Below are 141,394 nucleotides of genomic sequence, written 5' to 3' on the forward strand. Positions count from 1 at the left end.
TACCAAGTGGAACTAGGTAACCAAGCTAAGTACTCACAACATGTCCAGTAGTAACAGTGACAGTAGTTACGAGCATTTGGACAGCCCTCCCGACCTCACAAAGCACCTCCTTGTGTACTGACCTCCTTCATTCTCATTGCAACTCTAGGAAGTCGGTGCTAAGTTATTATCCCCATTTTTCAGGTGAGGAAACTGAGACTCAAACTGTTGCCCAATCTCACACAGCTGTGTGGCAGTGGAGCCCAACTCCGAGCTCCCTCTCCTGCCACCATAACTAACCAATCAGCCGAGACCGCCTGAGCTCCTGCTCAGGCAGGGGTGCAGGCATGGGGGCTTGGGGCTGCCCGTGATACGAAGATGCATGCAACACAGGCTCTCGGGGACAGAGCAAGAAGCGTGCAGCACAGAAGGACACCACTGAACACCGGGAAGGGGCTTTTGCAGTGTCTCAACTGGGGTCCCATGCTGCATAGATGAGGAAAGCGAGGGTCAATAGGCATATTCTGCAAAACCCGGGAGAGTAAGTATTTTAGGCTTGGCAGCCACATATGTCTTTACAGCGTCTTATTCTTTGATTATTTTTTATTTTTTACAACCCACTCCTTTAAAAATGTAGAAACCATTCTTAGCTTGAGGGCTATCCAAAATAGGCTGGCTGCAGGCAGGATCGGGCCCGCAGGCTATCATTTGCCAACCCCTGTTCTAGGGGATCACACATCCAGTTGCTTCCTGAGCTGGGGTTCAATCAACCAACCAACCAATCAATTCTTTGAGCACCTGCTATGTTCCAAGCACCATGCCATGAGCTGGAGGCACAGAGAATGTCACATAGTCCACGGTCTAAGGTTGGTGACAGTAGGTGGGTAAGACAGACAGCTAAGGAACTCATGTCACCTCCAATGTGATGGGAGGCTGTGCCGCACAGATCATCTGGAGCAGGGGCTCTCGTGTGCCCCGCCACCCCACCCCACCCTGCATGGTGGTGGACATTAATCTCTATTTACTTTTCCATGACCTTCCCCGCCAGGTCAGTGTGTCACATGGGGGCAGTGACCTGTCCATGCTCTTCACAACCCCATCCCCAGCACCCAGGACAATGGCTGGCAGACAGGAAGCAATATTTGCTGAATGAATGAGTGAGTAATGACAACCGCAGAGCTACGGCTAGCGTGGGGTGGCTGGTGAGAGCTACCAGAGGAACCAGAGAGACTCAAGGATTGTTCACCCTGTCCCCCTCAATCGTTGAACAAAGTGGGCTGATTGAGGCTAGAAATACAGCCCCAGGCACCAGAAGCCTTCTGCTCCATTCTCTCTCCACCCCCCTCGGTCCCCCCCCACCCTGGGCCTCCGCTGACTCACAGCAGCCGCTAATCACACCCCAGTCAAGCATGCTTAATTAAGCCCCAGTTACCCACAGCCTCCTAGCAAGAGGAAAGATGGGACTCCAGTCGCGTGCCGGGCCAGAGGGGGCTGGGCCGGGTGTGGGATTGGAGGGGAGATGCGTGCAGAAGACGCAAATAATTCCCAGGGAACCTGCCATAAAAACGGTAATAGTAATAAATAATACCAATGATGCTGCAGACGTACAGAGCACCCACTCTATGCCGGCGCAGCTTTAACACGTTCTGTGTATTAACTGAAGCCTCCTCATAGCAAACTCGTGACATATCTCCATTTTACAGGGGAGGAAAATGAGGCTCAGAGCAGCTGCGTGACTTGTCCAAGGTCACACAGCCTGGAAGTAACAGAGGTGAAAGGACTCCCCTTTTCCTGTTTTCCATGTTCAGAGATAGGAAGGGCTACGACGTCCAGAGCCCTGACCCTACTGCCTGGTGTCCTGGGCTCCTCCAGATAGGAAAGCCATCCCAACTCATACACAGGGAAGCAACTCCATTTTTAACTCAACTCACATTTGTCATGCACCTACTATGTGCCACGAGGCCCTGGAGACAGGAGTTGAAGAGACGGAGTCCCTCCCACGGGGAGGAACACACATGGCCATTGTGGGAGTAGAGCTTCAAGTACAGCATTAAATGCACATCCTGGAGCCTGGGACTGAGGCTGGGGTAAAAAAGTAGCCTTTATGGAGCACCTACAAGTACCAGACACCAGTGTTATCACACTCTTACTTTGCCTTCATAAGCTATAGTTGCATACGTGTAGGTGGGGCCCTCTACATTGCTAGTGCTACTGGCACGAGAGATAACTCCCCACTAGACCATATACTCCGCGACACAAACAACCAGGGATCCCAGCATTTGGCACAGTGCTGAGCGTAAAGTTCGTGTTCAGTAAGCATTTCTAAGTAAGTAAGTGAGCATTTCTAAATAACCTATTTCCTGCCCTCAAGGAACTTGTAGCCTCGGAGGGGAAATAGAGGTACAGACAGATGGTTGCAATTCGGTGCAATGAATGCAACAGGAAGGAGAAAACACAGGGTGCGTGGCGGCAGGGAGGAGGCATCCTCCTGGAGCAGGGGGCTGGGCACTGCATCCCAGAGAGGCGGATCCTGCAGCCAGGTCTTGAAGAAAGAGAGGGAGCTTCCCAGGAAGATGGGGGTCCTCGGAGATGAGGGCACAGCCCTGGAAAAGCATGGAGGTGTGGCCCACCAGCTGTGTTTGAGAAGCTTCAAGTGGCTTACTGAGGCTGAATTATGGGTGCGAGTGGGAGTGGGGAGGGAGACCAGAGACACAGCTTGAGGGGGGCTGGACCAGATCTCAGAGGGCACTGCTGCCACACCAAGGAGACTGGGCCTCACTCCTTCAGCAGCAAGGAGACAAGGCAGGGTTTAAGCAGTGGGGTACTTGATGGGTTAACTTCTGTTCTAGAAAACAGCCGTGGCAGGGGTGTGGAGAACATGTGGAAGCAGGTGAGCTTGGGGCAGGCCGACTGGCCAGGAGGCTGGTGAAGGATGCTGAGTGTTCAAAGGCAGCAGAAACAGTAAGGATGGGCAGGTGGGCAGGAACACTACATGTACAGAAGTAAGTGCCCGTGTGGCTGGGAAAGCAGAGAGAGGCCACGTAAGCTCATAGAGTCGGCCTCTCCCACCTGACATGGGGATAAGATGGTCCACCCAGCAGGTCACCGTGAGCCTCCACGAAGCAGCAGAGCCACACTCGGAGGGAAAGAGCAACGCTGGGCTAGGAGCAGTCTCCTGGCCTTACGACCATACCTACGTGCCCGAGACATGTGCTCGGCAGCGGGGTGGAGCATCCAGGTCCTCCGTAGGACCCCAGGTCCCAGGCAGACCAAACCCGCTCAAACCTGGCTGCTCTTAGAGTCTTCTTTCTGAACAACGAAAAAGCAGCACATTTACTCATTCATCTCACAGAGCCCATGGAGAAAACAGAAGCCACTCTTGGCCTTCAACCAGAGGGATTGAAATCAGGGATTTGGTTGGAAGGTAACAGAAGAGGCGGGACAACCCAGAGATGAGCAACAGTGGGGAACCACCACCTTCCACCACCTTCTTCTGGAAGGGGAAGGCAGTGTTCCAGGAGCCCAGGAGCTGAAGCCACCAGACAGAAGCTGGAAGCACCGCAGACCCGCCAGAGGAAGCTGGCCCACAGGGGGCTCTTCCTCAGCAGCCAAAGAAGAGACACAGGTGCTGCAGAGCCCTGGCTGGGGATAGAGAGGGAAGAAATACCCCTGCATTTCCCCTCCTCCCAAGCTCCACCTCCTTCCACTGCCTCTGATTGGCTGGATCTACCCAGAAGCCAGTAGGTGAGGGAGTCTGGGAAATGGAGCTCCCTGGCCACAACACAGGAGCCAGAAAGGCAGGAAACGGATCTGGGAGCAACAGGCAAATGACCAGCACACTCATTCATCCTTTCACTCACTCACTCACTCACTCACTCACTCAGTCAACACTGATTGAACACTGGGTGGTGGGGAGATAGTGACAAATGAGAATTCTGGGTCCTGTCCCTGCTGAGTTGAAAGCCCAGCAGTCCCTGGACTGTCCCCCTCCGTGCCCACGGCACCTGCTTAACTGACCTTGGTGGGAGGGGTTGGTGCAGAGCTCCATGGGGCCCCTGGGAAGCTTCTAGTGTGCAGAGTAGATGAAGCTGGGCTCTGCTTAGGATGTGGATTTGGAGGAGCAGGAGCTCAGTGGCTCTGCCTCCGCCCCAGCTGAAAGCTCACGGCTCAGAATGAAATGTCTCCAAAAAGGGAAGAAAACCCTGAAATCCCACTGTTTGTCTTTGGAGCCTGGGAAGCGAGGATCTAATGAACATGAAACGTGCGGGCTGCTCAGAAGTTGTCTTTGAAACCTCCCCAGGCCGGCTTTGTCAAGGAGCAGCATTGCCTTTCAAAGCTGCCTGGCTCCAACTCCCCTCTCCTCCTTCCTCGGTAGCAAGCGGCAGCTAATTAGCCGGAGATGTTAAACGCTCCCTAATTCCTCCGAGAAGTCCCCAGGCTTCTGGGGGACTGGTAGCAGGGCTGGCAAGCTGAGTACTTCCACTCCCCCCCCAACCCCGAGCCAGCCCCTCCCCTGCCAGCGTGCTCCCCACCTGGGCCCTCCTGGGTCTCCTCCTCCTCCCAACCCCATCACACCGGCCTGTGCAAGAGCACCACCCCTGCGTCCTCAAGTCCTGTCCTCTGGAGTCCAGGTCCGCCTCTTCCAAGAAGACACCCTAGATGTAGCACACGAGTGCTGCACTCTAAGTCTTTGCTCTTATCGGGGTCCTCCTACACACCCCTCCCCATTCATACAGGCCTGGGGGCTGCCCTCACCGCCCACCCCTCTGTGCAGCCTCATTGAAGAAAAAGAGCTCTACGCCAGCCAGACCCTGAGTATTCACGCCAGCCCAGGGGAAGGAGAGGCAACAAATGGGCAGGAATATTCCAGAGCTTCATCATACAGACCGCTACAGATAGGTCACCCAGAGTCATAGCCTGACCATAATGCCATTTTCTAAGATCTGGGCTAAGACATGCCCCAGTCTGGAAGGCAAGGGGGTTGGGCTAGCTCAGTGCTCCTCACACTGGAACACGTACCAGAATTACCTGAGGGTTTAAGCATAGATCACTAGCCCCCCCTCAGCTCTCTGATTCAGCCGGACCAGGGTGGGGCCTCCTGAGAATTTGCATTTCTAATAAGGCTGCAGGTGGTGCTGCTGCTTCTGGACGGCACTGGAGAGCTCACCGGTAGATGGGTGGATTTTAAGCTGTATTTGTCAAAGCTCCAAGGGATTGCAGGCAAGCTCGCTCCCTGAAGGGGCATGTGGGAGTGCGGGTGGGGGCTGGGGGATGCTGAGGAGGCTGGCCGCCAGCCCCCACCCACCCTGCCCTGAGCGGTTTGGCTTATCAGTGTTGTTTATTTGCCTGCCCAGGTAAGAGTTGGTCAGAACCGAGGTTCTGGGATAACTGGGTGGCTCAGTGGTTGGGCGTCTGCCTTGGGCTCAGGGCGTGATCCCGGAGTCTCGGGATCGAGTCCCACATGGGGCTCCTTGTGGGGAGCCTGCTTCTCCCTCTGCCTGTGTCTCTGCCTCTCTCTGTGTGTCTCATAAATAAATACATAAAATTAAAAAAAAAAAAAAAAAAAAGAACCGAGGTTCCATGCTTTAAGTGAAGTGTTTCAAGACCTGTCCACTACATTAAGCAGTCAGGGCGGTCCCTTCCAGCACTGACTTTCCAGGGTCCCCAGCTCATCCCAAGCCCCCTTTCAGGTCTCTGCTATTTCTATTTCTATGTAGGCCTTTCATTTCTTCTTACAAGGATGGGAGCAGCAAGAGCAAGGCTGAGGATTTGGGTCTTAACTCTTAGGAAAGGGTTGTGGGGATGGTGGGGAAGCTGATGGGTGCACGGGTCATTGTCATCGGGAGGCACATTTCAACCCAGAGATGCAGCTCAAAATGGTGTGATATGTGTGTGTGCATACATGTACATGAACACACACACACACACACACACTTGTGCTTGCAGCCCCCACCCTGCAAAGGGCCTGAGGCCCAGATGAGTTGGAGAAGTTCCTGGAAAACATACAGTAGCTAAGCTGCACTTGGATGTGTGCATGTGTGTGTGTCTTCATGTTTGCATGTATGATGTCTGTGCATACAAATGAGTTAAACTGAAAGAGATTTTAATTGAAATGATCAGGGTGTAGACAGATTCTAAATAGAGCAGAAGTCTCCTAGAATCTCAACATTTTGGAATGAAACTAAAGACCATCAGTTCCAAACCCCTCATCTGATGAGAAACTGAGGCTCCTCTGGAGCTAGCACCAGGGTTCTCTGACTCCTGGGTCAGTGCTCACCCCCCGCCATGTGGGTGTCAAAGCCTCTCCCACGCACCAGAATGACATCAGCTGAAATCAATGAAACATCGTGGCAAATGGACAAAAATGTTCACAGAAAAGAATCCAAGGCAAATAAATCCCTTCCCAGCACTGCCTGCCCCCACCCACATAGCCATTCCTCAGCCAGCTGCTCCCGGGGATGCCATTGGCAGGAGGGGGTCTGCCCAGCCCTGCAGCCTCAGGGGTGGTAGGGAGTCTGCAAAGAGAACCGTGAGGAGAAAAACAAGAGGAAAAAGAGCCCAGACCCATTAAAAATTAATGGGGTTCTCCGGGACCCAGAGATGTGCATGGATTGGAGAGAAAGACCAGCTGAGAAGCAGGGGCGAGAGACAGAAGGCTGTGTGTATGTGTGTGTGCACGCACGTGTGTGTGTGTGTGTGTGTGTGTAGACACTCAACAAAGATCATCATACTGTGTGTATGTTTGTGCAAACCCGAGAGAAGCCATCAGATAGCAATGCACTATGCAGGCTGAGGTGGAACACACACACACACACACACAGACTGGATGTGGGTGGGGACTGGGAACAGGAGAGCCAAGGTGAGTGCCAGGAAGTGAAGAGCCCTCCGAGTGAGGCAGGGCGCAGGCCTTTTTGTGTCTGATGGGGTGTGTGACAAAGGACGATGGAGCGTGTCTGTGCATGTGTGCAGTTGGGACCTGCCCCAGGGACCTAGAGGGACAATGAGGAGAGCAGCCATGGCATTGCACAGCCAGCAGCCCGCAGGACCGGATACCGCTCAGAGGTGCTCTCACCCTTCTGGCGACCAGACAGCCTCCGGGGGGAGTGGGGGGGCAGCCCTTCCCTGGACAGCCTCCCCTGTGGCTGCTCAGGCCCTCTCCTGCCCTCACCTCCCCTCTCACCACCCCACCCCTCTGCTCAGGAGTCTCCTTCTTCCTCCCCAGGCATGAATGTCCTTGGCATATGACAGTCTCCAGCCTGGGACGAGCCTCTCTGCTCTCGGTACAGCAACTACCAAACACCTGCCCACTCCACACACCCACTTCTGTCTCCCAGCACCAAACACAGGCCTTGAGTTATACGACCCACCTTTAGATTTTGTCTCTCCCTCTTATATTGTGTGACCTGGGACAAGCTACTTAGGCCTCTCTAAGCTATACTTTCTTCAGTTTAAAAAAAACAACAACAACAATAAAGTTCTGGTGAGAAACAAAGGAGATAACATATGTGAAGCCCCTGGCACTGTGCCAACCATAAAGTAGTTACCAATGTTTTCCAGTGTCTCTGGCTCATGCTCCCAGGGGTAGGTTTTTTGCCTCAGAGCTCTAGGGACTTCCCAAATGGCATCACCTTCTTGAAATCCTCAAACTGGAAGTGACCTTAGAAGTCACCAGGTCCAGGCACCACCTCATGCCCACAGTACTCACAGAGGTGTAACATGTATTAATAATGGATCCAGGACCAGAATACAGATCTCCTGCTTCACTACCATCAGCCTTCAGCTTTCTGCCTTCAGCCAGAGACAGAGGATTTCACAGTGGTATTCTTGGAAGTTTGGCTCCTGCTGGTCTGAAGGTGACACTGAGACCCGAGGTATGGGCAGAGCAGAGGGAGGAGGAGGAGGAGGATGCTACAGAAAAGAGTCAGGCCTCCCTCCAGAGCCCTGAGCAATTCAGCTCTGGCCCCGGACTTGCATTCCCACTTAGTAAAGCTGAAGCTCTGCAGAGAACTGAATCCCCTCCCTGCTCCCCACACTGGCTATTTTTTTAAAGATTTTATTTATTTAATTTATTCATGAGGGACACAGAGAGAAAGGGAGAGAGACACAGGCAGAGGCAGAAACAGACTCCACGCAGGAAGCCCGATGTGGGACTCGATCCTGGGACTCTGGGATCACACCCTGAGCCAAAGGCAGGTGCTCAACCACTGAGCCACCCAGGCATCCTCACCACACTGGCTCTTAAAGGCAATTTAGTGTCCATCCATGGTCCCTCCCATATGTCTCTCGAGGGGGGTAGCCCCCTCAAGGAAGTGATCAAAGGATTTCCCCTAACCACACACGGTCCTCTCCCTAAAAGAAAGGATCTCAAGTTATTATATCTTTTCCACCTCATGATATTTCTGTAGCACAGACTGGTGCCAAGGAGCCTACAAACTTAGCCCTTTATCCCAGCTCTGTGTCCTTATCACACCTCAATCATGGCCAGCAAGATCAATAGTGCTAGGGCCGGCTGGACTGTGCTGAAATATGCCCCCTCCTAGAGGACAGAAATCCCAGAAGAGAAGCTAAAGCTGGCTGCCAAAAGAACACCAGAAGTCACATTTCTCGTGTTTGTTCATCAGGGTTCCTTGGACAGAAGACTTGTGCATGGGCAGGAGATGACTATGGCAGGGGCAGGTTTGGCCAGAAGAGAGAGCAAGACATGCCAGGAAGCCAGCAGCTGGGAAAAGGAATGCTGAAGGGATGCAGGGATATCAGGCTGGAAGTGGGTATGGCGGGGGGTGGGGGGGTGATGGGTAGAAGCATTTCCACACTCACCTTCTGCACCTCCTCCTTGCAGTGATAGAACAGTCCCCAGACCCCGACCCCGTCAGCAGGGTTTCCAGGGATGGAGGAGGCCTGGGAGGAGGCAGAGACCAAGACAGGGAATTCGGGATTCATATGTCCATGCCCGTCTCCTGGCACTTCCTTAATCCTAGACAGAGGGAACCAGGAAGCATGGCAAGCTAGAGGCCCCATGTGCACAGACGCCCCCTGACCTGGTTGAGGAGGAGTGGACAACAGGAGGGGACTTCCACCAAAAGGCCCTTCACAAAGGCCCCTGGTGGCTCAGTGGTTGAGCACCTGCCTTTGGCTCAGGGCATGATCCTGGGGTCCTGGGATCGAGTCCCACGTGGGGCTCCCTGTATGGAGCCTGCTTCTCCCTCTGCCTGTGTCTCTGCCTCTCTCTGTGTCTCTCATGAATAAATAAATAAAATCTTTTTTAAAGAACAAAGCCCTTCACGGATCCCCTGTCCCTCTGCAGATAAGCAGGGGCCAGTCATGTTGTGTTCCTCAGGACCACGTGGCCACATCTACAGGAGTCACGCCATTCACTCCCTCCCCCAAGACCCATTTGTCCAAATGTAGTATACATTATAAATATGTAACGTGGCTCATCCATCCGTTCTTCAGAGAGCCAGTACAGCATCGAGCTAAAAGCATGGACTCTGGAGCCAAACTGGATGGCTTGAATCCCAGCTCCACCAGCTGCATGACCTTGGGCAAGTTACTTAACCTCTTTGTACCTCAGTTTCCTGATCTGTAAAATAGGGATAATATTAATAACTACCTCATAAGAATATTGTGAAGTTTAAATGGGTTAATATATGTCAAGTACTTAGAATAATGGCTGGCAGATAATAAAGGCTAAATAAGTGCTTGATGTTTTTATTATTTCTTGAGTCAGCAAAATGTTGCTGAGCACTGACTACTATTTCAAACCCTTGGTGAATTTAAATTTTAAAAATTTCACAAAAACCCCTAGGATCCCATGGTAAGCCATCCAAACATGGCTTCCACTCATAGGGAACTTACATTTTAGGGAGGGAGACAAATATTCAATAATTACTAAAAACAAAAATTAAAAAGAGGGGTGCCTGGGTGGCTCAGTCACTGGAGAATCTGACTCTTGGTTTCAACTCAAGTCATGACCTCAGGGTCATGAGATTGAGTCTTGGGCTCTACATTCAGCATAGAGTCAGCTTGAGATTCTCTCTCTCCCTCTGCCTCTGCCCTCCCCCAACTTGTCCTCTCTATCAATCAATCAATCAATCAATATTTTTTTTAAATGAATATTTACAGGGTGCCTGGCTGTCTCAGTCAGTTAAGTGTCTGTCTCCAGCTCAGGTCATGATCTCAGAGTTCTGGGATGGAACCCCACATCGAGCTCCCTGCTAAGAGGGGAGCCTGCTTCTCCCTCTGCCTCTGACTCTCGCCCCACTTATTCTCTCGCTCAAATAAATAATAAATACATGAAATCTTAAAAAAAAAAAAGAAAAAGAAAATTTGAAATGAGTATTTACAAACTGTAATAATAGTCATAAAGGCAAAGGATAGAGAACTCTGAGAGCATGTAACAGGGGATCCCAACAGATTTGCAGGTCAGGGAAGGCTCTTTCAGGTGTGATGTTTATCTCTCGCTTCCCCTCTGAGCCTGACCACCCTGGCACCACCACGGCCATCAGCAGGCGTCCACCAAGGATGGAGCCCACCTGTGCCCTTCACGGGTCTGGCTGCAGTGTGGTATCCACTCACTCTCCATGTGAGAAGCCCAGGCAGGGCCGAGTCCCCTTCACCCTCTATCACCACCACCCCACTTCTGGACCTGGAGTGGCCTGGGAACAGAACCACAAGTCCTGCTCCGATTCCTCACATCTTCCAGCCAGGAGCAGACACTCCTCCCTGTGGGATTTCGTGGCGAACTCTGGCCACTCTGAAGGTCACAACCATTTGTCAGGAGTCCTCCCTTCGCCCTTAGAGACGGTCCTAAATCTGACCTTCAGCCAGGAAGACGAAGCAGTGTATCGCTCCAAGTCCTTTACAGTTCATTCGCAAATGTGTTGGGCTATCATGTAACCATCGCGGCATCTCTAGGAAGCCAGTACTGTTATTATCATCATCGTACCTATTTCGTAGATAAAGACCCTGAGGCTCCCAAAGGCTAAGCCACTTTCCCAAAGCCATTCACCATTATTTGTGGAACAGCTAGGACTCCAACGGAGACCTGCTTGACTCCAGAGACTGCAGTTTGAAAGCAACAGAACACTGTCTTTTTTAATAACATGAGTAATAATAATGCATGTAATAGCTAATATTTATAGAACACTGACTACGTGGCAGGTGTCATGGTAAATTGAAATCACTCAACCCGCATGATAACCATCCGAAGTAGGTGCTATTGTTAATCTCATGTTACAGCTCAGGAAACTGAGGCACGGAGAGGTTAAGCCAGGTCCCCAAGGCCAGTCGGATGAGTCCCGAGGCAGAGACACCAAGATAAGAGTCACAGAATGGTGGAGCTGGGAGCAGCCTTAGCAGCCTCCCACTGAAGGCCCAGAGAAAGGGACAATCGGCCATGGCCAGCCCTCTCTGCAGGGCACAGGCCCATCTCTGCCTTCATCACAGGGCATGGGGGGACGGACAAGGGTGAGGGGGCAAGGATTAAAGCTCACAAAGGACCCAAGAAGCTGGAGAATTATTTTTGCATCTGTCCTTGTGCCTTCAGCACCAACCTGTCGCCCCACCACCACCCTGCTCCCTGCCCAGATGCCATGAGGTCTCTACTACCTTGGTCCGCACACTTTCTGAAACCTTACTCTCTTCTTCCCTGGGGAGAAAGCAAAGGGAAGGGTTTGTTCAGGAGCTGCCCACGGGGGCGGGGAAGTAGGGAGCCCTGGCCTCCGGCTGGGTGCTGTGGGAGCCCAGAGAGGAGGTGGGAACAGCCAGGGGGCAGATCCAGCAGCCTGCTGCCCACTCCACAAGGTGACCTGCCATTGTTGCTCTCCCTCCCCCAGACCCACGACGCTTGATTCTCCAGAGGCCTTGTGTGGAGGACAGAGCTGAGCAGGAAGAGAAAGGAGCCTGGTATGCAGCTAGGAGGGCCCCAAGAAGGATCCTGGCTCCAGCGTCCCTGGGGATGGGAAAGCAGGGCCCGTGGGGAGTTAGAGAGAAGGCTGCGGATCCTGTTGAGGTGATGCCCTGCCTCCCAGTTGTTCAGAAGCATCTAGGCGAGGCCTTGTGCTGAGCTGGCATGTTTCTGCCTCCCAGCTGGACCACAAAATAGAAGGAAACATCCATAAAGTTCCTGAGCCGCCTCTGTGGCCGGAAGCCCTGCCAAGGGGCTGCTGGTTCCCCCTCTAATTGGTCTTAATTTCCATGATTTGCAGGTCCCCAGCTCACGGAAGGCCCATTCCCCACCATGATGGATGGGCAGGAATAGTCAGCCCAGTAAGCCAGCCCCCTCGGGCTCTGGGCTGATCTAGCGGGGTCCTATGGGGTGCAGGGCAACCTAGTCCTCCAGCCAGGCTCACCCAGAGCCCCGAGCCCTAGGCCCACAGGAGCACGATCCTTTCTCCCAGTTAACCGCTGCAGGACAAGGCCCATCCCCTCACACACGCAGTGATGGGATATGAAAAGAGAATGGGTTTTGAACCCGGGCTCAGACTAGAGATCTGTGCCACCCTCCTGAGAGCCCCTCCCAGGGCCCGGCACAGGGTAGATGCTCCACAAACACGTGTTGCTCCACCGCTTGGCTGATCTGGGGGGACTTGACCTTATGCCCTGTCCAACCCGCACATCTGCCTCTTCCTCTCTGGTTCTACTTTTGTCACAGTGACTCAAGTACAACTCTGGAGGTGAGCTGCCTTAGTCTGAATCCCAAACATATTAATACTGGCAAGGTAATCTTGCACAATCATTTAGCTTCTCTATGCCTTGGTTTCCTTCTCTTTAAAATGGGGGTAACAGCACTCCCTACTTCACCAGTCCATGATATTAAAAAAAGTGCAAGTATGCTCTGCTAGCAGAAAAATAGGTCCCCAAGATGTCCATGCCCTCATCCCTGAGACCTGAGACTGTTATGTCCCATGGCAAAAGGATTTTGTGGAGGTGTTTAAGATATGGCCCTTGAGATGGAGAGATTACCCTGGATTATCCAGGTGGGCCAATATAATCACACGAGTCCTTAAGAGCACAGAATCTTCCCTGGCTGGGCTGGGGAGAGATGGGTCAGTGGAGGAAGCACGTGGGAGATGCAATATTGCTGGATTTGAAGATGGAGGAAAGCACCACAAGCCAAGGAATGCAGGGAAGCTATAAAAGGAAAGAAAATGGGACCACCCCTAGAATGACCAGAAAGGAATGCAGCCCTTCATGCACCTTAATGTTTAACCCAGTGAGACAGACTTCTAACCTACAGAACTACAAGACTAATTTGTGTTGCTTTGAACCACTAAGTCTTAGGGCGCCTGGGTGGTTCGATTGGTTAAGCATCTGCCTTTGGCTCAGGTCATGATCCCGGGGTCCTGGGGTTGAGCCCTGCATCAGGCTTTCTACTCAGCAGGGAGTCTGCTTCTCCCTCTCCCTGTGCCCCTCACCCTACTTGTGCCTTCTCTCATGTGCACTCTCTCTCAAATAAATAAATAAAACTTAAAAAAAAAACACTATAGCTATCTATGTTCACTTATTATAGCAGCAACAGGAAACTCACACATCCTCGTGTGTGAGCACTTAGAACAGTGTGTGGCATGTCGTCAGAACTCGATGTCAGCTCTGCAATACCAGTATCATTGTTATCATCATCACCACTGTTATAACACGAGGCAGAGGACACCCTGTGGCTTCCTTCCACCCCCGGGGCAGCTGCCTCTCCAGCGTGAGCCTCTCTGAGCCAGGATCACGCTCAACTAAGCATTGGAGAGTAAATGTACGGCAGCTAGGGAGTAGGGAACAGCCTCAAAACACAGTGTCACTTGGCACAGCCACCCTGTGAGCAAGAGATACAAGATTGGCCTGCCTGTGATGCCTTTCTACCAGTGGGTACCCCCAGGAGTGTGGGATGGGCCAGGCTGGCCCAGGCATGAGGGCACAGTCATCACTGCAGAGATGACAACACCGGGTAGGGCTTTCCTATGCCTGTCCCATCCCCACAAACACCAGGACAGGCCTGGCCATTCTAACAGTCTGGCATCCAAAACTTGTCCCTGCTGTGCTGTGTGCAAGTGGGGGGAATGACTGAGCTAGCTAGACGGCAGGGGACACTTTCCATTGTGAAAGAGCATCAAATGCCAGATACGACGATACTTCCTGAGCAGCTGTGGGCCAGAGGCGAGGTGGCCGAGGAGGACGCATGGTCCCCAGAGGCCTGGTCTGTGATCAGCAGTGGGCTCCCCCTCACAGAACAAGCTCCCGTGGGGGCTCGTCCCTGAGTCCCCTCCTGCTCTGTCACTCACCCAACCCAGCAAAAGTGAGGCTTTCCCCTTCCCAGAACCCCCAGCCTGCAGACCTCCCCATCCGTCTCACCACCCCAACCCACCCCACCCCCATTCTCCTCCTCGGTGATACCCCACAGTGTCCCTGGGTACCAAGAGGCCTCAGAAATCTATCCCTACCAGATCCCCTTCTTCTCAAGAGCCAATGAGGCCCAAAGTCTTCAGCCTTGGGCCAGACTAAGCCCAGTATAGGCACCAGGCTGCCCAACATTGTCCACAGACTGCTCCCTCTCAGGCAACGAGGGTCACTTCCTTCTAGAGCCATGGACAAAAGCACTGTGAGGCAATAAGCTCCCTGAGGACAGGGTCCACACCTGTCTATTGAGCACAGGGGCAGGCCCAGGCTGGACCTCCATGCGCTGGGTAAGGGAATGCCTCTAAAAGTCTGCAGCCCTCTCGCAGGGCCCTGGAAAAAACAAAATCCTACCCTTCCCATCTCCCTGGAAAGGGGAGCTTGGCACAAAGAGCCACTTCAAAGAGACCAGCTGCTTTGGGGGGTGACTGGAGACAAGAGTGAGTTAGGCTGAGGGGACAGGGAGAGCCACCACTCCCAGGGGTACCCTGACCTCAGCCCAAGGACCCACCCCCTGTGGTCGCCCACTGCCCACTGACACCTCCCTTTCTGTCTGAAGATCAGCTTCCTGCAGGTGATTTCCCACTGCCCCTGTTCAACCAGCGAACCTCTCTCTTCCTCCCTCCAGCCCCAACCTATAATCTCATTTTTTGATAAAGAGATTCCCTTTACCACCACCACCCCAGCTCTGCGTGGAGACCTGGCAGGGTCACTACAGACCCCTGTGGTACCTTTGCACAAATTAGGAAAAAGTACCTCTTTCCCCAGGTGGACACAGGCCCCACCAGTGCATGGCCTCGTGAGAAGAGCCTAGGCTGGATTTTAGCCCCCATCTACCTCTTCACCAAGGGTCCTTGCACAATGCACAACCTGTCCACCTGTGCACAGCAGCCCTGTTTGACAGACTGCAGACAGTATACCCACTGAAGGGGCCTGATAGACCCCCACACACCCAGTCTTACCCCCTCATTTTAGAAGTGAGGAAGTGATCACTTCTCGGCCTTTTGGCTAAGATCAAGTGTAGAAGTGAGGATGTGGACACCCGAAAGGGCAGAGTAATTTATCCAAGGTCACACACCAAGCTGGTAGCAGACTCAAGGCCAAAGATGCAGGTGTCCTGATTCCCAGTAGAGTGCTTATTCCCTCAGCTACTCTACCCGTGCCTCACTCTTGGGGACAGATGGCAAAGCCAAGACAGCAGGAGAGCTCCTGAAAGAGGTGCCTGGGGAAGCCTTCCTGCACTAATTAGAAGAGAAGTGATAACCTCATCTCAAACTCTGTCTAGACATAAAATTGAACATAAAACTCTCTGAACCGTGTACCACCTAACCCTTGGATGGTGTGCAACGTAAATACAGATCATCCCCATTTATTTCCCATCCACCGACCACATTTATCCCGTGCTACTTCACTGTGAGCATGTCCCCTATGTCCATCTAGGCTTGATGTCTTCATTTCTTGTCCAGATTTCCCACTAACCTCTAATTCTACTGGGCCAGAAATGCTGGTGAAGACACACACACACACACACACACACACACGCACGCGTGCTCTTTCTGTCTGTCTCTCTGGGTGGTGCTTGCAATTACAATGTGACCATTAAGCTCACGCATAACCAGACCTCCTGGTTTTGAGACCCGGCTTTGCCACTTCTTGGCTGTGAGATTTTAGGCAAGTGCCTTAATTTCTCCGTGTCTCAGTTTCCTCTTTACTACAATTAGATAACAGACATGACTTCATGGAGTTTTATGAAGATTACGAGCGCGGATATATATGCAACACTTAGCACAGTGCCTGGCTAATAGCTGGCACTCAGCAAACATTGGCCGTAACTATATTACCTTGCTATTTCTTGATACTCTGTCCTGGCCCTGTTTTCCTGCAATCCAGGGCGGGAAGGGCGGTGGGGAAGGGTCTAGGTTTCTTGGCACAGTCTCCAGCTCATTATTCCAATGGATAGAGCAGGGATGGACTGCCTTGGTAAGTAGTGAGTTCCCTGTCACTGGGAGCAATCAAAGAGAATTCAGATAAGCATTTGGCGTAGATGTAGTGAAATGGGGCAGGGGTGGGGCAGAGAAGTCTCTTCCAAAATCCCTTCAAACCCAGATGGACTGAATCTGGAAATAAATCCACATCTCTAGGTACCCACATGGCACAGCTTTGCCCACAAATGGGGGCACCCATACAAGGGCACACTCTCCACAGCAGCTTTGGGGACTGCGGAGGAGCAGGAGCCTCTCAAACCAAGCAAGCCGGCAGCCCAGCCCGGCCCCTCCCCCAGGGCCCAGCCAATTCCTGTGTACACACAGGTATCCAGGTGGCAAGCAGGAGCTTTGAGGGAGGCACCAAGTGGGATTTCAAGGAGACGGTTTCCTGCCACTCCCAGTTCTCTGTTTACAAGCACCAACTGCCAAACCTCCCCCCCCCCCCCAGTCCCCACTGCTGCACCAGTCCTAGCTGTAGGACTCTAAGACAGGATGGGGGCAGGGACCAGGGACCCAGCAGGGCCAGGGACCCAGGGCAGCCCTGGGCGGCGCTGGCCTCTCGAGGGCCAGGGGGCCGGGAATAGGGCTGCTGGGAGAGGTAGGGTTTCCTGATCACAGAAGCGATGGAGCTGGAGTTTGTAGAAGGCTCAGAGCCCTGCCTGGCGCCAAGCCTCAAATCCAGTTCCACCCTCCAGGAGCAGGCTAGGAAGAGAGACTCGGGGAGTCCTGGCCAGCAGAACTCTTCGCGCCCCTGCCTTCCCGGTCTCCCACCCCACCTCGCCCGGCCCCCAGCACGTCCTCGGGGTGCCCTGTGCCATCTATTAGCCATCCCACAGAGAGGATGGGGGCTGACAGCGCAGCGGCGGCAGCGGCGCGAGCCTTCCTATCAGCCCGGGATGCGTTGCTGCACCGTTGCTGCACCGTATTTGTCTTTGCAGCAGCTGCGACAGCGGTTCTTCGTCCCTAACAATATTGGCTTCGCCTGGTATTAAAAAGGGCCCCTAAGTGCCACGCACATCTTTGCGGGGGGGCGGGGGGGAGGAGAGCACACTTAGGGGTGGGGATGGGGAGGGAGGCCAGCCTCTGGGATGAGCCATTCGCTGCAGCAGATTAGTCCAGAGGTGGGTGGTGGCTGCAGAAATTGGGGGGGCAGAGAAGGAGGGGGCGAGGCGCAGAGCTTTCCCCAGGCCCCGCAGCCGGCTCGCCCCCCCCCCATCCCTGCCCCCGCAGAGTGCTGGGCGCTGCAGGACGCGCGCGTGTGTGTGCGTGTGTGTGTGTGTGTGTGTGTGTGTGTGTGTGTGTCCGCGCGGCCCCTCCAGCTTTCCTACCACAGCCTGGCTACTCTTCCCAATCAATGGCCTCTTTGTGGCCGCGGAAGGACGGGAAGGACGCCGCGAAGTGCGGGGGGGAGGGGCGGGAGGCCGCCTCGAGGGCGCCCGGGGCGCGCACCCCACCCCCACCCCCCCGCGGCTGCCGTCGGGGCCCGGGCTCCCGGAACCCAGCAGAAGCGCGCTTCCCCGGAGGCTGCACACTCTGTGCACGTAGAGAAAGGGGCCGGAGGGGCGGTGGCCGGCCCCCCTCGCCCCCACTCTGAGCGGCAGGACAGTGGTCGTCCCGCCGGACCCGGGAAGACCGGGACGCGCTCTCCCCCGGCCCCAGGCCCGCTAGGTGGCGCTGGGCAGTCGTGCTGCTCCAACCTGGGGCAGTCCCGGCCGCCTCCGAGGCCTCCCGGGCACCTGCAGGGGGGCTGGGGTGGCAGGTGCCTGGGCGGGGACCCGCATGGGGGAGGGGGTGGAATGAGAGCAGCGTCCCTCCTCGCTTGGGCACGTCTGTCGGATTTCCTCCACACTCGGTGGCGCGTCCTCTTGCATCTTGAAGGGCTAGACCCCCAGTCCTGGAGAAACTCACGCTCAGAGACACAGGAGACGCTCCCAGGAAAAGTTACTCCGAAGGCCCAATGAGAAGCATAGCCAGTGCTCTGAATTCAGAAGCAGCCACGGAACAAGACAGCAGGGACCTCTGAGAGGGGTTATCTGAACCAATCAGGTGGGTGACAGTCACCAATTCCTTCTGGCGCTGGGCGCTGGGCAAGGCTCTGAGCACTCAGTTGTGGCCTCCTAACAACCCCTGCCCTCAGAGAGTTTGTGGACTCGTGAGGGAGAAAGACATCGGACTGATAACTAAACAAATAATCAACTGACTTCAGCTGTTCCAAGTGCACAGGTATCTAAAGATTTAGAGCGGAATATTCCAGTCACCCTGGGTCACCTGACCAGTCCTAACCAGGGTTAGAGGTAGGGAAGTTGCATTATGAAAAACATGAGCCCGCTTCCCCTTAGTCCAAAGTAAACATAAGACAGTTGCCTAACGTCCAAAGCACAATCAAGGTCAGGGAGCCTTTTGCCCTCCAGGTAAACTGAGAAAAAAATCAACATTCGCTGAGTGCTGAGTTCTACGTGCCAGGCATGGCTGGCGTCCTCTCCATCTTTACTCGGTGAAGTGTATGCGAAGCCCACTTTACAGAGGAGGAGACTGAGTCTCGGGGCGTTAAGGAACTGGCCCAAAGTGCCAAGAGCTAGTCTGTGGCAGAGCGAGGATTTGAACCCACAACTGCCTGAGTCCAAACCCCACACCTCCTCTGCTATAAAGTGCTGCCTCTGGGACCCTGTCTGGATGCCCTGCCAAAGGCCAAAGCAGGGAGCATAGAGGAGGAGAAAGAAAGAGAAAGGGGCAGAGCAGGCTAAGAAGTCACCAGATTGTCCCCCCACTACCCCCTATTCTTCACAGCCAGCCCTTTCTCAGCATCTCCTGACCAGACCTCCACCCGCTTAACATTCTGCTCAGTTTCCACTCCGCTCCAACTCCAAATGTTTATCAACACATGCTGTAATGTAATCAGCTCCTGGGAAAATACACACCAGGTAACGGATGCTGACAAGAGTGTCAAACAGATGTCCCCTCCCTGCCCCTCCCTCCCTCCCAGCCAGAGCGGGCACACCCAAGAGGCTGAGGGAGTGCCTCCTGCCACGCCACCCTTCCAGCCCTGGCCGAGGTGCAAGGAGGCCCTCCTCGGGAGACTGACTCCGTGGAGCCCGGCAGCACACCAGGCTTGGTGCAGGAGGCTTCACACACCTCATCTCATCTGGTCCTCACTGTGGCAGTGTAAGGGTGGTCTTAATGCCCCCATTTGGCAGATGCAGAAACTGAGGTGCCAGTGACGATAGACCCCGAGTGAAACAACAGCAGCAGAAGCAAAAGAAGGAAGATCACGCTTCCTGATGCTTGCTACCATTGAGGCACCTCCCCACAGAGCACAGGCCTTTGAAGAAAGCTGTCCTTGTCACCTCAGAGTTCTTGGATCTCATGCCTAAAAGGCCTGGCCCCCATGGAAGTGGTAGGCCAGGTGTTAGGGGACTGGCAGCCTGTTCCCTGTTTCTGCCCCAGCCAATTGGAGGCAGGCTGCTGGAAGTCCCACAGGCTCAGGACTGAGCAAGGAGGGAGGAGAGAGGAGCTCTGGGAGGAGAGAGGAGCTGGGGCAGGGGTGGGGGGGAACTTTCTTTGGTCTTTTTTCTCCCCCTTCTCCAAGAACCAGAGCTCATGGGCCCTGAGGCCCACCCAGACAGAGGGGAGAGGAAGTGCACAGAGTTGGGGAGCATGCAGATGGGACGGGCTCCCCCCACCCCAGGACCTCAGTGCCCTCCCAGGATCAGCTGTCGGAAGCGGCAGCCCTAAAGGACATCGGTATTTGCTTTTCCCTCCAACGCGGTCAATTGCTCCTTTCATCTGACTGAAGTTGTAAATGAGACTTTATGGGATTCCTAATGATGGCGGTTTCCCTTTATCAGCCTCCAATTCCCACTTCTCAGCCAGAGTTGACTCCGGGAAATGTTTTGACCAGGAATCCAGAATCCAGCAGCAAGCCGATGTCCTGCTTGCTGCTTTGTACAGTGCAGTGGGAGCTGGAAGTTGTCAAATAGCCGCCCCCCCCCTGGGGAAGCTCACTGCAGAGCAGTCAGATCTGGGTTCCAGGCCGCCTCCCAGATGGTGTACTTCACCTCTCCCGCTTCTGCTTCTTCAACCATAAATGTGAGGTAATAATGCCTGCTCCACCCACCTACCTCACCGGGCTGCTGTGAGAATCAAATGAGATTATAGACCTGAAAGCCCTTTGAAAAATATAAAGCAATCGCCCAACCTGGTTTTGCTATTATTATTATTATTATTATTATTATTATTATTATTGTTGTTGCTGTTGTGATTTTGTGTAGGTGCAACTGGGAGAGCAAATTAGAGTAACCTGTACGTCTAAGAGAGTGAGCCTGCTTTTGTACATGAGAGTGTATGTACCAGTTTTACAAAAGGAGTTCTTGTGTTTGCACCTGCCTTGAAAGGAGTGTCTGGGGCAATGTATGGGTGTCTATGAGTAAATGGGGACATGGGCACACATCCCAGTGTCTTAATATAATATCACACTAACACATAATAATATGCTACCTTGATATAGGGTGTGCGTCAGCATAGGTGTGCGGGCACCCATGTGAGGCTGTATATGGAGCATTTGCAACATATGTGTGTCAGTGTTGGATGAATGTAATGTAATGTAGGCCTCTTCATCTCATGCAGGCAGCAGGGAATCTCTCCGTGGGCTTGCCTGAGTCTCAGTGATAGTGTGGGCATAAATGTCAGTGAATCTGGGTGTACGTACGCCTGCATGTGTATGCATGCACACCCATATGGGTACACACCCACTTCTCTGTTCCTGGACGGATCGGTGTAATTGTTCAGTATTATCAGCTGCCTGGGCTATGTGAGCCCCCCCGCGTGCCCTGAGCTTATTGCCACGCAGCCATCAAGCCCACACATACATTGTGGTGACAGCAGCAGGCTTGGGAGAAGGGCGCCACTCTGCTCTCTAGAGTCATAGTCTGTGCCAGGCAGTGCCCCCCACCCCCGCCTTCGGCTATGGGAAGGTACAGATTGACTATACCGGACTTGGAGCCGCAGGAGCCCTCGGCAGATGGGCCAGGCTCAGGGACCTTGGGAGCAGGACAGACAGAGCTGGCACCTTTAGGTCCGGACGACCTGGCTATAACAAGCTAAAGCTGGGGACTGGCTCAGGAATGCCGTCATAGCATAATACCAGCTGCGGCTTAGCATGACACCAGTTGACTTCCATGTGGGGTGAAACACCCTTGCTCTGTTGCACCCCCACCGGGGCTCCTTGCTGCTCTGAAGATTGAATCCGAACTCCTTCAGACAGTGCACACGACCTAGCACGCACCTCCCGGCCCCTTCTCCCCATTTCCTCCGGCAACGCACCAGGTCGACCCAACTGCTCACAGTCCCACAATGCACCTGGACCCTTGGGCCTTTTTGTTGCCTTCCCCCTGTCTTATTTCTCCATATAATATCCCTGGCTAGCCAGTCCTTGCCCCTCAGGGTTCAGTTCACCTCCTCAGGAATGCTTCCCTCACTCTTCCTGACCCCCTAGAGTAGGGCAGGGTCCCTACAACTCTGACATCCCTAGAGATCCCTAGATTCCCCTATTATGCCACCTCCTTATAGAGCCTTTCTTCCCCCATTGACTTGGGCCCCAGGAGGGAGAGAGCATGTCTTAGTAGTTTATGGCTTTATTCCAATCCCTAGCATGGCACCCAGTCATAGGTGCTCCATAAACATTTGATAATGAATCATTATTAAAGCCTCGTGGGGCACAGTGGTCACCTTGAGTCCTCCACATTAAATCACAGGGTACATCTGCATGGGCTCTTGGTCTGCAAGGCTGAGGAGAACTGCCCCCTTTCCCCACTCTGACTCCTCTGTTCCATCCCTCATTAATAAACCTCACTTTTCCAAATGGAAGTGATCAAGATCATTTTACAAATGAAGAAACTGAGGCACAGACAGGGCGGCATGGCTCACGAATACGATGACCATCCCCCTAGTTTGCCCAGGACTTTCCCAGTGATTAGCACTGAGAGTCCCAGGCCCTGGGGACCCCCTGAGTCCCAGGCAGACTGGGAAAACTGGTCACCCTTGTTGTCCACAGTTAGTAAATGGCAGATCCAGGATGCAAACCTGGGAATCCTGACTCTAAATCATATACCTCCTCTCTGCAAGGCTGCCCCCCGCAAGGCTCCTCAAAGTGCAATGAACTGCATGGGCATTGCCTACCCTTTGGATGTCATATCTAGGCCACTTGACATCCTGTTGGAGCAGCTGTCCCCAGAAACATGTGCTTAAGAAGTGCAGGACATTAATATTAACCTAAATCAAACATAATTCAGAAGCTCATTTCTGGAGAAAAAGCACTTTACGTAATATAGGGGGAAAGTAAATCTAGTATTAAAGTAACTTTATAATGATGGTAAGTAAATTTTAAAATAGAAAAAACTTCACCCGCAAATTGTTTTCATTTCTCCACGCTGACCTCCCACTTTTCTCTCTACAGGTACATCTTTTTTACAGAATTGCAATGCAGTGTACATATCACGCCTCTTTTTAGTTCACACTAAAAAGATTTTCCTCATTCTGGATCCACCATGTCACTAGCATCCCTCATTAGCCCAGATCACAGGGAGTCTGGGCTCAGGGTTGCCTCCTTCCCCCAGGACTCCTTCCTCAGCAGGACTTCCTAACTCAGGGGCCCAGTGGGGCTTCTGGGGGGTTGCCATGTGAATACTATCCTGTGCATGTGTGCCATGTGCAGAGGGGGATAGCTTTCATCGAATCCTGAAAAGGCCTGAGGCCCAAAGAGGTCAAGACCTACAGCTCCACAGCGCCCTAGAAAAAAAAAGTGAGGCCTCATCCCCCACGGTCCTGGGGCAAGTGTCCATCACCCCCTTTCTCTGCATGGCTGGGGCTGACCCCCGATCTCTGTTCCTCCTTGACAATCAACTCCATTTCTTGACTTCCACGTGGTCCTCCCCCCACCAGAAAAAAAAAAATCTGGTTCCTCTAGACAAGCAGTGCAGCCTGATAATTATCCTGACCACGACACCCGCCCACTCCCAATTGAAGGCACCAGTGAAAGGAAGGGAGTGGGGGTGGGACACCGAGGGAGCGTCTTCTTCCTCTCTCTCCTCCCTTTCACCTTGGGTACACTGTAGGCGGAAGCCTCCCCAGCCCCCTGCCCTGTCTCGGTCTAAGCTCTCTGGTCTATGCAGGTCCTCGGCAGAACCCTCTTCCCCAGAGCACTGTAGAGTTTTCTAATATTCCCAAATCAGGAATGCTGCCTCCACTCCCATCCAGAACTCCTAAGGATTGTGGATGTGATGATTTGCAGGGATGCATTGAGGACCTTCTGACCAGAGGCAGGGTGTAGACTAGTTTGCCTTCTGGATCCTTTCTTTCTGGAGAATTGGTTGGTTCAAGGTGGAACTGGGGCCTTCTATCATCACTCAGAGCTCCCGCTCCCAGAGCCATGGAGATCCCTGGGACACCATGGTCCATGAGGGAGAGCCTGGCTGCCCTGTTAGCCATCCTGGTACCACTCTGATAGGGCAGATCGTTGTATCTGGGGTGCAGCTGTGTTCAGCTGATCCATCGTCCCCAAGAGCAATGGCAGCCAGGGCAATAGGGAGGCTCTGCAGTGATCTCTGTAAGAATAACAATAATTAAATGTTGCTAAGCACTGTGGGATACACAGGCACCATCATAATCACCACAGCTACCAAGGTGATGATAACAGTAATTAGGTGCTGTGGTTTCCCACTGCCTGGGGTGAGGTTGGCCTGTCAGGTTAGGGAAAGGGGCACCCATGCCAGTGAGTCCTCTCTGGGACTGGCTGGGGCTTGGCCATACTTCCTCTAGGGGGTTCCTCCTCCTTTTCTCTCTCTTCTCGCTCTCATCCTCCAATGACCCTAGACGGGGTACCAGGATCACAGGAAAGGGTGACCCCATTGACCATATCACCCTAAAATATGTTCAAGTTTCTCTTCTTCTATCAGCAGATTTCTGGTTATTGGGACATCTTGGGGACGTCTTAATAGGGCTCCCTTCACATCAAAGTGAGCTTTATTAACCAATTACTAAATGACACAGAGGGGCCTGGAATATGGCCGGGAGGGGAAGTCATTATTGTATTGACTTTGGGTCTTGTCCAAACCCAACAGCTGCCTCTCTCAAAGAGCCCGTGGAAGCTGAGGGAGGGCTCTGGGACAGTTTCCTGGGGATGGCACCCTCCTCAGGGCTCATTTCTGTCTGGTCCCTGCCCCCAGCCATGGGGTCAGTGAGAACAGGGAGTCCATGTGCCTGTCCTCCAAGCGGGCTGTCATTTCCTGCAGTCATTAGGCCTTGGAGCCAGGAGGAAACATGAAATTCATGTGGGCCACTGTCCACGCCAGGGCAAGAGTCCCACAGCCAGCAACGCCAATACGTGGCCCCAGGGTCTCAGTCTGAAAAGAGACAGGGAATCTATCCCATTGACGTTTCCATCAACAGTCTTCCCAGACTAAACTAAATCTCCTTCTCCCATACATATGCCCACTGGCACTGCTTCTCCTTGAGGAAGGCACACAGACTAGGCTGGTTCCTCTTCCTTCAGGGTGGGGAAGATTGCTATTCCCACCTCCCTTCCACCTCCTTTCTGCCTCCTTTGGCCCTTCCCCTTCCCAAGGTGTGAAGCCACCTCTCTCACCTCTGGCAGGTAACTTCACCTCCAACCTCACTGCAAAGACCCGATCAGATCATTAACTTCTCTGATCTCCACTCCAAAATTTCCATCCTCACCTCCCTCCTCACATTCCCTCCAGGCTCAGAGAAAGGCTAGGTCCTTTTTTTCCCCAGGCTGACTTCCACTCCTGTGTCACACCACCATGCCCCCTCCCGGGGCCTGCTCCGTGAAGGGCACTCTCTCATGTTCTTACACTTGTTACTCCAGATTTCACTGTTTGCTCGCTCTTTTCCCTCTGCCTGCAAAATGCTCAGTAGCTTCTGATTTCCCAGAAAAGGGGGGGGAAGTAGCCCCTCTGTCTCGGTTATGCTAAGCCTCACTCTTTTACTCATTCTGTCCACCATCAAACTTCTCCAAAAGTACCTGCTGCCTCTCCTGGCCTACCTCCCGTTTGCTCCTCCTGCCACTTTGATCTGGGTTCTGCCCCGACCCTACTGCCAACACCACTCTCACAGGTCAACCGTGCTTCTGCCACCATTTCCAAAGCCCCCCTCCCGATCCCCGCCTGCTTTCTGCAGCATCAGACACCATTGGCAACCTCCTCCTGCAAGAAATTCTCTCCTCACTTGGCTCCCATGACAACCCTATCTCCGCGCTCCCCTCCTCCCTCCCTGACCAGTCCTCCTCTGCCTGTCCTACCCACGATATTGCCAGATTCATCTCCTGAAAGCCCAGTTCCAGCAGCTCCCCAATAAGTGGTTCTCTGTTCAGAGACCTTCCATGGCTCACTGCAGCCTGCAGAAAAAAATAAATCACGGAGTTTGAAATAATGCAACTACAGTCAACCCTTGAAAAACACGGGTTTGAACTACACAGCTCCACTTATACATGGATTTTTTTTTTCAATAAATACAGTCCAGGGCTGCCAATGTATCTCCTCTTCCTTATGATTTCCTTAATAACATTTTCTTTTCTCTACATAATCGTAAGAATACAGCATATGATACGTGGAACATGAAAAATGTGTGAACCGACTGCTTACGTTATCAGCAAGGCTTCTGGTCAACAGGAGGCTATCCGTAGTTAAGTTTGGAGGGAGTCAAAAGTCATATGCAGATTTTCAACCATGCGGGAAGTTGGCGCCCCTAACCTCCGTGTTATTCAAGGGTCAACTGTGTGCACAGTACAGAATATATAATGCAATAATATGTCAGGGGGGGTCAAACTTTTTAAGCAGCAGAATCCATTAAGAAGAACCTTCCTCAAAAGTCCCATGTTGAAAGAGCATGAAAACAAAGTGCTCTCTAAACATGGCTCTTAATGAGGCAGAGAGCGAGCGGGGAATGCAGGCAATTCTAGGGCTTTCAAAATGCAGTCGGAAAGCCACTGAACAGATTCAACTCTCAGTCCGAGATGAGATGAATGAAGCCCAGAGAGGAGAAGCGATTGGTAGAAAGTGGCACAGGGTGCGAGTTAGTCAATCAACGCATTTTCATTGAGTGCCCACCAAGTGTCAGGCACATTCGAGGTGTGGGGGATGGAGCAGGCAAGGAGCCCAGGAGGGAAAGAATCAAGCCTTATAAGCAATTATGGAAGGGTTACAAGCACGCAAAGGGAGCTGTGAGAGCAGACAGGAGGGGGCGCGCCTGGTCTAGAGGGCACAGTGGGTCACTCTGGGGAAGTGACACGGGTAAACTGAGCCCTCAAAAATAAGTGTCTGGCCAAAAGAAAGAAGAGGAACATCAGGGCAGATTGAACAGCATAGGTAAAGGCTAAGGATGCGAGTTCGATGGCCTCACAGAACCTCAGGAAAGCCCCGTGGCTCCTCCTCAAAGCCCTGGATCTGGGTGAGACGAGGCCTCCCAGGCCCCGAGGAGGACTGGCCACGGGCCTCACAGGCTGGCAGGCCAAGGAAGCCTTCTCAGGTATTGGGACTTGCTCATTTGCATTAGGACACAATCCACCGCTAAATGCAAGGTGGTACTATGGATCGGATCCCCTCACCGAGAGCAGACGTTAGCAGAAAAAAGGGAAATCCAAATAAATTCTGTAGTTTGGTTAATAGTATTAAACCAAGGCTAATTTCCTAGTTTCGGCAAATATGTGATGGATCTAGAAGACATTAACACCACGGAAAGCTGGACGGAGGACACATGCAAACTGTTCCATCTTTGCCACTCTTTGGTAAATCCAAAACTTACTACCAAGCAAAACTTTTAAAGATTCATATATCCCTCTGGCACCATAGCAGAGGAGGGCAAAACTGGACGCGGGGAAAGAAATTTCAGGTATAATGATGACTGACCCTTAAACTGTTCGGTACGTACACCAGACGCTGTTCCAAGCACCTCCTGTTGCTCAACTCATTGAATCTTCACAGTTCCATGAAACAGGTGCTACTATTTCCCTTCATTTTACAGTTGAGAAACCTGAGCACAGAGAGGTTAAGTCATTTGCCCAAGGGCACACAGCTAAAGCGGGGGTTTAAGGATCCAAATCTAGGCAGTCTTGCTCCAGAGTCCCATGTGCCTGACCGTGACATTTTACCCCCACCCCTCGGTGTACAGAGGATCCATGGCCAGGGGGTGTTGCAAGGATTGGGCAGAAATTATGAGCATGTGGATAGTGCTAACAGTAGAAACAGGGCAGTCTTCTAGACTTACTATTGGAAACAGAATGAACAGTGTTTGCTTTTGGGTTAGAAGATGGTGGCTGAAGAAGAAGAAGCCAGAATGATTCCTAGGCTTCCAGCTTAAGAGGAGGGACCAGAGTCTCATCTCCTGACCCTTGGTCCTGTGCTTCTTCCCGCCACTGGAGGAAACCTTTCAGGCCTTTTGCATTCTGGTTGCACTTTGCAGTCGCTTTCTCCTACACATCCCCAAAATGCAAAAACAAAACCCTGCAATGTCCACCGTCCCCACACAGGCCCCCGGCCTCTCCCATCTCCATGTTCTCGTACAAGCTGTTTCCTCCACCAAAATTCTCTCCTTGGTCTCCCTTGGTCCAAATATGATCCACCCTTCAGGGCCTCGGGCACATGACACCTCTTCCAGAAGCCTTCCTTGCTCTCCACAACGAGAAGCACTCACTCCTTCCTCTAGATGGCTGGGTCTTGGGCCTGCCTTTGGCAGTGACCAAGCTTCGTGCTCTAATATAGTTATTTGAGTAAGGTCTTGGTTGTTCACTTTTGTACCCTCAGGACCTCGCATGGTAGATACTCAAAAAGACATCTGTTTACTCTCTGAGTAAACAAGCTCTATCTTATTTTCCTTTGTGGCCTCCCTGACTCTCTTTCCTATCTGCTGTAACCCACCACACACACACACACACACACACGCACACGCACGTGCGCGCGCGCACACACACACGCATCCAGAGCTGGCACCTATGTTGGTGTTTTGCATGTTTTAGGGCTTGTTTAAAGGTCATGCGTGAATGACCATACTATCTCATTTACTTGCTTTCATCTTCTCCATCCAACCCATCCCAAGGCAGCCACGACAACCTCCCAGACGCCCTCTCCGGAATCTCATTTAAGAGCAGATCAGAGAAGCCTTACCCAATGATGAAGAGGTGAGGGAACATGAACAGGAAGTAGTGGGTACTGGTGCTTCTGCATTTGCCCCTGCAAGCCCCTCTGCTCAGCTCCTACGATGTGCCAGGCAGAGTCCCAGACCACGGCAATGAACCAATGCGGCCGTGGCCCTTAACTCAGGGGCCAGAGGGGAAGTGCCTGGCCGCTGGACCGGGCAACCACAAGTCAAATTTGATCGGACATTCCCCAGCATAAAACCCTCCTTGTGGCTCCCTGGCATTCACAGATCTGCGGGCCTCTCCTTCCCCCAAGTCCTAGGCTCAGGCTATCCCCTGTTTGTGGGTCCTACTCATCCAGTTACTGCTTTCTGCCTTTCCTCATGCGGGCCTCCCCCCACCTTAAATCCAGCCCCCTGAATGCCTCCCCACTCCAGCACATATCTGTTAGATGACTCACCCAGCCCCTGTGTCCCTTCTCCCCAGAAGCCTTCCCTGATCCCCATCTCACCCCAGGCTGAATGGGGCACTTTCTCCCAAACCTATCAAATCCCGATACACGACACACATTAAATACTTGTTTATAACATCTGTTTCTATATCTGTCTTCCCCCTTAGCACCCCAACTAGACTGTGTGCCTTTAGGGCAATGACGGTGTCTCTACATCCCCAAGCCCGGCACCCTGCTTGGTACAAAGAAAGCTTGACTACATGTGTTAAATGTAAAAGATGTGTACGTGAGTGCACAAACATCCATGTGAGTGCCAAATTAGACCACTTCAACAGGGAAACAAGAGACACTCCAGGGCCAGATCCCCAATGGTGAGAAAGTGGTCCTCCCCTTGCCCGTCCTCCTTCTGCTCCTCCTACACCCAGAAACTGGAATGTATGTGTTATCAGAAGCTGGCCCTTCCCCTCGGCTCCCGCCCGCTGGACAAATGGCAGCAATGGGCAAAGGGAGCGTTATCTGGCCAGGTATCTGGGGAGATCTCCCTAGTAGGAAACCGTCTGCCTCCTCCCCTCCCCGGGGTGGAGGATGAGGGCAGGCGATCCAGAGGGAAGGCGCAGCGGGCAGGCTTGGGGCTGCCAAGGGCCCCCCGAAGGGCCCAGCCGCCTTGGCAGGAGGCCAGCCACACCCGGATGTGGTGGGTGGTGAACGGGATGGGGCGGAGAGTCCTGCCCTGGCGAGGACACTTGACTGGATGGGTCACTTTCGCGGGATTCTTGCAAATCGCACAAAACCAAGGTTCTGGCAAAGGGAGCAGAGCTCGGTTTCCCGCTGATTTCAGGAGGGGAGGGAGCTTCCGTTTGGGGGGGGGGGGGGTCGGAAACCCTGAAAGGGAGCGGCGATCAGAAAAGACCTTCGCCTCTGTGGCTGGCCCCCATGTCACGGACTGTCGCCCACCGCGCCCCCCGCCCCCATCCCCGGCTTCCCCTCCCCGCAGCTTCCGCTCGGTCCCGCACAGCTGCCTCTCCATCCAGCGTTCAGGCGACGCGGCCAAGAGGGGAGCTGCAGTCCAAGTCGGCCACTTTCTGCCCCGGTGCCCCCGGCGAGCGGCCTTCGCCTCCTCCCGGCCTTTGTTTCCGCATCTGTAAAATGGGGCCAAGGCCGGGGCAGAGGGCCCGCGGAGGCCCGTGCAGCCGGACTCGGCCGGATCCAGCAGTCTCCGGCGGCGCGCTCGCCCCTCCGGCGCCCCCCCCGCCCCATCCCACCCCCACCCCCACCCCCAGCCCCACCCCCACCGGCAGCCTCCCCCCGCGCCGGCCGCTAGGGGTCACTGCCTGCCTTCGCCAGGAGGAGCAGGGCGGCTGGCCCTCCGGCCCTTCCCCGGGCGGGAAGGCGGCCGAGGGGCACCTCCCGAGCCCGCGAGCCGCCGCGGCCCCCGCCGTCCGCGCCGGGGTCGCGCGTCCGCGGGGGGCGGGGAGGGGCGCGCGTCCGGGCGGGCCGCGGGGGGTGGCGGCGGCGGCGGCGGCGGCGGGGGCGCGGGCGGCGCGTCGGAGGCAGGAGGGTTAACGCTAACCCCTCCCCTCGGTCTGACATCACGGGGAGAGCGGCGGAGAGGCTGGCGCTCGGCGAGTGAGAGAAAGAGCGAGAGCGGCGAGCGCGGCGCGGCTGGGCGCCCGGGCAGCTCCACAGCGTCGCGGGGCCGGGGCGCGGGGCCGGGGCGGGCGCGGGGCGCGGGGCGCGGGGCCGGGCAGCGCGAGCGGCGGCGGCGGCGCGGGGAGGCGGGAGGCGGGCGGGTGGGGGTGCGCGGCGCCCCGGGCTCGCCCTCCGCGCGGAGCCGCACCGCCTGAGCCGCCGACCGCGCGCCCGCCCTCCCGCCGCCTGGGCCGCGAGCCCGCCGCCCGCCGCCGCCGCCGCCGCCGCCGAGGACGGCCGGCCATGGACGCCGGCGACCTGCAGCCGAGCGGGAGGGTGTGAGCGCGCCGGGGGCCGGGGGCCGGGGCCGGGGGCCGGGGGCCCGCGCCGCGCAGCCGGGCACCGGGCAGCCGGGCGCGCCGGGGGTGGGTCCCTCTCCCCAGCCCGGCTCTGCGTGGAAGAAGAGGGCGGGGACCGGCGCGGGGAGGAGAGCGGAGGAGGAGAAGGGGCATGACTCGAGCAACTTGCGGCGGGCATCCTCCGAGCCTCTGAGCCGCCGGCGGCCCGGGGCCCGGACTGCGGCCGCGCCGCTCGCGCCGCTCGCGCCCACCCGCCCCGCCCCGCCCCGCCCCGCCCCGGCCCGGCCGACGGCTGCGGCTGACCTGGATCCTCGCAGCGCCCGCCGGCCGCCGGCGATCGGCCTCCGTCTTCCGGGCTGGCTCGTGGAGCGCGGGGAGCGCCGTCCTCGCCGCCCCGCTCGCCGGACCCCCGGCCCCCGATGGCTCGCATGGGGCTTGCGGGCGCCGCCGGACGCTGGTGGGGACTCGCTCTCGGCCTGACCGCGTTCTTCCTCCCAGGTAAGCGCGACCCGCCCCGTCCGATGCCTTCCCGGGCCGGGAGCTGGATGGCGGGCACGGCTGGGTTATCGGCGGAGAAAGGAGCCAGAAAAGTTGGGTCACGGCTTAGGTAAGGGGGCGCGGGAGGCTCGGCGGAGAAAGGATGGGAAGCCCAGCTGCCTGCCCTGCAGGGAAGCAGGCGGATGCTCGTCTCCGTGTAGCCAGAAAGCACTTTCTCCGCTCAGTTTTTCACAAAGATAATAATATGTAATCGCGTTCTATTTATTTAATAACCGGCCCTCAGCCCGGGGAGCAGTTTGGAAACCCCGCATGTTACATAAATGCAAAAGAACCACGGCAGTCGCGGTCCCGGGGTGGGAGACGACAGCCGGGGAGGGCGGGGGGGCGTCGGTCTCGGGCCGGCGGGCCGGGGCCGGGCACGGCTGGGGGGCTTCGGCGCCGGCCCCGGCCCCCTTGCCAGACGGCTTCGCGCGCTCGGGCCCCCGCCCGCCCCACGCAGCCCCACGCGGCCGCCGGGAGCCGGCTCCTGCGTCAGAGGCAGCTCCTCGCTCACCTGCGGTCGCTGTCCCGGGGGGTGAGGCCGGGCGGCGCGGGCTGCCCCCCCCCCCCGCCCCCCTGCCCCGGCCCTGCGCGGGCTGCACCTCGCCTCGGAACTCCGCTCCCGGCGCGGGCCCCCCCGAGGAGGCGCCGGGGCTTGGTGCCAGCCAGGTGGCTGCGTGACCCACTTTCCCGAGGGTGCCCCGCGTGTCCTTCCTCGAGGTGCCGGCGGCCGAGGGGTTAACCCGACGCCCGACCCTGGGGTGGCCCGCGGTGGCCCATCTGACGGGTGGGGTGGGGGCGGAGGCTGGGACCGGCCCCGGCGTATTGTGCTGGGGAATGAACTGGAAAATGCGTTTAGGAGGCAAATCCGACCGAGTCCCCTCGCCTGGCTTTAACCCTTTGTGTCGGCGGGAAGCTGCCCTGCTCCCTCGGCGGCTGGTGACCGGTGGGGGTGGGGGTCCTCCAGCCCTCTGGGAAGAAACCTGAGCCGGTCTCCCGCCCGGGCTAGATGGGGCTTTTAGGGGGAGGGAGGGGGTTGGCTGGAGCACGTGGTCTGGCCTTAGGGTGGCCGAATTAGGGGCCGGAGTACAGAGAGACCAGCTCCCAGTGGGGCTAGAATATCGGATCTCCAGCGCCGCTGGCAGCCGCGGGTTGGAGATGCTTGCGATGCTGCAGACTCCGCCGGGCTAGTGTGTTACCCAGGGGCCAGCCTGGCTGCCCAGTTGTGGGGCTGGGGTGCACCCCTGGAAGGTACGAACCCGGCCCCGTTCGATTCTATACCCCTTCCGCCAGCAGCTCGCTGCCAGGGCTCCACAGATCTCACTGAGTGGCAGATGGCATCGAAAGCACTTTGTGGAAGCTGGCACAGCGGTGCCCCCACCCCTACAGCCTGTGGGGTCCTGTCCTGCTAGGTGGGGGTGAGGGGGCATACAGGGAGCACTGCCCACTTCAAGGGGCCTGACTGAGTCCCTCCCTGGCCAGGGTGGTCATGGTGACCGAGAGGTCTTCCTCGCACACTGGACCTCCTGGGAAGCCAGCGGGAGCTCAGGCCCTAGCTAGGACTCCTCTGACCACTGGGGGATTGGGCTTCTGGGAACCCTTAATTGCACAGTGTCCACACCAGGATTCTAGGAAAAAGGAGAGCTTTAGGGGAGCTCTAGTTGGTGGCACACCAGGGGTTAACCTAATTCTGGTCGGACAGAGTGGGAAGGTTTGGGGGGAAAAGAATGCACTCACCCCCATCCTCCCCTCCTTTTGTTATTCTCTTCCCCCAGTTTTGTGATACATAGTGGTTAATTCCTTTGGGGGGGGGCAGGAAGCCAGCTCTGCTCCACCCCACTCAGGAAGTGGAGTCAGGGAGAGATGGCACTCTCACCTGGCTCAAGTGTAGACACTCCTGCCACCAAAAATCCAGATTGAGGAGATGGGATGCAGACCAAGAACCACAGCTCAGACAGGCACTTAATGAGCGCTCCTCGATTGACTGTCATTGTTATGGCTGGCTGGCATCAGGGGCAGCCAGAGTTCCTCGACTCACCAGGCTCCTGTACCCTGTGCCTCTTCCCCTGGTGCCCCTGGAGAGGGAGGCAGGTGGGTGAGGTGGTGCCCATATGACACTTGGATGGAGGTTGGTAGGCCCAGAAGTTGCCTGCCCGCACCCGGCTTTCCACCACCCGCCAGCTCCTGAGTGCTCACTGCTGCTCCTCTCTGGGGACTTGCCAGCCTGATGCTCTTTTCTGCGTTCTCCTGGGCCAGGGTCGGGGAGCATGGACCAGTGAGCAGAGGACCTCTCTGGGGGAAGCAGGTGGGGGCAATCCCCAGTGTGTGTGATAGCCCCCTGACTAAAAAGAAAAAAAGCCTCCCAATCTGGCTATTGACGCGTAAACACAGAAGTGTGTTTTTACAACACAGATTTTACCAGGCTGGATGGTGAAGCCCCACAAGCTTCTGAGATAACAGTCTGTGGTTCCTACAGGTCACCCCAGAGGAGAGGGCCAGTGGGGCCTGGGGACCGCGCCCTAAAGAGGGCCAGGAGGAGCCCTGGGGAGGAGGCAGGGAACCTGCCTTAGAAGCAGGTGCACAGAACTGGTGTCCCACCTACACCACACCCTCCCTAATTGGCTTCCCCAAACCTTTTGTCTGGAAAGAGAACACACACCCCAGGTGTCGTGCACACCCTCAGAATACCTGTCGGGCCACAGCACACCCCTTCTCTGCAGTCTGTACAGAGCTCGCAGAAGGTGGTTTCCTTCGAAACTCGGAGTGTCAGAGCTGCTGGGCTCTTTCCCTCTCTGCATTTCTCAGACAGTGATGTGCTCAGGCTTGCTGGGCAGGACATTATGGCAGAACCAATTCTGCTGGCCTGGGGATTACAGCATGTGTGAACAGCAATCTCAGTGCCCGTTTTGGAGGCTGCGCTATGGAGAGTGTCTCAGAATCAGATTCGAGGCCTAATAGTCAGCTGGAGGGGAGAAGATATTGCAGAGCCTGGGCCCAGCAGCCCCAGCCGAGCAGCCTATAAAGCATCCCTGAGCCTGAGTATCTGTGTCTCAGGGGGCCGGGTGGCCCCTTGTTGCCCGATGCTGGCCGAGACCATCATCCGTTCCCTTCAAGCCACTTAGTTTTGCACAATGGATCCACCTCGTTGGCCACTTCCTGACCCAGGACCCAGCTGAATGCTGCCAGGATGGTCACACCAGCCAGCCGAACCCTAGTGCTGACGGCCGAGCCAGCAGGCCCGGCGCAGAGCGGTGGGGTACGGGCAGTGGGTCTGCCCCAGCCGCTGTCTATGATACTGCCATTGTTTAGCAGCTGACTAATGTTCATTGTTCGGCACAAACAGAAAACACCCAAGGGAGGTGTCAATAAACCTTCGATTTTCCTGATTGTATCTTTCCTGGTTAACCTGGTGACTTGAATGGCTCCCTACCCGGGGGAGAGACAAGAGAGGGTGCCTGTATATTCCCCTGTTTTACTGATGCTGTGTGGTGTCGTTTTGTTTGTTTTGAACTTTGAATGTTAGCCAGTGTGCCAGGCCGAAATGGACACTAGCTAGCTGTGGGACTTAGGCTATAACGTTTCTGACAGTCTGCATATTGTCTCGCCATCAGCGTCGAGTGGGTACACACGCACACACATGTGCAAGGCTTTGTGCGCTTCTGTTGGTTATCTACAGTTCCTCGTGCCCCTGCAGACCCATGGGCATGAGGGCAAGGAGGGGTTGTGCACTGGTATGTGGGGTCAGCACGGGACTGGGACCATAAATATATATCAAGTGTATATTTACATATAACTGATTTCTGACGTCTTTCCAACTAGGATTTTGTGAGTAGCTCTGAGCCTTGGTAATACCTGTGTGGATGTCAGAGTGTCCGAGAGGTGATTTTGGGAAGAGACCTAGGATTCACCCTCGGCCAGTTCCTTCCAAGATGGGCTGTTGGGTCCTTGGCGGGGGGGGGGGGGGGGCAGCCTATACACTGGTTGCTTTTCCTATTCTGTCCTTGGCTTTAGACTGGGTCTCCACACTCTCACAGGGAGATGCTCACCTGGAGAGACTTTGCTCTCTTGTCTCCCTGGCAGAGAGCATCTGGGACCTGGTGCTAACTGGGGCCTGGCTTGCCCCAAGGCTTCTCAAGATCCCTGCAAGGCTGGGAGGGGCCCCGGGAGATAGGCTTTCAGCTACTGATTTGGCATCTTTGTTTCCTGTATGAGTACCTGGGGGAAAGGCGATCTTCTAGGGGGAAAGGTGGGCACATTCCAGGCATTTAAAAAGGGACATGAGCGTGGATTTTTGGTCCCCCGTAGATAGCCCTGTAGAACCTTATGTGTGTCCGGGTCAGCAACATACATGTGCCTGGAAACACCCTGGCTTGTGCGGCAGAACTCAGGAGCCCCCTTGGTGGGAGAGGAAGAGGGAATGAGGGGCGTGGAAGAGCCCAAGACCCTGTGCCCCAGGATGGCTGGTTGTTATTTCTCCCCACAATGCCCGCCCCTCTCCATAGAGACCAGGTCTGCATAGAGACCAGGTCTGCAGAGCCAGCAGCAGATGTGCTGGCTGGGGCAAGAGGTAATTTAAGATCTGAGCAGGGATCACCTTGCAGAGGGAATGCCCTGAGTTGGAGATAACACCCTTTAGACCAGTTAACCCTTGAAGCTCTGGATTCCATTGTGCTGATTTGGGAGATGGGGAGAGAGAAGAGATGGGAAGAAGACAGGTGAAGCCTAATATCCAAACCCTGACCCATTCCACCAGGAAGGGTGAACTTAGTGCAACAGGAGACACCCAGCAAGGACACAAAGAAAGTCTTCCTGACAACAGGCTATAGGCTCCTTAGGCCAATGGATAATCCCAAGGTTTATCCTTGGGGCGAGGGGTGGGGAGGGGGGTGGGGGTCATTGGTATGTATTCTCAGTTGCTCATGGGATCTGTGCTTTTATGGTCTCTAGGGCGGGGCAGCAGCAGTGGACCCAGGCCCTAGTCAAGAGAGAATGGCAGACAGCTTGGTTCCTTTCCCTACAGCCTGGAGAGTACCCCATCTTGGCCGCCCAACAAAGTGAGACAGCAGAGCACAACCAGGTGGACTGGGTTTGACTCCCAGCTCTACAAATTGCTAGCTGAGCAGACTTGGTTAAGTTTACTTCGTAAGCCTCAGTTTTTCCCATCTGTAAAATGGGTTTCTGTTAATACAGATTTCAAAGGAGGTTGTAAAGATCAGATTGACCGTGATGTGTGAAAAGTGCTGAGCGCATTGCCAGGCGTGTGATAAATGGGCAGTGTGGTGATAGCTCCTCCTATGCTCTATGCCTTTCCTCTGAGTGATCCTGGCCCCCTCTGCCTCTGCCAACTGGGCAGTGCCACCTTTGTACTCCCTCGAGAAAGTGCCACTCAGCTGCCTGCCCGGTGCTGACCTCACTGCCCTTGGCGCCGACCAGGAGGTGCTCCATGAGCTCCTGCCTCCACCTGGAAATGGTGGAGGAGGCCGCAGCGTCCCAGGGGCTCAAGTGGCCTGGTGCGTTCCAGGCACCTGCAGGAGAATGACCCTGGTGGTCGTGTACTCTCGAGCAGCAGGTGCTGTGTGGCCTTTGTTCTGCAGCATGTCACCAGGGGCTCTCCCAGGCACCCGCCTCACTCCCTGGCTATGGCCCAGCTGGGCTCCATTGCCCATCTGGAGCTCTGGCTGTGGTAGAAGCCGGGGCTGGCAGGGAGGGCCTGGGACTCAGCCCCTGCTTCCCTTCAGAATTCCGCATTTGGGGGAAGGGTGGGCAACGGGACCCTCTCTCCAGCAGTCCACTCATCTGGCAGGATGGCACAGCCAGATCGAGAATCCCTTCTGGCGTCACCCCCTTCTTGCTGCTAGAAAACCCTCTTCCAGTTTCTCCTGCTGCAGATGGGATCCTTTTGCCACTAATAATAAAAATGTCTGTGGCACTCTTGACAGCTCATGGTTCCAGCTGATCCTCCCGGTAACCCCATGTGAATGGTATTCCTGGTCCTTTTACAGAGGAGGGAAGTGAGTCAGCTTAGTAATTTGCTGACCACCTCAAGCCAGTGTGGCCACGTCAGGTGCCAGGTCTTCTGACTCCAAATCCTGTCCATGAGAGAGATGAAACAGGCTGAGATGGACACATACAGCAGAGGTTGAGCCAGGCCATGGGATAAAATGTGTCCAGTGAAATGGTCCTTCACTTTGCCAGCTACCACCACTCTCCCCCTACAACAAGCTGGAGCTCCCTGGGGAAGCGAGGGATAAGTTGAGGATGTAGGTTGGAGGGTGGCCCAGCCAGAGCTGACCATGGAGCAGCCCAGGTTCGCACCACAGTACAGGACGCCCAGCTGTGGGAGGGAGGGGGACAGGGGGAAGGATGTCCTTCTGGAACCTAGAGCATCACCCACTGGAGATCTGGCCCGAGACATGGGCAGGGCCCTGAGGGGTGAGCACGGAGCCCCAGGGCCCAGGCAGTCACAGAGAGAGCTCGTGGACTGGACTGGGCCACAGAGGGGGAAGGGAGGCAGAGATTTGGCAGGCAGAGCTGACTCCCTCTCCTGGGCCACTCCCCACCCGGCTCTGGTCTGCACAGACCCCAATTTCATTCCCAGTTTATGAGGAGTCTCATTACCAAGCCACAGACAATAAAACCCGCCCGGCCACTCTGGCCCGGATCTCATTAGAGGACATTAGTTCCGCTGGCTGGTAGCTCCACTGGGACACAGCTGCAGGCGTGGCCCAGGAAGCTAAACAGGCCAATAGCCATGGGCACAAGAATGTCCCATTGGGAGTTTGAGTTGCATCTCTGGGCTTAAATGGAGTCCCGCCTCGAAAGTGTGCTCCCTTCCTCGAAGCTGGCTGGAAACACTCCTTCCCGCCCACTTGAACCCCCAGTTCTATCCCCTGCCTGAAGGGGAGAAGGACACAGCTCCCTCCAGGGCTCTTCATGGGAGTCCGCTTTGTTTGGCAGGAGCTGGCCAAGAAGCTCAGCGAACCAGCATTCTGGGGAAGAGGGACTTTGGGGGACAGCAGCCCTCTCTTATCCCTAGGTCTGAGAGACACATCCTAGTAGCGGAGTCTGGACTCCTCACAGCCACCCTGGCCTGAATCCTGGCCCATCTTTCTGCCTGGAAGGTGGGGGTAGTGACCTGGGGACCTCATGGTAGAAACCTTTTTCAGCCCCTAACGATGCCTTTGTGCCAGCTGACAGCCTTAGCAGGGGCTTGCTGGTCTCACATCCTGCCGAGGTGGAGTAACTTGCCCACAGTCCCTGTGATGGACTGCCAAGGGCGCCATCTTGGGGCTCTTCCCACCAAAGATGGGATTATTTCTTGCTTAGCAGATTCTGGTGCCTGTTGGTTAACAGCCAGTCTCCTCTCTGCCTGCACCTTCCCCTCCTGCTTTATCTTAATCTCTCTTCCCCCACCATCCTGCATACACTGGTCACCAGAATACCACCAGGGCTCAGTGGATGTCACCAGGAAAAACAAGACCAGAGCAAAGGAAAGCTCACGCCTTCTTGGACCTCAGTCTTGGGGAGGAAAGTGAGCAACAGGCCTAAATAATTGATTCTAAGGGCACACGAGCTCACTTGTGTGCTCCCATGGAAGGTCACACAGGCCAGCCCACGCTTGGCACATGAGCTAGTGTGCCCGCCAGATGAGTCAGGGGAGATGGGAGGGCCAATCTGTTTGGGCCGACGTGAGGCAGCCTTGCTTGGGAGGAAAGGGGTTGGAGACCTGCACGGACTCCTGGAGCTCCCCGGTAAGGCCCTGGTCTACAGCTGGTCTGGAGTGCACACCCCAAGAGGGATTGGCTGGGCCGCCTCTACATGCTCCATTTTCTGGGCCCTGAGCAGTGCCCCAAGCACCCCCTCCCTCAGTCCTGGTGGCTTGTGGGCAAATGCTGGCAGCTGCCAGGACAAAGGAGGTTAGAGAAGGTGCTCAGAGCCAAGCCAGCCTTGCCACCACTTGATGTGGGCCCCACCTCGGGAGGGGCTGCTTGCAACGCCCTTGCTCCTAGGACCATGGCAGCGGCCCCTGACTCGCGGCTCTCTGGCTCCCATCTGCCCACATGGCTTCTTGGATGGACGTGCCTAAAGTCCGTGTGAGAAAGACACTCACAGGCCCAGGAGCACCTGATGGCTGCCCGCTGCCTGGCTCATCTCACGGTGGTCCCCCGCATGCCAGGCCTGCCCAGCCGCACACCTGTATTTATGCCCCATGTTTTCCCATCTCAGTGCCTTTGCAAATGCCAGCATTCTCCCCCAAAGTTCTGCATACTTCCTATATCTAAATACTGGAAGTGAGGGATGTCTGGGTGGCTCGGTTGGTTGGGCATCTGCCTGGGGCTCAGGTCATGATCTCAGGGTTCTGGGATCCAGCCCTGCATTGGGCTCCCTGCTTAGCATGGGGAGCAGAGGGGTCCACTTCTCCCTCTCCCTCTGCCCCTCCCCCCCTCTCGTGCTCTCTCTTGCTCACTCTCTCTCTCTCTCTCTCTCTCAATAAATAAATCAGTCTTGGGACGCCTGGGTGGCTCAGCATTTGAGCATCTGCCTTTAGCTCAGGGCGTGATCCCAGGATCTGGGATCGAGTCCCAAATCGGGCTCCCTGCATGGAGCCTGCTTCTCCCTCTGCCTGTGTCTCTGCCTCTCTCTGTGTGTCTCTCACGAATAAATAAATAAATCTTTAAAAAAATCTAAATAAATCTAATCAATCCAATCAATCTAAATAAATAAGTACATACATACTGAGGTGAGAGCCACTTCTGCATGAAGCCTCCTGACTCACCCCCACCCCCCCAGCTGGGGATAACCTCTCCCATCTCAAAGCCCCCTCACACTTCATCCGTGCCACCCCGTGGCACTAACCACTCTTCGTCTTGCTATATGGTTATTTGGGCCTGGGATTTATCTTCTCCCTGAGACCGAGAGCTCCAGAGGGACAGGGTCTGTTACTGATGGATCTCAGTGTCCCCGGGGCCTAGTATAGGGTTAGCCACATCATGGGCTGCTAGTACATGCCAACTGAATACACGGTTGGTTGTTTGGAGAGTTGATGACAATGATAGTAATAACAAACTTTTATTGAGAGCTCTTGGGTGCCAGACACTGTTGTAAACATCTTACATGTAATAACTTATTTAATTTTCATAATAACTCTTAGTCTCCCTTTTTTTTTTATACGTGGAAAGATGAGGCCCTGCAGAGGTTAGGTAACCTGCCGGTAGTCACACGGTTAGTAAGTGGCAGAGCCAGGAAGTCGGGCCCAGTGTCCATAATCATCCCACTTAGCTAAGCAGCCTCTCTCCTGTGTGGACAGGCGATGGAGACAGACAGCTTACCAAGCGTGGATTAACATAGGACCTTGCTGGGCACCTGGGCGACTCAGTGGTTGAGCGTCAGCCTTCGGCTCAGGTCATGATCCCGGGGTCCTAGGATTGAACCCCCATGTTGGGATCCCCACAGGGAGCCTGCTTCTCCCTTTGCCTGTGTCTCTGCCTCTCTCTCTGTGTCTCTCATGAGTAAATAGATAAAATCTTAGAAAAAAATAATAAAGCATAGGACTTTGCATCCAGAATGCCCACCACCCTGCATATATCACTTATACTCCTGCTCCCTTTGATGGTGTGGGGTAACCTGGTGCACCCCTAGAGCGTGTGGGGAGTTCTTAGAGCTTATCATCAGAGTCTCAGTGGTCCTTTCCACTATATCCTTCCAGGTACTGGAAGTGCAATCATTGCACTCCTGGTGGATCCCACTGCAGTCACTGTTTCGTCTTGGGAGTATTGATGTGGCTATCTTGGCGAGAAATGTCTCGATATCATCATTCTTTCATCCCCTGAGCTTTGGGGGATCACTGGTGCCACGTGGGGGCCTCCTCCCATGGTTCACAGTGAGACTAGGGCCAGGTGTAATAGCTTCTCCCAAGAAAGCCGCCTGGAACTACCCCCAGCAGGCATTCCCAGGCTGCTCCTGGGTCCTGGGCGGGTCCAGAGCTCAGCAAGCTTGATCCTTTGCCAGGGTCCATCCTCAGCTTCTGGAAGGTTCTGGCCTCTCTTGCCCACACCCGGAGATCCCAAAAGATGGCAAGGGAGGGGCCCTTATCTGGGGAGGTGAGGAGGATATAGGGTGTTCACCTGTACTGGCTTCTTTGATCCCCTGGGATGAAAGGGCTGGTGCTTCCTCTGCCCCAGGCAGGTTCAGAACGGGGAGCTGGGGACAGAGGCGTGCCAGCCACGCAGCCACGCAGCCTCGCAGCAGGGGTAAAGAACTATCCCAGGGAAGAAGGTCGTGGGAGCAGAAAGATCAAAAACACTTTCCAGTGTTGTGGCTGAGGACTAAGTGACCTCCAGATGGCCCACATGCGGATTGTCCTCTCGACGGTGACCCAGGGCCGATGCTCCACTCAGCACACCCTGACCCTGCAGGTCACCACGCGGGCTCGGGCCTCACAAACTTGCTTAATTAGGAGGGTAACTGGGCTGCAAAACAGTCATCTGATATGTTTCGACGCCAGAGAGAAATTCCTCCTAGACCCTCTGCTGTTCTAGATTATCCATGCTCCGTTAGCTTGAATTACGGTGGAGCCTCTGCGGCCCAGACACAGGCCAAACTCTGTGATTGGTTCCTGGGGCTGGAGTCTGCCCCGCGCCCAGGAAGTGCTCGGAAGCAATAGTAGAATGGAGGACTTAAGACCCATGTGACCCCCCGTGCAAACCTAAGGAGTGCACAAAGGGTCCCCTGTCGCCTAGAGCCTACAGATGCCCACCCGCGCTCTTGGGCCAAGCCACTTTCCTGCCCCTTGGGTCAAGCACCCTGCAAGAGTTTTGAGTCAATGGCAGAAGCTTTCTGCAGTGGCTCCTGGGTAAAAATTGGAGCAGAGGCAGGGACAGGCTTCTCCCGAGTGTAAATAAGATCAGAGCAGAACAGCCACACTGCACTGGATTATTTTATTATGATTGCCCACCTCCCCCGCCCCCCGAACTGTCCTCATCTCATTGGCCTAGATAGCTACATCTCTCAGAATGATGGATGGGCCTCCTCTCCCTTCCCAGGCAGGGTGGCCAGCCCTGCTACGGAGACACCCTCCTACCCGGCCCCTTCCCAGATTTATTCCCTGTGTTTATGGTGCCCAGAGAGTAATCAGTGTCCTGGGCCGGCTGAGCACTCTGATTATCTCCGCTCGATTGATGGATGGGCCTTTGGGGAACTTAAGCGACAGTCCTTGCTCCCTGTGCCTGCTCCTGAACACCCAGCACCCTCTCCAATCTGAATCACCTGCCAGGAGTCAGATGATGGGCCTTCCTGTCTGTACTGGGGTGGGGGTGGGGGACAGGGGGAGGAGGGAGCCTGCAGCATCCCTAGCACCCACCTCTTGGCACTGCGGCAGTGGTGGTGGCAGTAACTGGGAAGAGTCTCTGTGGCTCCCCCTTCCCTCCAAGGAGCCTGGAACAGGGGCTGACAGGCAGTTTGCCTGGGAACCAGCACCCCCTGCTCTGCCCAGAAGCACCCTGCCCGGGAAATGGCTCGATTCCCCTCTCCCATCCTCACTCCATCACTCCTACCCCCTCTGCACTTGTGTACACAGCTCAAGCCGTAATGATCATTTGTGCTGCTTTATGTGTTTCTTTACAAGTGTTTTTATGTCCTCTGTGTGTGTATGAGAGAGGTTTATGGTTTGTGCGTGTGTGTGTGTGTGCGTGCGCACGAGAGAGAGAGAGAGAGAGAGAGAGAGAGAGAGAACATGAGGTCACGTGCTGTGTGTGTGTGTGTGCAAGAGGTGCTGTGCTGTGTGTGTGTGTGTGTGTGTGTGTGTCTGCTCCTGATTAGACTCTGATTGCCATCTTTTCCCCCACGGAGGTGGGGGGCCCTCACCCAGTTGGGAGAGGCGGGAGTGGCAGAGGCTGGGTACTGGGGGGGGGGGCGGGGGGGGGGAAGAGGCAGGCAATCAAAGATGATGACTGTCCATGGCAGGGTCTACACTGCCCCCCAGCCGCCAGTTACAGAATGCAGAAGGTCAATCTTAGATAATTGTTTTGTCTATAGGATCACAAACAACTGGCTTGACTATTTTTTTCCCGGCAAATTGAATGCACTGTTTGTTTTGAAGCCAAGTGGTCTCTGTCTCTTATTACTTACGTGGGCCCATGTGTATGTCTGTGTCTCGTCTTCTCTGAACTTTGGTTCCTTCCACTGGAAGGCGGGCACGTGATCATGAGAGGTTTAGAAGAGGTAAATGGTGCGTGTGTGTGATGAGCACAGTGCCTGATACGGAGGGAGTCTTCACACCACTTGGTTATTATCAGCAGCTGTTGGCCCAGGGAGCCGACATCTAGAGGAGGGTCCGTTCCCTGGGGCTGGGCGTCCCTCAGCTGAGGTCCTGTCACCTCTCAACTTGGACAGGGTGCATCACCCACTTACACCCCTGGGCTCCTGGAAAATCATCTCCACCTCCAGATGGTCACCAGAAGATGCCCAGTGGCTCTTTGGAGCCGTCCCATGCTCCCTTTTTAAAGAGTAGCTGGAAGCGAGAGTTCTATGCCCTCAACCAAAGAACCCCATGTGTAGGCTTCTGGGTGCCAGCACTTGTGGGAATCCCACTGCCCTGGGTGTGTTAGGGCAGGAGGGGTAGACGGGCACCTTCCTGCACTCACTCACCAGTGTGGGCACTGGTGCCTCCTGTGGGCCCCGCACTGAGCAGGGAGCAGGGGCTGAGCAGTGAACATAACTTCCCTGGCCTCCTGGAGCTTCCAGTCCGATGTGGGATGTTATCTGTCCTCCAGCCTCACACACAGTAGGTGACAGCTGAGGGTGCCATCTCTAAATGCCTGCAGGACAACAGCCTGGCTAGGAGATGTCGAGAGGAGCTGGGGCCCTTGTAGGCTTGTGCCCAAGTAAACCTGTCACTTCCTAAGGCTTCCCTGCTTGGCTCTGGAGGAGCAGGTGTGACAGGGCCGGGACTGCATTCTCCTACACCCTTAAAGGCAGGCTAAGCTTCTGAGCCCATCTGTTCCCCTCCCATCCCCTGGTTTGGGAAGAGCCTCCCAGCTGGGCTGTCATCCCCAGGCAGGGGATGGCAGCAGAGCAAATAATGTAACACCCATTCACTTAAAACCCCTCAACCGCATCCCTACCGGTTGGTTGAACATCCAGCTTCAGCATGAGTACCTCCAGTGACGGGGAACTCACCACCCTACATGGAAGCCCCCACAGCTCTGACTGCCCCAGATTCTTCCTTGCACGGAGCTGAAATCCGCATGCCTGGAGCTTCCACCCGCTAATCGTGTTTCTGTCTCCTTGGGATCGTGTGGAGCGCATCTGACCTTGCACATGATGTCTCCTCGGCGCTTAAAGAGGGTCTCCAGCTCTCACTCTTCTCTCCCTTGAGTGCTTTTGACCAAGTCTGACCCACATTGGCCATCTTGGGTGCTCTCCATGGAACCAGGTTGTCTAGATCCCTAGTAGCTGAGGGGGGCCCCAAATGACCCAGGTTTTTTGGTCTAGGGTTCCCCAGCCACTACATCCATCCAGGGATCCGGGAAGGGGCAGAGCGGGCTGGCCGCCTTCATGCTTCCCTACCTCCAACTCACCCCTTCCGAACCCTGTTTTCCTTTGGATTAACAATAAATTGCAGTGAAAGATCCGCTTATCTCCAGTGGGAATTAAGGAATTAAGTTGGTGATGGGGAGAGAAGGGCCTGAGAAAGGGAGCATATTGCACAGATTCAGGGCATAGAGAGGACAGTTGGGGGAAGGGGGCAGCGGGGAGGGGTGGAGGAGCAGGACCCTCTCTCTGCCTGCAGTCTCTTAACTCTAGAGACTGTGGGAGCAGCCCCTCATTCTTCCAGCAGCCTGTGCTCTGATGGGGACGGGTGGAGACCAGTTGGAATGGGTGGGGGGCCCCGTGGGAGGTAGTGCACCGCAGGGACACCCACGTGGCGTGATCTCCTGGCAGCCTCTCCGATCGCCGATTAGTGCTTTGTGACACGGGGCAGTGGCTCCGTGCATGTCGTGGCACTAGGAGGGCAAGCCAGGGCATGTGGCAGGGTGAGGCACCCCGCTGTCAGCCATGTGCTGTCGTCCACCACCCTGCAGGCAGCTCATCACTCCATCCAGACACTGAAATGACCCTGGGGCAGACCCCGGTGACCCACTCTGCTGCTCTGATACTCAGCCACAGATTCCGTGGCCAGTGCTTAAAGGACTCTTTTGCCCCTGGAGAGTCTGGGCTTCTCCTTATCCTAAAGGTAACCCAGAAGCCTCTTTCCTGATCCCCAACATGCCTCTGCCCTATTCAGCCCAGCACCCCTGCCCTGAGCCCAGGAGGCTCAGCTTGGAGCCCCTTCCCCCACGCCCCCCAGGCTTGCGGCTCCTAGCCACCCTCCAGCCATCAGACCCCTCCCGCCATCAGACCCCTCCCTTCCATTTCTCTGCTCCTCTGGCCTCCCCTTGCCAAATCCTGAGGCTGAACAGGGAGACAGATAAGGCCCAGTGCTACCCTCCAGAGGGTGGGGTGGGGGTTGGGGTTGGAAATGAGGAGATGGATCCCAAGGACGGAGGAGGCTGCCTTTGGGTTGTCCAGACCCAGCCCAAAGTGTAGTTTCAATCACTGTCATCCCAGTGTCTCCCTGACCCCTTCCTGAGGTGGGGAGTAGGGTTGATGTTCAGGAGCAGCAGCCACCAGGGAGGGCACTGGAAGATAAAGAGCAAGGCCAGGCTGGAGATAGTTTCTGGGGGAGGGGGAGGTGCAGGGAGGCCTAGGGACGCTGGGGATTCGACCCTGGCGGATGGGTGAAGCCAGAAATGGGGTCCTCAAGTCCAAGAGTCTAGCTGGTTAATAATTAGTAGCTCTGGTTAATCATTGGCGGTTTTCCCCAATTTCAGCTCCCTCACCCCCCACCTCCACCCCTGCCCTGGGCCGCCCCCTCCCCCAGCTGGTTTCTGGTCTCCAGAGCCAGGGTGGTATTTAATCTTCAAGAGAGATTAGTGGCCTGCTTTAGCTGGCCTCCCCCCACCCCACTCCCGCCCCACAGGCTCTTTGGATGCCCCTGGATATTTCCTGCTCAAGAGCAGGCCCTGCGACCACCCCAGAAGGCATCCCCAGCTGCTCTCCTTGGCAATGCCACTGACCCCTGTTGACTCACTTGGCTGACCTTGCTGCTGGCCAGGTAGGGTGACCCTGCAGGTAATGCTTCCCTAATCTGTTAGGTGGGGTCAGTTAGTCAACAGATGTTTATCTGCATCTGTACTTTAGCTGCCAGGTACTTTATTGTGTTGAGAAAAAGTACTTTAAGCAGCTCAAACTAAGGCTAAAGGCTTTATTCAAAGGCAAATGTGCCTCAGGGGGCACTTGCAGACCAGGTAACTCCCCCAGCAGGAACAGGGTTGGAGAGTCAGGGTGAGGAGCAGATGAGGCCATGTGTCCTTGAGTTTGGGCTTTGGGGTGACATTTTCATCCCTGACTGCTAGGAAACTTGCTCTTGTGTTGTGCAAGCTTCCATGCCTCTCCCTCAGGATCCCTGATGCTGTCCTACCCTGATGGCTACCAGAACAGTTCCTTCTAGACTTGTTTTTAGAAGTCGTGTGGTCAGGAAATAGGGAGATGGGAAAGGAGGCAGGGTCAAAGCCAGGGAAACGGGGAGCCTCTTGTGCCTGTTTTAATTCTTTGCACGAGCTGGCAGTGAGGCACTGTCCCCAAAACAGGTCCTCCCTGCTCTTTGGACTGATGCACAGAGTGGTCCAGAGAACGTTCTGGGCGATTCAAGTGTTCACAGGGCTGTGAAGGGGCCAGCAAGGCCCTAACCTAGGAGAGGCTTCCCTGGAAGTGACCTTGAGGCTGAGACCTGGAGTTGGAGCAGAAGTGGCTGCCGTGGCAGAGGGTGACCAGGGCAGCCTGAGGGTGGCCACACATGGGCACCCATGGAGGACGATGGCATCTTCTAGATTGTCTCCTGGATGGGGAATGGGACCCCTTGGCCATGGAGGGGCCTGGGAAGGCCACATGGAGGGTTTTGAACTTAAGGAACAACCCCCCCAATCTGTTCCATCCAAATTCAGCCTCGCCTGCACCCCAGGCTGTCTTTTCTGGGCCTTCCTGCTTCATGCCCTGTGTGCAGCCCAAAGCCACCCTCGCCCCCCCCCAACCCCCCAGGGCAGCCCTCGCTGGGCTCAGAACCCCAATTCTGCTGTTCTCTGGAGCTGGGACTCCTTCTCCTTCATCCTCTGTACCTGGCTTGTCAATTTTTTAGTGGTTCCATATCTGTGGGACCCCTCCGCATCCCACTACCATCACCCTCTGAGCCACCCTGGGGGCCTCTCCCCATTCCTGCGTAGCCTGTACGCCACTGTCAGAGCAAGAGGTTTGAGCGTGTCATACACCTGCTCTGTCTGAAGCTCTCGCAGGGTCCGGAGTGCTGCTCACTTAAGTGCAGACGCCATGCTCTGTGCCAGGGCTTCTCAACCCCAGCCAGCACTATTGACGTTTGGGGCCAGATCATTCTTTTTCATGTGGGGCTAGCTTGTGCACTGGAGGGTGTTTGGCCTCTACCCAGTAGATGCCAGCAGCATCCTCCCCCACCCCCACCACGTGATAATAAAAAATGTCCTTAGACATTGTTGAATGTCCCCTGCCTGGGAGGCAGAGTTACCCCCAGTTGAGAACCACTGGACTAGGGTCTCACTGTAGCCAGAACCTACTGTGTTGTCTAGTACTTTCTTTCTCTCCTCCCCTCACCCCAGACACAGCTCATTGAAGGAGAGGACTCAGCCTTAGGATCTCTGCAGGCTCTAGCTCAGTACCTTGTACACAGTAGGTGCTCCATAAGTGCACAGTAAGCTGATGGGAGCTGGCCGGCTTCCCTCCTTCTCAGCCCCTCATAAGCTATGAGGTTTCTTCTTCTGCACACCTCTCTGTTTTCCTGGCACCTTGTGTAACTGCCGTAGCCAAGATGTGCAAACTTGTGACGCTTCCCTTTCTCCCAACACCTCCCATATCCACCTCATGTTGTTTGCAGCAAACAAAAGCATCTTTTCTTCTGTAGTTCACGTTTACTTACTAAGTATCTCCTATGCATCGAGCTCTAGGGACCAGGGGGGCTCTGTGGCTGTGCGTGTGAAGTTGTGCCTGGGTGTGTGGTTTCCACAGGCAGGTGTGTGCTGACACGTCTGTGTGTGTAGCATCCGGACCCCACTCACGCTGGGCTTGTGCCCTCCGCACGCTGTTTCTCACCTTTCCTCCCACCCGGCCTTTGTTCCTGCTCTCCCTCCCGGCCTGGCAAGCTTCGTCTCATCCTTCAAGACCCTTCCTTCTCTAATCCCCCGCCCCAAATTCATCATTTCCTCCCCAGTATTGTCACGGCACTCGTGAGCCTTCCTGCCGTAGCACAGTGATCGTGTTATTAGTTAATGTATCCTGTGTGTCCTTGAGCCTGGGACTGTATTGTGCATGCGTCTGTGTGTGTGTGTGTGTGTGTGTGTGTGTGTGTGTGTGTGTTTATAATTCCCATTTTCTTAATACATGTTTATTAAATAAATTGAAATAAATTGCCTATTTTGTCTTTCAAAGCATTTTCTTTGCTTTGTTCTAAGAGTGTGCCTCTGATTAATGGCTTTGCCTAACCTTTCTGCACGTGCCCTCATGTGTTTCTGTGCCAGCAGATGGGCACGTACGTACACGTGTGTACACACAAACGGCACTGTTGGGTCGCACATGTGTAGTCGTGTGAACATGAATGCATGCGTGTGTCTCTGTTGAGGTATCTCTGTAGATTTAAGTGTGTCCCCAGTACTGCCCTCCAAGGTGGCATTCCCTCAACCTGCAGCCTTCCACTTTCCACCTTGAGAAGGGGTAAGGAAAGAGGGGACTGGGTGGTGACGCTCCTCTGCAGAGCTCTCCACCCACCTCCCAGAATGTCCTTCTGACCCCGGCCGCTGGGCTGCCCAGGGTGGTTAGGCTGGGTTTGGGGACAGAGCCCTCAGTGGCCTAGTCACATCACAACCCCTTCTCGATCCATCTCTGCCCTGTTTAATTGGAATTTGGCTAGTGGAGACCATCTGTTCTATTCTGCTTGTTTCCATGACAACCAAGTGGCTTGAGACTGAGGTTTGTGGTGAGAGAAGTGGCCTGGGGGATGCTGGGAAAAATCAGTGAGGTCCTCCCCCTCAAACCTGCACTGCCTCGCCTTCTCCTCTCTGCCCTGCCCTGGTCCCCAAGCCCAGAGGAAGAATAAAGTTGCCCACTGGGGAGTTGGGAGCCCCGGCATCACCCTGCTGTCCCAGCCCTGCCATCCCAGGCTGCTCTGGGCTTCCACCCACTTCCATTCAGAAGCACTTGTGCCCGCGTAGACCTGGGGAGCTGGCCCTACCCTCTGCCCTCCCCGGGACCGGAAGGGAACTCTGAGGACGTCAGAGGCTGCAGTGTTTGCCTATACTTTCAAGCCTCAGCACCCCTGCCTCCAAGCCTCTTCCTCACCCCATCCGGGCATTTCAAAATCTTGAACCAAGGACCCCCCCCCCCCCCCACACACACACACACACACGCACACACCACTGTACAAGCCTCGGAAATTTCAACCCACTTGTGATCGCCGGTGCACTGCCCCCCCATGCCAGTATCCAGGGAATCTCCGTCCCCAGACCTTCCAGGTGACAGGGCTTTGAGAATGGGGTCCTTGGGAATGCATGCTCCCTCACAGCCCTGCTGTGGATGCTCAGGACCCCACACAGAGGACTCTCCCTCCATCCCTGGTGCACAGAGTGGGCCCCCAGCACATGCCTAGTACCTAAAAGAGCTGGGAACCCAGCAGAGAAACTGTGGCAGCCCTGCAGCCGGACAGTCCCTGGGTGCCCAGGAGCTCAGACAGGCCCTCACACACTGGGATGTAAGCAAGCCTCCTCCTCTCCTATTTCTGGACACTTCTGTTTTCATGGTGTTATTTTCTGCCCTAATTTCCCCGTCTATGGCAAAGCCTCTTCCCTGCCTGCTCTATTATCAGGGGACCTGCCTGTCTTCAGAAATAAGTGGCGTGCCTTGTCAGGTGACCTGTCTGCCGCTTAGGTCCCAGGCCTAAGATGCCAGCCACGCCCCTTGCCCCTTGTGGGGGGGTGGGGAGCCTGCTCCAGGTGAGAAGGTGGTCCCAGGCTCTCTCCCATGACCTCCAGCCCCGCAGAATCCATCCTGAGCAAGGCAAGGAGGAAGATGAGAGGCTGGGGCCATAGGTCATTACTTCGAGCAGCTGTGCTGAGGAGGGTCCCCCCACCTCTGGGGGTGCTGCAGCCTTGGAGAGGTCCCTCCGTGGCCAGCCCGCCTCATCAGGGCAGGGGTGGGCTCCGGCTCACCACCATCCATCCTTCTCCATGGGCCTCAAGATAGAATGCACCCACCATAAAAGTCACCCTTTTAAAGTATATAGTGCAGTGGGGTTTAGTATGTTCACAGAGTTGGGTGACCATCACCACTTGCTGACAGAGAACATTCTCCTCACCCCAAAGAGAAATGCTGCATGCATTTACAGCCACTCCCATTCCTCTCTCCACCCCACCCCCACCCCAGCCCCTGGCAACCACTAATCTACTTCTGCGTCTCTGGATTTGCCTGTTCTGGACATTTCATATCAATGGAATCACACCATGTGGCCTTTCTGTGGCTGGCGCCATGCTCTGTGTCACCACCCTGCTTAAATAAAGAATGTCGGTGGCTCCCAGGCGCTACAGGGGGACATGCAGTCCCTTGTCTCAGGCAGAGCTATTTTTAAACTGGTGCACATCTCCCTTGCCATTCACCTCTGCACCAATAGGCAACGCTTCGTGGCCCTCGGGCTTTTTTTTTTTTTAAGATTTTATTTATTTATTCATGAGAGACACAGAAAGAGAGAGGCAGAGACACAGGCAGAGGGAGAAGCAGAAGCAGGCTCCCTGTGGGGAGCCTGATGTGGGACTTGATCCCAGGACCCCAAGATCACACCCTGAGCCAAAGGCAGGTGCTCAACCACTGAGCCACCCAGATGCCCCAGGCCCTTGAGCTTTAAGAGACACTTTTCTCTTGTTGCCTCTTCTCTCTTGAGGGACTCTTGCTTATCCTGTAAGACCCAGCTAAAAATCCCACTCTTCTCTGATCCCACCATCACTCTCAGGACCACTTCTCCTTTTGGACTCCCGCCACTTTGGGTTCATACTTTTAAAAACAAACGAAACACCAAACTTAACTCGGTAATTATTTGTTTTCATGTCTGAGTTTCCTGCTAGACGGAGCTTCTAGAGAAAAAGAAAATGCCTTATTCTTTCTTATCCCTCTGCTCTCCCACTCTCACCACCACCCCTGTCACCTCTGCCCGGAGAAGCTGGCACGGTGCTTGACTCACAGTATTCACTCGGCGATGGAAAGTAGGAAAGTAGGAAAACCTGGGCCAGCAGATTTCATCTGGGAGAGGTGACCCCGGAGAAGGGCCTGGAAAGGAGGGGAGGTTTCAGCGATCTGACCTAGCAGAGACTGGGTGGGTATGGCTGGGTCTGAGAGCTGCCTTTATGGATGCTCAGAGGTGAGAGAAGGTGGGGAGGGGTCGTTCCCTCCATTAGACAGCCCTTGTGAAGCACCTCCATGGTCGCTAGCATGAGAGATGGGGTGGAAGGTTTGGCAAAACTGTGGGGCAGGATGGGGGAGGGGCAGGGAGGAGAGCAGAGGGTGACCCTTAGCTAGAAAGGGGAGTGATGGGTAGAGGAGAGGACAGTGCCCCGAGCAGACACAAGGGCTTGTGCAAAGGGGCACCTGGGTGGCTCAGTGGTTGAGCATCTCCCTTTGGCTCAGGTTATGATCCTGGGGTCCTGGGATCGAGTCCTACATCGGGCTCCCCACAGGGAGCCTGCTTCTCCCTCTGCTTGTGTCTCTGCCTCTCTCTCTGTGTCTCTCATGAATAAATAAATAAAATCGTAAAGAGGAGAAAAAAAAGCTTGTACAAAGACCCGAAGGCAAGAGAGAGCCTAAAATATCCTGGAGAAGAGAGCTCAGCATGGGAGAAGCAGAGGGAGGGGGCGCACGAGGTTTGGGCTGGTGGGGGGAGCAAGAGCCCAGTTGCCCAGGGAGCTTTACGACAAGCTAAGCATGATGGTGGCCTTTGCACCTGTGTCTAATGAAAGCCTCCCCCGTCTTTCAAGGGCCACTTGTGGATGGGTGGACTTTCCCTGACCACCCCGGCTGGCAGGGGTGGCAGTGATCCTGCCGTCCTCATCAAACAAACTACTGGAAGGTGAAGGATGGATTCTAAAACCCTCCCCTTCCTCAGCCAGCCCCATGGGGAGGAGTTGAGGAGCGAGGTGGATTTGGGTTACCCACCACCTACTAGCTTTGTGCCCTTGGAGAACCTCCTCTGCCTCTCTGGCCCTCTGTTTCTGCTTCTGCGAGTATAGGACAACTGGGCATAAAAGCAGGGTAATAAATACTACCCACTCCGAGGATTCCATGAGATGGGACTGTGGATGCTCTGAAGGGGCTGTGTGGGCCTTAACCCCACATGTGGTATCAGCACAGTTAACCAAGTGAAGAAGCCGAGCCCCTTCTCTCCCCGCCTTTTAGGTCATTTCCAAAAGATTGGAAACCCTGATGGGGGGAGGGCAGGTCCATGCTATTTGAAATAGGCCTGAAAGCCATCAGTGTGGTATTTTCGGGGTGGGGATCACACAAACTTTGCCTTAACTCTCTAAAGGCAAGGGTACGCAGAGGAAAACTACAGTAGTGCCTTGCTGGGGGTCCTTCCTGTCTCTGGGGACCAGGCTGGGGGTGGGGGACCCAGGTCTCCATCAGCCGCCTCCTCCATGGGGAGTCACCCGAGTCGCTGGCCCTCCCTGCAGTGGGATCCGGTTCCCAAGGAGGGTACCAAGCAAACCTTCGGCCCCTGCAAAAACAAAGCTGCCTAATTGCCTTTTAATCTGGGGATGTCGGTCTGCTGGTGTTGGTGCTGAATTGTATGGGGAGATAATATCGTTCCCTTTGAGTGAAAAGTTATTTGATCTCTGTGTCAGAGGAAAGCCTGTGCCCAGGGAAGAGGTGCGGATGGAAGAGAAAGGTGGAGGTGGGGGTGGGGGCTGGCTTTATTTCTCCCAACAACTATCATAAATAAAGGGGAACAAGCATCTCTCTTGTCTTGGCTCAAAGCCATTGTTTTGTGCAGGGCTTCCTCCCCAGCCCTGCCCCCCCACCCCCCACCTCCCTTCCAGGCCCAGGGTGGGAAGACAGCTTGTCTGCAGGTAGAGGGAGTGAGCTGCCAGCTGTCTCACCTGGAGAGGTAGGAGGAGTGGGCTCCTGAGACCTGGTTGCACCCCCTGCCCCACCCCGTGGGACCTTGGTTTCTGCCTCCAGTCCCAACAGCGTCTTCTCAAGAGTTGTCAGCAGGTTCGCTCAAACCTAGCCTGGACCATGTTCCTCCTGTGCTCTCCAAGGGCTCTACTCCCATCCTGCTCGGAGGACCCTGGGCCCTGGTGCTCTGGTCCCTGCACCCCTCCCCTCTAGCTGCCGGCCAGACTTCCTAGGCACACCCCCACCTCACGCCTCTGCTCCTAGAATGTTCTTCTCCAAGGCAAGACACACGGTTGGCATTTGGTTCCTGACTCAGAAGTCCCCTCTCATTGAGGCCTTCCTGGCCACCCTTCATCTTAAATAGTCCTCTGCTCATGCACGCGCGCACGCACACACACGTTCTCCTTGAAAATCCTGCTCGCCACAGCCTGCTCCAGGAGCTAATGCTGACCAGCCACCCTGCCCCCTGACAGTGCCTCCCTTCTTGCAGGGCTTTATAGCATCTATGAAGTGGTCACCTCATCCCCTTGCAGCCTCCAGGGGTCAGGGGTGGTTATCCCTGTTTTACATTCAAGGAAAGTTCGAGGAGAATCCCAGTTGGAGGGGTAGGCTCTTAGCCAGAGCTGTCCACATTTGCCACAGAAACTCCTGCCAGGCTGGGAGTGGAAGAAGTCCGAGCCCTCCCCCAGCCTCGGGTCTGACACCAGGCCAAGGATGCATGCTGTCTTGTCCTGTGAGTAGCTTTCCACCCACAGTCAAGGGCAGTCTGGGTCTTGGCCTGGCTCCTGCTGACCGCCTACTGCCCGTGTCCCAGCTCAGTGGGGTCTCCTCCCACCTCCTCACCTCCCTCCCTGGCTTGCACATGGACACAGCTGAATCTCCAGCCCTGTTTCTGCATCCGTCCACCCAGCTGGGCGTGTGGCAGGACATGCCCAGCACCTCCAGAGCCTGCCCTTACTCCAGCGAGTGCTCAGACCCTCTCTGAGCCCTCACAAGGCTTAGTAAACCAAATTGTGGATGGGGAGGTAGAAGCTGGGAGGACCCAAGGGACCTCTTTTTACACTGAGGATGACCCTCTATCTCTGGAAGCCCTTCTCTCGTGTCTCTGGGCTCTCTCCATCTCCAGAAACACTGGAGTGGTCCCAAGAAAGATCCAGAGGGAGGAGGGAGACAGCCCTGCCCACTAGCATGAGTGCAGGAACTTGATAGCAACCAGGAAAACCAGCTATGTGCCTGAGTGAGCCACTCCTTCTACTGGGTGCTAAGGCAGGGTCCCCGAGCCAGGAGCTGGTGGCACTTGCAGGCGCCAGCTTCCTGAAGGAGCAGAGTCTGGGAGGTTTGGGGGGCAGGGATCAGTGACCAGTCTTGGAGAAGAGGCGTGCATGCAGTGGAGTGGACGGTTTGGAAGAGCCGAGCACACATTTCTTTCACCTGGCAGTGAGACACCTCACACCGCATGTGATTGATCCTTTGGGGACCTCACTCAGAGCATCGTATGGGCGGTTACTTTAAACTTTAACAGTCATCAAGGGTGACAGGAATCAAATGTGGGACTCAAACAGAAAGCAGATCTGCTACCATGAGCTGAGCATGCTTTCAGGGAAAGAGTGTCAGCCTCAGAGTTAGGAGTCCTGCCTCGGCCTCCTTGGCAGTGTCTGGCCCCAGTAGCCTTATCTGTGCTCCAAGAGGGTCAGATCAGCTGTTCCCATGTGGTCCCTTCTGGCCCATCCTTGGTGCACAGTGGACACATACATGCAGGACCCATGGCTTCACTCCACCACTGGGTCAGGTCCACGGCTGCTCTCTCAGATTTAGAGATGCCTAACTGCCTTTGCGGTGAGACGTTTCTCTGCCCCTTTGGCATCCAGCAGGAAAGCACTTCCTAACTGCTCCTGGGGCCTCCAGCATGTAGGACCCCGAATGGAATCAGGCAGGAGAAGGTTGTGGTCCAAACTGGCCCCCTCTATCCCTGGCCAGGAGCATTTCTCGAAACTGCTTCAGTCCCACAGACCGTTTCTACTGGGGCAGAAGAAGCTGGGATGCTCCTTGGCCCCACCGGCCGTGCCACCTGTTAGTCGACTTTGAGCTGGCGGAGCTGTGTGTGGGCCCTGGCAGGGTGCTGGGACCCAGCCTGAGCGGGAGAGGGCCGTCCGTGTTCTCATGGGGCCATGGTCTGGTAGGGGACAGCCAGTGAACAGGTTCTTACAGGTGTGGCCATTCCCAAAGGGCATGGCCTGGGGGGAACACACAAGCAGCTTTGACCCCATCTAGGTGGGTTTAAAGGATGAGAGGCGCTGGAGCAAGAGGAAAAAGGAGAAGGAAGAGCAGGTGTGGGGGCCCCGCATCAACAGGAGCCGACGTGCTTCAAGGGGTCTGGAAGGCACTGCGGGCGGCAGCTCCACGAGCTAATGCTTGCTGAGCACTTCTTCTTTGCCAGGTTCTGCTCGTGGTGCCCTCTTACAGAAGTTCATTTCATCTTCCCAGCAACCCATGAGGAAGTTACTGTTGTTGCCTTTTTATACACGAGGAAACAGAAACAGAAAATCTCAAGTCACACAGCAGGCCAGCGGCCGAGCTGGGATTTGAACCCAGGGGCCCGGAGCTAGGGCCTCTCTGCTATCCAACTAGAGAGAACGGGAGTCTCCAGCAAATGCCACCAATTAGTAGGACCAGAAGGGTGCCAGTTGCCAGGGCCAAGCCCAGCCCAGCCAAAAATGACGAGGGGAGCCCCGCTCTCTCCGGGCACCAGAGCTGGCTTGCCAGCGCACGGATAGCCTCTTTCCCTAACCCGGGGCTGGCCTGGTGGTGCCTGGCAGGGGCTGACCCTCTCCCAGATTCTGTATCAACAGGCATGGGGAAATGCACTTGCTTTGCAGCAAAAGGGATCAAGATTAAACAGCAGGAAGAATTTCCGAGCTGTCATGACCATACGCTATTAAAACAGGCAGCCAAGGGGGGTGGAGGCCCTTGTGGAGAAGGTCAATGCCTTGGTTGCTCAGCGCTGCAGAAGAGGTGAGTGGAGGCAGGGCAAGCTGTAGGATGACCCCTCCTGCTGGCATTTGGTGGAGCACTCAAGATGAGATAATAGCAGACGGATCGGGGACCCTGTCCCGCAGAAAGAGGACACTCCCCGCCATCCCCAAGCTAGTACCGCCCTCTGCCTAGGACCCTGTCTGCCCCAGCCCTGCCTTTGGACTTCATTAAATTGCATTTTCCCAAGCAGGGCAGGCCGGTGACAGAATGAGTCAACGCCAGCTTGCTACAACTGTCGCCCCTGGAGCCGGCGGGCATAGAGGGAGATAATTGGGAGTGGTTTGACAGCTTAGTGTCTGGGGCTGGCTTCCTGGAGCACTGGAGGGGAGGGTGGGGGTGGCCGTTGGGTAGCCAGCGAGGAGGGGGCAGCTTGATCTGGGCCGGACCCGTCTTCGGATGACCCCGCCGCCGCCACCTTTCCCTCCATTTCCCGAGCAAACAGCTTGTTGGGCAGGAAAAGAAAGCACAGGGAAGGAAATTAGATCCGGAGAACAAATTAGGCTTTCTTTATTAATTTGTCAGAACTAATTAACATCTCCCCCAGATTTGTCTCCTCTGCAGATGCCCCCCTGAGCAGAAGGAGGAGAGGAGTCTGCAAGAGGCCAGACTTTGGGGCCTCAAGGTCCCAATCTGGGGACTGCCAGCTGAGTAGGACCCCACGAAGTCACTTTGTCCTTTTCCCTGGGGTGCCGGGTCCCCTCACGAATGGCACTGATTGGGGCTGGAGCCCCGCAACCCCAGCACCACAGCTCTGTTACTCACTTGTCTGAGCTTCCAGACCTCAGTGAGACCGAGTCAGTCCCTGCCTCCTGCAGGGCTGTGGGGAGAGCTGCCCACTGATGCTCGTCCCTCGGCCCATCAGTGCTACTGGGGGAGATGGAGCCCAGGCATCGTAAAGGTGTTCAAGTTCCGTCATGTTCAAAAGGCATTTTGGTTTGACCCTAACAATAATAATCAGGAAGCATTAAGAGCAGCCACTGGTATTCCTATGTCATGGGTGACAGGAAGGAAACAGAGTGGGCAGGTACCTTACTGAGACCACAGCATGAATCACTGCAGAGGCAGGATCAGAACTTAGCTGGCTGGGCAAGGGCTCTGTTTCCTGGCCTGTGCCCCCCGCCCCGGGCCCTGCAGGGACCTAGCCCCTGAGTCACTGCCAAAGTCTCACTTACTAATAGACGCCTCACTTCCTGGGTGTGAGTTCAAGAGCTCCAGCCCGGGAGCCTTCCCAGCTACCAAAGCACAGGCACTTGTGCAGGCTGCCCCTCTACTTGGCCAAGAGCCTGGGTTCATGTTGTGGAGTTGGTGGCTTCCCTGGTACACCCACCCCTGTCCCAGAACAGGGCCCGGCCCTGCCATTTCAGCGACTAACCGGCTCTGAGAAACACTTCTCCGCACCACCTAGGTTCATGAGAAGTCCTTGAGAACCAGCCACGCCTTGTTGGCAGGGCCTCAGAGAGTTGCAAAATCCAGTCTGTTCTCTGTCCCGTCGTGCAGAAATAGCGTCCCAGAGGTTCCACGTCTGCCAATCGGCAGCTCCCGGGGCCCTGGGAAGACCTGGAGATGAACACCCCCATCCCAACAGCATCCCCTTGAGGCCCGAGAGCCTGTTGCCTTCTGCACCTGGAGCCTGCACCTGGAGACTCCCAGGCCGGCCAAGCTAGAGGGAACCTGAAGGAAGCATGAACTGACTAGTTCCTGTATTTAAATGAGGAAACTGAGGCCCAGACAGAGCAAGTCACAGGCTTCACTGGCTCATGGCAGCACCAGAATGAGAATCTAGGTCTCCCGACTTCTAGCCCAGGCCCCTTTCATGAACTTGGTGTTAGTATATTTGGGAAGTGACATCAACACAAAATAAATTTGTTGCATGAGGGACCCTCAGAGCCAGAACAGGCTGAGGAGCTGGTGGCAGCCAGACAGTGCGGTGTCGCTGCAGGATGGGACATATGCCAATCTGGGCAGACCACAAGGCCCAGGTCCAGGGGCGAGTCAGTACTCCCACCCCCTCCAGGTCTCCTGGCAAAGCTCTCAGGAGGGGCCTTGCCCTCACAGGGGACACAGTCCTGTCCTGTGTCCCCCCACCCTAATCGACGAACAGTAGTAGCTAGGCACCTCTTGTCTGGCCTCATGGCTCTCTTTGCAGAGCTTGTCTTAGTGGATGTCCCCAACAAGTCTGCAAGAGCAAGTGTGCTAGTGGTTGCAGTTCCCACTGTACAGGCAGGGAACAGATCCAGAGCTACTCTGGGTTTTCCCGAAATGCAGTCTCCTCATTCCAGAGGCCTTGCCCAGGAGGCATGAGCCAGGGGACAGACTTGTGTTTTCATTCTGACTCCAGCACTGAATGACCATGGCCCCGGTGCTGCCGAGCCTCCACTTCCTCAGCTGTCTCCTAGCACCTGCTCTGGAAGGTCATGCTAAGGATTTCTGAGCCAGGCAAGCCAGTGCCCAGTGAGTCCGCCCAGTGTCTTTCAAAAGGCCCTACCCCAGGCTCCTGCCACACTCCCTCTCGCATCTGTGGGTGACGAGCAAGCAGGGAGCACTGTTGGAATGAGGCCCTCCCAGCTATCCTGTGACTCCAGGCCCAGAGGCCCGGCCATGCCTGCCGGCCAGAGGTACTAAGGTGTAGGGGTGTGGCAGACAGCTGGGATCGGGGCCTCTCCTCTCCAGGACTCAGGCTGGGCACTGCCAGAGCTGGGTGTGGCTGGCCTGGGGTAGTGGGGAGAAGGACACAGGGAGAAGGAGGAGCTGACATAGTTGGCATCTGCCGGCCGGATGGGTGAAAGTCCCAGAGTTCCCATAAGGACACTCAGAACTTTCTTAGACTTCTAGACCTGGGGAAGGAGGTTGGAGGAAGCCCCTCGGTCCATGTCAAACCTCTGGCACTCTGGTACTTCTTTTCTCTGCATCCTCAAGGCCCATGGTGTGAATACAGGTCTGTGCTGGCACCCACCCAGAAGGCCGGCTGGTAGAGGCACAGGGACGCCACTGCTAACCCTCTGCAGGGAGCACACGGGGGCACTTTGCAGAGCACTCCTCGGTCCCTACTTGCCATAGGACTCCAGGACCAGGCCAGGCATGATAGGCCAGAGTGAGGGTGCTGATTTGGGGCAAAAAGCAATTAGCTGACTGAGATTTGATGTGGAATTTTAAGGCTGCTCATTCTTCTGTGGGAGGGCACAAGGCAGCTTCCATGGCCTTTGGGGTGCTAGAAAGGACCTGCCCAGGTCCTGGGGAGGGATCTTAGCTTGTTAGCTCTGTCATGACCTCCCAGGTATCTACATACCAGCTGCCATCTCATGATCACCTTCCCCATGTCACACTCACCATGTCCATACATGATTTCATTGAATCCTTATAGCCACTTGTCAATAAAAGATTTAAGTCCATTTCACAGATGAGGATAGAGGCTCACTGAGGCCCACTACCAGTGAGTCAATGAGCCCAGCCCAGGTCTGTCTGGCCTCCCTACCCCTCATGTTCTCCGTAAGAGGAGGACCTGCCCAATCTCCACCTCTGGAACCTGAGCCAGCAGCCCCAAGCACACCACAGGACACAATGTGCTTCCATTGCAGCAACAGAAATTGAAGACAGAGCCCAGGACAAACTTGTCCATCGGGGAAGAGTATAGAACTTAGCAGTTTCCCAGGCAGGATCTCCTGCTATGTAGACCTTGAAAGATTTCTTTAGTCTCCTGGGTGAAGTTGTTTCGGGTAAAACCTTGCTAGGGGCAGAGGATAGTATATGCCAGCCCCTCTGTCTAACTTCTGCTTGGGTGGTTCAGAGGCCCAGGCCCCCAGCTCTGGCTGGGCATGCCTCTGCTGCTGCCACCTGGCCCAGAGGGTAAAGCCTGATGTCGCCTTTCCAAGGACATGCTTTCTTGCCCAAGTCCATTTGGTAGCCCTTTGCCAACTTGGGCAGCATGTTGGGCAGGGCAGGGCCGGGCCTGGGCAGGTGTGGTCCCCAGCTACCTGTCCAGGCACCAGTTGGCTCTGCAGCGAGAGCTCAGCTACTTCCAAAACCCCAGTCTTTGCTCCCTTTCCCTTCCCTGCTCCCAGAGGGGCTGGGAGGAGACCCAGGCTCAGCAGGTCTACCAACTCTGATGCCCGCCCTGCCCTCTAGGGAAACTCATCCTCTCCTCTTAAGCAAATCTACAGATTTGCTGGCTGGGCCCTGAGTTAAACACTGCATGCATAGAAAGCTGGAATCTGGTCTTAGGAGAGGCTGTAACTGAGCAGACAAAAACAAGGGGCGTTCTCCTTCTGAAAGGAAGTAACAGGGTACGGAAGCCAGAAGACGGCAGCTCAAGTTCAGACCAACCACTCTTTAGTTATGCAACTTGGCAACCTTCTCCATCCCTGGGCCTCAGTTTCCTCCTCTGTGAAATGGGAATATCCATCCTGGCTCCCAAGGATGGGAGCGAGAATCGTAGGAGACCCGAAGCAGGAAACACTTCCCAGTGCCTGGTACAGAGGAGGTGTTCGGTCAACAGGGGTGGAAATAAATAACTTGCCGCTGGAATTCTGGGAGGCAGGGAGCACAGATATTGTCCACCAGTGTTTATTATTAGATTGAGGGAACCTACAAAGGAAGGGGGCTGAGCCTTGTAAAAACTTGAGGACACATTCCATCGGTCCCATCACTTCGCAGATGAAAAAGGTGACTGGAATGCCAGCCATTCTGAGGGCACCAGAGCTAGATGGAGCAAAGACGAAGAGATACAGCAAGGCAGATTGTGTAAAATAAAATGAGTATTTTTAATTGCTTGAGTTCACATCTCATAAAAGGAAGAAAACAAAACAAAACAGTACCAGCCCTGGCCATCCCAACCCTTTCTCTGCCTTGAGTCAAGAACCAGTTCCCACCAGGCTTTCTTGGGTTCAAAGCATCTCCCCGCCCTCATCCCCACCTCCCACATCCACTGTGGGCACTGGCCCTCCTGGGGCCGACTGGCAGTGCTCAGGGCAGCACCCAGAGTGCTGGGAGGGGGCTGGGAGATGGGAGGTGAGGCAGCCCCCCACCCCTGCCTGCCAGGCCTCCTGTTGATTATGGCTTGTTGTCCAGGTTCTTCCCCAGACGGTCCGGCTACATACTTCTTCCCACCTTGCCCCCATCTGCAGCCGGCAGCCCTGCTTCCCGAACCTGTCTAAGCCTGTGACCAGGGAGGCGGGGGCCTTGGGCCAAAGACCCGCTGAGCCAACAACACTGCTTCATCAGCATCCCCTCCACCCCTTCTCAACCCACCCCTGCCCTGGCTCCTTACCAGCCCCTGTCCCCAAGTCCCCTGAGGTGGCACAGACCACCCAGCCCCCTGCCTGTCCCTCTCTGCCCTCCCTCCCTTTCTCTGCATGCCCCCCCCCCCCCCAACTCCTGGACTCACTCCCTCACTTCCCAATCAGGCTGTTCCCTGGGACGTGTCAGGACAGGACGCCTGGGTTCTGGTCCTACAGGCTCCGGCTCTGCCCGCCCTCAGTGGGGGTGGGACATGTGGAGAGGATTTGCTTTGACCTGCTTCTTTAGGGTTCCCTCCCTCCTCTACCCTCTTCCCAGGGAGCAGGCTGGGGTGAACTCCAGAGCACCTCCTGATTATACCCACCCAGGGGCCCAGCCTGGGGCTGCTGAGGGTGGGGTGGGGAGGGTGCCCATTTCACCTTCTTCTAGGCCAGCCTGGTCCCTGAGCACTAGACATGGGACACCGGCCTACCCTCCCTCAGCCAGGGGCAGCTTCTACTCTGTCTTCCTCATCCTTTTGGAACCAGGAAAAGGAAAAGAAGGGGCAAGAGACTTGGATTCTGTCCTTGGCTTTTTAGTTAGTAGATTGCATAGTCTCAAGTCACCTCACTGTTCTGGGTCTCATTTCTACATCTACAAAATGGGTGGCCCCTTCCTTAAATCATTCCAGAATTGAGGATCATCAGGTTAAAGGGGGCTGGGAGAGCCAAGCTATGGGATTAGCCCCAGCTGGCCACACTGGAAAGCTGAGGAGGGGGCCTCCCGCCTTCCCCACTGGGGGGAAGTGGAGCTGGATGCTCCTTCCACGCGTGGGGCCTCTCAGCATTTCTCTTAACAGAGAAGCCCTCCTTTGCGCAGTCATGGCATTCTCCAGGGAGTCTGCTCCTCCTTTGATCCTCAGCTTCCTGAGAAGTCTTGATTAAAGAATCTGAATGACTGGAGAGGTTGACAGAGCCCCACGTCCCATCCCCCGAGTGTGCTCTCTGAGATTTGACTGCAGCCTGGCTCGCAGGTCGCTGAGCAAACACGGGTTGAGGTCCTACCCCGTGCGGGGCTCTGGGGCTTCAGAGATAGTGTGTCTCCTGCAGATCCCCTCACCCGTACCCCCGAGAGCTGGTGGCCGTGTGGGTGGGAGTTGCCCTCGGTGGCTGGTGTGGAGGGCGGGGACCTGGGAGGGACAGGAGAGGAAGCTGGGGACACAGACAGGGACCCATGGTGAAGGTTGATGAATAGCTCAGATGTGTGACAGGATCAGGTTCGTGCTCAGACCCACTCAGCAGCACGGACAGACCCTCGGCCAGGTCTGGCTCTGTTTCCCAGCAGCACCACTGAGACCTGTCTCCTGGAGGAGGATTTTTATGAGAATGAAAGGAGAGTTGCTGCCTCACAATACTGCTTAGATTGTAAGTGCTCATGAAAAACTTCACCCTTCTTGGTGTACTTGGTGCCAGGATTCCGGATGGGACCTGATACGGGCCTAACCTCCCAGGCAAGAGGCTGTAAGAATGGGGAGGCCAAGGCTAGGTTCTGGAAACTCAGAGGAGGGAGGCCACGAGATGGAAAGAGGTGACTGATGCAGTGCAGCCCAGGAAGAGAAGGGGGGTGAGGGAGGAGCTGGAAGGAGAAGAGCTCAGTGGGGCACGGGGAGGGTGAGGTGCCCAGTTGGCAGACCGACAGGCTGGATTCAGGGCTCTCGACGCGGAGGCGGCCTCGAGGCCGTGGGGCATGTGGACCCACCCTACAGCCCAGCAGCCAGTCCTCTCCCACCCGCTTCTCATCTCCTGTTCCAACCCCGTCTCCTCCCTCCCCAGACTGGTGCCAAACCTCCAGGTCACCGTGAAGTTCAAGGGGCAGATATCTCCTCCATCTCTCCCTCCTCCCCATCAGGTTCGTGGGTACAGGCCAGGCAGGAAAGATACAGATGGTACCTCAAGAGATGCCCCATCCAGCTCTTTCCCTTAGGACAAGAGAGGAGAAAAATTTAGAGCCAGAGGTGGGCTAGAGGCCATGGCCTTCCAGGGCCTTCCACCACCCGCCCACCCCTTTGCCTTTCTACACCTGGCTGCCTCCTGGCTTGATGAGCTATTTGCTTATCTACTGACCCAGAGGCAAGGCCTTTGTAACTACAACAAGAGAAACAACCACAGTACATTTCTACGGCTGGCGTCTGGCTGATAGCTGTTTCCCAGGTGCGCTCACGTCCATTATCACATTATTGAACCATCGAAGGCTGAAGTCACACGCTCCCACCCCTATTCTTCTGGGGCCGAGCTCCTGCCCCATCCCTACCAACTTCTTGGCCACCTGCTGTTGCTCTGCCTTTTTTTTTTTTTTTAAAGATTTTATTTATTTATTCATGAGAGACGCACAGAGAGGCAGTGACACAGGCAGAGGGAGAAGCAGGCTCCCTATGGGGAGCCCAATATGGGGGTTCAGTCCTAGGACCCCGGGATCACGACCTGAGCCGAAGGCTGACGCTCAACCACTGAACCACCCAGGCGTCCCTGCTCTACTTTTCTCTGCACCTCTGTTCCCTCGTCTATAAACGGGGAGCTCTTGGGCCAGATGGTCACCATCTAAGGGATCCAGCAGCTGAGATTCTCAGGCTCGCCTTGCCTCCAGCCCCGGTCTCTCCCAAGGTCTCCTTCTGAGTTCTCTGTCCCTTTGACTTCCCTATCTATTTATACACAGAATTCACCCACAATATTTCAGTTTTCCAATAGAATCATTAATTACCCTGGGAATTAAACCCAATTAGCATTGTAGGGGCCTTTCTGAGCGAGGAGCCATTAGCCAGGGTGAAAATGCATAGGCGCGAGGAAGAAAACCCACCGTTTCCCAGCATTAAAAATGAAAGCAGGAGACAGCACAGCAAAGCAGAGGGCCCCAATTAAAGCTGGGGCCTTGCTCATTAAGCTAATTTGACATGCTATCCCGGCAGCCTCTGGTGGGAAGCCCGCCGGCAGAGGTGGCTGGGAGTTCTCTGTACATCTTAGGCACTGAGTGGGCCCCAAAGTACCCCCCCTCCAGGCCTCCAGTCCCCTGCTCAGGGAGGGGTGTGAAGAGTCTCCTTAGATTTTTCATTAGCACCTGCTGCCCACTTCCTGGGCTTCAGGGTAGCTAATAACCCAGAGCAGGGGTGGGGGCTGGGCTGGGGGTACAGGGCAGGGATGAAAAATGAGAATAACCATCCATTTCTGGAGTTTGGGGAAAAGACAGAGGTTGGCAGTCCCTCTCCTCTTTGGCCCTGGAGCTGAGGGGACTCCCCTCATGGGATGGTTGTAAAAACCGTGGGCTGGTTATCTATGTAAATGACTGACTCGCCATAGGTGCTTAGTGGTAGTAGCCATTATTTGCATTTCTGGAGCTTTGGCATACCTGGCCCTCCCAGGCCCCAGGGCCCCAGAGGCAATGGGGTCGATGTGAGCACCAGCATCTCTTAGTTGGAGAATCCCAGCTACAGAAAGAGGAAGGAAGATCCACAGCCGGAGATTGGCAGAGTTCAGACTAGGGGTCAGGTTTGTAAACTCCTGGATCGGGAGGCAAAGGGAACAAGGGAAGAATGGAGGCTTGATGCGTTTGAGATGCCCAGTAACATCCCATTGGCTGGGAATGCCCTGGTCCCAGCCAGCCCTGTCATCCTGACAGGTGTAGGGATGGAGGGCTCAGCCTCACCCTCACCTGGAGCCAGGGTGAGGGGATGGCATCTGCCCTCCCAAAAAAGAACCCAATCCAACCCCATCACCTTGGCTGCCGACAGGCAAGGGTCCCACGTATCGAGTCTCACCTTTACCTGTGATTCTGGGGCTTGGTAAGGGTGTACTGGCCGCTCATCCCCCAGGAAGGGGAGAAAGGGGGGCCCTGGGCAGCCCATGTGGTGGTGAGGAGCATATCCTCACCCTGAACAGAGCCTCACGGAGGCTGCGCGTGGTGAATCGGCTTCATAGACTGTGCAACTTAGGCAGGTGACTTGACCTCTGTTTCCTCATCCCTGAAATGGAGACAGTAATGCAACCCAGATCCCGGAGTTGTTGTGAGGATTAAGTGAGTTAATATAAGTAAACATTCAGGAACACCTAAGCTATACACATGTGTTTACTGTTCTTGCCATCCGTTGGCAAAGGTCTGTCAAGGAACATCATCCTGTCCTTTCTCCTCTAGGGAGGGAGGGGAGTGCGTGGGACGCCCAGCTTCTGCTGCTAAGCGGGTAGACCCAATCTTGAGGCAGGCAACACCCTTCTCAGACAGTGGAACCCCCACACCTCTGCCACCAGCTGCTCCCCAGCTTTCAGGGGCCATTGTGAGCAGTGCGGTGGGCAGGGCCACCAGGGCATGAGAATGGGAAGGAGAGGGAAGGGGGGGAGCAGGTGGCCGGGAGGCTGGGCTGCATCCCTGCAGCTGGGCACCGTGCCCCGCTGCCTACGTGCGCGCACTCTCTGCAAGGCAGGACGGGAAGCAGGTCCTGGCATGCTGGGCCCCTACCCAGTGACTCCTGAAACCCCAACAAGTCTCTGAAACCCCAACAAGTCTGAGCTGGAAGCAGGTCTGGGTGTGGCTCCTGATAGATTGGTGTTGGGTAAAGGGATGGCAGGGAGGAGGGGAGGATAGTAGGAGAAAGACACCCCCCCTTCCTCAAAACTCAGACACTCCTGGTGGCAAAGGAGCTGGGGGAGAGTGGGCAGGGCTGGGAGGAATGGCCAGGACTTGGGGTTTCCCCTTCTTGCCTCTTAGGTCCACTCAGCCGCTGCACCCCTGCCCTGTGGAGCAGGAAGACAGGCTGTGGCAAGGGCAGGGACCTGCGCCCCTCAGCATTTTGCCAAGAAGAGGGTGATGATTTCAGTGCTGAGAAAGGAGAGAAGGGAGGAGGGAAGGCAAGGTGAAAGCCTGAGGCCAGGAGCAGTGAGGCCAGGCAGGACATGTCCCCGAAGACCCCAGGACCACGGAAGTCATTTTATATAGATGCCCTCCCTCCCTCCTCACCCCAACCAAATGAGGTGGCCTCGCTTTAGGCCCATTTTATGGGTGGGAAGGCTGGGTTTCGGGAAGGTTGTGGGACTTGTTTGTGGGTCCTACTGCTAGTAAGAGCTGAAGCTGAAATTAGCAGCAGGACAAGCTACAAAGCGTGGGCCTGCCCACCATCCCCTTTCAGCCTCCCGGGCGCCAGGCAAAGGCACAGCCCAGGGCAGACTTTCCAGGGACTGCATATGTCCACAAGGCCCTGCCGTGGGAGGCACGGCAGGAAGCGCAGGACTGCGTGGGAAGCTGGGTGCCCCTGTCAGGTGGACCCTCCCACACACACAGGGGAGCCAGCCACACCCTGCAACATGATGTCAGGATCTTTTGGAGACCCCTCTTCCTGTGGCCACCCCAAGGGGGAGGACTGTCAGGTAGAACAAAAAAAAACTGCTTCCTCCTGGGGTGCCATGGAGCTGAGGCAGATTAGGAGATTAGGACAGAAACGATGGAAGGTTCTGACTTCTGTGGTTAAAACCAAGAAGAGGTTAGCATGGGAGTAGAGTCATAACCCCGGTCTTGTGGTCTAGGTTGGCATTGACATTGAGATCGGACTGGGGCTTATGTTGGGGTTTACACTGTGGTTGAGGAGGATGCTTCTCGGGGTTAACACTGGGGTTGATACAGTGAGCTGGGGGTGTTACAGCTAAAGCTGGTGCTATCCAAGAGGCTGGAAGGGTTTGAAGAGTTCAACACCTTGTGGCTTCTATTTGGAAGAAAAATGTCCGCTTGAGCCTTGGCCTGCGGAGAGAATCGGGGCGGAGGTGGCAGCCGAGCCAGAGCGGGCTGAGTGTAGGGGTGTGAAAAAGAGGCGGGTTCTGAAGATGATGGAAGGGCCCTGGCAAGACTCCCCCTTCCCTTTTCCCTAAGCTCTCGCTCGCCTCTGTTGTGATCCACTGCACCCCAGGCCCCCCCGGGAGGCCACCCAGACGTAACCTGAATTTCTGAGACATTGGGAGATGCTCTCATCTGCAGGGCTTGGGTTCGCCCATCCGCCCAGGGAGCTCGAGCACAAAGGATTTGCCTCCCCCGGCCTACCTCCAGCCTCCTGCTGGAGACCCCGTAGGTGAGGCTTCTGGGGTGTCACTAGCTGCAGAAGGTCAAAGAGGAAACGTGACAGACCCCGAGACTTTGCCAGTTTTGGTCCCCTCGTGGGCTCCCCGGACCGTGCCCAGTAAAGAGGTTGAATGCCGCCGCCTGGAGTGCAGAGAAAGCCCAGAGCCCGGAGCAGAGTTCAGAGGGCAGCAAGGAAGGCTTTCTGCGGGATAGAGACAGCAGGGCTGGGACCAGGTTGTGGCAACTAGAGATGCTGCGGGAGGGGCTTCATGGAGGAGGGGGCACTGAGCAGGGGAGGGCTCCTGCCCCATCTCGGACCTCCTGAGGCCAGGCCCCGAGCCCCCATCCCAGCGCCGCCTGCAGAGTCTGCGGGAGGAGTCCCAGGAGTCCAGGTCGGGGCTGCTTCAAGGTCTTGTGAAGGGCAGCGTGGAAGACCCAGCCCTTCCTGCCCTGCCCGGGAATGTTCTATCTAACCTAAAAGTGAAATAGGTGTGGGGCCTGCAGCCGGCGGCTGCTTCATAGGCCGCATCGGATGCAGGTGGAGGAGAGGTTGTCTTGGGCTCTGATCACGGGCGACCCGCCCTCCTGCCCAAGGGCCAGCGTCCCCACTGTGCTGTGGCTGCAGAGCGTGTGCGCCAGCCCGAGGGACCACTGAGACCGAGGCCTTCCTGTGTCTGTGAGGGGAGGGGGCTCACGGGGCGGTCTCCACCCCATCCCATCTTCCCCCCGAATGTGCGAGGGCGGCCTCCTGAGCTCCACGGTCGCTCCTTGCCCGGCCAGCAGCGGTGCCCCGGCCCACACCCCGAAGCCCCGTCGGCTGGGGACAGTCAAGCCCTAGGAGGAGCCCCAGAGGCAGGAGAGAGAGCTGCCGGCCACACGGAGGGGCCTGGCCCGGGGACCAGAGGGCTAGGAGCGACACATGCCAGCCCAGGGCTGGACGGGCACGGGGGCTGAGGTCGTAGGGTCCTAGTGCCACAGGGAGGGGAGGTGCGTGCACCGCGCCTCCTGCGGCCCAACGACCGGCAATAGGCCGCCTGCATTAAAAGGGAAAAGGAGAGAGCCAGACCCGGGGTGAGAAGAGCAAACGGCAAAACTTAATGACTTTAATATGAAAGAATTTGCCACTAATTAAGTACAAACACTCCACTAATGCAGGGAACACATGTTGTGGATTTCACTTAAGCAGAAACCAAATGAGGTGCAAACCTTCCGAAATGATAGCGGTTTACCAGCCGGAGAAAGACGCTGCCCGACCTCGTTTCCGCTCGTAGGAACACGCTGCCTTGTCTTCGCAGCCTCTCCGCCTCCCTGTGCGAGGCGCCCAGCCGCACCCCCACTGCTGTGTCTCCGCTGCCCTTCTGTCCTCCGAGGACCCCCACTACTCCATCACCGTGTTCTGACAGCACAGGGCGGTGGGCTACAGGCTCCCCGGGGGCCTCTGGTCCTCTCCACCTGCCTTCCCCAAACACACCTCATGCACCCCCTTCCTCCTATACAGCCCCCAGCAGGCTCTCCAGGCAGGAAGGCCTGCACCCCTGCTCTGACCCGCCGCTGGGCCCCAGGGCCCAGGACAGTTCCCCTCCCGAGAGCCCACCAGCCACGCCGAGGTCTGCCCTGCACATCCCCACACCCTGCAGCACCCCTGCCTGAGCTCCCCGCCCTTCCCTCTAGGCCAGTGGTCTGTACTGGAGGCTGTTTTGTCCCACAGGGAACATTTGGCGATTTCTAGAACTATTTCTTGCTGTCCCAGCGGAGGAAGGATGGGCAGAGGCCAGCGATGCCACTGAACACCCTGCAGCACGTGGGATAGCCCCCACGACAGAGAATTATCAGGCCCTAAATGTCAATAGCACCAAGGTTAAGGACCTCTGCCCCGGGACCGCGGCCTCATCACAGCGATGGCTTGCGCAAGATCACGCGGAGGCTGGCAGAGCCAGAATAGAAACCAGCTTGCCTGATTTCTAGGTGGCTTCTTTCCCCGAGCCTGTAATAACAATTAGACAACCCATTATGTAGCATAACTATGTGCCAAGCACTGTGCTAAGAGCTTCTATGAATTATCTCACTTAATCCTCAAATCGACCCTAGGCAACAGCACTATAATTGTACCCATTTCATACATGACAAACTGAGGCGCAGAGAGGGTGATGCAGTCACCCAGCCAGTAAGGAGTGCGTACAAGCCCAGGCCCGTCTGAACTCAAAGTCAGTGCTCGTGGATGAGTTACTGTCTTCTGCACCCCCACCCTGGCCCTCTTAAGGCCGTCAGTCTCCCACCCAACCCTCCGCTCTTAGAATGAGCCTCCCGGGAAGCAGACAGGACATCCCTGCCCCATGCCCACCCCTCGCTGCCCCTCCCCACACAGGCCCAGCCCCCAGGCTCGGGTACAGACAGCCGCCTGGAGCCGGACAGGGCGTGGGCAGAGCTGGGCACTGGGGTGGTCCGACAAGTCCCTTCTGGCAAGAGGCAGATCTAGAGACTCCACTTCCAGACAGGCGGCAGGACGGAGACAATGCATATGTTGATACGGAGCTTTCAAGAGGTTCTCCTGGGGAGGCCTAAGGGATTCTCCCTCTGTTTTCATGGCAGCCCCCCGCCTCTCCCACCCCCACACCAGCTCTCTGGAGAGGCTGCTGCCTACACTCCCCAAAATGTGTCATTAAAGACGCACCCTTGCTGAGGGGGGCCCTGGCTGCCGTGGCTGTCTGCTGGGAGGTGTGTCGTCTGTGCAGGTGGGGTGGACACGGTTGGCGTGGGCTGCAGAGATGGGACCTGTGCGAACCCCAGACTTCGAGCCCGGCCTTCCAGGCTCCTCCAGGCCTGAAAGGGCTAAGCCAGGAGGAACCCAGGCTGTGCTGGGAGGGGTGCGGAGCTGGAGGGGGGCGCGGCGTGCAGGCTTCACAGGGCTGAGACCTTGGGAGCAGGGCCTCCTCTGCAGCTTGCTTGGGTGAGAAGAATATTTTTCACCTCTGGTCTAGAGTGAGGAAGGAGGCAGGGCTGTGTGCTAGGAATTGGGGCAGAGGAAAGAGGAAAGAAACCGAGACGTGGCAAGTGGGAAGCAAGCAGAGGATGTGGGGTTGTGGTGAGACCAGCAGGATACCTTTTGGGGTACAGCTTCCTGATTTCAGTCAAGAAGATTCCAGCCCTGACCTGCTTGTCTTGGGTGCAGATGGGAGGCCTCGCTTTCCAGCTCTGTCCTCCTACCCTACCTGCTGACACCGTGCTGTGTCCTCCTGTGTAGGCCCTGCCCTTGACCAATGTGCGATTTCAGACCCAAGATGTGGCTAAGCCTGGCCTGGAACCCCAGCTGGCTCGGAGCCTCCTCCACCAACCACGCAGGGCTCCCTTCTGCCTACCGTATGCCTACTCTTTGCCCGCACTAGGAGAGATGCTATGATACATGTATCGTACTGGGGCCCTCGGGTGCTGGATCCCTCACTCGGCGGGGGGCAGGTGCTCCAGGAAACCTCCTCCTCAAAATCAAGGGTAAGGTCACTCAGGAAGGATGAAGGGGACTGGGGCACAGGTAACAGGGTATGGGCTTGCAGCAGAGGGAGTAACTTGGCAGGCAACGGATGATGTTCCCTGTGGCGGGAGAGAGACAGAGCAGGGAGGAAGGAGGTGGCTGCGGGCTCCGGCGCCCAAGATGAGGTCTGGAGCCCAAAAGGACTTTGCACTTGATCCCGAGGGCTGCAGGAAACCCATGGAAGGATTTTAAATAGAAAATGATTTATGTTTTAGAAAGTGGTGAATGGGTTGGAGGAGAGCCTGGAGGCAGGTATGTGGACTTGGCTGTGGCCTGCGCCTGGGCGGAGCTTGGGGAGGAGGGGACGCGGTGGTAGCAGTGGTGGCAGCGGCGAGAATAAGATGCTGAGTGTTAAGTTAAGCCATGAAGGGAAGGGCTTAGGATTTACTTAAATGGGGGTAGGGGTGGTTAGAGTCCCATCTGAGGGTGTTGAGAAAATAAGGAAGTGAGACTCTGCTGGAGGTGGGGGGCGGGGAAGAGACTGCGCTAGTTGAGGGGGGAGGCTTATGGGGAGTCTGGATGGGGGCCAGTGGGGATGGAGAACAAAGATGAATTCCAAAGCGTATAGGAGCTAGCATCCACCCCGCTCTGCTGCTGTGCAGCCTGGATTTTCCACATTCTGCCTAATCTGGGAGGTCTTCCTGGAGGAGCTGGGCAGTAGACAGAGGTGGAGCAGCCCTTTGATGACAAAGTCCTAGAGTCTGATCCTAGAAGGTGCAGACCTAGGGCAGAGAGACAACCAGGCAGTTGATGTCCGAAGTATAGTCTTCCAGGGTCATGGGGTCCAACACTCTCATTTTACAGAAAAGGACACTGAAGCCAGAGAGGGAACAGCCCTACCTGAGGCCACATAGAGACATGTGACCGGGTCATGGGGACCAGAGACTTCCTCTCCTGACCTCCAGCACATACTCCTCCCCACCACTGGGCCAGAGGAAATGCTGCAGGTGCAGGGCGAGCAGTCCAGAGAGGATCAACAGGTGGAGTCTGAAGGCTCGAGCCAGAGAGCCGCAGAACTGAGAAGGCCTCTCTGTTCCTGGGACGTCCTGGGGGAGTCGGGGGCTGCTCTGGCCTGGCCCTGCCCTGGGCCCTGGGGAGGGGGCAGCCAACAGGAACAGGCCTGCGGGAGAGGTCCAGGTGTCCCTGGCCACTTGCTCCCCAGCGGGAGAAGGCACAACCTAGCTCCCTGATTCATCCCGGTCCCCCAACCTGTCCTGCTAGATTTCGGAGAGAGCTGAGACTTGCCGGAGCAGCCCCCACCGCCACCACCACAACCCCGGGGCTTCCACGCTGCTGGGGCTGCTGGGGCTGCTGGGGCTGCTGGGGCTGCTGGGGCTGCTGGGGCTGCTGGGGAGCGGGCCGGCCCAGCCTGTCTGGAAGCTCCTGGGCTCCTTCTCCACCGAGCTTTTCCCAGGCTGCCGCGCCCCCTCCTCTCCCACGCACTGCGCTCACCCGCCCAAGGCTCCGGCGCCAGCCCCACAGCCCATCATTAAACCAGCTCCATGTCGGGAGTTTGAGGGGGGTCATCAGCCAAGAAGAAAACCTCGGCAGTTTTTCTGTGACCCCAAATGAGGGGCGGAGGCGCCTGGGTTTGGACAGTAGCAATTAGCCCCTGACTGTGGGATGGTGGGATGTTATCACCTCTGCTGGCAAGGTGGATGCAGCAGGGACTCAAAGCCCCGGGACACCTGGAGCCATCCCAGCAGGCACTGCTCCCAGAGAGAGTCCCCCAGGGCCCACTCCCACCGGGCAGAGCACCTGCAGTGCAGGAGGCACTCAGCCTTGGTGACCGGGGACCTAGGGGGATGGGGACAAGGACTGGGTCAGCTGCTGCTCCTGGGTCCTCACTGAGCCCTCTGACCTGGGTCACCCTGGACGCCGTCCTGGGCATGGAAGGGACCTCAGAGGGTAGAGATGCAGCCTGGGCCCTCGGGGGCTCCCGAATAATGGGGAAACCTGCCTGGGGCATAGATACAAGATGAGACAAGTTCAAAGGATCTCGGTGAGAACCCTGCTCTTGTGGGTTCTTGCTGGCAGACTGGGTCTGGGCAACACTGATTGGCAAAACCTTCCCAGAGGAGGGGACCCTAGAAACGGGATTCCCTTCTGATCATACCCTCTTCCTTGCCAGCCTCTCCCCCAGGTCGATCGGCCTTGGCATCAGAAAGTGAGGAGCTGGCCAGCCCTGGGAGTTGACATTTAGGGAAGTAGCTGCCCAACTGGGAGGAGGGGCCCTCTAACCTTTCACTGTGCTGACTCAGCAGGGTTTCGGCTGGAGGCCCTACCCCACCCCCCACCCTAGCCCACCCTCCCTCCCCAGGTGAGTCATTCCCACTTACCACTAAGCTGGTTGCTAACCGGATGTCCTCTTCCTTTCTGCCAGTTCTGGGGTGGTGGTGGTGGTGGCAGGGAGTGAGATCCCTGGAAAGCCCTAGGGATGGATCCCAAAGGATTTGGGGCTCTGAGAGGGCGTAGGTGGGGAGCCCAGAGCTCCTCCCACAGTGGTCCTCCCAGCCGGGTCTGTGCCTGCTGTCCACCCGACTGAGGGCACCCAGGCCGAGTCTCTGAACAGGGATGGGGGCCAGAGGAAGAGCTGGTCTGTGCTAGAAATCCCAGAACCCCCTCCTTTTGCCGGTGCCCCCCCACCCGCCCTCATGGGCCCAGTCCCAGCCTGCCTGGCCAGAGAGGGGCGGGGGGGGGGGGGTCTGATGTTTCAAAGGGTGGGAAGAGAAACTGCTCAAGGTGGGTGTGGGGAGCAGATGCCCCCCATTCTGGGCCACACCCCACTGCGTGGGAACCCATGGCCTCAGCTTCGGATTAGCTCCGTGGCGGGCAGGGCAGGGGGCGGGGCCCTGGGGAGCAGGTCTGTCGGCCACAACTGAGGAGCCTTTGTGCTTTGTTGCTGAGCTCGGGCTTTTACAGGTTCCTGACGTCTGGGGGGGCCGGCCGATGCCTGGCTCAGCACTTCTGCGAAGCCATGAAGGCAGTCCAAACTGCCCAACCCCAGCTCTGATGGGGAAACTGAGGCACTTGCACCCAGGCCCGCAGGGCCCTGGATCCCAGACCCTGGCACAAGCTCACAGGGTGGTCAGGGAAAATGTTGAGGTCAGGAAAAGGAAAACACATTCCTTGATATCCGTGGGATACCAGAACCTCTCTGCTGAGGACGGAGGCTCCCATGGATCTCTCTACCCTTCACTCCCGCCTCTCTGGGTCCTTCCTGCTCTGTGCCTCCTGCAGGTGCCCCCACCCAGGCTCCCACTGGGCTTCACCCCTGGCCCCCAACCTCTTGCCCCACCCGCCCGCTGCGCCCAGCGCAGGGTGACCTGCAGGCACCGTGGCTGCATTTTATAACTGGTATTCCTGCCATTTATCAAAAGGAGCAAGAGAGGTTGTGAGATCACATTTCAGGAAGGACGGATGCCACCCAGTATGGCACCCTGGGGTGTTAGATGAAGAATGTGAGTCCCTTATAAAAAAGTAGAGTGGGATCTTCCCAACCAGCACTGGGCTGGTTGCTGCTCTTCTGTGTCCCTGAGCAAGTGAGCCAACCCCTCCGGATCCTGGACTCCTCCTTTGTAAAATGACAGATTATGTGGTCCATGGAGCTCCAATCTGCTACCATTCTAGTGGTCCCGTCCCCGACATGTGGGACAGCCCCTGCTTCTCACGTAAGAGGGGGCCTGTGCGAGAGGACAGATGATGCTTTGTGTGGAGCAGCCCTAATGGCCTGGGGAACCAGAGAAGGTTCGAGGGCTAGTCTCTTGAGTCCTGGATCCTGCCAGCGAGCCATGATGCGGTCAGCTCAACCCCAGGCAAACCCGTGCCTTCCCTCTCACACAGGGATTCACAATCTGCTGGAAGCCAGGCAGGACACAACACCAAGAGACACACTAGACACACACACCAGGAAAAGAGAAGTTAAAGGGATACAGATGACGATGAAGGCGGTGGTGATGGTGATGGTGGCTACTACCGTTTACTGCACACTTAATTTTGTGCTAAGTGCTGCTTTCTAGTTTTGCATGTACTCGTTTAATCCTGAGAACGACTGTATGGGCTAGGTATGACTGTTATGCCCATTTTACAGATGTGCAATCTCAGTGCAAATTGAGGCACAGAGAGGTCAAGTCACTTGCCCAAGGTTTCACAGCTTGTACGTGACAGAGGGGGGATGCAAATCCCCACTGTCTGGCTCTTTCCAAGCCCATGTCCTGCCCGAGGCGGGGAAGAGATGGGACAACCCTTTAGAGAAGGGGAAGAGCTCAGGCAGTATTGGGGAGACACAAGGGTCAGCTTCCAGGTCATCAGGGCCTGAGTGGTTGATGGAGAAGCTTGGAAAGGCCTGGCCTCCTGTTTCCGCCCCCTCTCCCGGGCCTTCCAGAGGAGGTTTATGGCCCACCTCTTCCTGCGTGGAGGAGGGCCCTCTTCCTGGGTCACTACCCTGATCCAGCCCTTTCTCCGCCTTTGCAGCAGTGATCCCCGCTCCCCCATTCCCTGCGACACTCTGCTCCTGCCTCTCCGATCACTGGAGGTGTGCCCCCCTCTCCGAAAGCCTCCCAGTCTGCCCAGTCAAAAGCATGAGGCACATCTCCCCCACCCTGCATCCTCAGGCCAAGACTGGCAATCCCAAACCGGGAGCTGGGTTCTGAGTTTCTGAGCCTGGAGTGGGGTGGAGGGCTTAGGGAGGGTCTTCAGACCTTGCCAGTGTCGTCAGCCCCTCCCAGTTCCAGGACTCTGGGAGCGGGGAATGACCCCAAACCCTGTACCCCAAGGGCTCCCTTGTTCCCAGTGGACTGTGGACAGAGAGGTCAACATCAAAATGAGTCCACCTCCTCCTTAGAGGCCCTCCCCCACTCTCACCTGCCCACTCATCACTAGGAGAGAAGGGGCAAGGGCTAGGAGAACTGGCTTTGTGTGCAATGAGCTGACATGCCAGGCACTCTCCTTGCTAGCCCCCCATGGGGCTGCTTCTGGAGAGGAGAGAGGGGCCTTAACCCCAAAACAGACATCAGGGTGGGGAGGGCTGCCTCGGTCTGGTTAGGCAATGATGGACGAGACAGGGCTGCTGGGGCGCCCGAGCCCCTGGCGGCACTCGCCCCGCCCCCATGCCCAGGCCGCTGTCAGCGATCTTCCCTCCTGGCATTCACAGCTCTGAAGGGTGAGGTCACCGCTGAAGACACAGCAAATGAATGGCAGCGTGTGTGCCAGGCACTGAAGCCTGCCCGTCCCCACACCTGCTGAGGACTGAGATGAGAGATGGGGTCGAGGCAGGCTTGGTGAGCTGTGTCCCGCTATGGGCCCCACCATGCCTGGGCACCAATCCCAAGACAGCTCCTGGTGCCCACACCCCAACCCCCAACCCCAACCTATGGCCCAAGCCCTCCCAACTGGCTTTTCCTGTTTTCTGGCTTTGTGTGGTGAAAGTTCCCCAATTATACCCACATTATCTCAGCTGCTGGGCAACCTCCAGCAGGTTGGTGAGTGGCGACTAGGGGGGTGGGGGAGGGAGCACCCACTTATCCTGCTGGGAGGGCCTAGGGCTTAACCGCTTGCCAACTGGCCAGTCAGCAGGAGCACTAGGCTGTCTGGCCCACTGACCTCACCGTGGGACTCGCTCTGGGGTGGGGCCCCAGCTGGGCTGGGCTGCAGTTCAGGGAAACAGACTCAGGGCCAGAAGGGACCATGGGAACTGGGGGAGTCCTGTTCCCTTACAGAGGAGGAAAATAGGGCTCAGGAGGGGGAAGTGGCTGGCCAAGGTCCCAAGGTCCATTCAGGAGGGAGCCGAGAGAACCCAGCTCTCCCGATTCCCTGATGGATGCTCCCTCCATTGTACTCCCACCAGCCCACAGTGCTCTCTGCCCAGGGACATGTCAGAGCCCCATAGACCAGCCGAGGGGACAGCTGGAGGGGTAGGGGTGGGGTACCCCAGGTCAGCTTTGCAGGGCTGTGTGGATATGAATAGAGAATAGAGAAGTGAGGAGCATCAGGGAAGCTTTCAGAGCATGGCAAGGGCCTGGCTCAAAGGGGCCAAAGATCTATCCATTCAGCAAGCATTTTTGAGTACCTACTGTATGCCAAACACAGAGGATACTACAGTGACCTAGGAGACATGGCCTGTGTACCCTCCTGAAGGCAGGAGTTGGGGGCAGCAGCTTTCACCTGCTGTGGTCTTCCAAGCCCCTCAGAGGAGTGTGCCCTGCCCATGTGCAGAGGGACATGTGAGCCCCACGTTTCCAGTCTTGAACCCCAGTCTCCCTTGGGAGACCCTTAAGGCCATCCCCCTGCCTCTGGGTCAGTACAGGCCTTGGCATTCATATTATCAATGGTGCTCAATAAATTGAGTGCAGTAAAGATGTGACCAAACAAAGTGTGCAGAGGCACTGCCAGTAACAGAGCTCAGTAATGAGCCGGGGCCGGAGAGACCCACCGGAGGGGATGGCTGCCCTGAGTTTCGGGGTAGAGCAGAGCTCAAACAAGTCATTCTAGTGGGAATAAAGCAATCGGTGAGGAGACTGGGGGGAATTGATTCATTCATCCGATGCCACTGATCACTCCCTGTTTCTTGCAAATCTCTATTCTCACGGGTTCCGTTGCAATTTGTCTGGCAGCAAAGATCTACTGAGCATCTACTGTGTGCCAGACGCTGGGCTGGGCTGGGCAGCGCATAGATGCTGCTCTGGTGGAGAAGTCAGAGGCGCGAACAACCACATGCCGAGGCAGAAAAGATCTGTAGCAGAGGTGGCGGGGAAGGTCTGGGAAGCTTCTTAAAAGAGGTGGCCTGAGTGGGAGATCCTTCGGTGGAAAAGGGGAAGAGCCTTCCAGGGCCTTCTAGGGTGCTGCATGAGCAAGAGTCTAGTAGGAGTGTTAGGAGGAGGGACAGAGGGAGGAAGGGAACACGGGAACATGGCGTGTTCTGAGGAGGGGCCCCGTCTGACACAGTTGGAAGGCATCATGTACGGAGAGACGTGGACCAAGAGGCAGGGCCCAGATAACCAGGATGCCGAATGTCCAGACATTTTTAGGCTAGGTCGGTAAGGCAGTCAGGAGCCAGCCAGTAGGGCCTTGCACAGCACCTACTTCAACCTGCCTGGCTGGGTGGCAGGGACGGAGCCGGTGCCCCCAGGGCGTGGGCACCCAGTCTTAAGGGAGAAGACCTATGGGGGTGGCCATCATGGCGGCCACTGTGAGCCATGTGGGCAGCGCTTCCTGTCTCCTGACACACTTTCTCGTTAGTCCCATTTGGTTCTCCTAGCAACCCCGGTGAGGTGGAGGACTGGATCTTTATGCCCCATTTGCCAAAAGGGAACTGAGGCCCAGGAAGGCTGACGCAGTTGGCGGCTCCTAGGAGAGCAGTGCCCTCGAGCCTCCTCAGAAACCAGGGTGGAGGTGTATATTCCTGCCATGGAGAAAAGGCAACGTAGGAAACAATACGTGCAATAGGATTCTGACTTTGTGTAGGGAAGAGACGGTCATGCAGAGACATCTAGAGAAAGGATGTAGAGAGAAGGAAGTAGAGGAGGAATGCCGCCTACGAGGTTAGCGGTGAGATTTCTGAGCAGCGGGATGGATCATGGGTGGTGCCTTTTCTTCTCGGTAGTTTTCAGTATTGCCTAGAGTGCTTTTATTACAAGCAGAGTACTATCTTTATGATGAGAATCAAAAGAGAAATGCCGCCAGGAAGAAAGCGGCAGCGCCCCGGGAGCCTGGGCGGGGGGCCGAGCCTGTCACTGACCAGCCCCGCGTCTCCTCCGCCAGGCACCGACGCCCAGGTGGTCCAGGTGAACGACTCCATGTACGGTTTCATCGGCACGGATGTGGTGCTGCACTGCAGCTTCACCAACCCGCTGCCCAGCGTGAAGATCACCCAGGTCACCTGGCAGAAGGCCACCAATGGCTCCAAGCAGAACGTGGCCATCTACAACCCAGCCATGGGCGTCTCGGTGCTGGCTCCCTACCGCGAGCGCGTGGAATTCCTGCGGCCCTCCTTCACCGACGGCACCATCCGCCTCTCCCGCCTGGAGCTGGACGATGAGGGGGTCTACATCTGCGAGTTTGCCACCTTCCCCGCCGGCAATCGGGAGAGCCAGCTCAACCTCACCGTGATGGGTAAGCTGGCCCGACCCCTCCCTCCCTGCTTGTGCAGGGGCCTGGGGCCTGGGGCTTGGCCATCCTCACCGTGTGCCTCAGTGGCCCCAGACCTTCTCCCTGGGTTGACATGCTCCCAAAGCTCCGGGCTTGGTGCTTCCAGTCCCTTCCAGCCGGGCTGTCCCACAGTTCACTGGGGGTCGGGAGCAGGGCCTTAGCTGTGGACAGAGCTGAGGATTAGGAGTCAGGCTGGAGGCCCACCTGGGTACTTCGTGGATGACCGGGAAGTAGCCAGAAGCTTCAGACACCAGGTAAGGAAAAGGGCCGCATGAGCCACTTGCCTTGAGCATGCCAAGGCTCTGAGAAGGCTTCGGCTTGACAAGATCGGCTACCAGTCGTAGAGCAGGAAGGACGTAGGTTAGATATGAAGCAGTCCCATGAGAAGCGATGGGAGCCACTCTGGTGCAGCACAGCTGAGAGGCAAGGATGGCGAGGGCCACATCCCGGGCCTGCACACCTTGAGCGGGGCGGTAGAGCTGGTGCCATGGCTCTCTCTGCTTCCCTGCAGCCAAACCCACCAACTGGGTGGAGGGTACCCAGGCTGTGCTTCGAGCCAAGAAGGGGCAGGACGACAAGGTCCTGGTGGCCACCTGCACCTCCGCCAATGGGAAGCCTCCCAGCGTGGTGTCCTGGGAAACCCGCCTGAAGGGCGAAGCGGAGTACCAAGAGATCCGGAACCCCAACGGCACAGTGACCGTCATCAGCCGCTACCGCCTGGTGCCCAGCCGGGAGGCCCACCAGCAGTCCCTGGCCTGCATCGTCAACTACCACATGGATCGCTTCCGGGAAAGCCTCACCCTCAACGTGCAGTGTAAGCAGGGCGCGGTGTGGGCCGGGTACCCGGGGTGGGCATCCCTGTCCCTCCCCCCACCTCCCCCATGCCAGCCCTCCCTCCTCCTCTGCTTCTCTCCTCCTGCCACTCCCCCCACTCCTTCCTCCTCACCCCTCTGACCTTCCCCCTCCCTCTTGCTTTTTGGGGGTGCTTTGTCCTCCCTCTTCTCTTCTTCCATCTCCCTTGGCTCATCTGTCCTTGTCCTTCCTCATCCTCCTCGCTCCTTCTGCTCTGAGGGCCCGTGATCCCCATCCACCTCCTCCCTCTCCCCCTCTCCAGCTGTCTCCACGTCACTGCTACCTCCTATCCCTTCCCTGGCCAAGGTCCCCTCACCCTGCCACGGCTGCCCTTACCCTTCTCAAACATCATCCCCGGCCCCACAGATGAGCCCGAAGTGACCATCGAGGGGTTTGATGGGAACTGGTACCTTCAGCGGATGGATGTGAAGCTCACATGCAAAGCCGATGCCAACCCCCCTGCCACCGAGTACCACTGGACCACGTAAGTGCTCTGGGGCTGGCTGGTCACAGGGAGGTACCCACCCCTCCCCCACCACCTCCAGGAGCATCGTGTCAGGAGGAAATGAGGATCCTGGTTCAGGTTTCTCAGCGAGATGGGGAGATCCCAGGCACAGACACCCCATGTCTGGCAGCATCAGGGTCAGTGGGCCAAACCATTCTGCCAGAGGGGGATTCCCTCATAATCCACTTGCCTTCTCCCTAATAAAGAATGTTATCGTTTCCCTTTGGTGATTCAGTCTGAGTCACTCCCACCCCAGCCCCCGCTATTTATTTTTATCGAGGTGTCCCCAGGGAAGCTGGCTTTCTGGAGCATCCCAGATCTTTCTTTGTTCCCGTTCCTTCTCTCCGGCACCCCCAGGTTCTCAAGGAGAGGGCAGCCGTCAGCCCAGAACACCAGTGTTCATGGAGTGCTTGCCCCACATCCTGTCATCTTGTTGATGACAGTCTCTGAGCCTGGCTCTCACAGGTCCCGTCTGCCCCTCCAGCCTGCTCTGATTGCCTGAGCCAAGGTTCTTCCCAGAGAAGAGCTGGATGGAACACATAGAAAGATGGGCGTAGGGAAGCCAAGAAGCAGGTTGATGTTGATGGCCAGAAGCTTGTGCCCACATTGTGTCTATAGTCTCTGTCCACTTTGTCCAAGTGGAAGGTGCTGGCATGCCCTAGCTAATTCTCACCCTCCATCCACTTCCTAGAACCAGAAGTGCCTCTGAAGGTGCAAGTGGCTGTCCAGGGTCCTGCTTGCCAATTTCAGCAGTGTGCCTGGGAGCTGCTAGGTCCAAGAGAATAATAGCTTCGAGGCCTCGGGGATCAGAAGGATGTTCCCCAGGAAAAAGGCCTGTGATAACACCCACTGAGAAAATGAGGTAGTGAAATGGAACACGATTCCTCGACATGGGTCACATCGTGTTACCCGAGCCACTTGTCAAAATACAGATTTCCAGGCCATGGCTCCAGCAGTCCAGGTTCAGTAGATCCGGGGTTAGGACCCAGACATCTCTATGATGAACCAGCAACCCAAGAAACCAAAGAGTGGTCAGAAGAGCACCGTGCCAGGAGTCCAAGACCTGGCTAAGGCTCCAGTTCTATCACATAGAGGCTGTGTTCCTGGACCTTGAACGTAGAGTTTCTCACCTGTTCAGTGGGACCAGTCCCTTCCTGTCCTGTCTACATTTTAGTGCTGGGACCATCAAGCATGAAACGCTGAATAATAGGAAACTGTGAAATGCAATAGGTTATTGCTGTGGTTGCTTCTCCTCCTCCCAAGACAGACCCTGCCTATTATTAACTCGGCCAAAGGGTGGGGACCCTTGGAGGCAGGTGGGTGACACCAGGGCAGCTTCTGAGCCAGAGTCATAACCATCTGGCCTGTCTCCCCATCCCTACAGGCTCAACGGCTCTCTCCCCAAGGGCGTGGAGGCCCAGAACAGAACCCTCTTCTTCAGGGGGCCTATCAACTACAGCCTGGCGGGGACTTATGTGTGTGAGGCCACCAACCCCATCGGCACGCGCTCGGGCCAGGTGGAGGTCAATATCACAGGTAGGAGGCTGCGCCCGGCCCTGCCTCTCTCTCCCCACCACTGCTTCCTCCACTGTCGACGCAACGCAACCTTCGGGTTCTGTTATTGCAGGAAGTTTGTGTCTCCTCTTCCTCTTCTGGATCCCCCTTGAGCTCTGGCCATTCATTGGCCTTGCTTTTGCTTTTCTCTTTCCCCTGTTATAAGGCTGTGTGTGAAACAGGGTGACCCCCGATCAAAGAGGGGTCAGAGGGAGGCTCTAGCAGGGAGGAAGGAAGAGCTATCTGGGAGGATGCTGTTGGGGTTGGGGAGCGGGGGACGGTGGAGGACAGGTGTTAGAGCCTGCCCGCATCCTGTGATGCTGGCTTGGCGTGGGGGGCTTGCAGGTGGAACTCAAATCCTGCAGCTCAGGAACCCCACGTGGGCAGAAGGGCGAGGCTTATCCCAAGCGGGGACCCTGGGGGGAAAACAAGGAGACAGCCCAAAGCCATGGCAGTGCACCCTTGACTGAATTCCTATCGTCCCTGCATCTCTCTCTGTGTCAGTGCAGATGAGGAGAATCAGCCACCTGACGTCTCAGGGCAAAGGGAAGGAGCACAGGAGCTAGCATGTTCTGGGAGAGGCTTCGCACAGGGCCACGAAAGGAGCATAGGCTTCATTGTCAGGCAGCTGGCACGCGGACAAGCCCTCCTGTGAAAATGGGGATGAGACAAGGTGCCTTAAAGGCTTGTTGTCAGAATTTGCATCATGTGGGCCCAGTACCTAGCACAGACCAGTCTGTCAACAAATGGCCCGTGCTCTGTGATTATCATCTTGATCTCTATCATTATCATTATTAATGGAAAGGTCGCAACAAGCCAATAGAGGGGTACAGTAGCCATCACAAGTTCACAAGCTGGAAGAGGGAGTGTCTTTAGCATCGTAGCTGAGCTGGCTGCAGGATAAGAAAGTGACAGAAAGAACCGCCCGGGACAGGAAGTGTGGTGTCCAGCGTACATGTCATGCGCAGGAAGTGACCTCAGGGAGACGTCAAGCCAGGCCCTGGAGTATCAGAAGTTGGGCAGGGCAAGCACAGTTCTGAAGACGCACTAGCTCTGGGCCAGCGTCTCAGAAGTCAACCATGTTTGTGGGTACGTCCAAGGCACAGCTGCAAAATGAGCCGCCTGAAGGCGTCCAGGATTTGCACCACCTGCCATTGGGGCTGTTCCATCCATCCTCACCCAGGGAAGGTGGAGTCTCTGGTCATTGGCCACTTTCTTCAACCCCCTGCCCTTGGCCCTCTGACTGGTTAAAGTAGTAGAAGCATCCGAGGTGGAGCCTGGGAAAAGCTAAGGCCACCCATCCTCCAGGCTAGGCTTTGGGGTGGAAATGGGGTGGGGCAGTGGGTAGAGTCACACACGTGTCCCCTCCTGGAGAAAATCTGGGCCAGATTTCAGTAGGAGCCTCATGGGTGCCCAGGCTCTGGCCGTGGGACCACGGAGCAGACAGGATGAGAAGTATTCATAAGACTTAGAGTGTGACCGCGCCACTGCGAGGCATGTCCTACAAGGGACAACACACACTTGGCCTCACTGTGCACACATCCTGGCTCTTCCTGGCTCTGTGGCCTTCACTTCTCAGCCTGTAACACAGAAATAATCCCATTTACCTCCGGCCAGGGGCATGGGCCACTGGCTGCACACACTGAGCCCCCCTGTGTGATGGTACCTTCCCCAGTGGTGGGCCACCAACACCACTGCTGCATCACCCCCCAACTGGGGGGCGACGGGAAATCAGGGAGGAGGTCAAGAAACTGGGAGCAGTGATTCCCCCATGATTCTACCCCTGGCATGAGTGGACTAGTAAGGGGCCCTTTGAGGCCTATGGGGCCAGGTGGTGCTACCCAGCCCTCAGGGCAGGGTCAAAAGAGCCAAGTCAGGGCCTCTCTTTTCCCAAAGCTCAGGAGGACGCTGGATGACCAGAGTCCAGGACTGCTCATCTGGGAGTCACATCAGGTCCAGGAGCAGGGAGGAAGGGAAGGGGGCACTTCCCAGGCCCAGGCTACAGAACAGAGAGGAAAGAAGCCAGCCATGAAGGTGGGCTGTTTCCTTGGGGCTGATGGCCGCAGTGGCACCCTGCATGGGGTCTGTGGTCAGGCCTAGCTGGCCTTGTGAGCAGGTAGGCCACGCTGCCTGGGCTCCAGCTAGAAGAGGCACACGGCATATCCTCCTGTGCTCCCAGAGGCACGGGGCGGGACAGGGGTGGTAACCAAGTCACACACATGGGTGGTGAGAAGGGCCTTGCATAGGCCACTCTTGTTGACAGCCCAGTGAGGCAGAAGCCAGAGAGGCATGACGCTCACTGAATCATCGATGTGCCCAGGAGCGGTTTAGCCAGCCCGTCCCAAGGGAAGGAGGGAAGCTCTCTCTGCCCCCCTGGAGGGCCCATCCAGGAAGTCTGAGCCTTGCAGAGCTGTGTGTTCTTGAGCTCACAGACAACGTCTGAGCCCCAGTCCCACCTCACCTCGTGTCTGTCTCTGGGGGCCCAGTCCAAGGGACACGGCCAGGCCCCAGGCTCCAAGCCCCCCAGTCAGGAGGGAATGCATGAGTGAGACGGATAAGTGGAAATTTAATTTTTCATTCTGGCCATCCGTTCGGGTAATAGCTTTGCCCTGGGCGCATCTGGAGAGGAAAATGAGGAGCAGCTGGGGCAGGAGGGGGAGGAGGCATGTGGTGGGGTGTGTGCCAAAGATACGTGTGTGTGCAGGGCACACATATGCGAGGCATTGCACCTGCACAGACACACTTTAGCACGGGCTTCTTGGGGCCCCGGATCAAGGTGGAGGAGGTGGTGTTTGAGTTGTTCCTATGAGGATGATAGAAGGTGGGGTTTGCAGGCAAAGGAAGCTCATAGGAAGGAGATGTTGGGAGCCAGGTGGGCAGGAATGGGAGAAACCAGCCTTTCTCTGTGTTGTCAAAGGCAAGTCTCTGAAGGGTTCTCAGCGGAGAAGCAGTGTGGCGAGGCAGGTCGTATAGACCAAGCATTTGGGAGGCTGTGTGGATGGCACCAGGGGACCAGTTAGGGGCTGTATAGTGAGGGTGTCCCTAGTGGGAAGTAACAGGCCTGGGCTGTGGCCATGGGGACAAGGAGACAGACTCACCAGAATTGTGTGTACATGTCCTCAGGGCCTGAGGCCCTCAGAGAGGCCCATTTCCAAGATCCAAGTGGCCAAGAGCAATTTCATGGGGTCCGGCCAGTAGTCACAAAACAAACCAGTGAGCTCCCTTCCCTTCTCCCTCTAATGTAGAGAGTGGGGAGAGGTGCTCAGGGTATGGCCTTGACCAGAGTAAAGGGTCCAAATGGGACAGCATCTATCCCTGGGACTGGGGCTGTGGGGAAGAGAGCATCCAGGCCACTCAGGGAGCAGAGCAGGGAGGGTGTCTGCCCCAATTCCTATTTCCACTGAAGTCCTGGGCTCATCCACTGGGGATGACCACTTGAGGGTGAGGGTAACAGGTCTCTCTCTTAGACTGGGAATTCTCAGGAACAAGTGTCAGTGAGGCTTCGGGGTCCATCTGGAAGGGAGGGTGTGTGTGAACCTGCCACGATGCACACCGGGGCATGAGTGTGGGTGTGTGGTCCTGAGTGTGTAAATGTGCAGTGGCAAGCAGGCGGGTGCCTGTCTGCATACTGAGTGTGCAAACGGGAGCCCTGGCCGTGCCATGGGCAAACATGCCTTTCTCCAGGCTGGTGAATGGCAGTGTGCTGCGGAGTCTGTGTGAAGGTAGCTGCATCCTGGCCCCTGGGAGGACTCAGTGCTGCTCCAGCTTGATGAGGCCCTGTCCAGTGGCCTGACTCGCTGTGCAGCTGCCGCAGCTCCTACAGGACAAGAGGGCTTTCAGAGTCCAACCTCGGGCCTTCCTACCCTCCCTGCAGCCACAGCACTGCACACTGGGAGGTGTAGTTCTCGCAGCTTCCTGGCCTCATCTCAGGATGCCTGCCTGGGGAAGCCCCAGGCATTGGTTTGGAAGCAAGCCCATACATTCTCTTTGACCCCAAACCTCCTCCAGATCCTAGATCAAACAAAAACCCTAAGCTGGTCTGCCCACAGCCCTTGTACCTGCCTACCCCCTCACTCACAGCCCCCAAGGGAAGCCAAACTCTCACCACCTCCGGGGCCCGACCAGCCTGCCATCCCAGAGGGGAGGCCATGGTCTTTCAGGAATGGAGGCCAAGCTGCACCCTTCGTAAGACGGGGGGTGGGGAGTGAGGTGCTCCATTCCACACCACACAGCCACCTCCACTTGCCAGTGAATGAGACCCTCCTGTCTTCTCCTCCTGCACCCTCACTCGGCATCTGCACTCTGAAATCCACAGTGCCAGAAGGTCGTCTTAGCCATTCTTCTACCTCTGGGCAGGCCTGGCCCTAAAACAGCCAAAATAACCAGCGCTCCCTTTGGGTCCCAACAGATCCCCAGGGAAGAGTAAACCTTCTTAGCGGGGGGGGGAAAAGTTAAACAGAAAAAAAGAAAAAGAAAAAGAAGAGACCTTGAGGAGGAAAGACACCCAGAGGCTCACCTCTGAGACAAGCTTTGCCTTAACAGAATTCGTTCAACAAATATTCTTGAACTCCAGCCACATGCCAGGCAGGCGAGATGCTTGGGAATATATCAATGAGCCAAACAATGTCCCTGTCCCTCTAGAGTTTATGTTTTAATACAGAAGGACAGATGGCAACCAACAGATGAAATACATTGGAAAAAATATATGATCATTTTGAAAGTGGCATGGAAGGGCACCTGGGGGGCTCAGTGGTTAAGCATCTGCCTTTGGCTCAGGTCATGATCCCAGGGCCCTGGGATTGAGTCCTGCATCAGGTTCCCTGCTCTGCAAGGAGTCTTCTCCCTCTCCCTACCCTTTCCCCTGCTTGTGCTTTCTCCATGTCAAGTAAATCTTTAAAAAAAAAAGTGACATGGAGAAAAGAAGAACAGGATCAAAGGGTCACAAGTGCCAGGGTGGGGTTCGTGAGCTGTGGTTTGAAATAGGGCAGTCAGGGAGGGCCTCAGTGAGAAGGTGATCTCAGAAGTTTGAGCCAGGCCCTGAAGGAGGTGAGGGAGGGACCATGGGACACCTAGGGGAAGAGTCTTCTGGGTGGAGGGCAGCCAGTGCAAAGGCCCTGAGTAAGCCTGGAGCAGAGTGAGCCAGGAAGAAAGCAAGAGATGAAATCAGAGGTAGGGAGTGGAGGCACAGGTCATGTAGGCCATTTTAAACTCTCCAGACTTAACAGGGCTCTGTGGCTGCTGTGTTCAAAATCATCTATAAAAGGAAAAGGTTATAATCAGGGAAGCCAGTTATACAGCTACTGCAATAATACAGGTGACAGGTGATGGTGGCTTCGATTAGGGGCAGAGCGATGGTGGAAAGTGGTCAGGTTCTGGATTTACTCTGAATTCGAATTTATGGACTAATTTGGGACACAAGCCACTCTCATGAAACAGGTAATACAGCAAACTCTACCATACTTTGATTAGTGGGGCCCCCAAAATTCAATCTAGTCGAGTACGATGTAGGAGAGCTTTATTTTTTCATTGGGTCTCCGCTGTCGCAGAAAGCATAAAAATAAATGCATCAGAACTTAGACTGCACACAGCCGTAACACCCTGACTAGAAACAGTTCCGAATTATCCTGAGGCTGCCACTTCCCCAGCCCCTCTCCTCATTCCTTCGAGAAAAGGAGAACCTTAGCCATTCGAAAACTGAAAGAATGGAAAGGAAGGAATGAGGAAGGGCATTTCTAGCAGTGCCAACAGCATGAGCAAAGATTTGCAGTAAAGAATGAACTTGGACAACAAGGCGGACAAGTTAGCCAAAGCCAAGATCAAGTGGCATGATGGAAGCTCTGAAGCCCAGACTGGCACTGTCTAGTGGGCGGTGGGGACATCACTGCTCATCTTTGAGAAAGGGAGTGGTAGTGTCTACACAGTGGAAATTAACTTCCTGACCGTGGATAGAGTGACTGAAAGGGGACAGAGACCAGATGGAGGTGGGAGAGTCGGGAATCAAAGACAGTAAAATCTGGCATGAAGTGATAAAATATTGAATAGGAAGAGTCAACAAGATTTGATGGAAAGATTTGAAAGGAAAGGTAGGTCCCCTCATTTGCATGCCTGTTTTATTCTCTTGGCCTCTCCAAGTCCTTGCCATCTTTCAAGGCATGGCATAAGTCTTTTCCAAGGAGCCTGGGCTAACTCCAGTCCACACTGTTCTCCTTCCCCTGAATCCTGAGGCACTTCTCTGCCAGTGCCCTTGAATGTCTGTGTGCTGCTTTGTCCCTAAGGGTGTCATTTGGTTCCCCAGATAGGCTATGAGTTTCTTGTATCCTGTGACTAGCAAAATAGATGCTCCGTAGATGTTTTTTGATTGCATAGGTGGATGGATGGATGGATGGATGGATGGATGGATGGATTGGTAGACGGGTAGATGGGTATATAGATGGATAGTTGGGTAGGGAGTAGAGGGATGGGTGGGTGGCTTGGTGGATGGATGGATGGATGGATGGATGGATGGATGGATGGATGGGTAGATGGGTGGATGGATGGATGGACGGATGGATCGGTGGATGGATAGATCCGTAGATGGGTAGGTGGATGGGGGAAGTGATGAGGCAGGTTAGAGAGGAGAGCACTCAGATCTGGGCAAGAACTGAAGAGGCAGCAGGCAGGGTAAAAACAGCAGAGGCTAGGTTCCTGCTAGCTGCCTTTTGGGGCACGCCTTGTGGAGGCAGCTCCCACTTCGTGGGGAGCAGGTGTGCAGCGCTTTTTAAAGGCAGTAAACAGATGGGACCTGGTAAAGCAGGAGAAGCTTGAGGTTTCAGGGAAACTTCTGGAAGTAGGCGGTGAGGACAAATATTCAATAAATATTTATTGGACAGCCACTCGCTGACCTGCATTGAGGACACAGTGGTGACAAGTAGTTGTTGCTCGCTCTGCCAACTCCTGCATGTGGAGAGGCGAGGAACAGGAGCATTTGGGTGGTCCCTGCTCAGCCATGTGCCTGCAGGCAGATCGCCATCCCTTCTTCGGGCCCCCGTGTTTTCATTAGCCCTCCCAGCCCGGACTCCCAGAAGTCCTTTCCTCTTCTAGAGTCTCTGCGCTGCTCCTGCCTGCTGCAGACAGCACCCCACCCGCTCCCACACGGGGCTAGCTTCACCTCTGGGAGGAGGGAATGGGCTTCTAGGAGGAGCAGGATTCCCCTGGAGTGAGTGATGCTCATTCAGGGAGTAAGCTGACAGAAACCGATTCCCAGAGACCGGAAGGAATGTCCAAACCGTACACCTTTGCCTTGGCCTGAGAGAGGAGGGCCTAGAACAATCGGACAGCCCTCCCAGGCTCCCCCTGGGCCTGCCCACCAGGACTCTTGCCCTGACCGTGGTCAGCCGTGGTCTCCGGTGCCACCCTGTGGTGGTGCTGGGAACCGACCTCCCTCACCCTCCCCTTGGGGGAGGAGGGTGTCCTTTGGCCTCTGGCTGGGAAGGAAGAGGGAGAGTCAGGGGCAGCACTGACCAGAGGCTGGCACTCACCCACCCGGCCTTCCCTTTCTCCTACCTACTTCCCTTCTCTTCTCTCCACCTTTCCTGCCTCCTGGTTTCCACCCTGTCCTCAGGGTGCAGGTTGGTACACACACATCGGGCCCATCAGCATAGGCATGCGGGCTGGCCGAGACGGCCAGGGTGTGCCCCGGCACGTGCTCCCTACACACCATTGTTGCCATGGATTCACGCGTGCTCGTGCCCCCTTCCTGCACAGCCATGCTGAGCATCTTGCTCACAGCCCGGGCTGCCAGCACCCTGGGCACCCACCTTGCCCTGCAGGCCAGGCGGCAGCCAAGAACCACAGCCCTGGTTTCTGAGACTCACAGGGCTTCAACGGGGCCGCTCTGGGAACCCATCCTCTTCCCTGTGTACTGGGGAGCAGGTGGAAGCAGACGTGGGGCGCCCAGTGAGCAGCAGGGTCGGGCAGAGGGGCAGGGGTAACGTTTACACTGGTTTTCCGTGCAAAAGAACCAACGTTGCATCATTGGCTGGTGGCCTCGGGCAAGTTATTCAACCCCTCTAAGCCTCCTTCCCTCGTGTGTTGAATAGAAATTAATAGCACACTTACTTCCCCGGGTGCCTGACAGTGACTGGCGGCTAGGGGACACAGGGACCCGGGTGGGCTGGCACCACAGCCAAGGAGAAAGCCAGCATGGAGGCTCTCCAGGGCTCTGCCTCTCCTCGCACTTCCACTACAACACCACTGCGCACTGGGCTCCTGGAGGGGTTGGAGGCTCCCAGAGGGTGGGTTAGGGGGCACCCAGGAAGGGTGGGGCGCTGAAGGGTGGGGGCTCTTGTAAGGCGTGGGAGCTCTCGGAGGGAGTAGGGGCTCCCGGAGGAGCGGGGCGCCGAGGGGTGAGGGCTCCTGAAGGGAGTGGGGGCTCCTGGAGGGGCGGGGCGCCAAGAGGTGCAGGGTTCCTGGAAGGGTGGGGGCTCCCGGAGGGGGAGGGGCTCCTGGAGGAGGTGAAGGCTCCCAGAGGGCAGGGCGCCGCACAGTGTGGGCTCCTGGAGGGGTTGAGGGCTCCCTAGAGGGGTAGGGGTCCCTGGAGGAGGTGGGGGCTCCCGGAGGGGCAGGGGGCTCCTGGAGGAGGTAAAGGCTCCTGGAGGGGTTGAGGGCTCCCTAGAGGGGGTGGGGGGCCCCTGGAGAGGGTGGGGGCTCCCAGAGGGGCAGGGGGCTCCTGGAGGGGTGAAGGCTCCCAGAGGGCAGGGCGCCACGCGGTGTGGGCTCCTGGAGGGGTTGAGGGCTCCCTAGAGTGGGGGGCCCTGGAGGGGATGGGGGCTCCCGGAGGGGCCTGCGGATCTGGAGCTGCCCACACCCTGGCCTTTCCCTCCCCTGCCTCCCTGCCCCCCTGCCCCCCCAGCAGACACTGACACTGTCCCCCTCCATGTCTTTTCCTTGCCCAGAGTTCCCCTACACCCCGTCTCCCCCCGAGCACGGGCGGCGCGCCGGGCCGGTGCCCACGGCCATCATCGGGGGCGTGGCGGGGAGCATCCTGCTGGTGGCGATCGTGGTGGGCGGCATCGTGGTGGCCCTGCGCCGGCGCCGGCACACCTTCAAGGGCGACTACAGCACCAAGAAGCACGTGTACGGCAACGGCTACAGCAAGGCGGGCATCCCCCAGCACCACCCGCCCATGGCCCAGAACCTGCAGTACCCCGACGACTCGGACGATGAGAAGAAGCCCGGGCCGCTGGGCGGGAGCAGCTACGAGGAGGAGGAGGAGGAGGAGGGGGGCGGCGGGGGCGAGCGCAAGGTGGGCGGCCCCCACCCCAAGTACGACGAGGACGCCAAGCGGCCCTACTTCACGGTGGACGAGGCCGAGGCCCGGCAGGACGGCTACGGGGACCGGACCCTGGGCTACCAGTACGACCCCGAGCAGCTGGACTTGGCCGAGAACATGGTTTCTCAGAACGACGGGTCTTTCATTTCCAAGAAGGAGTGGTACGTGTAGCGCCCCGTCTCCAGAGCCTCGTCTGCGCCCTTCTCCCCGAGCCCCCACCCGCACGCCCCCCGCCCCCCCAGCCCGCTCCCCCAGGAGCTCGACAGAGACTCACCCAGCTGCCCAAAGCCAGCCCCACACCCCTGGGGAGCGGGGAGCCCAGGGCAGGTGCGACCTGGCTTTGTTACAATTTCCCCCCTACCCCCCACCCCTGTCCTCCCCATGGTGTTGTGTTCACTGTGGCTTTGGTGTTGCTGTACCCTCCGCCTGCCCTCTGTGCGGGGAGCCCTGTTCTCGTCTTGTGTACCTGGGCGTCCCAGCAGGGTTTGGGGAGCCCGCCCTCCCTCGCCCCCAACACTGGAATTTGTTTGTGTCTTTTCCACTGGGGGTGGAGGGCCCGGGGGCTCCAAGGGGAAAGCCCCACCCCACCCCCAGATGCTGCTCCTCTTTTCCCAGGGAGAGGGACCCCAGCACCCCCTGCCATGAGCAGCCGGGGCCTTGGACCCCCAGTCTAGACAGCCATTGCACCCGAGAGGCAGGGAGAGGCTTCTCCAAAGCACCCAGGGTTGTCTCCTTTCTAAAGTGAATCGAGTGGAGGTCCCCACCCAGGGCCTTGAGCAGTGTATTTTCCTGGTGAGGTTGGTTTTACATTTTTTTTCCTCATTGGCCAACAGAGAGTGAAGTTGGCCCAGCTCTGGTGTGTCTCTCCTCTTGACCCCTGTCTGCTCCCCACGTAGTGGGATTCCGGGTGGACTCTGGCCCACACTTCCCATACACCTCTACCAACACAGACACCTACATGCACACTCCCCACTCATGTCCACCCCTCGTTCCCCTGGGGTCACACGCCCTCCCAGGCTGCACACCGCCGGGGCCCACCCCTCTCTGCTCCACCTCTTCCCCTCCCAGCTGAGGGTGAGGCCAGCCTTCAGAAGTTTCCAGCGACTGCTGAGACCAGGGCCCCCTGGTGCCCCTATCCTAGGAGTTCGGGCTGGCCCTAAATTGCTTCTTTCAGCATGGGAGTTTCTCAAGATTTCTCCCTTATCTGTCAAGTGCTAGCAGCTCTTGATTCTCCTGGGGAGTCAGGGCTGGGCTCCCTAGATGTCCAGGTGTCCGAGGTGACCGAGTACCACCACGGAGGGCAATGGGGAAGGGAGTCCTCCCCACAGAAGCTTGGCAAATACAGATGCTGAAGAGCGCGGACGGGTGGCACCTCACCTGCCAAGGCCAATGTAGATGTTCTGGGCTTGCCAGAAAGTGCAAGGGGAGTGGGGGGGCCAGGGATCCTGACTCAGAAGCTCCTGCTCGCCACTTTCCACCCCTTGCTCAGCTATATCTGGTTTCCATTCTGGGATGGGGGGGCAGCAGGAGGGGACCCTTGGGGAAGCATTCCCTTTGAGTTATAATAGATTCCCTCCTTGAACGGGGCTCTGGGCTCCCATCAGTCCCCCAAGACGAGGGCTTCCTGTCTGTACAATGGGGGAAAGGCCCCTCCCAGCCCCTTCCGTTCCCCAGCTCAAAGTGCCTCAGTCTCTCCATCTGCTCACTCTGTCCCCCCCAGCACTCTAGATAGGAAAGACCCTGGGATGGGAGAGGCGGGCTCATGCCTGCCCATTAGGGTTCTAGTTAACTCAACCTAGGCTGTCAGGGGCTCTGTGGGATGGCAAGTGTTGGGGGGAGGGGGGAAGCAGACCACTCTGTGCCCCACGGGCACTGACCTACCCTGCCATAGGCTTCCCAAGGGAGCCCCAGCCCCCAGCCCCACTCTTCCCCGCCCTGGTGCTGCTCTTGAATCCCCAGCCAGCCCTGTCTCTGCCCTGGCAACCCCGGGGCCCAGCAGCTGGGCCACCCTCCCCTGGCCCCCACTGCCCTAGCCCCAGCCCTGGCTGCCCAGTAGCCACGTAGCAGAAGTCTGAAGCCATGCCAGCCCTGGGGCAGCTCTCCCCTCTTGGCATTGGGGGTACCAGATGGGGTGGAGTTGGGGGAGAAAATTCTGGGGTCTTTCTAGCCAACAGGGCAGAGGGGGGGAGCAGAGGATCTGGGCTGCTTCTCTTAGCAGTATTAGTGTCTCCCCTCCCAGGGCAGAGGACCTTTCCCATGTTACATCACTGCCCCATCCAGTCCCACTTCACAGCGCTCTGGGCCCTCTGTTTGGTCTCCTTGCCCCCAGGCAGGAGGAAATCCCAGGGGCCTGCCTGATAAAGGCATTTTGTCTCCTTGAAACCATGAAACTGAAAGAACTCTCCCCTCCTGTGTCTCCCTCATCCCCCACTGCCACCCGCTATTCCTCATTCTATGATGTACTTAGGAGGGCCCCTGGGCCCAGCCAAAGCACTGAGTCCCCCTTCAGACACCTCCAGACCCTCCCCCCAAGCAAAGCACAAACTGTGGAGTCCATGCCACGAGCGTGGGCCATGTGGAGGCTCCTGCCTAGCCTGGAGCCCAACAGCACACCCAGCAGAGCAGTGAGGCAGGCAGGGGGTGGCACTCCGGCCCGGGGCAGGTGGGGTTCTCGGCACCCCAGTCTGCGGGAAGCTGGGCACTGTGCTCTCGGGCCCTCCGACACAGCCCAGCTGGCCGAGGGGAGGCCTGGCCCCGAAGAGAGATAAGGACGTCTCGCTTCTTCACGCCCCCAGCATGAGCTGAGCTTCTGCCTTTGCTGGAAATGAAATAAACTTGGTATTCCTCGTGCCAAGGCGTCCCCCAGTTGTCCCCCTGCCTCTTGCTACCCTCCCTGTTCTGGCCCCCCCACTCCCTTGACCCCCCACCCCCATTTCTTTAAGATTTTGATATTGTTCTAATGTGTACACAAACCACCCGAGTCCCCTTTCATCAGAAGGAGCTGAAAAGCAGCAGAATGGAATCGGTGATCACGAGCAGGCAAGCGCGGCCAGCTCAGGCCCAGTCCACACACCCACGGGGCACACCCCCACACACGCAGACCCAAGCCCAGGTGCACACCCGCAGACGCACAGCCAGCAGAGGACCGGGGGTCCTGCTGGAAGAACACAGGAGAGAGGTGATTTCCCCATGCCCAGGCCACCACAGAGACTCACAGGGGCCTTGTTTCCTGGGTGTGAGCCCCCTCTGCCAACCCCCTCCCACGTGCCCAAGCCACTGGTGCAATAATTTTTCTGCCATCCTCCAAGCAGAGGAATCGGGGAATTGTGTTGGGGGATATGGGCAGCTCGCTGGGGGGAGGGAGAGCTCGCAGGCCTCTGGGGGCCCAGAGAGAGTTCTGGAGGCCGACTGCCACCAGGAGCCCTCTCCTACTGCGGAGCAGGTGGGTCCCTCCCAGGTCCCCGCACCCACAGGGAGCCCTGCACCGGCCCTGAGCACCTGGGGGACAGGCCTGTGCCTCTGCCCGGCCCGGGGCTCCTGGGCCCTCATGGCCCCGACTGGAAGACCAGAGGGGCTCCTGCGCCACCAGCCTGCTGCTCTTCCAACTCCTGCTGTGAGGAAATGGGATTCTTGGCCAGAAACAAACAAAAAAAAGGTTTTCTCTTTTTGTATAAATGGAAACAAAATCCAGGAGAAGCTGCCACCCCTCACCTCTGAGTGCGACGCTCTACCTTGGCTTCGGTTTCTTTGTCACCGTTTCGTCTTTGGTCCCCAGGGACAGCCCAGCGCAGGTTCTCCTGGTTCTGACCCAGGGGGTGTTTGCATCACCCCCTTTTACTTGTATAAAAAAAATGATGGGTTGAAAAATGTACTGAGGAAAAAAAATGTACTTTTTTATAAATAAAGTGTTTAAAACAACCCTGGTTGCCTGCGTCACTCGTCATCTCCCCGCAGTCGCTGTGCCCTTCTCACAGCTGTGGGCACGGGGACAGGGTGGAGCCGGCATGGTGGGGAAGGGAAGGGAGCCTCCACCCTGTGCCCAGGTCCCCCAGTCCTGCAGACGCCTGTAGGGGTTCGCCCCGGGGTGGGGTGGGGGGTGAGGGTCCTGCCTGGGACCTCACCCCAACTCGCAAGCTGCCACAAAGCTTCGCCCGCACACCGGAAGACCGTGGGCAGTAGAGGGCTTGGGCTCCGCAAGCACAGGCAGGGAGGCCTTCAGGGCAGGCGGCCTGGGAGGTGGGGGGCTCACTGAGACAGTACCCCCCCACCCCCCGCCCCAGCTGGCCCGAGTCCCTGCCTCCCTGCCCCACAGCAGCAGAGCTCAGCTCAGGCTGCTTCCAGTTCCCCCTTCTCGCCCACTCCCTGCTGTCCTGCTCCTTCCTGCCAAGTCCCCTCCTGCGGTTGTTTGGAGAAGAAAACCAGCAGTGTCACACCTGTCGTGTCAGACACACTGGGGACAGAGAAGAGATGGGGAGTTTTATCCTTTCATCTCCTGTTTCCAGGAAACTGCCAGGACCTGTCCCTTGCCAGTTCTCTCCCAGAGACCCGGCCCCTCATCTCTCCAGAGGGCTGGTTGCAGGGAAGGGCTCCTTCCTCGTCCCTTGTTCACCTCCCCTCCCCACTCCAGCACCATCTGCTTCCCATCTCCTGGGCTGGAATGCAGGACAAATCGATCCTGGGTGGGAGTGGCAGGGGCTTCACCTCCCCCTGTCACCCCCAGTAGCATCTCCTTTCACTGAAATCCATACCATACGCCCCTGAGGAAAGGGGGTAGGGATGCTGGAAGCCAAGGTGGCCGCTTAGCAGAAAGCCCTCCTACTCATCCGGGGCGAAGCCCATCCTCCACACCTAGGATGGGGTGGGGAGGGGAGGCCAGGCGGAATCGGGGAATTGGGCGTGGAGAAGAAGCCAGCAGCTGTTGGCAGCTGGCTGGGCCCCTCACTGGGAGGCCAGACCAGCACCCTAGACTGTTTGGATGCTGATTCTCGAATGAGATGCAAATTGGTGGCGTAAGTGGTCACTTCCTCAGTTTTCCAGGCTGTCCGTTTAAGTTAATTTTTAATTTGCGCAGGCAATAAATGCTTAATTATATTATTAATATATTGGAAGAGAGCAGTGGACAGAACGTCCTAATTGGCATTTAACTAGAGCGTTCCGGCAAATTAGCCAAGACTTTCTCCAGCAGCAGAAGGAGGGCCAGCCAATTAGTCCCAGGCACAGGCTCTCCGGGCCGGACCAGCCAGACCTGGCCCCTTTCCCCCAGGGTCCCAGGAGACACACCTAGGGCACACCTAGCTTTCTAGTTGCTAGTTGAGTTAGGTTCAGCAAGAACTTTCCCCTTTAGGCTCCTTCCACCCAAACCTCAACCCTCCACCCTATCCCCGCATCCCCACCCTCAGCACAGCACAACGCTGGATGGCCTGGGGACAGGACCCATCTGAGTGACTAAGGTCCCCCTGGGGTGTGCCTGCCACTGCCCTACCTCAGCTGTGAGCCCAGGATTAAGATAGCTGGGCAGCCAGAGCTCCCTTCTGGATACCACAGAGGCCTCTCTCCTTACCTTGACCATTCTGATCGTAGATGGTGATGAGAATGAACTTGACAAACCGAGGGATTCATTTTTTTACTCATGCATTCATTCATTCATTCATTTGGCCACTGTGGGCCACGCTCCATGAGATCCTGTGATGGTCCCACCCAGAGTCTCTGCTTTCAAAGAATTCAGAGCCTCCAGGAGTCCTGAATTCCAAAATAACCAGTGCCTGGTGGCCACAGGCTGAAGCAGAGCTGTGCGTAAAGCACTGTGGCAGCAGCACGGAACAGGAATGGCTCATTTTGCCTGGGAAGGTCTGAAAGCCTTGTGGTGTTTCCTCTGGGCCTGAAGGATGCGTAAGAGTTCTCCAGACCAGAAGCATTTAAGAGTACCCCAGGCTAACGTGAGAATTTAGCATCTTATATCACTTGTTCTATAAGAGATCACTCTAGTCCAATGCTTATTCAGCACAATGAGAACTGAAGCCCAGTGAGGAAACTGAGGCTTAGCAACCAGACCATCAGAAAGCATGCGCTCAACATGCTCAGGGCCAGAGGCAGGTCTTGAGCCGTAGGAAGGGGAGGAAGCCAGGGAAGGTGGTGGTGCCAGCCTAACTCTGGAGAATGCAAGACCTGACACCAGTTTCTTTTTTTCTTTTTTCTTTTTTTTTTTTTTTTAAGATTTTATTTATTTATTCATGAGAGACACACAGAGAGAGGCAGAGACACAGGCAGATCCCAGGACCCAGGGATCAAGGCCTGAGCCAAGGGCACATGCTCAACCACTGAGCCACTCAGGTGTCCTCTGGGTTTCAATTCACCCATGGAGCAGTGTGAACCCCCGTGGGGGATAAATTGGGTTTGTGGGAGCCACTTTTGGAGTTGAGTGGAAAAGATGGTACGATTCAGATACCAATTCCAATGTGCATTTTCTTCCATGCCACCAAGTAATAAATCAGTCGGATACTATTGACCTGGAGGGAGCATCAGATCCTACTAGCTAAGGACTCAGTCCCACAAGACTGTCCCCCACCTCAATGCCAGGGTCACATCCAGGTTGTCACCTGTGATTTTTGACCCACTGACCATAAATCAGAGGTTCCTTGGGTTCAATTAATTTGCTGAGTGGCTCACAGAACTTAGGAAAACAGTTAACTCAATAGATCACCTATTTATTATAAAAAGAATATAACTCATGGAAGAGCCGCATAGGTCAAGGCACCTGGGAAGGGGCTGGGAGCTTCCAGGCCCTCTTCAAGGCAGGCCACTCTTCCAGCACCTGCGTGTGTTCACCAAGCTGAAAGCTCTCCAAACCCCATCCCTTTGGGCTTTTAGGGAGGCCTCAGAACACAGGTGTGATGGACTAAATTATCGACACTGGTAACTGAACTCAATCTCCAGCCTGTCACTTCTCCCTGGAGGTCAGAGGTGGGGCGGAAAGTTCTAACCTTCTAATCACACAGTCGGTTCCCCTGGCAGCCAGCCTCCATTCTTAGGTGTTTTCCAAACTTCATTAACTTAAACCCAGGTGTGGCTGAAAGGATTCCTTATGAGTATCAAGCCACCTTTAGAGCTCTTATCACTTAGGAAATTCCAAGGGTTTTAGGAGCTCTGTGCCAGGAACCAGGACAAAGACCGAACACATGCTTCTTACTATAAATCTCAATGATCACAGGTGGTATCCGCCATGCTTTTGAAGAATGGGAAGTAGGTGTTGGGCGGGGAGGGAAAGGTGCACAAGGAAAGGCTTCTGTGAAAGCCGGAGGGGGAACCCTGCTCCTGGAAGCACCTCGGCCCTGCCCCCATGGCCCGACACTTCTGGGTAGCAATCCTTGGGTTCCGCCTTGGTACTGGCTTCTGTGGCCCCCAGACTGTTTGCTGGTTTACAGCCTTGATGGCAGAGCCAGGCCATTCCCCACTCTGCCTCCATGCCACCAACAACTGGATGGGTGGCTGAGGCACTGCCCCCTCCTCTCCCTTCCCCTCTGCCAACCACACACCCCCTGGCACACACACTCCACTGCCTGGGGCCTCATCTGAGCCGGCCCCTCCAGGCCGGCCGGTGCATCTAAGCTCATCTTGAGCTCCTCCAGGAAGGGCACAGAACAGCCTGGCTTGGCTGGAGAACCAGTTCCAGGGCATCATCCACACACATCACAGGCTCCATTGAGTCAGAGAACTGAACCCGGGACACACACACGGCTGAATCGATTAGGACTTTAAAAAATCAAATACCCAGGCCCCACCCTGGATTAATAGAATCAGAGCCTCTGGGGTGCTGACCCAGACAGGGGACAGATGCATGCACAACAAGCTACCCTGGAGATTCTAGTGGTGTGGAGCAGAGGTCATGCCAGGTGCCTAGCAGGAGGAAGAAGCAGGCCCTGAGATAGGAAACTAGAATGAGGGGTGGCTAGGTGGGTGACTTGGCAGCTTAAGCAAGTAAGAGCTGGGGTGCCAAACATGCTGTTTATTGTCGTTGTTTTCTTAATTTTATTTAAATTCCATTTTCCAACGTACAGTATAACACCCAGTATTCATTCATCCCATCGTGTGCCCTCCTTAATGCCCATCACCCAGTTACCCCATCCTCCCACCCCCTCCCCTTCTGCAACCCTTTGTTCCCCAGAGTCAGGAGTCTCTCATGGTTTGTCTTCCTCTCTAATTTTTCCCCACTCAGTTTCCCTTCCTTCCCTTATGGCCCCTTTCACTATTTCTTATATTCCACATATGAGTGAAGCCACGTGATAATCATCTTTCTCTGACTTATTTCACTCAGCATCATACCCTCCAGTTCCATCCACGTCGATGTAAATGGTGGGCATTCATCCTTTCTGAGGGCTGAGTAATATTCCATTGTATACATAGGCCACATCTCCTTTAACCACAAAATGGAATGGTTTTATGAGTGATAGCATTCTATGTCATCTGGCAAAATCATACATCACTGGTTACGTGCTGTTTATTGTGCTCCCCATCCATCACCTCTGCCATCGCCGCCACCATCACCTCAGACACCTGGGACCCTGGCTGCTGGTGGTGGCGGTGGAGGCCAGGGAGGAGCCAGGATGGAGCAATACCTGTAGCCCTCACGAGGCAGGCTTTCTGGCTTGAGGCCATTCCTGGGCACCTGGTCTCCAGGTACATGCCAGAAGGCAAAGCGGGATTCTGAGTTAAAAGCCCAGGCCAGGGATGCCTGGGTGGTTCAGTGGTTGAGCGTCTGCTCAGGTCGTGATCAGGTCCTGGGATCGAGTCCCGTATCGGGCTCCCTGCAGGGAGCCTGCTTCTCCCTCTGCCTGTGTCTCTGCCTCTCTCTGTGTGTCTCTCATGAATAAATAAATAAAATCTGAAAAAAAAAAAAAAAAAAGCCCAGGCCAGAGGTCCAACAGGCCCTCCTCCAGTGGAAAGTCTTGCTCCATTGTATTACCACCTTAGAAGAAGTAGATGTGCTTTTTTTTTTTTTTTTTTTTTTTTTTTTTTTAGTGAAGGCCACTAACAGTCCTCTTAGATAAATGGGACTCTCTGAGAGAGGCAGAGGGGAGAAGGGCAGGCCTGTGCCCTTTGTCTGAGGACCGGCCACAAGGACCCATAGAGGCCTCTCTGAGGAAGGTCTTCTATTCCACAGGGAGCAGTCCTTTGAGGAAGGGATGGCTGACTCAGACATCACACACTGGGGTCCCGTCAGCCTGAATTCATCACACCCATTCCCCTCACTCAGGGGCCAGTTCCTTTCCCTTGTGCAATGCTCCCAGGACCCTGAGCCCTCCAGGGCCAACAAGAGTCAGCAGGTACTAGAACCACACAAGCTGCCTTCCCTACTCTGCTGTGAGCCCCTTGAAGGCTGGGATCATGTCTAATTCATCCCCAGCACCTATCCCAGGGCAGACACACAGTGGGTGCCCAATAAAGCTTAAACCAAATTTATCAAAGTGAGAGTCAAAAGACCTTGCAGGTGGAATGGACCAACCTCCCTCAAGGCAGGGCTTTCCTTCAAGCATCCCAGGTAGCTCTGATGACAAGTAGCTCACTACCTCTCGAGGTAAGCCCTACCATTATAGGGCAACTCCTCTATTCAGATAAAACTCCCCCCCACTGAGTTTCACTCGCTGGTCTAGGTAATTCCTTGACCTTCCTAGGACAGTCCTTCAAATATTTGGAGATGGTTGGTCCAAGCTAAACCTCTTCTTCATATATTTATTCCTCTGCTCTCTTAGCAACACATCTGTTAGGAGCCTGAACTTGAGTGTCCGGCAAACCTGGGTTCAAGTCTTGGCTCAGTTGACCAGTAGTTATGGAAAAGCATTATCACAATACCCAGCACAGAGCAAGCTCTCGAAGCCACATCAAAAATCCCAGTTATCTATGGACTTTGGTTTTTTTTTTTTAAGTTTTTATTTTAATTCCAGTTAGTTAACATACAGTGTTAGTAGTTTCAAGTGTACAATATAGTGATTCAGCACCTCCATATATCACCTGGAGCTCATCACCACAAGTGTGCTCCTTAATCCCCATCACCTATTTCACCCTTCCCCCACCCCCTCTACCTATGGACTTTGGGTGGTCATAATGTATCAACAGAAGTTTGTTGAATGTAACAAAATGGATTGTAAGAAATGAACCACTCTGGTGCGGGATTTTGATAGTAGAGGATGTTGTGCATAATGGAGCCATAGGGTATATGGAAAATATCTTTGCCTTCCATTCAATTTTGCTGTGAACCTGAAACTGCTCTTAAAAATGTTTTTTTTTTTTTTTTAAAGTCCCTCTTTGGAAAAACAACAACACATAACCAGCTCCTTCTCATTCTGAGGACCAGGGATAAAATACTGTTCCCTGGAACTGATCTGACCAGCAGGGGATGGAAGATGGAAGGGTGGGAGGATTACCTGCATGTCCTCCCTGAACCTGCCCTATTCTCTCTTACACGGTGGATACAGCCACCCCATCTGACCTCAGTAGTGACATGGAACACCTGATGGCATGGGCTCAGACCTGGTGGTTACATTTCTGGGTGGAAGGATGGATGGATGGATGGATGGATGGATGGATGGATGGATGGATGGATGGGTGGGTGGGTGGGTAGATGGATGAGACAATGAGTAGATGAGTTGATGGATGGATGAATGGATGGATGAGTAGATGGAAGGATAGGTGGAGATGGATGGGTGGGTGGATGGGTGGGTGGGTGGATGTGTAAATCTTTATCATGTGTGCTACTACTAAGCAGATCTCCCTCACCCAGTACTTGAGCTGTCAATTTTTCCCCTAAATGTGGTAATTTTCATTTTTCTCTGCTATCCATTTATCGTAATGATCGGGGTCAGTATTTCAGCCCGTTGCGGTCCTTTTAGATGATTCTAACAGTTCAGTTCACAGCAGACATTTGTTGAAACCCTGGTGAAAGGAAAGAGGCAGACTTTAGGGTCCAGCTGACCTTGATTCCATCCCTAGTTGTACCATTTATCAGCTGTGTGTACCTAAGGCAAGTTGCTTGCCTTCCCTGAGCTTTATAATTCAAGCTGTAAGAATAGACTGCTGAGATGAATAAAAACAGTTGTATATAGAGAAAGTTATTTGTAAAGCAGATAATAGTGGCACCTACCACAGAGGGCTGCTGTAGGGATTAAAGACGAATCATCCCTTTGTAAAGTACTTAACACAATGCCTGGAACAGAGCGAGGGCTCTGTCGAGTTAAGCTAGGCTAGAATTATCTCTTACTATTATTTTCCCCACTGCCTATCTGCCCTACGCAGCAAACTGTGGCAGGGAAATGGAACCTGTCATGGAAATGACATCAGGCCTTAGGACACTTGCCAAGTCCCAGCTAGGGGCTTAGCTCTGTGCCTTTCTGGCTACACAGCAACCACCATGATTCACATTGTCCCACAAGACCCCCCCATCCGGTGGGAGGGACACAGGTGTAGAGGAGCTGGGATGTGTCCCTCTGAGGCATGGTCCTGATGGAGATCCCTGAGGCCATGTTTACCCCAAGGAAAAGGCTTCCAATGTGTTCTCCAGAGTGGCATCTGCCAAAATGCCCCAGGAGGCTCCTGAGGTGGAAAGCAAAAGGATGGGTCTCAGCTTCCATCTGTTTTACCTACCAGGATTCCGTGTAAGATTTTAGTATTTTGTTGCTTTTACCTTCACATATATTTTTAATTGAGGAACACTGTACAAACAATAGAGTGTACCGACCTTAAGGGTGCAGCGGCACATGCACCCATGTCACCACCACCCACCCCACATCAAGACACAGATGCTCACTCAAGCTCCCTGTGTGTCTGGCTTCTTTCACCCCATATGATGCCTGTGAGATGCACCCATGAGGCGTGTTTTTGCTTGCTGTGTAATACTGCGTTGTGTGAATCTGCTGCGATGCATTGCTTCTTTCCCCGGATGTGTTTGGTGTTTCCAGTTGGGGCTAGTTATGACTAAGGTTGCTACAACATTCTCATATGTAACTTTGCAGGCACACAACACTCATTTCTGTTTGGCATAAACCTGGGAGTGGGATGGGGATTAGCAGATCCAGCCAAACGGTCTTCCGAAGTGATTGTGCCAACTCATGCCCCCACCAGGAGGGTACGAGGGTTCTCTTACCCCGCTTCCTTGCCTATGCATGCTGTCATCTGTTCCTTCAGGTGTAGCTGTGCTGGTGGGGGCAGAGTGGCATCCCATTGTGACTTCATTTGCCTTTCCCTGATGACTAAGGATGTCAAGCACATCTTCATATGACTGACTGAGATTTGGGGTTTTGAAAGGGCCCTAGGCTTTAAAGAAAATTTTGAAAGTCCATTGTCATGCACTTCCAGGAGGAGGGGTTAGTGTCCATCCAGCTATGCCATGGCCCTCCTCAGACAGGTCCTTGTTCTGGGGGCCCAGGAGGCACTGGGGAGGCAGGATGGGTTGGGGAGAGCCAGAGAAGGAGGGAGGACGGCATGCGCTCTGGATGGGTCCCAGAGCCTCAGGAAGGGCCAGCCGTCAGGAGAGTCACATCCTGACACAAAACAGAGTAACACCCTGTGGTTCGATGAGGTGTGGAGCACCACAGTGGCCACACTGGGTGAGGCTGGCTGGGAAACCTTCCACTGCTGCCCAGACTGACACTTAAGCAATGCACGTATCCTAGGGTTTCACAAGAAGAGCAGGGGACAGTGAGCCACACCCAGCTGCCGTTTTCACTGAGGACTGTGAAGGGTTGGAGGGAAGGGCTGGTGGTCAGAGCTGGATGGCAGGCAGGAGGCAGGGAGGGGCTGGGAAGAGGCCAGACTGGGAATCGGGGCTCTACTTCCATCATAGCCACTTCTCAAGCAAGGCTCCTCACCTCCCAGTCGGTCCCTATCAGCATGTGGGACAAAGAGCTTGGAAGCTGGGAGCCTTGGCCTCTCCTGGGCTGCTTCTGGACACCGAGTGGGGCTGGAGTAGGAGGTCCCCCGGAGCTCCTCAGCAGCCCCAATACTGATGAGTCACCACACCCCATCCATCACCTCCATCTACTGCAATCGATCCAGAGACTAGATGTCCGGGGTGACAGTGGCCAGAGCAGCTCTCAGAGGAGCCTGGCTGGCTGTGTGGGAGGGCGGGCAGCGGCCTGTCGGGCCGTTCTCACCCCGCTTACTGGTGAGAACCCCCCACTCTGCCCTCCTCCACACAGAAGTGAAGAATCTGGTCCCACTAACAAAGATCCAAGCCTCTACATGGGCTGAGCAGAGAAGGAGTCCCCAATAGGTAAGATCACAATGAGAATGTCTTTTCTGGCAGGCCACTTAGGGAGTCCCAGGGTAGGAGGATGGCCAGACCCCAGGAAAGACTGGCTGCTGTCTCCAGAGCTTTCCTCTAGAGAAGGAAAAATTGGGGGTTTTGATCAATGAAAAGTGCTGATCCCTACACAGAGTTCTTTCAGGAGGCATCCCAGCCCTCTAAGGGATCTAGGGCCCCCCACCGGTTGGTACCAGCCTTCCTACAGGCTCTAGAGAGAGACAGCACACAGCCTGGCTGGGAAAACTCACCATCCAACATCTGCCCATCCTCTTTTGTGTTTTCTGCCATCACCTTCCAGCAATCAGGTTCTCCCTCCCCAAGCCTGGGCCCTTGGGTGTCACACCCAGTGCCCAAAGCTTTTGGCCCTACGGCACAACACATGCAGCTCCCAAGCAAGACATTCACCTGCCTGCTTTAGAATTACAAATCACTGGGACACCTGGGTGGCTCAGTGGTTGAGCGCCTGCCTTCAGCTCAGGGCATGATCCCGGGGTCCTGGGATCGAGTCCCGCATCAGGCTTCTGCATGGAGCCTGCTTCTCCCTCTGCCTATGTCTCTGCCTCTCTCTTAAATAAAATCTTTTTAAAAAATAAATCTTCACCTCAGTCTCAGAAGGTGGGCAGTATTATTATCACCATCCCAAGACACAGAGAAGTGAAGAGATGAAGAGAGCTGCTCAAGTCATGGAGTTAGCACTTAGGGGTAGGGAGGAGCCTGGCTTCAGAAGCTGTGTCTCTAACCACTGTACCCTCTGCCCACTGCCTGAAACCATAGAGACTCTAAGGAGCAGAGCTATGTCCTGACCACAGGGCTGGAAGAGAGCCAGGAGAGGGGCCACACCAGCCTCACTCATAGAGGGGTGGAGAGACCCTGGGCCTGAAACAAGTTTCAGTATGCCCATGAAATAGCAAGTGCCCCAGGCAGGGGACAACTGAGCGTGTGGGAACCTCGTTTGGTATCAGATAGAGTCATCCGAGACAGGTGGGGCTCCCGGGGGGGAAAGGTTTCCTGGAAAAGATGGTATCAAAGATGACTTCGTAAAACGGAAGTGATCTGGAAAAGCCTGTTGAAAACCCAGCACCCAGAGAGGACGTCCATGTAAAGGTTTGCAGCAGGAATCAACTAGACTGGGCCAGGCCCCTTGGGCTGCAGGAAGGGAAGCTGTGTGCCCCAGGATTCTCACGGCCAGCTGGGGAGGTAAGCAGGAGGCAGGTCTTCCTGGCCCCATTTAGCTGATGATTAACCAGAGGCTCAGGAAGCTAAATGTCTTGCCCAAAGTCACACAGGTGGTGAGGAGTAGACTCATAACTTGGATTCAGGCCTTTTGACTCCAAGCCAAGTGCTCTTTGCAATGTAGCGAACTTCTTATTAAAAAGAACCAAAATGCCACCACGGCTCACAGTTTCGCAATGATTTATAACTTGCAAAACACACTGAACACACACAGCCCCGTGTGAGGTAGAGCTCCGGAGTCTTGAAGCTTAGCCCAGACCACCCCCTCTCCCCACCCAGAACACTGGTGGGCGGTCCCCCTTTTGGAGCTATGCAGGCCTGGGTGCAGCCACCAAATCTGTCTCTCATTGGCTTGGTGCTTGAGGCCAGGGCTGTAATATGGAGACAATAACGCCTACTTCGAGGGCCACAGGGAGGGGCGAGTAGGGCACAACCGAGGAGCCTGTGCACAGGACACACCATCTCCATACCACCCCCACCCAGCCCCACACGCCCACCTAAATGCTCAGCCCCTGTCCCCATCAGACGTCCTCCGGCACCCCTTCCGGGGAGGACCTGGAGTCCCGGTGTCCCCATTTCTCTTAAGATTGTTTTCCCCTGAGGGAAAAACAGATGAACCAAATCCTCTCTCTGAGGCATCCCATGGTGCTGCTCCTAGAACTTGCCAGAACTAAACTGCCCCGCTCCTCCTCCCCTCCCTAGATGTGTCTAGGTCTTGAAGTCTTCCAGAATTCTTGAGTCTTCTGCACCCCCTTGGGTTTTAAAGCTCGTTGCCAACCCGCCCCCACACACCCCATCTGAGAATCAGAGCCCCTACTGAGTGGAGGGGATTTGCACCTGCCACCTTGGCAAGGCCCAGAGAAAAGCCATTAAGTTTCATTACATTTTAACATAAGCGTTTTCACATCTAAATCCCCTCTCATTTCAATAACTCCAGACTGTGCTGTGATTACTCTCGATATGTATTTGGTTTGGGAGATTTTCTACAGGGAGAAGCCCTGATGTGGGGTCCTGGGATGATGGAGGGCCCCTTGCCCAGGATAGACAGCCAGCTAGGCCATCAACACTCACCACTTCCCAGGGAGACAGCCCCTCAGCGCCCTGCCTTTGTTTTAGGATTTCTACTCTTTCTGATTCCCTTGGGACACCCTCCCCCCCAGCCTCTCATGCTAATGTGTCCTTGTGGGGGTGATGCTGTCCAGGGCTGAAGGCCCATTGACTCCAGAATCACCTCTGGCCACCTCCTAGGTGCCTTGCGAGTGTGAGCCAAATCTACTTCCTGCTTAGTCGGGGCAGGACCATGGGTGCCCTGAAGCTGAAGCAGCTCTGCCCCCATGGGGCTCGAAATGTGAATCCCAGCAAGGTGGTCACGACCTCGAGGACACTTGGGAAAAGCCACTTGTCTCTTGTGCCTCAGTCTTCTTACCTGTAAAGCAGTCTGCCTGTTTCCCAGGATTGTACCAAAGACATGAGAACACAGGTGAAAGCCCTTTGTAAAGCCCGAACTTCTATGTGATTATAAAGAATCACCATGGTGCAATGACCTTTCAGAATCATCTCCCACCAAGGAGCCTCCAAAGCCCTGCCTCAATACCTCCAAGGACAGGGACCTCACTTCCTTCCAGGGAAGCCCAAGCTTTCTGCCTGCAGTGCTGACCTTCAAGATATTTCTCAGGAGTCTGTGACTGGATGACAAATGGCATTAGGATAAGAAATAGGTTCTCCATGAACTCGGCCACTCCTATGTTTTTATATTGCCTGTTCTTATTTTCTTAGCCATGTTCCTTTTGAAAAATGCTCGGCTTGTCCCAGTGAAATAAAGTGGAAGAATGACTTGGCCCTATGGACAGTGATTGATGTGTGGCAAGAAGTTTAGGAGAGCAGGGCCACATACTGGGTGATGGGGGGGTTGCTTTGAGGACTGCCTCCACCCCTGTACGCCCCCCTCCCTGACCCCTGACACTGAGCCATAGCCTGTGGAGAGGGGCACCAAGGAGGGCAAGAGCCTATAAAAACTGGAGGCATAACCCCTCATAGGCCATCCTCAAACAATCCAGGGGAAGCCCTGGCCTTTTGCTAGGGTGGGTGAGGGTCTCCTTGGGCACCATGGAGACTAGGAGGGAGTGATGGCCCCCCCCTAAGCAGGCAGCAGGGGGCTCAGAGGACAAGCTGTTTCTGAGACCTGGGGCAGCGTGCATGTTGCAGTGGGGGAGGGCTGGTGAAATCACTTACACCCCAGACCATGCCCTGTGGGGGGAGGCAGATAAATGGCTTCCCCAGGCCCCCAGCCCTACTTGGGGCTGGATACCCCTACCCCTCGCTCATCAGGCCCCTGCCTGGATCCCCATCAGGGATCCCCATCAGAGAGATAGTCCCTCCCCCTCCAGGAATGTGCGTGAAATCCTGTAACTCTCCCCAGCTGGGCCTGACCTTGGAGGGGGCTCTGAAACAAACCCAGTGGCAGGGGGAGAGCTTCTGGGAAAGTCAGCCTCTTCTATGATCCTTTTTTCTCCTAACAACTCAAAGTGTGAAGAGCCAATGGGAGGGGCTGGGAGGCCTGGAGACACCGGGGAGAGCATTCCAGATGGCCAGAACACCTTGTGCAAAATAGTGTCATAGCCTCTCACACTGCGTGCACGCACACACACACATGCTGGGAGACCCTGACCCCTTGTCCCAGAGCTCACGCAGGCCTAGACAAGTTGGGCTTTATGGATCACAACCAGCAAAGGACTAGGAAAAGCTGAAGGGAAGGCTGAGAGACCAACAGGAAGGATTAGGGCAGGGGCCCCAGCCCTGGCTGCCTGGGATTTGCCCAAGGAGCAGTCATGTCCCTGACCTGCTAGAAACTATGCTTACTAAGCACTGACTAAGCACAGGTACCATGCTAATACCCGAACACGCCTCACCTCATTTACACCTGACAACAACCCTGCTGTTAGTCCCATCTTACAGATGAGGACACTGAGGCTCAGAGGGTTTGAGTGAGTTGCTGGGGATTACACAGCTACCTAAGTGGTAAACTCAAGACTGAGCTGGCCTGTCCTCCTCTGCAGATGACCCTGGAACCAGAGGCAGCAGGGGACATGAAAACCCCCCAGGCAGGGCCCTCAAGGGGGCCGGTCAGAGCACTGCACTGAGGATCGGGATGGCTGAGTTCCTGTCTCCTTTCCATCACCAGTGAGCTGTGTGGCCCTGAGCATTTTACTAAGCTTCTCTGAGCCTCCACCTACCCATCTGACCAACAGGCAAAGGGGTGCAGGCATCAAGTGAGATAATTTAGGTAAAAGCACATGTATGATATAAGTGATATCATGACAACGTGGCCCCAGGTGGACCCTGGCCCACACTTCAGCGAGAGATGCCAAACTTTCGGGGACCAGCATCATCACCATTATTAGCAGCAGCATCACCACCATCGATTTACACTTAATGAATAGTAGTGACGAAAAGAGTGGCCATTTATTACACATGCTATGTGCCAGTCGCTGTGCTAAGGCCCCTTCCGGAATCTACATCTGCCCAAGCCAAATGGAACAGAAGTCAGGGGCTAGGGAGACAGGAGGACCGGCTGCACACCTGGAGCCTTCAATCTCCATCCAGGAGGTCTGAACAGGTGACTGCAAAGGGACCCCTACTTGAGTCTGGAGCCTAAGCAAATTCTGTGGCCAAAGAGAAAAGGCTGTTGACACTAACGCTGATTTCTAAGAGAAGAGACGGGCTCGAAGCACAACCCAGTCCAGAGCTTTGACCCCCAGCACCCGCCCAGGGCCACCCCAGGCTGTGGACTAGAGACTCAGGCCCCCTAGCTCTCCAGCCCAAGGGAAGAAGAAGGCAGAGGCCTTGCTGGAGAAGAACTCCTTGCTGAGGAGCAGGTGTGACACACTCCATGCGAAGAATCTGGAAATGGGGAAGATAATGGACGAGTTTGAGGGGATCGAGTATCAGGGGATGGAGGAGGCTCAGAAACAGAAGGAACTAGCAAAAGCTGAGATCCAGAAGATTCTAAAGGAAAAAGACCAGTTGGCTACAGACCTGAGCTCCATGGAAAAGTCTTTCTCTGACCTCTTCAAGCGGTTTGAGAAACAGAAGGAAGTGATCGAGGGGTATCACACGAATGAAGAATCTCTGAAGAAGTGTGTCGAAGATTACATAGTGAGGATTGAGAAGGAGGGCCAGCGGTACCAGGCCCTGAAGGCCCACGCAGAAGAGATGCTCAAGCTGGCCAGCGAGGAGATCGCCCAGGTGCGTGGAAGGTCCAAGCAGAGGCCCTGGCCTTCCAGGCCAGCCTGAGGAAGGAGCAGGTGCGCATCCAGTCACTGGAGAAGACAGTAAAGCAGAAGACTAAGGAAAATGAAGAATTAACCCCAATCTGTGATAACCTCATTTCCAAGATGGAGAAGATCTGACCTGAAGCCCCACCCTGAGGCCGAGCCACCCTAGCCTGGTCGCTGCAGGGTGGCCGCATCAGTTCAGGCCTCTGGGTGGGTTCCCTCACCACCTTGGCTCAGGGGAAGGTGCCCCCCCACCTCACCCCCCAACGTAGGGAAGAGAGGGTTATGTCCACTCCTGGGCAAAGGGAGAGGAGATTTCTACAACCTCCAAGTGTGATCGTACAGCAGCCACCCAGCCTGGAGACCTGGGCAGACGGAACTGAGGAAAGAGAGACAGATGCAGGGGCTGCAGCGAGCTGGAATGCACAGTCAGGCACGCGTGGGAAGGGAGGTGGGGCCCCCGCAGGAGTTCCCGGGGGGCCTCGGACCTTAGTCTTGATGCTGAGGCCACAGGGCTACGGGGCCGCCACTGCTGGTTTCCAGAAGCCTTGCTGCCCTTCCCTGTCCCCAGCCACGGCCCCAGGGGTGCCCTGGCCTCTATGGTCAGAAGGTCCCTATCAGGGGTGCCTGAGTGGCTCAGCGGTTGAGTGTCTGCCTTCGGCTCAGGCTGTGATCCCGGGTCCTGGGATTGAGTCCCACATCGGGCTCCCTGCAGGGATCCTGCTTCTCCTCTGCCTGTGTCTCTGCCTCTCTCCGTGTGTCTCTCATGAATAAATAAATACAACCTTAAAAAAAAAAAAAAGAATGTCCCTATCACCTGCAGATCAGGACCTGCATTCTCACAGTTGAGCTTCTGTAAAATGACAAGATTAAAACAGGTCTTGGGAGCCCTGCCTCCATCTGGCACTTAGAGATGCGGGATACCCACGAGACTGCTGGGCTGCCTTCAGACCCCCCAAGAGAGGCGAGCGGTCCAGAGGGCCCCCACTCAAGCTCTCGCCACCTGCCTCTGGCCAGCAGGAAGGAGCCACACTCCTGCACACCTGGGCTGGCCAAATGGCCAGGTGGACACTGGCCCACTGGGTGGGCCCCCTTGGCAATGTAATCAGCCTCTCCCCCACCCAGCCTCTTCTACCTCTGGGCATTGGGGCCACATTCAGACACCCCACCCCTCTGAGCTCCTCAGGTCCCCCAGAACCACCTGTTCCATCTGCATCACTGTAGGCAAAAGAGAAAGGCAAGCAGAGGGCAGACCAACCCAGGACAGCTTGGTGAGCAGAAGGGCCACGTGCTGCCCCAAGGGGCTCTGAAAGAGGCAGCTACAGGGGAGCTCTGGTCAGTCCAGCCCCTGAGAAACCAGTGTCTCTGTCCCCAGGCAGGGGTAGCAGGACAGAGGGTGTCACATTACCTACAGATAAAAGCTAAACCTCTGAGTGAGGTGGGCCTCCTCCCCTGCCCCAGACTCCTGCCCTGTCCGTCTCCCCTTGCATCACATTTCCTGGCCACATCCCAAACTTGCAATTTTTCTCATATAGCCCACATTTCACCTGTGGTCATTGCAACACTCCTCACCTCGCCTCCAATGTTCTCCTCTTCTTCTCCCGGTAAACTCCTATTAACCTTTCAAAACCCTGCTCCAAAGGCTCCTCCTGTGTGAAGCCATGAACTCCCAGAGCTATTCTCTTCTGCATACCTCTCCTGGATCTCTTACAGTCTTCTTTTGAAGAATCACAAAATAGGGGGCTTATTTCCCCCCACGAGCCAGGGCCAAGACCCCCAGCACCCATCACAGTGCCTGACACATATTTGGTGCTCAGGACATATTTATTGAACTAAAGGAGGGGTGATGGGTAGAGCAAGTGAGCATGACACGAAGCCACTGAGTGAGGGATGGGGGTTCAGGACCACTGGGGGCTCGTTGAGGGTCAGGGTGGTAGGGAGAAGCAGACTGAGATTATCAAACATTGGGTGAAACCCAAGCTCCTCACACTTCCCATCATGGGGCCTTACTGCAACAGGCAGATCTGTTTTGTTTTTAAGATTTTATTTACTTGAGAGAGAGCGAGCATGAGCTGGAGTGGGAGGGGCAGAGGGAGAGGGAGAAGAAGACTCCCAGCTGAGCAGGGAGTCCGATGCAGGACTTGATCCCAGGACCCCGAGATCATGACCTAAGCTGAAGGCAGATGCTTAACCGACTAAGCCACCAGGGGCCCTGGGCAGACCTGGTTTGAGGAAGAGCCAGGAAGCCCCTGACCGTCCCTGGCCTGCAGCCCCCCTAGACTACAACCTAGGTCTGTGTTTATATCCCAACTGGGGATTTTGCATTCTCAGTCCAAGGGCAGGAAAACCAGGTGTGTTGTCACCATGTGACAGGTGAGAACACGGAGGCTTAGAGGTGTCACTGGCGTGGTCCCAGGAACAGGCAGGAGGCAGTTGGTCTCTGGGGCCTGAGCCAAGGCAGGTGCAAGCTCTGTCTGGAGGGTGGCTCCTGTGTCACAGACAGACCGGGCCCTGCTCCTAGAAGGAAAAGAGGGACTGCAGAAGTCGACCTTGTCCAATTCCAGTGGCGGCGTTTCTGGCAGTGGGACTCGGGACCACCGACTTGGCCTCTCTGAGCTTTCTCAGTAGGATAAGCCCAACAGAACCAGCCTCAGCCCTGTGCCCGGGTAGGCTCACAGGAGATGCTCTCCAGAGGCCTGACCCCCTCCCTCACAGAGGGATCCCCGGCTCTCCCGGGCCCTCCACTCAAGCCCCAGCCAGGCCCGGCTGCCTGTAGGTGACCAGTCCTGCCCGAAAGCCCATGCAGCTGGGGCTGGGGTGGGGGTGCACATTTGTCCTGGTGTAATTAGAGAATGTCTGAGGGTTCAGTGCCAGGGCTCCAGCTGGGGCCAGCGCTGGGCCCCCCACCTCACAGCTGTCAAGGGGAGGCTCAGACACAAAGCAACCCAGGGCGAGGAGGTCGGCAGGGATGTGTCTGGGCAGGCGACGCAGCTTCCTGCCATATGAGGGGCCAGAATTACTTAGACCCGCAGCCTCATTGGAGAGTGTCACACGGACGCAGTCCCTGCAGCCCGCTCTGCACTGCCTGGCCGGGTGACCTTGGGCAAAGTACTTAACCTCTCTCTGGGCCTCCTTTTTCTCACTGGGAGTAACATCATCTAATTTTGCGGGCTTGACATGAGGATCAAACAAACCCCGGGTCAGCACAGGTGCCTGACACAGACGTCAATCAGGCCAATTGCTCTTCCTAGCCTTTCCCTGGCCCCATGTCTCATCGTCCCTCCGCTAGTGTTTCTCTCCACCAGGGTGGGGACCCTCCAGAGGAATCAGGCAGGGCCCCAGGACTCTTGGGACCTGGCACTCATATTTTGGCCCTTTGTCCTCATGCCCACACTGGTGCGTGCACAGGGTCACTTGCCACATGTTGTCGTCTGCACCGTAAGCATGACATAAGGCCCCTTACAAGGGCATGCGTGTGTGTATCCTGGGGACTCTTGCAGCTTGCTCTCCTGCTCCAGTGGCCCCAGGGTCCCCAGGGGGAAGTCACCGAGAAGCAGGGAGTCGAGGCAGGGCTGCCCCAAACCGTCTCCCCTTCCTGCCCAGGTCCACCGCGGGGTTGCCCCCCAGCCCTGGGATCAGCTGGCTCTAGGAGGAGAGAAACCCGAACTCTGAGCCAGATGGGGTTTGTGGGCTTGTGCTACTTTTTTCACACTCCCATCGCGCACCCAGCCAGCCCTCTGGAAGACCAGCCTGCCTCAGCTGCACGGAGAGGAAACGGGCACCTAGGTTTGCCTGGTGGCCCCCCACGAACAAAATTCCTGAGTCCAGGGGAGGGGGTTGAGGCTTCTGCACCCACCGAGGGAAAGCAGAGGGTCTCTCAGAAGACTTTTAAGAAGGGCTGTGGCCTGATGAGGTTTTTAGAAAGATCACTGGGGCTCAAGCGTGGAGAAGAGCTAAGAGAGGACAAGACCGGAGGCAAGGAGGCTGGTGAGGCTGTCGCAGCCGCTCAGGGGACGCTGGTGGCTTGGACCAGGGTAGTGGCTCTGCAGCCGGGGAGGAGCGGCCATACGGAGAGCTGTCCAGGAGGCAGAAGGAAGAGGAATGGGACCCAGCAGAGTTGAGAGGCAGGGCCTGGGCCTTGTGCCTCCCTGTCACCCAGCACCAGACCAGCGCCTGGAACACAGCAGAGGAGCGATATTCGCTTGCAAAACCAGGGGAGAAGCAGGGTAGGAAGACCGCAGGGGCCGAAAACAGGAAGCCTTGAGGATAAAGAAGAAAGTCCAGGAAGGGGGTTGTGGTGGCTGCTAAGATGCTACCATTTGCAGAAAAGCGGGCAAGGTTTGTGTAACTGGCTGCGGTTATCCCGGCCCTGGGAGTCTTCGACAGTTGAGAAGGGACAGTGCTGGTGGAGAGTCAAGGGACGGGGAGGGGTCTGGGGCTCCGGAGTCCCCAGGACACACACACACACACACACAGACACTGCCCTCCCAGCGGGGCCTCAGGCCCACCAGCTGGGGATGGACAGATGCTGGGGATGGACAGACACCCGGCCAGGGAGGGGCTGCAGCCTCGCTGGGAGCCACGGCTGGTACTGAGGCCTCCCCCAGACACAGCCTGCGTCAGGGCACTGGGATGGAGCAGAGAGAGAGGCAGGTGCTTGTCAATCCCGCTTCGGGAAAATTGGCTCCATGATGTTTATGGCAAACTGCAATTTAGCGCCTCCATTCAGGTGCTCTTGTGTTTAATTATACATAATACGGTGCGGGGAGGAGAGAGGGGAGGAAGTATATAGGATTTTCTCACCAGTCCCTTCCTCCTCGCGCATTGGAAGGGTCAGAGGTGAGACATGGAGCCTAGCAGAGGGATGGAAAGGAGAGGCCCGGTGTGGCCGTGGTCTCCTCGACCTGGGACAGCGGGGCCGCCCAGAAAGCAATATGTACCCCCCAGTTCCCTGCCTCAGGCTCCTTTCCAGCAGCCTCATGGCATCCTTCTCTTCAGGGACAGCCAGTGGCTCAGGCTCGGGCTGAGAAATTGGTCAATGAACTGTCACAAGCCCCCAGGACCCTTTCTGGAGCCCAGAGAGAGTCAATGATTTGCCCCCCGACCCCCACCCCAGAGCAGGCTGCCTGTACCCCAGCACCACTTCTCCCTCCAGGGGCTAATGCTCCTAGGGAGCAACGGCCACGGGCCTCCAGACAGAGGGGGTGCTTAGACGGCGGCCCTCCAGGCCTTTCAGCTTCCACACTGGACAGACTTGGTTTGCCACCCACCCAGGGTCCCCGTGCAATCTGCGTCTCCACCTTCCCTCCCATCCTACCTCCCTCCCTCTCCAGAGCTGGGAGGGCAAAGCACCAATTAGTTCATTTGCTTGTTTAATTGGGTAGGGAGGGGAAGAAAATTAAACTCCTCAACAGGAATCCTCCCTGCAGGGCCAGAGATAGAATGAGGGGGTGGGGACCCCCATCTCTGAGCACCCCTCCGCCTGCCCTGGTTCCCCCACCCCCACCCCCACCTCCATGCCCCAGATCCCCAGATCAGAGCAGAGTCTGGGATTGAGGGCCCCGGGGAGGCGGAGTAGGAGGTCTACCCCAGCCTAACTGGGACATCCCCTCACCCACCCCCCCAGAACCAGCATGATGGGGGAGGGGAGCCGGTACAGGGGCTGCCTCAGGGTCTGACTCTCCTGCTTCAGGCCCACCTCTCTGACTCCAAGAGTCCTCTCTCTCTTCCTCCCTCTCATCTTCTCTCTCTCTCTCTCTCTCCCTTCATCTCTGGGCTCCAGAAAAGCCCCTCCACCAGAGGGGCCCAGGAGAAGTGGCCAGGTTCCTAGCGGGCACCGCGGCCCTGGTCCTCATCCTTGGTGTGGCTCTTGCTGTCCTCTTCCTGCATCGCCGGCAGCAGGAGCGCCAGCTGGAGGTGGAGGGTGGCGGGTGAGTGCCAGCAAGCCTGCTCCTCTGCCCACCCAGACGCCCCCCCCTCCCAGCCCCGGGGCCCCCCTCCCCCCAGAAGCAGATGTACCATTGTAGTCCACGGTTCGGAGGCCAGGAAACCATGCACACAGGTCCAAGGTCACCCCCGCGGCTGACAAAGGGTGAGGCCCGAAGTCCTTGAGGAATGAAATAGCCACATTTTAGGCAAAGACAGGCTCAGTAATAGTGCCATGCAGGCTAGTTTGGAGACTGACACCAAAGGATAACTCAGTAATACTAATCTGACCTTTTTTTTTTAAACATCTTGATATTTTGTGCATCCTGGATTGTTGCATTAATTTTGGTTTTAAATATATTGTATTAAAATATTATTTATTGTGATGACTGAGATTTCTGATGTCCCCCTAAGCTGTGCCCTTGTGGGCCTCGGTCCCCTCACCCTGGTCCTAGCCATGTGCATCCTCCGGATTTCCCAGGGTCCTCTGAGCCAGGACACCTGAGCTACAAGGGGTTCCCGTCCCCAGGCTGGAGGGAGGGACAGACTCGGCAGGGCGCAGAGACACCCAGCAGGACAGGAGGGGCACTCTCGGCCTCCACCCACCTGTGCTGAGTGACCAAACCCCAAGCTCTGACCCCTCAGGAGGCTACCCAGAGCACGAGAGGCCAACCATGTTAGTGGGACTCAGTCGGGGGCCAGCAGCTGGCAGGTGGCCCGACTGGAGCAGAACCCCCCGTGTGAGCCTCATTCTGTTCTCACAGGACTGCCTTGCCCACCTCCCAGGAGCCGGAGCCTCCTCCCGACAGGCAGAGCCACCATGCGCCTGAGGACATCCAGGTGGGCCTGAGTCCCTGGAATGAGGGGGTGGGCAGGAAAGATGGGTGATGGCCCCAGGGAGGAGCCCGTCCCGAAGGCAGAGTCCCCCCACGTACACGGGCCCCTGAACAGTTCCCAAAAGGCCAGGCCTGGGCTGGAGCCCGTGGCCCAGGCTTCCCCTGCCCCCACGCTGAGAAATGACAAACTAGGACACCCCCCCCCGCCCCCCACGTATCCAGGGCCCACACGGGAAGCTCTTCCTCCACCTCTCAGCCTCTCCATGCATCCATTCATTAAAAGAAAATCATCAAATGCCCCACAGATACCTGACCCTGTCCTGGTCACTTGCACCTCCCAGCCAGCCTCCAGCGTGGCGAATGCTAGGATGGGAACCAGACTGGGGATCCAGGAGGGCTTCCTGGAGGAGGCCCTGGGGAGTAGTCCGTGTAGCTGCTCGTCTCCTCTTTCAGGTTCTCCACCTGGAGCCAGGGAAGCAGCTGCTGCAGCAGGAGCAGGAAGTGGAGCAGCTGCCCCTGCAGCCCCCCTACTACGATCTGGGCACTTCCCCCTCCTACCGCCCCTCGGTAAGGACTGCTCAACCCCAACCCCCAGACAAGGCGCCCCCAACCCAGCTCCACCCAGCCTGGCCACGAGCCCAGCTGCCCGGATGGAAGGAGGACACGGGAAGCCCAGGAGACAGGGCAGGCAGGGCACAGATTGGGGCCCACCAGGGAGGGGAGGGGTGGCCCTTCACTGTCGCACCACAGCAGGTCCCCTGGGCAAAGCAGGGCTTGGACGCTGTCCGACCAGGGAGAGGGTGTGGTCCCGATGCCCTGCTCTCTCCCCACCAAGCCTGCATTTCAGCTCTGGGTCCTGCCAACGACCACCCCAAAGCCGGCAGCAGCCCCTCCTCCTGGCCCCAGTCCCAGGTGCTCGGAGGGCCAGCGTCCCCTTGAACAGCTGCCACCTCTGTCCACAGCTTCTGCCTTTTAGCAGACATGGGGGCTGGGGGGCGCTGCATGGTGCCAGCACAGAGACCCGGGCCAGACCACCTGGGCCCCAAGATAACACATTCTCTCCTGGCACTGGTGGGAGAGCCAGGCCTTTGTCTTCACAGAACACAGCCATCCTCCCTCTCAGCTGGACGTGCCAAAGTGAGCCGATCTTGAGATGCCAAATCCTGCACCTGGGGGTGGGGGAGCATTACCAGGGAGCCAAGTCCAGGGGACCAACCTAGCCCCCACCTTCCAATTCTGTGCAGGATAAGAAGACCACCGACCCTTTATTGTTCCTCCACCCACCTAGAGACTTGGATGTGAGCTAGAACTCACTGTGGACACAAAGTCCTTTCCTTAGACGGCAGCCGACAGCCCTTCCCATGTGGGGGTGCACACCCACCCCTGTGTCCCAGGCCGCCCTGTGCGGCCCTGCCAGTTCCACCAGAAGAGACCATAATGGCAGTGTGAGCATTTGGGGCATGCCAGGCATTTTGTGGCGAGGCTTCAAACACTATTTTGTTCAACCCTCACAACCACCTGTGTTGTAGGTCCTGTTATCGCTCCCTATTCTCTAGAGGAGGAAACTGAGGCTCAGTGGAATTGAGAGGTTTGTCCAAGATCATGCAGCGAGTACTAGGAGAAGTGTTATTCCAACCGCTGGTCCTCTGGCTCCCAAGACCAGGCCCTCACCACACAGCAGCCACGGCAGTGAGCACATCTGGTGGGGGGGCCAGGGGGCGGGTACCTAAAGACAGACAAGCCCGAGGAGGCTTGCAGAGCCTCAGGGTGGGCACTAGCTGAGGCTTCAGGCTTCCTGTCCGCAGCATAATGGCCTGCTTCCACTGCCTGGCTGTCGCTCGGCTCCATGGGGCCCAGAAGGCACACAAGACAGCCCCAAGCTTGGGTTTGGTGTCCTAAGTTGGGTCTTAGGTGTCACTTTGGGCCACACAACAAGCTCAGAGGTTCAGCTCACCCACCCCTTCCTGAGGACAGTGAGAAAGAACATTATTCCCAGGCCTGAGCGTGGTTGAGGTAGGAGGGAGAGCAGAGGCTCAGAGTTCCAAAGAGGAGAAAGCCATGCCCCGTTCAGGGTCCTCCAGATCAGCCTCGTTCCTCAGCTCAGCCTCGAGCCAAGAGTGCATAAGCTTGCCAGAGCCCTGGGTGGATAGAGAAGGGGGGAGGGAGGGTAATAAGCAGACATGGTGGGGCAGGGGGGATGCTGGGGCACAGAGGGAGAGGTAAGTAATGGAAGTTAGTGATTTAGAAAGTCATGGAAGACTCCGGCGGGATCCCCTGAAGAGGGGGCCCAGGCTGGGCATAAAAATCGCTGTGATATAAGGGGACAGCTGCAGCCCAATCCCCACTAACGACTTCCCGGTCCCGCTGCCCTCTCAGCCTGGCATGCACAGCCCTCCCTGGGGGCCTGGGAGGGGCCGGGCTCAGGGACAGCCCGCCACCTTGGTCCCCCACAATGCACATGCTCGCACACACGCGCACATACACACGTCCTCTCTCATACAAGCCCCTGACCCCAGGACGGCCTACCTCGGCCCCTCACTCCCAATACACACTCCCTTCCGCAAACTTCTCTCTCATACAAGCCTCAGACCTCAGCACGTGGCTCTGACTCTGTCGCCTCCCTAACAGCCCTCCCTCCCTGGCCTCTGCTCATAGTGGATTGAGAGAAACTCTGAGGAGCTGATGCATTCAAGAAACACAAGAAGACCACTTGGGACAAAGAACAGAGTGAGCCAACGGCTACCCACAGCCATGGGCAGGCAGGGCCGGAGGATGGCGACACCCTGTGTCCTGAACCCAGAGGCCACATGATTAGGGTGTTGAGGGGGATGGGGGCACATGAGAACGGCCTGTAGGGTGGTGTAAGGAGGTCAACTCTGGCGTCCTGGGAGGCACTGGTATTATCGCCAAAAGAAGCGTAATTCCTTTTGGCTTGTAGAGCAATTACTCGGCCGGGAGAGGATTTATCCCCGGCACTCGGGTCTGTTGGCAGTGCAGCTTGTATACAACTCACATTATTGATGTTGTCATCAATTCTCCTTCCCAACAAGCGGTGAGAAGGAGCCAGGCAGAGAGCACGCACTGTTCATGGAGGCAGGGCTCGGGAGGGGAGTGGAAGGGCTGCAGGGGGGCTGGGGGCCCAGAACTAGAGCCTCACGCAAGCCCGGTCGTCCCAGCCTGGGCAGCCCAGTTGCCACGCGGCACACAAACCCAAGGGCGCTAACCAAGTCTGACGCACACCCCTTTGTTTCTATCAAAGTTTCTGGGCTAGGACTCCACTCAGGTGGCAGGTTCCATTGCGGGAGCTTATTGCCTCCAGGCTAGAACTCAGGAGGGATGTCCAAGGGCTCCAAAGCAGGTGTCTAAAAGAGCTGGGAGGAGGAGACACGGCCATACCTTTAAGGAGAGGGGTTTCCATTTCTCCTCTGACTGGTGAGGACAAAGCCCACACTAGGAGCAGACTGGACACCACAACCTTTGGAGGGATGGAGTCCTGCGACCATTGTGTAGGTTCAGGCCTCTTAAGAAGAAGCTACCAAGATGGGATTAGATGTGTGCAGAGCTACTGTGGGGGGCAGTCGGGAGGGACCAAGAGGGGGCAGGCAGGTCTGACACCTGGGAAAGGAGAGGAAGGAAGGAGGGTTGGGTGGGAAGAGTCCTCAGTCAGCCACGCTGTCCCCAGCAGACTCCAACGGCCCTGTCCGGGGATGTGACGGTCCACCCAGGCACCACGGGGGTCTGCTCCGTGCTCCACAGGCCCCCCCCCTTCCTGAGAGATGTATCCCCTCTTGCCCCGACGAATCTCAAGGCCACAACTCATACCCATCTTCTCCTTTCCACACCCGCTCTAGCTTCCCTCACTCCGCTACCGCCTCAGCAGGGCCTGGACGCTTACCCAGTGCTCCAACCCACATCTGCATTCCAGAGCGGGTCTGAGCCCCAGATCATCAGACCCTTCTCAGCCAGGGCTGCTGCGTGTGCCCATCCACCCCTAGAGCAGAAGAAGCCCCAGTAGTCACCTGTGCCCTATGTAAGTCCCTCGTCCCCGCCCCACTGTGACAGCAGCCCCACCTCCTCCTGCTGATCAGAACTAAGTAGCTCCACCAAGAAGGGCCCCTTCTTGTCCGCCTGAACACAAGGAGCCCATGTGCCCAGGCAGCAGCCTGAGCTCACAGTTCAATGGGGCCCTCTGCCCTGCAGAACCCACAGTTGTGAGGATGGAGATACAAATTTTCCCTGGGTCACTGGGAGTGACAATCAGCTGATGACCGCATTAGTCTCTCCCTAACCCTTGTAGGACATCACTTTTGACTGGCTCTCTTGGCTGGTGCGGGCAGTCCCCGAGGTTTCCACTTGGCTCTTGTCCCACAGACCAAGGGTCCACTGTGGTGTCAGCATATCACTCCCAATTCTGCACTTGCAACAGGAAATGCCATGCCCCCTAGCAATGAATCTGTCCCATTTTCTGGGGTCCTTGTCAGAGTGTTGAATCCCATGTCCTGAGAAAGTCCCCCCAAGTGAATGCAGTCTTGCTCATCGAGTCTTTGTTCTGGCCCCTTTGATCAAGAACCCTCAAAATCCAACCCAGGAGCGCTAGCCTGGCTTCTGCTGGGACGTTCTAGATGATTCCTGCCAACGCATTCTCCTTGGGTGTAACGTCTCCTCCTTCATCAGGCCAACTGTCCCCAGCTGGGTCATGCTTCATCTTCAGTCACAGTCGGCAGCCAGGAACAGAAGTGGGGCAGCTTCTGAGGAAGGTGGCTGCTGCCTTGCAGTGTGTCCCAGTACGGAATGGTGTTCACTCTCACTGGGGATGTGAGGGGCCAGCTGCGTGCTCTGAGGGACGCATCCATTTACCCTCAAGCTCAGTTCCAGAGTTCCAGATTTTCCCACCCAGAGCCCTGACCTCCACACAACAAACCTGGCTTAGCTGAGCATCGCTGGAGCTCCGTGATGCTGGCTTAACTCTCTACAAAGTTCCTCTGGCTTCACATTGAGCCTCTAACTGTCAGTGGCCCCGAGTTTCTCATTCATTATCCCTCTACAAGTGCCAAATAATGAAGCAATAACCAGTCAACTCAGCAGCTTCTCTGACACCGTTTCCTGCACGTCTCAGATGCCCGGACGTCCTTGCACACCTCCTCTGGGAAAAGCATCACCACGGGCCTGCCACATCCACCAGGACTCTGCGTCCCACCCACTTGGAGTGGGTCCTCCTTGCTGGCAGGCCTAAATCCCCAGTTTATCTTTTGCCACCTACATTCTCAGACTGTCCTGGTACCACTTGTGTCGGTGTGAGGCCTCCTAGAAGAGATGACAAGACAAGATTTGATGTGCAGGAGCTTTGCTGGCTCCTGGGGTGGGGGTGGGGGGAGGCCTGTGAAGGATAAAAGGGAGGGGACACAGGAGGAGGAGGGACAGGCTTCAGACCTCAAAACAGGTCTGGCCCTGAAAAAGGGGAGGAGCGAGTGGGGAGCATAGCAAGTGGAAAGTTCAGCAAGGCCGGTGGGGAGCGTGACTCAAGCCAGGATGGGCTACACCAGTAGCCAGTGCGCTCCTCAGTGGCGGGAACATCAGGGGAAGTGTGGTCACGGCCGATGCCACGGTGGATCCAGCAGACGGCAGCTGGGCTGTCACCCGGCAGTGCTCCCCACACCAGACCTGAGGGGTGGATTTCCATGTCTGCACAGCTTCAGACAAAAAGGCGTGTGGGAACTCCTGGACATCAGTGGCCTTGCGGTAGGGCTGGTGGTCGAGTGTCCCAGGGGCCATCTCAGGGTGTGACTGCTACCAGTTCCCTGAACTTGTGCTGGGAGGTGGGTGCCATCGGGGTGGGAGCGGGGCCAAAGCCAGAGCAAAGCGGGTGCCTGGCCCACCAGGCGCCGCCTCCCTGACCTGTAGCCGAGGCTTCCCCCACCCTGAGCAGGGGTCAGGTCACTGCTTCCATCTTTGAGACAGTTCTATTAAGGCTGAAGGCAAAGGTATCCAGGGCTTCCAGGGCACCCCTCCCCACCAGAACCCACCGAAGGAACTGGAGAACTTGCTGCCACCCACCTGGGTGAGACGGCCCCGAACCACCATTTGCCATCACCCCCAATCTCTCAAGCCACGGTGAGGGGTCAGAATCAAGGCTTCTCTGTGCAGATGGCATTCATTTGGGAAGTTTTGTGGACACCGATGGTCTCTCAGCAGATGGCCTCAGTGGGAACACCCATGGCCTCCCTTCCACCGGATGCACCTGTCCCTGGGCATCCTCACCATGACGGGAAGGACAGGAGGCAGGGTCCATTCATCCTGCTGCCCCACCAGCATAGAGAAAGAGGATACAATCAATGTGTCCACACCCTGCCTCTGCAGGATGGTCTTCACACCATCCCAGGATGGCAGCCACCCATCCCATCTGTAGGAGTCTCCACTTATGGAGACCAAACTCCTCCTGCCTTAGGGACTCTTGGGAATGAGGCAAGTCTGTGTTGCCTCCAGGAGGCCTCTTCCTCCCAGAAGCTGCTACGCACACACTGCCCTGCTTGCCTTGAGCCCACCTTCCTATCCCTCTACACCACCCTCCTAGGCCCTCCAAATCACAGCTTGGGAGTCAGGCCTCCTGTCTCTTCGGCCCTCCCTTCCCTCCCTGGTCTCCTGTGCCCTCAACTTCCCCCCTCACCTCCAGGCAGGCTCTGGAAGCACTGGGGGCTGCAGAAGGGAAGGCGTTAGGGTGTGAGTTTCACTTCTGGGAAATCAGGAGCTAATTGCTCTAATCTTAGCCCTGCCATGTGTCCCTGACTGTGGTCACTGATGGGCATGGGGTGCACGTTGCTGAAAGAGAACTGAAATCAGGACACTCAGCCTTCCTGCCACGCAGGGAGCCTAGCCAAGAAGAAGAGAGCAGGCCCTGGCCTAGGTCACAGGGGTCTGCCTTCCATGGTGTGGAGCCTTCCTCCTTGCCCCAAGCTCCTGACCCCCTGGCTGGGGAGAGCCTCCGCCCCTGCTCTGTTGACAAGACCACCTGTCTGTCTGCTTGAACACTAGCAGTGAGCTGAGGAGGAGATGGTGCAGAAAGTTTAAGAGCTAAGAGCTGGCCCCAGAGGTCATTGGGCTACCTTTTGTCTTGCTGAACAAGAAACTGAGGCCGGGTGAGGGAGTGCAGGTTGGCCCAGCCACAGCATGAGCCATCACTAGAGCAGCAGCAGCCCCTGCCCTCAGACGACTCTTGTTCCGATAATTCCCAAATCCAAATGAGAGTCAGAAGTAATGCAGTGCCACTGAAGAGCTCAGACGGAAGCTGGAGCCCAAGAGCCCCATGATAGTGAAAATCCATGAGATTTCTTCCCTCTATTTTACAAATGAAAAACTAGGTTCAGTTAGGTCAACGAATCTGACCAGCCACAGCAAGAAGCCCAGCTGAAGTTCCAAGCCAGCTCTTCTGACTTTAAGTTCCATTTTATGCCACTGCCACTTTGCCAGCATCTTCCTGGCTCACCCTGGACATGTCACTTGCCCTCTGCGGGCCTCAGTTTCTCCCCTCTGCAAAAGGAGAAGGCTGGCCAAAATAATCTCTTGGAGTCAAGCACAGGGGGGCCAGGGGCAGAACCCACCCTGCCTCTGCCCACCTGGGAGCCCCCCTCAGGGATCTACAGAGACACAGTGTCACAGCACATACAAATGCTTTGTGACCAATTTTGTAAACGTTGTTACCAAACCCCTGTCTACTCTGTTGCCACTGATAGATTCCTATTCTGGTTCTCTCTCTCCCTCCCTCCATATCTCACAATTTTCCATGGCTCCCTTATCTCCCTCATGTACCCCCCTCACTCCCACACCTCCCCATCTCATCCTGACACCTGGCCCTGAGGTGCTTTGTCCCTGTCCTTACCCACCACGCCCCTTCCTGCCCCCTCTCCCTCTGCCTCATTTCTAGGGCTCTGACCTAAAGGACACTGAAGTCCATTATGCAGAGCTGGACACCTCAGCCCTGGAACTCATGTTGGAGACACAGACCACCATGCCAGGGCCTGGAGACGTTGTGGAATATGCCACCATCCAGTTGAGCCCACCCTAGCACATGACCCCTAGCTGCCCAGCCCTGCCTCTGGACTACAGGTACACTCTGCCCACCACCCTCCTACTCTGTCAGCCCCTCCTCACTCTTCCTAGCAGTACAGATGCATGAAGGGCTGGAGGGGTACAGCAGTAAAAAGTGGGGTGGGGTGGGCCAGACAGGTGCAGGAAAAGGTACCTGCACCAGGATCCCAGAGGTCTAGAATGTAGTCTCACTTCCACCACCAATTTATTGTATTACCTCCAGCATATCATTTCCCCTCTGGGAGACTCAGTTTCCCCACCTGTGAAACAAGGAGGTTACAACTAATATTATTTAGGGTTCCTTCTCACTCCAACAGTCCCCATCTATCCTTCTGTGGCTCTGATGGGCACACTGCTCCCAGCAGCTGCCTCACTGCCAGCATCACAGGTGGCCTCTTAGCCCTAGTGGGTGGGTACTAGTACTAGGTACTAGTGGGTGCCTCACTTTATTTTCTAATCACAAGGCCCTATGATCAAAGTTACATGCTCACATCTCCTCTTGACCTCCCTTGGGTCCATTGAGCAGCTTGATTTAACCAACCTTTATTGAGCATCTGTTGTGTGCCAGGCAATGTGCTAAGGGCTCAGGGTTCAGAAAGGAACAAGGCAAGGTCCTGCCCAGGGGCTCCCGGCAGAGTGGAGGGTCCCTGAGCCCCTGGGCTGGAAGGGGAACCACTGGGCGCTGCAGGGGGTGGCGAGCAGGGATCTCTGCAGCCTGGGTCCTGGACCTGCATGGAGGTCACAGAGCAGAGAATCAGGGAGACAGTAAGGTCACAGGGGGTTCAGCAAACATGTGAGTCCCCCTGAGGGGTTCAAGGAGGCTGAGGGCCCCTCAAACCGAGAAACTAGAATCATTGCGCTGGAGACTCAGGTCCAAGGGTCACTCCTCAGGTGGCAGGTAAGGAAACCTGAGCTCAAGGCCCAGTGCTTGAGCAGGGTGGGGGTGAGCAGGGTGGGGCAGGACAGAGAAGGGGTCAGGACTGGCCAGGAGAGACACAGCAGTGCTGAGCATGAGAAATGTCCCACGAGGCTGGTGAGGGCCGGCCTGGAGGGGAGGACCCAGGAGGGACTCACGGTGGCCCCTGCAGAGCATTTCCTCCACTGGTTCCCTGGGCCCAGAGGGGCCAGGACTGCTCCCCCCAGCCATCCTACAATTGCTGCATCTCAGCAACCCCCTGTACATCCCCACGCCGTCTCTACAGACAGAATTTCGCCTAGCCCCAAATCCAGCATCAGGTATGGAGGAGGGAAGACCCAGGGGGATGCAGAGTTGTCCCCAAGGCGTCCACACAGATGTCCTTAGAGAACCTGGCATTGTCCCCCTTGCTGAGGAAGGGGTGTTGCCGGCAGGACAGAAAAGCCACTGCAGAGCCTTCTTGTGAGGTCTGGGCCCGAGGAGGCTCAGCAGGAAGAGGGCATGACACTTGCAGTGAGAGAGACTGGCTTGGGTGGGGAGGGGGCAGGAAAAAGAAGGCATTAATCCCATAAATCCTAATTTGGAAGCCCTCCCAGCCCCTCTGAAGTACAGAGAATTGGGGTGGGTATAATCCTGGGGGCTCCTGGGCAGGAACCCAGCATGGGGAAGGTTGTTGCCGCTGCCCTCATCAGCTGTCACTTGGCACCCCCTGCCTACAACATTCCCACTGCCAGCAGAGCTGAGGGGTGCCATCAGATCCCAAGGAGGCCCTACGTTTGGGTCTGAAAGGTGCTGGGCCAGGTTCTGGGTCCCCCAGGCAGTGTGGGTGGGAGTGCAGAGCATGGCCTTGGGCAGGGTGGGGCTCTGAGCTGCTGGTTTGGGGAGAAGGAGGCTGCTGAGCAGGGGAATTGGCCTGCTCCCCAGCTCCCAGCCCCTGGCCCCTTCCCACCACGTGTTCTCACTTGCCTGCTTTGTGGCAGCCCTGAAAGAAGAACCGGGATGTCAGACAGGAACAGGTGCACAGCCACTCGGGCAGACCCTCCCCCTGGTGGCAAGCCTGAGCCATGAGCCCCAGAAGTCCAGGGGTGAGCACCTCACCTCCCTTTCACCCCCTCCCTTGGGCCATTTGATGCCTTCAATGAGACCTTGGCCAGAAACTTATTGGAGCCTCTGGATCATCAGCCCGACAACCAGTCGGTGGCCAAACTAGCCAGACAGGGGTGCCTCTGCTGGGAGGAGGGGGGATGGCGGGTGAGGGACAGGTGGGCTTCACTGCACAGGCTCACCCCAGAGCCCAGATTCCTGGGCAGAAGAGGCTGAAAGCTGGAGCCCCCAGCCCCACGCCCCCCTCCAAGGCCACCCCCTCCCATGCCTCCCTTCCCCACGCCACCGGGCAAACTCAGCCTTGTTCCCTTTCTCTGGCCCGGGGCCTGGCCAGGCCCTGTCAGCCCACAGCATTTCTGCTTTCTGTTCCCCCACTTTCTCTTCCCCACCAGCCTTTCCCTCTCCCTCCCAGCTGCTGGCTTCCTGATTCTCATTCACACATCTGTTCCTCTCTCCTGGCTCCTCACTGCCCCCCCCCCACCACCCTCCCTTCTCCCTCTGCTCCCACCCGGCTCCTCCTGGCCTTTCATCTCCCCCTTCCTGGAGCTCACCCCACTGAAGCTGCCGGGTTCCAGAGGCCGGGACTTCAAAAAGAGATCAAAGCTGGGTTGCCCCATCAAAGCCCAAGCTCTGCCAGGAGCACCCCCCCCCCTTAGACTATAACTCTCCCTGACAGGCCAGAGTCCCACATCCCAGCGTCCCAGGAAGCACATACTCGGCCAGAGCCCCATGCTGGAAAGGCTGCTATGTTTGTTGGAAAGTGCCCAGTGCCTGGGATTCAAAAAAGTAGCTGGAAACCTAATACAGCCAGCCCCTTACAGGTTGTGTGACCTTGGGGAGGTCACTGAACCTCTCTGACACGTGGCTACTCCATGTCTCAGTGGGCTACTGTTGGCTTTATAGGATCGTCGAGTGGGTTAAAGGACGGAATGCAGCTCAAGGATCTAGTCTATGCCTGTCTTGTAGTAGGTGCTCAGTAGAGGGTTGCTCTGGGTATTACCGCTGTTACAAAGTCCTCCAGAGATGAGAGTGTGTGGAAAGGAGAGCAGAAGTACCCGGGGAGCGGGGAGTGAGGCCTGCTGCTGCCTCCAAAGGCAGGGGTCCAAACATCTCAGTTTTGGGGCCCAGAAGGAGCCACTCCACCGGAACCCGCTCTGGGGCCTGGGCCTCAGCGGGCTGTGGCGGCCACTCGGAAGGAAGCCCACGCCCCCAGCCCCGCCAGCCGCTCGGCCCCACCGCCAGCCTGGGCTCTCGTGCCCGGGGAGCCCCCTCTCCCCAGCCTCTGGCCCAGGTCCTCACTCGCAGCCTCCGCATGGCCCCACATCCCTCCAGGGGATGCTGGCGTCTGGATGGGGTGGGAGGTGGGGCTGAGAGGCCAAAGCCGCGTTTATGAAACTTTTCTTGGCTCCGAACATCAGGGAACTTCAAGGCAGACGTGACTGGAGTAAGTCCCTAAACCTCCTGAAGCTTGTTTTCTCATTTGTAAAATAAGGGGTTAGCTGCTTCAAATCCCCCTTTGGCCGCGGACTGTGCATACATTATAATTTTAAAGAACCAAGGAGGTAGGATCGAGGCTTTCGGAGCCCCCTTGGCCCAGGAGCCCAGGAGCCGATCTTGGGTCCGCGCTGCTTCCCACCGCCGGCCGCTCGCTGCCTCTCCCCGAGCCTCTGCGGGCCCAGGCCCGGGCAGCCACGGCCGAGGGGAAGGGGCTGCCCCCCTGCACCAGCTGATGGCTGGGAACGGGCCTGAGGGGGTCGCGAGCCAGGGAACCCCGGTCAGGCTGGGTGCTGCCGGCCTGCCCCGCAGCCCAGGGCCCTCCCACCTCAGCCCATTGCCCGGCACTGGCCCCCCCTTGAACCCCGCTTCCCCCAGGCAGCATCCCACCCTCCAGATCACCTGCCCCCACACACGGAGAAAAGCAACCCGCTCCTTCCCTGCTTCCTGGCTCAGCAAGCCCCCCCCCCCAACACACACCGGGGTCCCCTAGGTGCTGAGGGGCCAGAGCTGCGCGGTCACCCGTGATAACTGATAAGCTGCACCCCTGTGCCCTCCAGTGCGAAGCCACGATCCGCACACTGTCCCTCAACATGAGGTTTTCTCACGTTCATTTCAATTTAAGCAGACACACGTGTCAAGGGGCCACCAGAGAACTGCACAGAGCCCCCCCCCCCAAAATGTCTGGCCTCTGCCCCTCTTCTCAGTCAGCACATTCAGCAAGGGACACCCCAAAGCGGGCCCGTTGGACTATTTCGGGTGGCGGGGTGGGCGAGAGAAGTTCCTGTGCCCTGCACGGCGCCCCAGAGGACAGGATGTGGCCAGGCGCGGGGCAGGGGGGCCAGTGGAGGGTAGAGCGCTGCCCTGGGAAGCAAGCTGCCACTTCACCCCACTAACCCCTTCGTGGCAGGTGAGCAGACTGGGAGCCCCCAAGCCTGAGCCCCCTCCCAGGCCTTCTGATTGGGTTTCCTTCCCCTCCGGAAGGCAGCCTTTGCTCCCGGGACCCCTCGCCACCTCAGGTGTCCCTCCTTCTCTCTGGGCCTGGTAGGAGGAGGAGTAGTAGGCGACCCAGGCTCACACCTGGAAGGTGAGTCTTATGTTCGATACCGTGGGAGGCCAGAGGCCGAGAAGGGCAGGGACGCCTTCCCCAGAGCGGGCCAGGACCCCCCACTCATTTAGCAGAGGCACTCTGGCCTCCCCTGTCTTGGCGCCCTGCCCTCAGTGGTCAGACCCTAGGAAACGGGGTTGGTGGGGCAGGGCTCCCCCTGCTGGAAAGCTCAGGAAACGTGCCCCAGCCTCGTGGGGTGAGCTCCCTGCAGGGCAGCAGCTGCGGGCCGTGGGGCTTACACGGGGGAAGACCACTTCCTGTTGCTGGCTGCCCACCTCTTGCCCCCAGGGGCCACTTCCTCCAGCCTGGTCACCGGCATCCCTGGGCTCTGCACAGGCCCCTAATGGCCATCCACATGGAAGACACTGGCCCCTCTCGTACTCACCCCAGCCCACAGCTGCTGCTCTGGGCCAGCCCAGGACAGAGCCTCATCCCGCATCCCAGTCCCCTCTGCCCAGACCCTCAGAGCCCTGAGATTCCACTTCCCTCCACATGAGCCCCAGACATGAGGGAACAGGCATTAACTAGTGAATGAACGATTGTGACCTCCCCTCCCGTGGACATGCATGAGTCTGGCTGAGAGTGAGTGGGTGTGTCTCCTCACCACCACGCATGCTCCATCCTCTCCCTGAAGCTTCCAGAAAGAGCTGGGCCCTGACTCCCCCTTGGCCTCCCAAGCTGAGCAGCATCCAGGCCTTTAGGCCTAAGACCACCACCCCTCATCTCCTACCCCATGAGGCAGCTCCTCGAGTTTTCTAGAACCCCTCACATCACCTCCAAATTTAAATACCAAGCTGCTGCTTCCTGCTCCTCACCAGGCACCATAGCAGATTCCCTAAAAGGGCCAAGCAACTCAGACCAGATCATAGCTTCTGCTGGCCACTCAGAGCCTGGTCACCTCTGTCTGGTCAAGCCCTCTTGCCCACCATCAGATACAAAGAGGCCCAAGGGGCCTGGGGGCTTCTAGATCATGAGGTCTTCCAGTAGGAACCTCCAAAACTTCTAGGCCAGTCCTGTGCCAATCTGGTTCTGTTTTGACTGAGGGAGCGTCAACCCAGAAGCCATAGAGAGAGGTACCCACCTTCCAGACTCTTGGGCCTAGCACAGGCTACACCTCCAGAGCAAGTTCAAGTGCCATTGATGGAGAGGGCCCCGGGGACATCTGGGTGGGGCCCCACAAGGCTGCCATCTGCCCTCACTACTCACATCTGCCCACAGGCTACCAGTCCTGGAAGAGCAGTGAGAAGGGGGAGCCGTAAGGCCTGACAGCCACAGTCTCCAAAGCTCTGGACCACAAGGCAGCCGTCTCCAATCTCTGAGTCTGCCTTCTTCTTCCCTTGGGCCAACGAGGGCCAGAGGATACCAAATCAGACTGGTTCATGTGAACAGTGATGGGTGGGGGCAGGAATGGGTCACCCCCAGGGCAGCTTGGGAAAGCCTCCATCTTCTAGATAGGATAAACCCCTCCTCGCCCACAACTTCTCTTCCCATCTAGGCCCCCCTGGGCTGAAGAGGCTTCAGGGGCCTTTACCTTCCCTCTTTTTTATTTATTTATTTATTTATTTATTTATTTATTTATTTATGATAGTCACAGAGAGAGAGAGAGGCAGAGACATAGGCAGAGGGAGAAGCAGGCTCCATGCACCGGGAGCCCGACGTGGGATTCGATCCCGGGTCTCCAGGATTGTGCCCTGGGCCAAAGGCAGGCGCTAAACCGCTGCGCCACCAGGGATCCCTACCTTCCCTCTTGAATACTTCCCTTCTCAAGAGCCTCCCTCCCACCTAAGATCTATGATGGGGATCGATAGAAGATGGAGCCAGACCCAACGGAGGCTCAGGGAGCTCTGGGGGAGAAAGGCCCAGTGCAAGGCTAGGGCAGCAGAAGCAAGCGTGTGGGCGAAGGGGCCTAGGAAGGGGAGCTGGGGCCGATAGAACCTTTCTGGCCTTTGACAAGAAAAGCAGTTCACACCATCATCCAACATTTCCTGCCACCTTCCCATCCCCTAGCCTCGGCCCCACCAACCAGAGCTCAGTCCTCATCCCCAAACCAGAACTGTGCACCTAGTACCAGGAGGTGTGCAGAAGGACTCCCCACACCAACAGACTTGTACAGAGGAGGTCATAGCCCTGGAAACACACAGACCCAGCCCAGGCCAGCTAACCTTAGTTCTATTTTTTTTTATTATAAGGCAAACTGGATCATTGTATCATTAATCACTCTCTCCTGGTTTCAGCAAGACATTTGTCCAAAAGTGAACGGGACAGATAGGTACAGGCCGGGTGGGGCAGCTAGGCAGGCTCAAAAGATCTGTACGGTGGTGCCATGAGGTTTGCGGTATCATTTTATAGAACTCTCTCGTCAGCCTAGTACCAAATTTTTCATTGATTCTTTGGATCAAGAAATTGTGCTCATCGGAAGGAACAGAGTTGAAAGGAATTAGGAGGGATTCTGTGGTTAAATTGGTAATCGAAAAGGTCTATAAAAGATGTATGGTTAAATCAGAACCCCCCAAATTAAACTTAACAGAGATGAATGTAAAGTCCTCTAGTTAGCTTCAAAACTCACTCACGTGCATTTGGGATCAGAAACTCCTGGTTTAGTTGTAGTTCGTGTCAACTGTTTCATTAACAGCATGTTTAAAATGAGGTTAACAGCCTTTGGGATTTGCTTATGTCGATGGACGCAGCTCCACAGTCGGGTAGCTTAGCTGTTTGGTGACCGCATCAACACCGTTTGCTTGCTTGCTTGCCAGCATGTGTATTTGCGTTTTGTTTTGTTTTGTTTTATATATTTCTGCCCCATTAACCTCAGTCTGTGCACCTTGCCTTCAAGCCAGCTCCCCTTATGGTCACAAGAGAGCTGCCACAGTTCCAACCATCACATCCAGGCTCAGATTTCTAACAGAAAAAGAGGCCAGCTCTTCTTCTGTCTTTTTAAAAGGCAGGGATGGTTTCCCAGGAGCCCCCATGCTTCTCCTTCACCTCTGAAGCTGGAATTACATCACATGGCCATGTCCTTGCCTAAATCACTCATTGGGAAGGGAAATGGGCTCACGACAGGACTTCGTAGGCCAGTTATGATTCTCCCTTGGGCACATGGAGGAGGAGGGTGGGTCCTTGCTTAAAATCAGCTTTTGAGTTAGGAAGGAGGAAATCAGCTTTTGTCAAAGGCCGGACAGGCCTGTTAGGAAGGGTGACACAGAGAGAAGAGAGATGATGAGTCCCCTTCTCTTCACCACCATCTGGGCAGCAAAGACGGTCTCAAGAGACCAGTGTGAAAACACAGGCAAAACCAGAGCAGGGGCTTCTGGACCGATCCCTGCCTCCTTCCGCCCAAGTGTGGTCTCTGGGCCGGGCCGGAGACCGAGTTAACACCCACTGTAGCTACAGACCTCTATGGAGCTGCTATTGTGCCTAAAACAAAAGGATCCAGAGAGAACCTTCCATCCGATTCGCGATTCAAAGAGCTCACAGGATCATTGGAGGAAGGAGACAGGAATACATGAAGGAACCAAGAAATAATAATTCCATTCCCCTAAACCCTGCATGAAAATCAGCCAGCTTTCTTATGCCTGAGTAGAAAACGGTCATTTAGGATTGGCACTCAGCCCCAGAGGAGTGGGGACAGACACCCCGTGCGCTGGCAACACAGAATGAACGAAGAGCAGCGAAATTACTGGAACTGCAGTCAGTTAATAGTCTAGTTAGCGGTGACAACAGAAGTGGCCGCGTCCCGGAGGGAGTAAGAGCGTCCTTTACTTGGGGAGAGTCTCCAGGGAGACTGGGTGGTTACAAGGAGGGGTCCCGCAGTTGCCCACCTCACCCCTGAGATACCTTCGTACCCTCGCTACCTATGAACCAGACATGATAACATGTTTTTAAAAATAGCAACTCCGACATTTCTAGGAGCACCCTATGGGTTGGGCCCAGTGCTGGGAGCTTTAGGTACTTTATCTAGTTTAATTCCGAATGACCCACATGCTCTCCCGAAGGCCTGTTAGGGGATCTGGAGTCACTCTTTCCCTTAATACTCAAATGTGGCTCCACTCTGCATACTCTCCGAGATTCCCGAGAATTGCCAGGCATTTTCTTGATCCCCCCTCGCCTCACTCTGATTTCCTCTTCTTTCTCAATTTTGCTCTGAGTTCCGGAGTCTCCACCTTTTTGTCTTCGAGTTGATTGGCAGCGATGGGGATTCTGAAGCAAGACCTGGGGTAGGGGCAGGGGGAATCCAGGAAGGCTTCCTGGAAGAAGGTGGGGGAGGGTCTGCCTTTTTCCTTCACTTGCCTTCAATCAAACTTGACTGATAGAAAAAAAGAACCTATAAGAGAATTTTTTTTAAAGATTTTATTTATTTATTCATGAGAGACCAGTTACAGGAAGGAGCTGAGGCTTCGAGCGCGGGTGCGAAATCTGTGCAAAGTCATGGAGCTAGTGAGCGGTGATGCGTGCATCTGAAACAGGGCTTTCGGTTCCAGAGCCGCCCGTTTAACCATCTTAACTACTCTTCAAAGAGGCGAGGCTGGGGAACCTTGGAGGTCAGGGACCATGCCAGAAAGCGCAGAGCCCAGACCGGCTGAGCTGACCCGCAGGTGGAGCAGGCCCGGAGGCAGGGAGGCTGGGAGGAGGCTGGAACTGAGGAAGGCCCCGCACCTCAGCATGGGGACCCCGGGCAAGGAGAGCGAGGGTAGATCGGGAGCCTAATGAGGAGGGAAAAAATGGTCAAGTGGATCAAATCCGACAGGAGGATTGACCTTGAGAGAGAGAGAGAGAGAGAGGAGGCAAGAATCAGCCAGATTTCCGACAGCCACCTGGGTCCTGTTCCCTGAGGTAGTGACCGTGGCGGGAAGGCGGGGAGCAGACGTTTACTGCGAGCTTCAGTTCGCACACGGGGACACCGAGGTGCTAGGAGGCTCCCAAGCAGAACCGTCCATAAGTATCTGTGTGTTGGATCTTGGCTCTGCTGCTGCTGCTGCGACCAGCCGCGTGCAGACGCGGTCACGGCCCACGGATGGTCCTTAGAGCTGTGGGGAGGCTGAGCCCTGGGATAGAAGCATCCAGGGGGAAGGGTGGGGGCCCAGAGGACCACCAGGCCAGTGGGGAGGGGAGCTGGAGAGACAGGTCAGAGGGAGGGAGGAGGGACAGGGGATCCCACGCGGGGGTTTCCATGTTGCCAAGTGCTGCTTGAGTCACGGGTGTCCTGGGACTGTCCGCTGGGTTTAGAAACAGGGGGTAGGTGCCAAGGGGTTACTGGTGACTTCAGAGACCCCTGGCGATTCCACTCAGAGAAATAACACCAGAAAGCCAATTTTTATTGGTTTGAAACATAAATGAGGAGTGGGAACAGGAGACAGCAAGAGGTTGGGGGTGGAGGGGGTGGATAAGTTGGCATCTGAAGGGACGGGAGGGAGGGCGAGGGACAGAGGGCTGGGCTTTGGGAAGGGAGAGGGTCGATCAAGCACAGATGGTCACGGGAAGGAGCCAGCGACGGCGAAGGCTCAGGTGGAGACGGACCAGAGACTCTGGGGCTCAGGGTCAGAGGCTCCCACCAGCCTCTCCTAAAGACAGCCTCTGTCAGAAGCATCTGCATCAGTAGAAATCCCCTAGGAAATCTGGGCCTGGGCACCCCCGTGGTCCCAGGAGGGTCACAGAAGGAGCAGAGGTGGCAGGTGCCGGGTGGAGGCACGGGAGGCTGTGCTCAGGAAATGCTGGGGCAGCCTGGGTCCTCCTGGGCCGCCCAGAAGCCCATCCCCACGGGGCCACAGCAAAGATCTCCCTGGCCGCCGTCCCCAGCACTTGAGCTGGCCCTGCGGGCCGGCAGGGACTGCAGTGTCTGTGTCCCTCTGCCCCTCGGGACTTCCTGTGTGCCTACAACCCCCACCCGGGTGTAGTGTCCTGGCTCCTGACTCCTTGATCCAGAGCAGAGAACATCCCAGAGCCCAGGTGTCCAAAGAACTCAAGCACCTCCCCAAGCCTGCTCCACCCCCCACGTCTGCAGGCCCAGCTCCCCCAGCCTCCTTTCCAGGTCCCCAGCCTTCCTCAGTTCCACCAGCAATCCCATGTCTACACTCCATGACTACCACGTGCCGCTTACTCATTCTTTCATTTAATGCACAATACGGGGTACCCACCCCCCACCCACCCCTCGCCCGCTGCTGGAGACACCACGTGAACCAACAGACCCGTCCCTGCCCTTGTGCAGCTTGCAGCCCTCTCCCCAGGGATCTGCCTGACAACTTTGCATATCTTATCTTATTAATTCTTATGACAACCCTACAAAATAGGCATCGCTATCTTCAAGGTGGTAACAGTCACCCAGCTTGTAGATGGCACAGCCTGGCCCTCCCCGCTTCAGAGTCTCCACTGCCTGCAAGCAGAGCTGACCCTCTGCTCCTCTGCTTCTCTGGGCACAGGGTCCCCGAGTTCCCGTCTCTAGAGACACCCCTGCCCCTCCCTCTGTTTCCTCCCTCCTTCCTTCTCTCCCGTCCCTGGACCTTTGGATGAAAGAGCATGTTGAGTCCAGAGACCCAGGCCTGAGGCTGGCTGCCCGACCAGGCTGTGTCCCTGCTCAGAGCCCAGGTCCCCTCCTCCGTGGAGTGAGGATGACAGTCCCGGCTCTGCCCTCTCCAGAAGGCACGGGGAGGAGTAACGAGGTCAGCAATGTGAAAGTGCTTTCAGAGGCTCTCACAGGCAAGGGGTTGCTCTGATCAAAACCTTCTCCAGGCGGAAGCCCCGGCATCAGCAAATTACATGCTAACGTGTGTCACAGCCACTGAGTTCCCCGGCCCAGGCCGTTCCCACGGCAAGTCCTCCGCGAGCTGTGTAATGACAGGGTTCTCCTCCTCCGAAGGAATGTCAGGTGTCATCTGACAGGGAGAAAGAGGAACGGGGGCCTTCCTTGCACTTCTGCAATCACAGCCAAGAAAAGATGACAAGGCTCACATTTATTGAGCATTTATTACACACCAGGCGCTAAGATAAGCACTTTGTGCGTGGCACTTCATTTATTTCTCGCAAAGCTTTCAGAGTAAAATGCAACCATTTTTACTTTACAGAGAAGAAAATTAATTGATCAGAAGTTACAAAACTCAGGACACCTGGATGGCTGAGTGGTCAAGTGTCTGCCTTCAGCTCAGGTCGTGATCCCAGGGTCCCAGGATCGAGTCCCATATTGGGCTCCCCACAGGGAGCCTGCTTCTCCCTCTGCCTGTGTCTCTGCCTCTGTGTGTGTGTGTGTGTGTCTCTCACAAATAAATAAATAAAATCTTAAGAAAAAAAGTTACAAAACTTTGAAGTGGTGTGTTTAGGACTTGGACCTGGCCCTGTCTGATTCCAAAACTCATGCTTCTCACACGAATTAAAACTCAAACCTGCCTGAAATCCCTCCTGAAAGCCATGCCCTCCAACAGCAACCTCAGCCACGAGACTCCACAGGAGTCACCGGTTTCCCTCCCCGGCCACCTCTGCATTAGAGCACCTGCTCTACAAGGACACGGACTGTATTAAATTCTTCATTTGATCCCCAAACAGCAGGCCCAGCACAGTGCCTGGGCCACGGAAGTCACAAGAAACATTAGCCGAAGGACCAAATGGTCGAAGAATAATTTTTGTCTGAAGGATAAAATCGTGACTCTCATACGCAAATATAAAATCAACCAGTTTCCAAAATCTTATTTTACTCATTAATTAATGGCGTGAATCAGTAGGTGTTGCCATTGGTTCAAAGGAAAACTCAAAAGGACCTCAACTATAAATGTCTTCGTCTGCTCAGGCTGTCGTACCAAAACACCTCAGGCTGGGTGGCTGAAACAACAGAATTTATTTCTCACTGTTTTGGAGGCTGGGAGTCCAAAATCAGGGTAATCAGGGTAGGTTTCTGAGGAGAGCTCTTCCTAGCTTATCAGTGGCTGTCTTCTCGCTCTGTCCTCACATGGCCTTGGCTTGGTGTGCGCATGCACAAGGGAGGAGAGAGAGAGAGAAGGGGGGGGTATGCTAGCCTATGACCAGAGCCCCATCCTTTGACCTCATGTCACCCTCATTACTGCCCTGCAGTTCCAGCTCCTAATTCAGCCACACTGCAGGGTCAGGGCATTGACATATGAATTTGAGAGGAGGGGGACTCAAGCATTCAGCCCATAACAAGAGGCAAAGCCGAAATGACCTTACAGACAGATGTAAAACAGGTCTATCCACAGGGCAATAATCAATCTCATTCCAAGGAACACAGAGGGTATTTTTAAAGACAATAAGCATTTGTGTTACTACCCATTTTCTACAACTTCCAGAGCCTTAGAACACCTCAAAGACAGTGAAAGGTCGAAAGAAAACAAAACAAAACAAGAATGTGCTGGTCTTTCACAATGTTTCCAGAGTGATCAATGAAAGCAGGTGTCAGGGCCACACGTCAGGAAGTGTCCACTCCCCAGCCATCCCTAATGCCACCTCCCTCGGACTATGCTTTTACATAACCTCTAACTACTCGGGGTGGTCCTACAGCCTAGACCCTAGGCTTTTCGATTCCCACCCACAGTAATACTAACATCCAATTCATATTTACAGCTGCCTTTGGAATGGAACATCTCCTTTGTCTACACTGGAGGAAAGAAGGTTGTATTAAAATGTCCTAAAAGGAGAAGGTCCTCACATGCTTAGTAGCTGACACCAAGGGGACAGGGGGACAGGGGTGAAAAGAGCCCTGCGGTGCCTGGGGTTCACTATTTAAAATTGGCACTGGCCCAGGAGGATTCCTTAGCCCAAAAAAGAAGGTGCACTCTACAATCCTACTAGAAAGGGGCATCCCCAGCCTACTTAGACCCTAAGGGTTCCTTACCTAAGTGGGTGCTACTGAAAAGTTTCAACTCTTGCCGGAAATCGCACCTGACAGGGGACAGAGAATGTAAGAGAAAGAACAGGAGTGTGGAGGAGGTTCCCACTGGAAAAATTCATGGAAAGTAAACTCTGGGGTGTCTCCATGCCCGGTAGAGCCCACCTAGCTCACTGGGAAATTCATTCTTGACTTCAGATCCTCTGGAAGTCCAACTTTGCTCTTGGAAAACAATTTCTGGCACCTTTCTCTGCTTTCCTTTTATGAAGGCCAAGTTCTACCTGTAAAACAGAGTTTGTGGTGCAGATCCATGGTGTTTATCTCTGAAAGAACAACAGTCCGTGCAAACTGGCCAAGATCCACGTCAACAGTGAACTGCTCACATCTCTAGCCTGGACTGGCAGTAACCTATAACCACTTGGCTGTGTCTCAGTCTGCTACAACAGACTGGCTTATAGACAACAGAAATTTGTTTCTCACAGATCTAGAGGCTGGAGCAGCATAGTCAGATAGAAAAGAGAACAAGAGACACCTCTAGGGTCCTTTTATAAGGACACCAAGCCCATCGTGAGGACTCTATCCTCATGACCTCATCACTTCCCAAAGGCCCCACCTCCAGAGGCCATTACCCTGGGGTGGGGGGTATTTCATCACATGAATCTAAGTGGAGGACACAACATTCAGTCCATTGCAACTGGCTACTTCCTACCATCCCACTCAGATGCCAGTCATCTTCCTAGACATATATGACCTTATCAGTGTCCTGCCTAAAATGTTTTGGCTTCCAGTCTCCTACAGGATAAGGCCCATGATGCACATGGCATGCCACACCAGCTCTGCTCACCGCTCGCTCCAGTCTCATCTCTTCACTTCCTGACCCCCACTTTATGCTCCAACATCAACAACTCTTGGTAGTTCTCTGTACCATTGGGCCATTTCTCCATGCTTTCGCTCACACTGTGTCCATGCCTGGAGAGTCAGTCTCACATCCTTTCCCTTCCTAACTCTTATTCCCTGGGAGATTCGGTTCAGATGTCCTCCGTCCCCTTCTTCCCACACCCCTCCCCACACAAGCTCTCTACTCCAACATGTCCTTCTCCCCACTACTGCATCACTCCTGTTCATGTCTTCTCCCCCTTCCACTCAACTGTGGGCTCCCTGAGAAGAGGGATTGTCTCCTGTACGGGGATGAATAGAGTCCCACCAAAATTCATGCCCACCTTGTACCTATGAATATGACCTTATTTGGAAATAAGTTCTTTGCAGATATAATTAGATAAGAGGAGGTCATACTGGAATAGGATGGGCCCTAAATCCAATATGACTGGTGTCCTTTGAAGAAAAAGGAAATTTGGAAGCAGAGATATATAAGGGAGAATGCCATGTAGAGACAGACAGACTGGGAGAGACAAAACCAAGGATTGCTGGACACCACCAAAGGCTAGGAAGGAGGCATTTAACAGATTCTTCTCCAGAACCTCAGAAGGAGTGTGACTATGCTGTCACCTTGATTTGGGACCTCAAGCCTTCAGAACTGTGAGAGAATAAATTTCTGTTATTTTAAGCCACTGAGTCTGTGGTACTTTGTTAACTATAGCCATAGGAAGCTAAGAGATATTTTGATATGAGGGAGTGGCGTGCTGCTATAACCAATACCTAAAAATGTGGATGTGACTTTGGAATCGGGTAATAGTTAGAGGCTGGAAGACTTCTGAGGTTTAAGGTAAGAAAAAAATTTGGACTGCGTGGAAGAGGTCCTTGGTGGAAATATGGGCATTAAAGGTGCTTCTGGTAAGATCTCAGAAAGAAAGAAGGAACATGTCACTGGACACTGGAGGAAAGATGACCCTTGTTATAAAGAATCTTTGTCAAGCTCCCTTCTAGCATTGGATGGAAAAGTAGAGCTTGGATAGTTAGCAGAGAGATTTTTAAACAAAGTAGCACCACGGCCTGGTTTCTTCTTGCCACTTACATGAAAATGTAAGAGGAAAGAGATAAATTGAAGAATGAATTGTAGAAGGAAAAAGGAACCAGCAGGGGTGCCTGGGTGACTCAGTCAGTTAAGTGTCTACCTTTGGCTCAGGTCATGATCGCGTGGTCCTAGGATTGAGCCCTGCATCAGGCTCCTTACTCTGTAGGGAGCCTACTTTTCCCTCTCCCTCTGCCTCTCCTCTTGCTTGTGCTCTCTCTCTCTCTCTCTCTCTCTCTCCCTCCCTTTCTCTCTCTCTCTCTCAAATAAATAAATAAAATCTTAAAAAAAAAAAAAACAAACAGGAACCAGCATTTGATGTGGAAAATTGTCAGCCTATCTAAACAGTGTGCTGTGAAGACAGGGCCAA

At 55.9% G+C, this 141,394-nt stretch overlaps 1 protein-coding gene, 1 long non-coding RNA gene and 1 other non-coding gene across 3 annotated transcripts; 2 read left to right on the forward strand and 1 right to left on the reverse strand.

Moving 5' to 3' along the window:
- The first annotated feature begins 31,194 nt into the window (after positions 1-31,194).
- NECTIN1 (nectin cell adhesion molecule 1) lies at positions 31,195-95,879 on the forward strand. Its single transcript, NM_001287128.1, is given in 6 exon segments — positions 31,195-31,428; positions 79,358-79,708; positions 80,256-80,558; positions 80,963-81,080; positions 82,486-82,637; positions 91,589-95,879. Coding segments are annotated over 6 exon segments (1,551 nt in total). The 5' UTR covers positions 31,195-31,349; the 3' UTR covers positions 92,137-95,879.
- Positions 95,880-100,379: 4,500 nt separating this feature from the next.
- On the reverse strand, positions 100,380-100,450 carry LOC119872057. Its single transcript, XR_005360258.1, has one exon. It is a non-coding gene; the product is annotated as a small nucleolar RNA SNORD47 (small nucleolar RNA).
- A 16,108-nt stretch (positions 100,451-116,558) lies between these two features.
- Positions 116,559-118,202, forward strand: LOC119871999. The gene is made up of 3 exons (XR_005358843.1): positions 116,559-116,696; positions 117,456-117,531; positions 117,981-118,202. It is a non-coding gene; the product is annotated as an uncharacterized LOC119871999 (long non-coding RNA).
- The last annotated feature ends 23,192 nt before the right edge of the window (positions 118,203-141,394 follow it).

This window comes from Canis lupus, chromosome 5 (genome assembly GCF_011100685.1).
Source record: "Canis lupus familiaris isolate Mischka breed German Shepherd chromosome 5, alternate assembly UU_Cfam_GSD_1.0, whole genome shotgun sequence".
NCBI classification, from domain to species: domain Eukaryota; kingdom Metazoa; phylum Chordata; class Mammalia; order Carnivora; family Canidae; genus Canis; species Canis lupus.